Source organism: Rhopalosiphum maidis, chromosome 3 (assembly GCF_003676215.2).
Source record: "Rhopalosiphum maidis isolate BTI-1 chromosome 3, ASM367621v3, whole genome shotgun sequence".
In the NCBI taxonomy this organism is placed as follows: Eukaryota; Metazoa; Arthropoda; class Insecta; order Hemiptera; family Aphididae; genus Rhopalosiphum; species Rhopalosiphum maidis.
Genome location: NC_040879.1, coordinates 14,824,993 through 14,958,118, shown reverse-complemented (window position 1 = coordinate 14,958,118; position 133,126 = coordinate 14,824,993). Strand labels below are relative to the sequence as shown.

General features: G+C 26.4%; 5 protein-coding genes across 5 annotated transcripts; all 5 read right to left on the bottom strand.

Annotated features, from left to right (window-relative positions):
* Nucleotides 1-12,892: 12,892 nt before the first annotated feature.
* LOC113559958 (zinc finger MYM-type protein 5-like) lies at nt 12,893-13,354 on the bottom strand. The gene has a single exon (XM_026965753.1). The coding sequence runs from the start codon at nt 13,352-13,354 to the stop codon at nt 12,893-12,895; it is 462 nt and encodes a 153-aa protein (XP_026821554.1).
* An 8,929-nt stretch (nt 13,355-22,283) lies between these two features.
* On the bottom strand, nt 22,284-23,027 carry LOC113559959. Its single transcript, XM_026965754.1, has one exon. It carries the CDS (start codon nt 23,025-23,027, stop codon nt 22,284-22,286), a length of 744 nt encoding a protein of 247 aa, XP_026821555.1.
* Nucleotides 23,028-32,384: 9,357 nt separating this feature from the next.
* Nucleotides 32,385-33,299, bottom strand: LOC113559960. Its single transcript, XM_026965755.1, has 2 exons — nt 33,251-33,299; nt 32,385-33,151 (listed from the first exon to the last, which is right to left on the bottom strand). The coding sequence occupies exons 1-2, from the start codon at nt 33,297-33,299 to the stop codon at nt 32,385-32,387; spliced, it is 816 nt and encodes a 271-aa protein (XP_026821556.1).
* An 8,479-nt stretch (nt 33,300-41,778) lies between these two features.
* LOC113559609 (neogenin) lies at nt 41,779-58,582 on the bottom strand. Its single transcript, XM_026965354.2, has 28 exons — nt 58,147-58,582; nt 56,718-56,880; nt 55,721-55,872; nt 55,491-55,655; nt 55,291-55,410; nt 54,694-54,847; nt 54,296-54,438; nt 53,244-53,403; nt 51,784-51,899; nt 50,174-50,405; nt 49,839-50,112; nt 49,543-49,752; nt 49,314-49,478; nt 48,667-48,796; nt 48,447-48,605; nt 48,162-48,379; nt 47,943-48,101; nt 47,475-47,637; nt 47,225-47,419; nt 47,111-47,146; nt 46,869-47,010; nt 44,442-44,704; nt 43,875-43,985; nt 43,685-43,783; nt 43,521-43,620; nt 42,806-42,918; nt 42,563-42,738; nt 41,779-42,128 (listed from the first exon to the last, which is right to left on the bottom strand). Exons 1-28 carry the CDS (start codon nt 58,235-58,237, stop codon nt 42,030-42,032), a joined length of 4,308 nt encoding a protein of 1,435 aa, XP_026821155.1. The 5' UTR covers nt 58,238-58,582; the 3' UTR covers nt 41,779-42,029.
* A 10,561-nt stretch (nt 58,583-69,143) lies between these two features.
* Nucleotides 69,144-120,418, bottom strand: LOC113559840 (galactosylgalactosylxylosylprotein 3-beta-glucuronosyltransferase P-like). The gene is made up of 6 exons (XM_026965614.1): nt 119,751-120,418; nt 94,189-94,766; nt 82,823-82,980; nt 79,496-79,672; nt 75,597-75,710; nt 69,144-73,044 (listed from the first exon to the last, which is right to left on the bottom strand). The coding sequence occupies exons 2-6, from the start codon at nt 94,718-94,720 to the stop codon at nt 72,937-72,939; spliced, it is 1,089 nt and encodes a 362-aa protein (XP_026821415.1). The 5' UTR covers nt 94,721-94,766; nt 119,751-120,418; the 3' UTR covers nt 69,144-72,936.
* Between the last annotated feature and the right edge of the window lie 12,708 nt (nt 120,419-133,126).

Below are 133,126 nucleotides of genomic sequence, written 5' to 3'. Positions count from 1 at the left end.
GAGATGGCCAAAGGTAAATATGACCTTTCTTCGACAGAAGAAGATAAATTTAAAAAGAAAAAAATTAGAAGACAAAACAGAGTTTATTTAAGCTTACAATCTGGTATGTTTAGTCTTGATACAGTTGATATCATTTTCAAAAAATAAACATTTTTAACATTTTTTTTTCTTTAACGTATGCATTTAATTTGTATTTATTAATATTAATTTATAATGCTACCATCATATATTATAGTTTGATCAAGTATTTTTGTTTATAGATAGTGAACAATCTGACATGAACAAAAATTCAACACCTTGTTATCATTCTGCAGGCAAGTGGTTTATTTTTCATGTTTTATAAGATTCAGATTCTAGTACTAATAAAAACATAGAAGCCCACAACAGAAACATCAAATGTTTAAGACAGGATATTGATTTTGAACGCTGACCTGGTGGTTGGTCGCCATTAAAAGTCTCTAAAAAAACCTAATATTGCACCAGGCTAGTAAATAAAAAACATTTTATCTATAAATAACATTGATACAGTTAAATTTAATGATGATATTGCTAGTAGTAAACCCACGCATTTACGGAAAGCCTACTAATACAAAGTCCAACTACAACAACATCACGCCACCGGAATAGGCCACTACTCTAGGTATCCAATTAGGTTATCACTGGATCAGCTCATTTATACCGTCTATGACGGCATATCGTCTTTTCCTAATCACGGCATGTCTCCATATAAATAGGGGGCCTTTCTGAGTTGTATTCAGAGCAGTTTCAAGTAACTTTGTACACACACGTTTCACCCATGCTTACCAAGAGCCTCTAGGGAAACGTTTCACAAACACTACTCTCCGGTAGAATATTAAAACCATTCTGTTGAAACAATTCTTATTTTAGTAAATGATACTAAGTTATTGTGTTAATCAATAAACAGTTAACGTAAATTATAATCTGTGTGTAACTAATTATTACGTCTATCCAATCCATCTTCCTAACCACGTAACAAACGAACGTGCACTCGTCGTAAAAGAAACGTGTCAGTAACACCAACGGTGAGAGCGACTGGTTACTACAATCCTCTAAAGCAGTAACTAATATTTATAATGTCACTCCTTTAAAAACTACGAACATGTCAATTAGTGGTATTTAAAATTTCTATTAATAAATTAAAAATTATAATTATAATTTGTTACTAACCTAATTTAATTTACATCGTGTAATTTTTTTTTTTTTTAGGAAACAAATCTGATAATGGCAGTGTTATTATGTCACCATTAGAAATATCCAAATATACATTTTCATCTCAGTCACACAGTAGTGTAAAATAAAAGTTTAATTTCTTTTTCTTTTAATTTGCATTAGACCAAATTTCATGTTTAATAATCAAATATTTACATTTTAAGGAGTAAAAAGGAGTAAAAAGGAGTCTATTTAATGTTGTTAATAAAAGTCCAAAGTTACATAAGAGTGATTCGAGTTTAACCGCCTGTACACCAAACAATTCTATTATAAATGGTAATAATAATTACCATTATGTATTTATTTGTTTTACATTTATTATAATTATTAAGTTCTCCTAATTATTTTGTTTGTTTTATCGAAATAGCTTGTAAATTATTTAGTAATAGTACATAATGTATATATAAAAAAAACCAATTATGTTAATAAATAATACCTTCAAGAAGTTTGTCCTCCATAAGCTTCAAACGATGAAATATGAAATGCATACAATCAATAAAAAATTAAATACGATACCTAGCAAAATTACTTGAAGACGAAAAAATAGTGTCAGACACTGAATATTATGAAGTCGCATCAAGATATCAGAAGATAAAACTTATCGTAATAATTTTGTACCTGAGTATACATATAATATACACTAATTATAATCTTAAAATTAATATATTTATCTTAAATTTTTGTCTAGACTCTAGATAGACTAGCAGATAATTAATTTGTTATTTTGTAGGTAAAATGTTGTTCTACTGTAGCTGGAAAAACTATTCTAATAATGGTGAAACGTATAATGTCTCTGGTATGCAATCCGAAATTGCTGACTACATTTTTTTACAACGGTCGTGGAACAAAAAACGAAGTTTTGTTGGACTACTAAATACTAATAAACAAAATAATTTTTGGTAAGAATAATATATAATATGATACTTAAAAGCTTTCTGGTGTATATCACTTTGTATTGTTTACAAATAACTTTATATGTATATTATAGGTATGAAAAAATGTAATGTTAATTTATTTTAAAATGATTAATTATTCATATGAAACTTTATATGTATTCTACTTAAAATTTCTTTAATACCTATATTTTTGTATTTGTGATTATTTAACACGTTGATGGACAATTACCAATATTACTGCCATAGCAGTGATATTTGCAATGGTCTCTTATGAGAGAGGAAGTCTTACTAACCTAGTACATCTCATCGGGCCATTTGGGCATTATATTTAGCTTGTTTATACACGTATTTTCCAGATCGATAACTATTGTTAATATTTAATTTGATAAATACAACACAAAAACAATACGTAGTATTTATTAAATTAGTACGTTCACGGTACCCATTAAAGTATAATATAGTGCGTTGAATGTCTACATTAAATTGAATTCGAAAAAAAAATATATTGAAAATCAGTTGTTAGATGAAGATTTTGATTCTTATGATTCCGATGTATCAATGGTTGACGATTCTGATGCCAATCCTAATTTTTATCCACCCGGTGTCGCTGAAAAGGGTTCAACTAGAAGCTCACTAGTTGATTCAAACTACGATTTATCAAGTTCAAATGCGTTAGTGCCTCAAAAAAAAATGTGGATTTATCTGATGATGAATATTCAACCGAGGTATGTGGTACGTGGTACCAATAGTTCTTATGATGAAAGTGAAAAAAATGACGAGGATTCTGATTGGGTTGATGACTACAAAACTGTTATTGATTTTCAATTTAATTCGAACTTCTGAAATTAAAATAAATACATTAGAATCGGCTAAAAACTCTCCTATCTAAATATTTAACCAAATTTGACGGATTATATACTGGGAATTATTATAAGTTCTACAAATAATTATGATAAAAATATATTATCATAATAAAAACTTGAAATTCGACTTTCAAAAATACCAATAAAGAAGAAATCAATAAATTTTTAGATTTATATTTACTTTTTGGGTCTGCCAAATTTTCTGTGTTGCGAGATGTATTTTCAAACAACCCTTTGCATTATTACCCAATCGATAAAAAAAATATGTCGGGAAGACGGTTTGAGCCAATTTAGAATAATTTCATCGTTAAATATGCAGAAAAAATAGTAGTAGCTAATGGTCCAATGAAAAAACTTTAGTCAGTGTACACAATGTTGATTGATAATTTTCAAAATGCTTTTTACCCATGTATCGAACTCTCATTAGATGAGTCTCTGCTTCTCCACCGTGAGAGGTTATCGTCAGTACATAAAAGAGAAAAAATCGAAGTACGGGATTAAATTTTATGAGCTTTGTTCTCCAGATAGTTATGTTTTAAATATAGAAATTTACAAGGGAAAACAATTCTCAAGTGCTGCGCTGACATCAAAAATTGACAATTTAGTACTTAGGCTTATGGCTCCATATCTAAATAAAGGTCATCACTTATTCATGGATAATTATTATAATAGTGTCAACCTTTCGAATTTACTCCTAAAACACAAAACCCACACTACTGGCACATTACGAAGTAACCGAAGAGGTAATCCAAAATATGTTTAAAAAAAAAATAGTAAAAAGGTGATCATATTTGGAAACGTTGAAAATCGGTGTATATTTCTAAATGGAAAGACAAGAAGGATGTCCTATGCATAACAAAAACCTATAAAAATTGCCCTGTATAATAACTTAATGAGTGGATTAGACCGTGCTGATTAAATGATTTCTTACTATTCTTGTCCCCGAAAGTCTGCAAAGTAGTACAAGAAAGTTATTTTTCATTTATTAGATTTCGTAGTTTGGAACAATCTTTTTTTTTGTATAAACAACATTTTGATTGCTCAGATTTTAGGTTTAAAGTATATCAAGACTTACTTAATAAAGATTTAATTAAAATTCCAAAAAATAAAACAGCAACTGAACTTTTTCAATTAAAAAAATATTCAAGAAAATCAAGCCAACATGAAGATCATTAGAGAGACAATCATTTCGAAGAACTCATTCCATTACCACCAAATTACAAAAACATTTAAAAACTGTGTGCAGTGTTATAAACAAAAAAAAAGAAAGCAAACATCTATTCAATGTCAGAAATGTAAAGTACCTTTGTGTCCACTGTGCTTCAAAGATTACCATGCTATACCCAACCAGAGGATGAATATAGTTATTTTTTTTATTCTAGCTTTATCTACTCTTCAAGAGTTTTAGCCGCCATCACAATTTCACGCCACTTCTCTCGATCATGAATTATATTTCTCCAATCATTTACTCCTACCCTTTTCAAATCTTCCACCTATCTTTTCCTTGGGCGTCCTTGTGTTCTCTTACTCGTTGGTTTCCAAGACAGTTCTGTCTTTATTATATTATCGTCATTTCCACGCATAATGTATCCCAACCACTGAATTCTTTGCCTCTTACGTAATATTTAATTGGAGTCATTCCTGTTTCTTCAATTAGTTCTTTGTTAAACTTTCTCCACATACCAGTGTTTTCATCTAAATTAGGTCCATGTATCGTAAGCCATATCTTGTTTTCGAAGGTGCAAGTCTTCGTTCTGTTACACTTGTAGTTGTCCATGTTTCGCATCCATATGGTAATACAGCTCTCACTTTCAATGTGTAAAGTCTAACTTTCGTTTTCTTGGACATTTTAGATTTGAAGAATTTAAATAATGCAAAATGCAAAGGACGCCCTACCTGCTTTTGTTATCCGTATTCCAATCTCTTATGACCAGTCATTTTTTTTGTATTTATACATACACCAAGGTATTTAAACTCATTAACTTTTTCATAAATCCAGTCATCCGGATCAGGGTTTGTTAGGTCTGTGCCGGTATTTAATAGCTCCATGATCTTGGTCTTTTCCACGTTTATTTATTGTCCTATTCTATCAGCTGCTTTTTGGTCTGTGGTAGATCTACCACAATGTTCTACTCCTCACCCTTTAGAACATATTGATGTTACAAACATTAAGAGTAAATATTAAAACATTACAATTTTCAAAACATGTGTTTAATTAAGTTTTTGATTTTAGATTCTTTTTTAAGTCCGGTCGAATTATTTCCTAAAATACCAGAATCATTACCTGAGTGTTCAAAGAATTGTTCAACATCAGATATTTCATAAAATTGTTCAACACCTTGTTCAGGTAGTTTATATCACATATATATCTTCTAAATTCAAAAAATATGTATTAGGTACCTATAAACTACACATTTAAATTAAAATTGTAACCAACAAAAAATATTTTATTACAGATTCTGAAACTCGGACAGGACTAGTTTTATCTCAAAATACACAAAAAAAAAATGAAACTGAAAAAAAGATCACAGTACACTGAAATTCAATTGAAATCAGCTTTAAAAGAATATGAAAATCCTAAAACCATTAATTCAAATTTACAAGGCCGATTAGATGGACCAGTGATGTTGTCAGACTTCAACAATATATGTGACACATTATTTGCTGGTTAGCCAACAATGTGTAGTTTTATAAAAAATCAAGCTCGATTATGTACAGTCAAAGCAAAAGGTAGAAAGTATACACCAGAAGAAAAACAATTTGCTTTGATGGTACATTTTTATGGATCTAAGGCTTATCGGTTTCTTAAAAAAGTGTGGTGTTTACCAAGTTCAAGCACCTTGCAGAGGGCTACAGAAAATTGGGAAATCGGTGTTGGACTCAGTGATTTTTTTTTTAAAGTACTTTCTTTAAAAGTACAAACATTCAACAAAAAAGGAAGAGATTGCGTATTATGTACTGATGAAATGTCATTAAAAACTTTTCTTTACTATAATTATGCCAAAGATGAAGTTATTGGATTCCATGATGTAGAGATACATAAAACCACTAATGTTGCAAATGGTCTTGATGATGAGAGGTATATATGATACGTGGAAACAGCCAATAGGGTACTATTTTGTAAGTTCAACTTGCTCTGGTTTTTCTTTAAAAAGATAATATATAAGTGTATTTTAAAGTTAACTTGTATTTCATTTAATGTTAGAGTCATTATATCTGATATGGGTTCTAATTTTAAATCATTCGCTGATAATGTGGGAGTAACACCTGAAAACTCTTATTTTAAAGTCGGAACAAATGAAATTATATGCATGTTTGACCCTCCTCATTTACTAAAATCAACCAGAAATAACTTTTTTAACTATAGATTAGTTTCTGAAGACAAAATTATTGAGGGCAAACATTTAAAACAATTCTATAATTCTGATGCACAACGAACTCATCGTCTAGCTCCTAAATTGACAGAAAAACATATGAATCCTGGTCCATTTCAAAAGATGAAAGTGAAATTTGCATCTCAAGTTTTCAGTAAAACTGTTGTCTGTGCAATAACAACATGCATGACAGATGGATCACTTCCAAATACAGCTACTAGTGCAATAGAATTTATAGACGAAATCGATAATTTAGTTGATATATTTAATTCTCGAATGAAAATAAAGCCACAAGAAGACGACGTTGATTCTGACGATGAATTAGAACCTAAGGGGGCAAAACAATTTTGCTTACCTTTTAAAATGTTAATTTACAAAAATTTAATACAACAAAGCAATGGCACAACATTAAGAAAAACTACAACATTAAATTTTTAACAAGTTGGATGATTTCTATAGCAGGATTAATTAAATTACATAATATATTATCAAAAGAATATGATGAAGAGATTGAACTAATGACAAGGAGATTGAACCAAGATTGTTTGGAAAATTTTATTTGGTACTATGCAAATTCAGAATGGTAACTGTATAAGCCCCACAACTATTTAGTTACAGCGTACTTTCAAAAAATTATTTTTATTAAGCTATTTTGAATATAATGAAGGTGCAAATTGTTTGGAAGACATAGACCAAGTACTGAGTAATTTAAATTAATCCGTTACCCATTGATGCAACCAATCACAGATCATTAGAATTGCCAGAAAGAAATGCTTTTACATATGTATGTGGTTATTTAATAACGAAGTATTATAACATGCATTCTTGTGAAACGTGCATAAGATATGGCAGAACTACCACAAAGTTATCGGATGAACTTTTTTTCACACACTTCAAATCACATCATCACAGCTCTATATCTATGTTTTCATCATTAATGACTCCAGATTGTAATTTTTACCAATATATTTTTGAATTAGACATTATATTTACAAATCAATTTCCTACTTTAGCACCATCACCAAAAGTTGGGCAAAAACTTAAAACTTAATGTTAAATGCATACTTTGAACATCCCCGTGAACAATACCCCTATGACTATTTGTTAAACTTATATGTAAGATTTAGAATTTATATTACTTTGACCAGAACTAACCGTAATTTGCAAATACCTCGCATGAAAAATAGAAAATTGCAAATTTTATGTAATTTATAAATATTGTTATGTATATATTTTGTTGTTAAATTGTCTTATAATCTAGTTTGTATATTTTGTAATATTTTTTTAAATTGTCTTATAGAAAGTAGATAATTCTTATTCATTGTATATATTAACATTGATTGTCAATGATGTTAAATAATTATGCATTAATAAAATCATATCCGAAAAACAAGTACAATTTATGAAAAATAATAAACAAACGAAATAAATAATAAATTAAATAGATAAATATAATAAATATTTAATTTATTTTTTTAGTACATTATATAGAATATAAAATATGTAATTATATAAAAAAATCAAAATGTTATTCTATTAAACGAATTTCTCTATATTACGATTTTGTTTGTCCCTTTCTGTGACTTTGTTATACTATGGAAGTTTCATTGTATTTATTATTTACATCATAATAAATTAATATTGATTTTACAAAAAGAAACAATTATCAACTAACGATCTTTCTCCTACAAATAAAAATATAGCACTAATTAATTTAAGGTGAAAATACGTCAATATACAAATTCAAGGAAAATTTTAAGAAATGGGTCTTATAAATTGAACCTTAATATAAGCACTCAGATTTTCAAAAATCGTAAAAAAGCCAATTAAAAAAAAAAAAAAAAAACAGTTAGGTATTTTACTAAGGATTCCTCGATTTATAATTTCTATATGTTAATAGTGATCATTTTAATTCAGTACCTTAAAACACATGTTTAAAAAATAAACGAGCACTAGAGTTAACTTGCATTTGTAACGAAAAATGGTTCAATTAATTTAAATATACTTATAGATTTTCATCTTTAAGAAAACGATGAAATGTCACTTTGTGTTGACCTTCCTTATTTTTGCAAATAACACAAATTTTCGGCATTTTGTAAAATTACAAAAAACAAGATAAAAAATAAATGCAAAAAAACACGAGTATACAATCAAAAGGCGTAAAAAACAACCGTTCAGATCAGAGTACAAGACATGTGTCATCGAAATAGAATACCGCAGTTCGCAATGTTGACAAAACAAACAATTAAATTTTTTAGTTAACAGTGTGACCCATAAACATAAGAAGACAGAGCGTATTGGTGGCGCTCCTGGCAAACAATTTTGAGTACGCCTTCCTAAAAAATAAATTTCGTAGAATGAGGGTTTTACAAATCTTAGTAGTAATAAGCAGTGACCTTTTTTTTAAAAAATTGGCGGGCTGATCTCGAGCAATGCATTTCGATGATAAAAGTGTTCGTAATGTCAAGCCTTACCGCCAAGCTTACAACATCATTCTTGTCGCTCCGAAATGAAGAAAATAAAAGTGGAGGGGTGAATGTCGCTTCTATAGTGTTGTATGATATAACTTAACTTGTTATGTACACCGTAAACGAGATTTTTTGAATAATGATAACACGTCGTATGGCTTATCACACATGCTAATGATAAGCCACTCACAGACTGTATACAACAAGCACTGTTAAGTTTTTATCGGTGAGTGGTTTACCATTCTTTGGAAGTGATGAAAAATTAAATTCTCCTCATAATTGTAATTTCCTTGGTGTTATGGAATTAATTAGTCAATATGATCCATTTCTTTCTCAACATTTAAAAGAACATAGTAATCTTGGTAGTGGCTATGTAAATTATGTATCATATTTAACTGTAAGTGAATTCATAGATATAATGGCAAATAAAGTGTTAAAAAATATAATAGAAAATGTAAAACAAGCAAAATATTTCGATCTTATTGTCGATTCTACGCCAAATATTACGTATACTGATCAGTTGTCGGTGGTGTTAAGATATGAAAATTGGAACTTGAATATTAAAAAGTATATTAGTCAGTCATTTAATAAAGCAAATAATATGGCAGGTAAATACACTGGTGTTCAAGCATGAATTAAAAATATTTCCCCGATGGCAGACTTTGTGCCTTGTGCTGCACACTCGCTTAATTTAGTTGGTGTAAATTCAATTGAATCTTGCACACAATCTGTCAACTATTTTGGATTAGTTCAGGCTGTATGTATTTTTTTCTTCTTCTACAAAAAGATGAAAATTATTAACTGATAACCTTAAGAAAACAAAAAATATATATACATTAAAACCACATTCTGAAAATCGATGGTCATCTAACGAAAATGCAGTAAAAGCTCTTTGAAATGGTTATAATATAATTTTATCAGTTTTGAATAATATTTTAGAAAATGAAAATGAGAAGCCTCAATATAGAGCTGAAAGTAATAAGTTATTAAAAAAACTAACTGAAAAAATACAGAAATTGTTGTTTTTTCTTGTATTTGGAGCTCCATTCTTATTAGGATTTATGAGAGTAGTATTCAATTACAATCAACGACCAGAAATTTCTCAAATATTCCTATTTATAACTCATTATTAATATACTTTGAATACAAATTATTTATGAGTCATAAGTGTAAGAGATAATTTCAATTTATATGAAGAAAAATCATCATGCTTTAATGTTACAATTGATTATACTTCATTGAAAAAAAAAATTCCTAAAAGTAAATGTCTTCATGTTACAAACGCAACTGAAATTATTTTATCAGCAAGAGAAAAATTCATCTATGTGTATTTTGTAATTTATGATAATTTGATGACCAAATTAAATAAAAGAAAAACCAAATATCAAGAACTAAATGAAAAGTTTGGTTTCTTATACAGATCAGAAACAAATCCAAGTGAAACAAAATTGAAAATTGAAAAATGTTTAAGCAATTATTGTAATGAAATTGAAGTCGATCATTTTTATAATGAATTTATTCAGTTTCAAGCTTATATTGAGTCCATCGATAATGTTAATGAATTTAAGCAGAATCCACGTAATCAACTAAAGTATTTGTATGAAATGAATGATCAGCAAACATTTCCAAACATAGAAACTATGTTGAGGATATTTTTATTAGTTTCATGCACTAACTGTAGTAGTGAAAGGTCTTTTTCTGTACTGAAGAGGATTAAAACAAGATTAAGATCAACACTAACTCAAGAAAGACTTGATAACTTAGGTTTACTATCAATAGAGAGTGATCTTATATTTTCTTTAAACTTTGATGACATCATAAATGAATTTGATTTTAAAAAATCAAGAAAAGTAATATTATAAAATAGCTTATTAATTATTATTTATTTCTATCACAAGTATAAAAATATATTGTTTTTACACTTAAAAAATAATATAAAAAAAAAAAATGTTAAATTTTGTTTACAATATCAATAAGAAATATATATATATATATATGAGTGTGTGTAATAAATTATTATTTTGATTTATACAACTCATACGCGGAGGGGTGACTATATACGCTACTCAGGCGCGGATCCAGGAATATTTTTTTGGGCGGGCCTGTAAATTTAACCACATAAGATAATGCAGTAAAATTAAGATTTTATAAAGAATAATTTTCATTTAGTTATAAATATAATAATAGTTAAAAAAAATATATATATTGAAATACAACAATATGGAAAAATTTAACCTTCTTAACTTATTACTAGCAAATTCATTTAAAATTTCGTCTGGATTTTGTATTAACTCTTCACTTTTTTCTCGTTCAATCGATAGCAGAGCTAGGTTGTGTAAACGTTTTCCGGTCATGGTCGATCTATTATACGTTTTAATTCTCCTCATTGTAGAAAAACTCCTTTCAGCTGTAGCACTTAAAATTGGAATAACTAAAATTCGTCTGTACACTTCTTCTAGCTGTAAGAATGATGCTCCCATGCTTTTAATTGATAAATAGGCTTCTATAGAATTTGAATCTGCAGCAAACATTTTTTTTCCTAAATCACATTATGCTCTCAACTTTTCAATAAATTGATTATCTGTAGAAATTCCTGGCAATTTTATAAGTGTGTCAAAGTCTAAAAACATTTTGGAGCTTGGATTACAGGCTTCCACTGCTTCAATTAGTTCTGTTTGCTTAAATCTTCGGTTCATTTCCATGACGATATTGTCAATTATTTCAAAGTATTGACTTCTCATTTTTATTTCGTGTTCAGAAATGTTGTCCATTTGATTTTGTCCTATAGAGCTTGTCACAAAATAATCTGTAAGTTTTGATGATACATTCTTTTTTCTCTTTTCCGTAACTGGGATGCTCATTTCACCACTGATTTCTTCTACAGATTTAATTACTTTTTCATATAAATCATGAAATTTGTTTTCGGTTCTCATACTTTTTATTTGATCTTTTGTACATTCAATAAGTGTTATGCACTTACTTAAATCTGTAGATTTTGTTTGTAAATAAACTGACAACGAGTTTATGCACAATAGAAGTTCATCTAAACAAAATATTGTCAATAAATTATCAAAAGTTGCAAATTGGTTTAATAAACCTCTAGCTTCTGCAGCTTCTTTTGATTTTTTACTCAAAGTACTCTTTTAAAGCTTTAATAACACTTTTGAAACGTATTTTAAAGAAATGTATCCCTTTGTACTTTGAAACCCATCTTGTTTCGCAGTGCTGTGGTATTTTTAATTTTTTATCACTGTCTTCTTGTGATTCCAAGAATAAACTGTTCCTTAGTGAAGAACACGACTGAAACGAATAAATTGCTTCTAATATAACAATTGTATTATGAATAGCTGAAACATGTTTTGATGCATCTACTAAAACAAGATTGAGCTTGTGTGCATAGCAATGCACATATGGGCATGGGGTTTTAGACATTTCTCGGATATATTGCTGAACATCATTGATAGTCCCCAACATAACAGAAGCTCCGTCGTATGATTAGCCAATACAATTTTTTATATCCAAATTAATAGAACACAAAAAAAGTTGAATACTATCGGCAAGTGCTTTTGCATGCAATTCTTTAAGCTCAAGAAATCCAAGAAATCTTTCGTTAATACGATTGTCACTTATGTAGCGTACAAAAATACTCATTTGTTCTATATTTGATTCGTCTTTAGCTTCATCGACAATAATACTGTAAAAATTACTTCCATTTTGAATTTCTTCTACAATACTTTTTAAAATTACTTTATATAACACATTAAGAATTTCATTTTGAATTGTTTTTGAAGTGTATTTAGCATTTTTTGGTAATGTATTTAATTTTGTTTTAAAATCGTCATTTTCAAGTCCAAGCAATTTTACCAACTCGATAAAATTACCATTATTTTGAAAGGTGTCAATATCAGTTTTTAAATTATCATCAATATAATTATTAGTTTCTCTGTGACCACGTAAAACAATATCTTGTCTCCCGCAATATAACACGCATCTGATCAACGATCTCATAATTTCCCGATTTTTTAAAATGTCTTCTTTTAGTTGTGTATTTAATTTTGTTGTTACAGAACCATTTTTTTAGCGGATATCCACGATTTATATTTTTCAAGAGACAGTTTATGAATATTTGAAGAATTGTGTTTTTCTAACATGTTTCCAATATGCTTCCAATCAGAATAACCATTAACAATTAAAACTTCATTTCTATAGCCGGAATTATCACTAGTGAAATGGCGACAGTAAAAACAAAATATCGAATCTCTCATTTTCGAGTATTCTAACCATTCGTATTTTGAATACCACAAAACATTAAATGATCTCTGTTTTCCACTGATGTTTCGTCTCGGGAACGTAATGTTCGGTTGATTTGGCCCGTTTTCAACGTTTCGACTAATATCAAAAATATTGTTTTGAATATCACGATCATTGACACTTATTGTAGTAGAAGATTTACGAATTTTTTTAGAAGTAACAGATTCATCAGATTCATCCGATTTTGAAAGGGGGACAAGAAAACGTTTCATGGCCTAAAAGCAGTATTTATAAATAAAATAAAACAGGATTTTAGAATATCATAATATATAAAGAATGGCAACTTGTTTTTATGTGTGAATAACTATTTACTATAATAATATAACAATCTACGTGTATATACTGTACATATAGGTATTAGGTATGTATTTATATTCAATAATTGCGCAAACAATTTGTTAAATATAAAATAAATGGTTATGCCTTAATAAATAGCTAAAAAACAAAATAAAACTTACCTATTTTATGTATATGCTCAGCACATCAACAATTCGTAGATGGATTTCCAACAAATTTTAATATTTAAATTATTTAATTAAAATGTGGATTCAAGTATCGCGTATTGGGAGTTCACAGCAGACAGAATAATATTACGAGTACACGTGTGATGTGTGTCAATTAACAATTGGTGGTCGGGTGATGCCCAGTTTTACGTGCACTTATTATATCTTATCGGAGTTCCATCGGCATTCGAACGACGACGATCGATATTTAGATAAAATCAGGTTAATCACACGGGCAATTACATGTTATTAATAATAACTTATTATAAATGGTACCTAAATATAATGTTGTTTTGTTATACTCCCCATGCACGATTAATACATATATAATATATTTGATAAAATCAATTTTAAAACTTATAGTCAAAATTCTAAAATAACAACTTGAATGCCAATATTCAAAATTAAAATTATTGTTCTTGAAAATTTTGGGTGGGCCCGGGCCCACCCGGCCCACCCTCTGGATCCACGCCTGACGCTACTGTTGACAAGGGACCACATTTTTAATTTTGCCTAAGGCCATAAAATGCCTAAATCAGGCCCTGGTAATAATAAGTACACTATACAATCAATTTTAAATAATTATCATAAACACATATTATATAGATTATAGATGATAGACATAACAATAATAATAATAAAAAGGTTTAATACAATTTAAAATATAATTGTCAGTATGATCAATTTTGCACTTTAATACAAAAATTAAAATTACAATATAATATAGACAATTTTAAGTAATTCATAATAAATAAAAATACAAAACACAAATTCATCTTAAAAAAGATATCAATATTTTTTTTAAATATGGTTTAATTAAAATGTAATAATCAAAACTTTATAATTATACACCAGTTATAACAAAAATAATACTTCTTTTGAATTAGACTATTTTATATAAATCAGATAAGAGTATTTTGGTCAATTTTCTTTTTGAATTAAAAGAAGCCTAAGCAAGAACATATTTTATTGTTTCTTCTATTTCATTTTGAGGAATATTTTTAAATTTGAATTGCTTTTTTATGGCATCTGAAACAGATAATATAGCATTGCTTTCAAATAATATTGTATACATAGATTTTTGTTTCATATTTTTATACTTACCAAATAAAATAGAACAGATAGCCAACGAAGAGAATGATTTTCCCTTTTTTGCCACTAAAAGAATATATTGATAACAAACCATCAGTAAATAATTTAGCCATTAATCTTTTTACCGCAGTCTTTACATGTTTGCCATCATTTAATGATAATTCGTTAACCTTATAAACAAAATAAATTACATAAAAAAAAAATGTTTTCATTTAAATACTCATATTTTAATATTATCAAACGTGATTTAAATTGGTGATTACCAGAAAGTTTATCTTCTAAGACGTACAAGTCTGTTTCATTGTCAATCAAAGAAATCGTCATTGGACAAATTATTTTCAATTGTTTTATTAAGGTCAACATAAACTAATAAATACATTTATGTAAAACGTCGCGACTTGCGAAATTAAATTTAACGAACAACCGTGATATAACAGAGCGCAAACACGCGCACCGTGATTACACGCACAATTGCTGAAGGCAAGAGTACCGCACCGGGCCGCGTATTTACGTTCTGTAGATGAATTTAGCACTCAGCGCTAAATCAACGTATAGTCCGGAGTTGTAATTTCTGTTCCGTTTTATACACAAGTTTGGCACTTCAGCGTTTATCGTAATATACATTTTATAAAATATTATGTTAATATTAATATTATTATTGTAGATAGAACTGAAACTAATAAATAAATAATATCCCATTTAATATTCACATTTTTTCTTATTTCAATTTATATTTGTTATTATAACAAATCGTGTTTTAAGGAAATTAATATAGGCAATATAACATGATGACATTAAAGTGACTTGTAAGTGTGTGCAATGTAAACGAACATAAATGTGTGTGAGTCTAATCTGTAATCGTTTTCGGACAATATTTCTTAGAAAACATCCTTCGTCGCCACCAAACATCGTAAACAATGAACAAATTATGCGGGTCATAAATATTGTTGTAAATAGTAGATTATTTTATCATTTTACTATTTTTTTATTATAGTATACCTGTAAACGTATAAACTATACACTCAATCATTCCATAATTTACATTAGTTCAGACTACAACTAGTAGCATTCACTGTTTACTGTATTTTCTGTTGGTTTTTTACATTTAAATACGAATATCGGAAAACATATGTATGAATAAGAGGCTAATATAAAGGTACATATAAACTATTACATAATATATATGTATATAATTTAAATAATATATAGTTAACGTTATTACACTCACATAAATAAATACATAAATACATAGTATTATAATTTATAGGTGAGAAATATTAGAAAAAAATTAATACAATCTAAGTATAAAGACCAAATCAAAATATTTATATATTTGATTTACAAATTCTTATATGCTATTACACAAACGTAATTTGGTTAGTCACGTAGATGTCGGTTTCGATCAATTCTTGAGTCTATTAATTCTGGTAACATGGCTTTTGGTATATTATACCCTTAACATAAAAAATTACATTAATTATTACCAATATTAAATTGTATAATTTAAACATTATAAATTACCTTTAGATGACCATATTATTGATTCTTTTGGAGTTAAATGTTTGATTGAAGAGGGACATTTTATTTCAACAATACCGTTAGTATCTATTAGTCCATCAGGACTAGCTGCTAAGTATGGCAGTTGTTCATGAATGAAAAGACCAGAATCTTAAATTTTAAATCCTGATAATTTTTCAAACACTGTCTTCGCAATGGGTTCAATACCATACTTCGTATGCTCATTACCACAAACCGTTTTATATAACATAGATTTTATTGTATTAGCTCTAGAAGTCGATGGTCGAAATTTACTAATGGTTCCAAAGTGTGACGTGGTTAAACGAATTCGTTGTTCTTTATGTCACGATTCACATTCCGATTGAAGTGTAGTCGATTTTTCAATGAATTTAATTTCATCACTATTTTTTATAATTTTATTCGTCATAAATTCCAGTTTATGTTTTTCGTAATCATCTTCATCCATATCCAATTCTTCACAAATATTTTCTTCACAGTTGCTATAGTCTTTATCTGCAGTTATATTAACTTTAATAACTTGTCTACTACCTGATTTAAACGTAAGTTTTCTTTTCACTTTACATACTTTCAACCTTTGTTTTCTAATTATAAAACGTTTGGTAAAATCACCTGGACTTACATTGCAAATTGTTTTATGTAAAATACTAATAGATTTTGGACCTGCATTATACGACAACACTGCAGCTGAACAACGCGCTTGATATAAACCTTTATGAGAAAAATGTATTCTCTTGCCACCTACATATTTAGCAACAACACTATTATAACCCTCAACCGAATTATTATTTACACTATAAATCAAGCTCGAGGAATGATAAGCTAATAAATTTCTTGCCGACAAAATATCAGCCCAAAGTCCAGATTGTTTCATATCTGGAACATAGTTTTTATTTTTTTCATTCTTATGTTTACAAAAATATGTAGCACAATTTACGTGATTTCCAAAAACATAATATGGTCCATTCATAATATCACATTTTAATAAATTAACTTTTTCATTATGTATTCCATCATTTTCTTTTCTATATTTTATTGCCTTAGTAATTGCACAACGGAGCTTTTGTAAACTGTTTCGCAAAATATTCCTCTGGTTTCCAGGCACAATTTTTCCACTGTTACATTTCGTTTTCCCCACAATATCATGCATTCGATTTATATAATTACGTAAAACATGGTTTCTGCATTATATTTTTTTAATCATTATATCCGGTCCGTAAGGTTTAGCAAGTTGTAATTGTTTACTAACACTGCTATCACCATCGCCAATTAATTTATGATATACGATATTATGCATTGATAAACTTTCTTTAAACCCTTCAACTATGATATCTGACTCCATATAAGTAGAAGTAAAATCCCAATTCTTATAACATTTATGTTCACGAACTATTTGGTTAGTATTTAAGGCTCTTTCACATATGATACAGTACTTACTGCGAACACTCATAAATAAACATTTTTTTGTTTTATACCCGATTATTGACGCTACACCCGATGAAGTATTGTAATTTATTTTATACGATCTTTTTGACCAGGCACCATCGGCAACAACAGTTATTAATGCATAGCCTTGGTCGTCTACTTCTCCATTTTGTATAGCAAGTGGAAGCAAACTTCCTCAATTCCAGCTAGCCTAATTTCACCTAATGACGCATCAAATAAATGGTTATAAACTTTTTCGTGATATTTTTGATACGAATTATTAGCATAACAAGGCATGTCTAGTACGACCGTAAATTCTTCCAACTGTGAATATTTCCGACAAGTACTAATAGTGGTTGAAGTAATTGCCATATTAACATCAAGTCCTATCCTATCAGGATCTTCAGAATATATATTTTCAACAATTCCACACACTAAACATTTGAAAACAAAATCGCTAAAAAATCCATTTCTTTTTTCATTGACTAGTATCATATTTTCTGAGAATGAACAATCGAAACCCTTATGTTTAATACGTTGAATTGATTTAAAAAAGTATGCCATATCAATGATTCTTCTACCACTCAAAAAGTACCTATACAATTTGAAAAAAAAAATATTATAAACAATGGACACATTTACAAATAAAAATACCTATATTATAGGTAAATTACTCAAAATAGCTACACATATTTAAAAACTGTACCATGTTAATATACAATGATAGTTTAATTAGTATTAAGATTTCTGTAAGTTACTTTGTTTTTCCTTTTTAAATTTTACAAAAAATATCAATTTTGTCAAAAACTAATGTTACGTAAATATTTCAATTTTATCGTTGTTTAAAATATATTACCTAGATGCTGAGCGAAGTCATAATCGTATTAAATTTAAAATGTGTGTGTGTGTTTTTTTATTGTTACTTTATTTATTATGCCTGTCATCGCCAATTGGGATAGTAAAAATTCCCGATAGTTTTCAAAAACGTAAGGAAAAATAAAAAAAATTAGTTTATTTTTTTTTTAAATTATTGTTCAAAAATTGTTTCATTCGGTCAAAACACTTGAACATTTAATACAAATTTTCTCATAAGTTGCTCTTAGTAGAAATTAAAAAAATAGTTAAGTGTACACATTAAATTTTTATGAAGTATTACTTTTGACAAAATTCTTCAAAATTACGAAAATTTGTAAATTACTTTAATTTAAAATAATAATAGTAATAATAATAATACTAGGATAACACATATTAAGTAAGTAAAAATTTAAAATTGATTTAAATTTTAATTATTTGATAGTGCGATAGCAAAAATCAAACAAGTGGAAATTTTATACATTTATATATTTTATAAACTGAATTTGTACTTATCTTAAATAAGTACTTATTATACCTTAGATCGTATATGATCTAAGTATTATACCAATTGGTGCGTACCTATATTACTATTTACTATATAGGATTCAACAATACATTCCGTCGTTTTACGTGTGGTTAATTTAGTTATTTAATACTTATACTAAACTGAGTTCATTTTTATTTTTAATTTTAATAAGAATTAAGAAATGACTACTATGATTTCAAATCTTTTCGATTTTGATTCATACTGTGAAATAATTAAGAGTAACGTCGAAGATTCAGAAACATTTTAAATTGTTTTAAGAACCAAGTTTAACAAAATTGATGAACCATAAAACATGCGATGAATGGGTTAAATTATTTTCTGTGTCATCAAAAACTAGTTAAGATACGCTAAAAAAGGATGTATTCTCTTACAACACTAAGTTAGCCAAACGATATCTTAATGATATCCCAATTTCGGGAAAGACAGATTCTGGACAACTTATTTTGATATCATCTGGGTAACTTATTAGCTATCCAAATTTCCGTGTATATAGTACATCTTTTAATGGATATCCATAAGATTATTTAATTTGCACTATATGAAGTTCTTAATGATATCCAGGTCATAGGATTATTTGAACCTTTTTGATGTCTATAATGATCATCCATAAGATATCCTTATTTGCACCATTTTATACTTTTCATGGATATACATTGGATTACTTTATTTCTATCTTTTTGACATATATTTTATAAACATATTTTCTAGGAAGTATATATATAAATTTCAAAACTTTTTTTCCTGGGCATATATGTATTTTATTGATTTATAATTTAAATAGCACTAGTTATATTTTTACTATATATAAAATATAAATGAAGTATAGAATATAGAATACCATTAAATATTTCAAAAGCTAATAATGATATAAAAATAAAAAGTTAATATTTAAATTTTAATCAATATGAAAAAAAAATGTTTAAAGAATAAAAATACCCATGTTTTTCTATATTATTCATAAAAAATGACATGTGAATATGACAACAAAATAATGTAATTACAAATAAATTATACAAATATGATATTTATTAAAAGAATAAAAAAACCAACATGATATAATGTATATAATATACTACTTATAATTGTAAAACAAAAAATAGTGACTTAAGTAGGTATACTTCCAGACTTATTTATTAAAAATATAAGACTATTCAATAATAGGAATTTAAGAATTAATCAGAACATGATTCATTACCATGTTCAAGGCCCCAGTCATCATTACTTCTAAATCTTTATCATTTGTCTCTTCAGTTCATTTCTATATTGTTCAGAAGCCTGACGAATCCAGTTATGTATTTCTTTGATTACTTTATGATTAATTGCTTTTTCAGAACTATTTCTTATCACATCTTTTAAAAATTAAAAAAAGGAAAGTAAATATGCATGTTTAAATCAGTATTTTTGTTTGAGTTTACAGATGTATTCTTGAGTTCTCTTATATTATCATTGATATTTTTTTAATACAAGTAACATTTGGTTTTTTTTTAACTGCTTTTTACAAACACTTTCAATTAAATGACTTTGATTTGTTACATCCATCAATGGACCTTACATAACAATAATAATAATAAAAAATATATATGATACATTTTGGTATTATTAAAACTCTTAAAGTTACAAATAGGCTAAAAAGAAAAATTACCATTTATATTTATCAATAAAGATTTAATTTCATCAGTTGACAGCACAGAAGAACTATTTTTGTTATTTTGTCCATGTATTATAATAACCTAAGTGTTTTCTACAAAAGTGGTGTCATATTTAAATTATTGCAAGTACACTAATAAATGTATATGATAAAAATATTCAATAGAACAAATTAAATAGATTAAGGGTGCCGCAGACGATGAAAAAAAAAGTGACTTTAAGATCAATAGCTTAAGCTAGAGAAAACTGGAAGAATTTGGTTTGACAGATTTTAATTTTAAAAACAGATTATAATTTATCAATAAGTTTACTAGGGAATGCTAGAGGCGATTTTGAATATTTTTTTCTCAGCTACGATAACCAAGAATTAAAATATATGATATTTTTGTATTTATATTATTCATCATAACACTAACAATAATTTGAATATTATAAATCGCCTCTAGCATTCACTAGTAAACTTGTTGATCAATTATATTAAGATTCCTTCACTTAAGATTTATTTTATGATATGGAATTTAAATATATTGAAAAACATTATAACAAACAAAATTAATGTTTAGATTGGTCAAATCTACATTGGTTTTGATTTTTGACAAAACCGTCTGCAGCTCCCTTAAGTTATTTTATCTTAATTGTAAAATATTATAAAATCTAACAGTTTCTTATCAGAAATGTTTATTTTTCCATTTTGTTGTGTATTGGTATTTATAGGAATCAAGTTGTCTCGAATAGGAACTTCTACTGGTTCACTGTTATTAGCCAATAAATCATTAGTAATTAATGGTTCTATATTTATTAATTATTAATAAAAAATATATAAATAACTAATACATATAAGTATTATTATTATAATTCCACTAACCAAACTGTGAATAATAGTCATTGAACATATCAGGTGATGAACTTTTACTAAATAATTTGTCTTCATGATTTTCATAGTTGTCTGGAAATAAAGTTTTATCAATGCTGTTATCCATGTGAGAAAATCCAAGTAAAAAAAAAAATAAAATAAAATAAAAAAATAATAAATAATATTTATTTTAAAATAAGCTTATAGTAAAATACTTTTATCATTAACAGAAGGATTTGGCACTGACAAGATTTTCTTAGTTTTATTTTGTTTGTTGGGGAAACCTATATGTTTTAAAACATTACAAACAACATTATAAGCACATATTTTAATTTAAATGAGATTAATATTTTTTAAATACACTAAACAAATGTACCTTTGGTAAACATTAATGTTTCTGTATTTTTTTTTTTTTTTTTTGACTGAAAATAAATAAAAAAAGTAAATGTAATTACAAATATATCTAAAAACAGTTTTAATAACTCATAAATATAAAATAAAAATTATATTATATTTTATTTGAAATTGTTTGATTAATAAAATTATATAATTTATATGCAATTTTAAAGCTAGTTTAAATTATACAGTATGTATTACTTGGCACATTTTTCTGAAGATTGCAGAACTCATCTGACTCTGATTCCGAAACTTTAACAGCAGTATATTTCCTTTTGTTTTTTTTTTTATTCATCGATATCAGTGCTATCCAAATCTGTTTGGTTTTCGGCTTTCTTTAATTTTTTCTTTGCAGTTAGAAAATCAGGTAATGTTACTGAAACTTTGTCATTACACCAAAGATTAAGAAGTTTTTTACAAATGCCTATACAAATTAGATGTAAATAATTCATAGGAACATTTGGGACTAATCCAAGCTTAGGAATATCTTCCAATGCACAATTTTTCATGTGAAAATCTTTATCGAGTTTTGTTTCATAATCAGAATCAAGTCGCTTGATACCAGATTTTAAAGGAAAACAGATTCGATTTTCTTTATATTCATCATATGTAGTACATTTTGTACAACTTTCATATCCCGAATGTCCTTTTATGTTGAACAAAAAAGCTTTTGCAGGACTATTTGCTGATATTGCTGAATTAATACACGAATAATGCATAGTTTCAGATGTTATACAATTTGCTACCAAAAGCTTAGCTTCCACAACAAAATATTGAAGGTATTCCATACTATCAGCTGGTTTTGTATCTCCGTGATATATTCCATTTATAAAAACATCATTATAGCCTAATACAGATCCAAGTATAGGCCATAACTGACTTTGGGACAAATTTGATATTGGTAGTCCATCGACATTTATCACTAGTTTAATAGTTCGTTCAGTAAAGAATGCATTTCTTTTTAAAAATTGTTGAACTCCTAATTTAATTTCCCTGTGCCAATAATGACCAGGCTTAACATTTCTAATCATTATAAACTTAGGAGTATGAAGAACAGTACTAGACAAAATTTATTTCAACATTTTGATTAGTTTGAGATACATGGTATGGGGTATTATGGATTATTTCTAATTTTGTTTTACTAGATTCATTCAATGAAGTCTCTACTGAATTTTCATGAAATGATAAAATAGAATTATTAAATTTTGTAGAATGCACATTTTAAGAAAATTCATATTCTGAATCAAATGGTTCGTCAACAATAGCAATGGCATCCGTAGATATATTTTGAGTTACTTCAACCTTGATTTCAGTATTTTTATTGTTATTTTGGTGAATATAATTACAAGGTTCAATAGTGACATTTATATCAGAAGAATAATCATATTGTGATTTCAATTGATTCATTTTATTTAGTTGTTCAATTTTATTAAGCGATTTCGAATTTGTTTTTTTGACAAATCACTTCTTGATTTTTTTGATCGTAAATTATTTCTGAAATTCATAGAAGAGAAAATAAAAGAGTATTATATTTAATTGAATTATATTTCAAAGAAAAAATATAGAATTTGGCAATTGACTAGGGCCTCAGTATGTTTAAAGATAATATTGATATAATAGCTAGAGGTACATTACCTATCTACTCATTACTATATAAAAAGAAAGAACATAAATTACAAAACAGTACGTGTTTGGACACCGTTGAAACCACACGTGTATTAACTATCGCGCTCCGTATTTTATAGCTCCCGATAGCAGTATAGTGTTACGTAACAATTGGACCGTTGCGTCGCCGTTTATCGGTAATGTATAATCAGTAGTTTAAAATATACTACAATATCATTTTATTGGTATAACGCGGCGTAAACCATTAAAATGGGCGATAAATCGTCCACAAAACCCACACACAATTATTTAAGACGCTCAACATCGAACGTAGTGTCGAAAATAACCCCTAACAAACTTACATCAAATTCACCAAAAAATACTAATCATGCCAACCCAAATACAAAAAACACCACAATACAACATACTTCAACCACCAACAACACCAATCATACAAACGAAAATCCCACGCATAAAACGTTTGCTGAAACTACAGCAAATCTAATCTTTCCAAAAAAAAATCAAGCCATCATATTTAACACAATTGACGGTATTCCGCAAATTGAATACCTTAAAGCGTTTAGCCTGATTACAAATCCTTCAAACATAAAATACGCCTCAAGAATATCAAACAATCGTTTTTGCGTATATTTTTCCCACTCCAATATAGTTAATGATATCATTAATAGCCACCCGACAATCACAGTTGAAAACCATAACATTGATACACGAAGATTAGAAAACCAAGCAAAACGTATTATCATCTCCAACGTATCGCCAATTATTCCACACACATATATCAGCGACGCATTAAACCTTATAGGTATCAATACACTCACTTCTATCACTTTTTTAAAAGCCGGATTCTCCACAGAAGAACTATCACACATAATTAGTTTTAGGAGACAAACCTACATTAAATTTGAAGATATACCAAAACTACCTGGCTCAATACCAATACACTTCGAAGATACCGACTATCGCATTTTCCTTACTGATGACATTCTCACGTGCTATTTGTGCAAACGCACAGGCCATACATCTGCTCACTGTAAAAACACGACAGAACATAGTAAAAATCCTCTTCCAAATCAAGGCGCCGATATCCCCCCTCAATCAGAATCAGATGTCACACATCTGTCCCATCAAACAAATATAATCACTAAAAATAACAGCGAAACCTCGTGTACTGAAGAGAACCTCAACACAGATGTAGAATCGAAACATATTCCAACGACACAAAAATCAAACCTCAATCCAGCTACAACAAGCAATGAACCTCAACAAACAAACCTCTCCACGGACTCTTTTCAAGATGATATTTCCCCCACTACCACACCAACTATTCAAATTAAAAGACCAATTTCCACCACATCATCCTTAAAATCTCCTACCCAAATTAATTTTCCCTCTCCTCCTTCCCCCTCAAACTCCGAAAAAACAAAATCCCAAAAAAAAAAACTTAAATTACGCTCACGATCAAACTCATCATCTAGACTTGGCGAAAATAGAGATGAAGCATTTAACTCTATCGAAAATTATTTTTCCAATAACCAAAACCCACCAATAAATTTTCTCATATTTAAATATATACTCGAACAATCTACTGTTAAACATATTAATATCCACGCACTTTGTGACCAAAATAACATTGATCTAAAGTCCTTAATAAATCTAGTCGAAGAAATTCGCCCCGAAGTAAAAGAAAGATCAATGAAATCTCGTCTAACGAAATTCGCCCATTTACTTTTTCAAGTACTCCCTCCTCAAGACACACAAACAACTCTTTCATAACAAAAACCATATCTCAAAAACCTACTGCAAATAATATGGACCAAATAATTCAATGGAACATCAATGGTCTCCCTAAACATCTCACCGACATCCAACGTGCTAAATACAATATCCTACCAATAGTTTTTTGCTTTCAAGAAACCAACTTAAAACCTAATCAAGATTTTCCCATACGTGGATATGATGGGTATTACAAAAACCGTCAAAACACTGCTCGCGCTAGTGGCAGCGTGGCTACCTACGTTACAAACCATATCAACAGTAAAGAAATCCAAATCCAGTCTCCTCTAGAAGTAATAGCTATTATTATTCAACTCAAAAACCCAATATGTATATGCAATATATATATACCCGACAGCACCCCTCTACTTCTTCACGACCTTAACCAAATCATTCAACAACTGCCTAAACCTTTCCTTCTCCTAGGGGACTTCAACAGTCGCAATTTATTGTGGGGTTCAAACCATACTGACCCTAGAGGAAAAACAATTGAAACCTTTCTAGAAAATGACCAACTAATTCTACTCAATACCGGAGAATACACTAGACACGACTCAACAAACAAATCGTTTTCCGCCATTGACTTATCAATAACCAGTAGCACACTTGCACCACAAATTGAATGGCAAGTCCTCAACGAATACAACTGTAGTGATCATTGGCCCATATCTATAACCCTACTGGACCAAATGCCAAAAACATCGACATACACACATTGGAACCTAAAAAAACCCAACTGGGAACTTTATCAAGATCTCATTAATCAAAATTTATTAGAAAATCCTATACAAATTGATACTAAATCCCAACTTAGCCAAACACAAATAAATTCCATAATAACTCAGTTCTCAACAATTATACTAGACGCCGCAAATATAAGCATTGGAAAAATAAACACAACTCACAGAAGGAAAATAGTACCATGGTGGAACGAAGAATGTAAAGATGCAATTAAAAAATACAAAAAATGTCTCAACAAATTTAAAAAAACAAGACTACCCGCAGATCACATAAATCTTAAAAAAACTCGAGCAGAATCTAGATTTATAACAAAAAAATACAAAACGGAATCCTGGCAAAAGTACACAAATTCAATTACCCCCAACACTTGTTCAACAAAAATATGGAAAAAAATTAAAGCAATAAAAGGACTGACTCACCAACCTCTTCCACCTATTATTAAACTAAATGATACACATCTTTCGTCTCCAACAGACATAAGTGATGCCTTCGCACAATCATTCACGAAAAATAGCTGTGATTCAAATTTTGATCCAGACTTTACACATTACAAACATAACTTCGAAAATGAAATCATTAATGAACTCAATAACAACTTCCACCACCAAGACAATCATCTCAATATCCCCTTCAATGAAAATGAATTACACAACGCCATGTTAAACTGCAAAAGCAAAAGTCCTGGGCCCGACGATATACCTTATTCGTTCATACAAAATATGTCCTCCAATGGTATAACCCAACTTCTAAAAATATACAATGCCATCTGGAATAACGGCATTTTCCCTGATCAGTGGCGTAACGCAATAGTTATCCCTATCCCAAAACCTAACAAAAACAAATTTAATTTAGTCAATTATCGCCCAATATCACTTATAAACACAATAGGAAAAATAATGGAAAAAATTGTAAATAAACGCCTTATTTGGCACTTGGAGACAACCAACTTTTTCACCGAAGAACAATGTGGCTTCCGCCGAAACCATTGCACAATAGACACCCTCGTAAAACTACACACCGACATAAGCAATGCAAAAAACAGCAAACAACACCTGTGTCTTATTGCTCTAGATATTGAAAAAGCCTACGACATGACATGGCGAAACCGAATCCTTAAAATAATCCAAAGAGCAAATATCAATGGTAAAATGTTTCTTTTTTTGAGAAATTTCTTAAACAATCGTACAATACAGGTCAAAGCACATAATGAAGTCTCTGAAATCTACCCTACTGAAAATGGTATTCCACAAGGATCAGTAATAAGCGTTACAATGTTTCTTATAGCAATAAACGACATCTGCAAAATACCTAACCCCACAAAACATATTATGTTTGCTGACGACTGCTATATTTATTGTAATGGAAATAACATAGAAACTACATTAAAGATCTTACAATCATCATTACATACCCTTCAAAATTGGTCCAAAGAAACTGGCTTTAAATTTTCCCCCACCAAAAGTCAATGTATCATCTTCAATCATAAACCCAAAATAAACCAACTCCTATCCTTATATAACACACCAATACCTATATACAAAACCATTAAAATATTGGGAGTAATTTTTGATGACAATCTTAAATGGACAACACATTTAAAACAACTTAAAAACTCCTGCAAAAATAAAATTAATTTAATCAAAACTTTATCCCACCACACTTGGGGAGCAAACCAGAAGTCGCTACTCACCATATACAAAACCCTTATATTATCCAAAATCAAATATGGCTCACAAATATACAATTCAGCTAAACCCAACCTCCTCAAGATACTGGACCCGATTCACAATGAAGGAATCCGACTGACAATCGGAGCCTTCAGGACAAGCCCAATTGAGAGCATACTTAACTACGCCGGAGAAATCCCGTTACAACTCCAAAGAGACCAAGACACACTAAGATACATCATCAAAAGGAAAAGCACAACCAATCACATTGGACACAAAACCATTTTTAACAACCATATTGTATCACCTATAAACACAGAACACAATAAATCTTCATCGATACGGGACATATTCAACACTTTACAAAAATCAATGAGCATTCACACTTCAGTAGTAAATAAAATTACGTTCCAAGTCTTACCACCCTGGAAATGGGAACTTAAACTAAATACAGAACTTCTTGACTTCAATAAAAACGAAACAAATAATATAATAATCATCTCTCATTTTAAAAATACGATCCAGCAATCATTCTCCAATTTCACAAAAATATACACTGATGCATCTAAATCCGAACATGGAGTAGGTTTTTCCGTAATTAAAGATGACACAATTATCCAACACAAGCTTCCAATAATAACCAATATTTTTTCTGCTGAAAACTACGCAATCTATGAAGGGGTAAAACTTGCAAACACTCTAGAAACAAATGACATACTTATAATCAGCGACTCCCTTAGCACCTTACTTGCCCTCAAAAACCTATCCACAAAAAATGAAATAACTCTAAATATTCAAACAAAATTAATCGAAACAAATAAAAATATAGAGTTCATGTGGGTACCATCCCACACCGGCATCGCAGGGAATGAAAGAGCTGACAAATATGCTGATCTCGCAACGAAAAATATTCCAAGCCCTACTTTAAATAATATTCCCTCTAATGACATAATAAATTCTATAGATAAAAAAATCCTCTCACTTTGGCAAAACCAATGGAACTCAATACCAGCATCCAATAAACTTAAAAATATCAAAAAAACCATTAAAAGGTGGCATACCCCTCCACATTTCAACAGACGTCAAGACATCGCAATCACCCGCATCAGAATCGGACACTCCTTTCTCACACACTCATATCTTATTAGCAAAGAACCCCAACCAAGATGCGACACATGCAACCAAATTCTCACCATCAAACATATAGTGAAGGATTGCACACTGTACACCTCAACACGCACCGACCTGAACATGCCGCCCAATATAGCAGAAGCACTTGACGAACACCAAACTTCAAAAATCATTGAATTCCTAAATATTACTAATATTATTAAAAAACTGTAAATCCACCATCTCCTAAATGTAACACCTAATTTTAAGTACCTTAATTTTATGTAAAATATTGAAAGGCTAATAACCTTCGTAGTTGAAGCCTTAATTTGTTAAAAAAAAAAAAAAAAAAAAAATTACAAAAATATGCGATTGAATATTTTTTAGATGAAAGGTATTATTGATGTAAGTATATATTTTATCTTGGATCTACTTCAAATTGTATTTCCTAATCACCTTATTTATTAACTTTACTTATACCTAGGCTATAACTTAAATAGTAAAAAAGTTACAATATAAATCTTTTTTAAGCATTTATAGAGATCTTGGAAGTATTCAGTATTATATATAAATCAACTAGCTAATTATGTAATAAAATTTTGACATTATTTGTAATATTACTAAAATAATAGTAATATATTAAATTATTATAATATGATATTGTACAGACTTCCGTCTATGCTATACTATATATAATATTATTAGAACATATATTGATTAGTAATACTACTAATACTTACATTTCATTTTAATATTCACAGTATAATATGAACATTTGAACTTTTATTACCTACCTTATTATACGATTATATTATAATAGGAATTAAAAACTAAAATAATGTGTACAATCAAATTATAACAGTTCATTATTAGGTATTGGTATTTGGTATATACTTTGTTATATACTTATAGCTATTATAATACCTAAAATGAATATAAATATATAAAAGTATAAAAGTATAATTATATAATATAATATATCTAATACACAGAATATACTTATTATAATTAATATATTTATTTTTAATCAATATTATGCTGGTATGTAAACCCTATTCTTAATTATAACAGTACCATAGAACATATATAGATGCTTAAAAAGTGTAAGACTATCATACAGTAGATATCTGCCTAGTTTTATCAACAGATATTAATTATTATTTAACGCTGTTATTGTCATATTATACACTAAACAGCTGAAAAATTCTACTAACTAAATAATGTGTTACCCTTTTCATTAAAACAAATATTACTCAACAGTAATAGATTAATCACAATAAATTAATATTGACAATAATGAGTGGTTAGTTGTTTCATAAAATATAATATTGAGCTCTAAGAGCTAGTTAAGAGTTAAGACCTAAATATTTTACAAGAAATGTATGCACGTAGTACGTAGGTATATAATATAAAATTGTATATCCGTTGTGATGGTCTTCCGTATTAACATTAACCAGTATAATAATATTATTAATATCAAATAATAAATGAATAAAATTACAAAAATATAAAATCACAATTTCAAATTACTGCAGTTCACATGTTTCATTTGTGCACTGATTTTTATGCACATTTTGATATCATAATATCATATTAATTATTTCCCGCTAATTTCATAAGATATACTCCTTACAACTTGATAATACAAAGAAGAAATGTCATATTTTAAGATATCATTAAGACGTTCCAAAGATGTCCCGTTTTGTACTTCATATTTTATTTTTAACTCGATATCACTTAGGGATCTATAAAATGCCTTAAAGATATCCACAAACATGATTAATATAAGATATGAAACGGCTTTACCATTTTTAATCCCTCATCAAAAAATGTTATTAGGGTTGATACGTAGAGAACTGAACGCAGAAATAAAAATAAGTAAAAGTAAATTATGTCAATAAAAGTAGATTCAAAAATAGTATGTACTTAACTATATCTATACTTGAATACTCTTAAAAAAACACTTTACCTTAAATAGTTAAACGGTGCATATTTTTGCATATTTAGTGATTTTATGATTTTAAGCGCATATTTCTTAAATTTATCATTTTTTAGATCATGTTTAATGATTAATTAATATTTATTTTGAAAGTAATGGTTAAAAATAGTTTAAAAAAATTCTAAATGTTTTGAAAATTTAATCGTAAATAAATAACGCTAATATAAACATTTTGTCAAAATTTCAAGTATTTCCAATGATTTATTTATGAGTTACAGCAAAATTGAAAAATTGATTTCATCAAAAACTGGTTATGCGTAAAAAATCCCGTTTGTCGTTACTTTTTCAGGGTTTTTTAATAAAAATAAACTTAAATTAATAAAATAAAATATTAAAAAAATTTTCTTTAATATTACAATAATTATATAATATTGAATAAATATGGTTTTTTAATATTATTGAGGTATTCGGTGGCAAAAGAAATATAATGATTTTTGAATATCAGCAAATACAAGTAATAATAATCGCAGCAATATGTATGTTATATTAAATTAACAAATTTAATGATATTACGTATTGCAGTGAAATATTACATATATATATATAAAATAAATGTAATAGGGGAAATAATATCGATTGTTATGATTCTTTTTTGACTTAAGTTGTGCTTTTTCTTTAATTACCTTTACTTTATTTTGTTTAGAATTTTTTTGTTTTCTTATTAACTTTTCTTGTTTTATTTTTGCTTGCTCCAATTCTAATTTCATAAGTGTGTCTGTTAACACGATGGATTTACGTTTGTGTGATATACATTTAGTTGATGTGTCATTTACTTTTGGTATTGTACATAATTGTTCAATACACTTGTATGATAAATACCAGTTGATGTTGATGGGAGATTATTTATTTAAACTACTCCTTGTGTATCATGTATACTTGTTGATTTATCCTGTACACTTGGAAAATTAAAGTCTTCTTCAATTGACTGTAATTCACGTTCCAAAAAAAAGTTTTCTTGGTCGTTCTCATTACCTTGCTGAGTGCAGCGTTGAGTTTCAGAAATAACAAGTTCGTTTTCTAAATATTCAAAAGTAAACTCTTTTTCTACTTCACGTAACTCTTGCGCAGGTGCAAAGTCATCGGCTGTGAATTTATCAGTGTTCAATGGGAAAATACCGGCGCTATTAAATCCCGATATCCCTTTGTCCGTTGTAGCAACTTTAGGATAACTTTTATTAAAAAGTGAAGCCAAATCATACATTGTTATTTTTTCATGAGGGTGGGCTTTTAAAAACAAGTCACATTCACGATTAAAGGTAGTTTTAAGAGGTCCAAAAAAAGTTAAATCAAGTGGTTGCAATTTATGAGAAGTATGTGGTGGTAAAGTCACAATACAAATACCATTTGATCTGCAAAAGTTATAAATTTCTATAGAAATATGACTGGTATGATTACATAACTGGATACAGCGTTGTTGGTTTGACAACTTTAGCCAAGTGTACCATCCATTTAAAAAATAGTTCAGTTGTAATTCATCCATTCTTTGAACATTCGTATAAAGAACCAGCTGGACCACCTCTACCTAACAATTTACTAACTCTAGGGTATATAAACATAGGTGGAATTAATGAACCTGCAGCATTCGTACAACAAACAACTGTAACATTTTTGCCACGTTTCCAGCTTATCATTGACTCGACTTGCTTTTGGCCTTTTGGACCCAAAATCCTTGATGGTTTTTGAACAGTTGTAATTCCTGTTTTGTCAACATTAAAAATTCGAGTACATTTATTATTCAGTTTGAACTTGTTCATCGTTTCCTCTAGGTTTTTATAAAACAATCGTACATTAGTTTCATTGAATGATGAAACTCTGTTTAAACTAGTACCTTCTGGAGTGCATAAACTTATTTCGGGATTTCTTTTTAAAAATAGTTCTAGCCAGTCATACCCAGCTGATTTTGTTAAGCTACAAAATTTATGTTCATTTGCAACAGCATATCCATAAGCAAGTAGTCTTAATTCAGTTGGTGTTAAACCATAAAAGTATTTAGACAGTTTTCGTACATGATTCGTTAATTTTTTTTCAACCACAAACGAAAATGTTGGTTTTCTACCAAGTTTAGGTTTACCAAAATTTTGATTTTTTAGTCTACTTCGAAGTGTTGATTCTGCAATGCCAAAAGTTTGACCAACATCACGAACTTTTCGACCTGAGTTAATGGCAAGCCGCTTGTAGTCGTTCTGCAGTCCATTTTCCTTTTTCAGTCTTCCTAGTATATAGTCTTGGCATTTTAAAACTTGAAATATAAATAACAAGTATTTTTTTAACATGAATATCAGATAAATATTTAATTAACAATATAGCCAAATAATTAAAACTACGAATGGGGTAATACCGCGCATTAAAAGCATGCGCTCCATTCCCCCGACTCGGACGGGCAGCATTACCCCAATCGATTTTTGTTACATAATCAATATACAATGAACTGTGTAAAATAATATTATCTAGTTAGCGATATACTTAATACAAAATTATATTTTAATATGTTATATAATAATTAAACACATATAACTTACCACGTTACGAAATCCAGTACTTTTATTTAGTTTTTTTTGGAGATTAATGACCGGATTGATAACTCATCACATATTAATAATATTGTTATGAAATATTTTTTCTGTTGATAAGACTAAATAACTGATTATTTTTAGCCAAACACTGCATTTTAAAGTATACCGGTTTATTAGATATTATACTGCGCGTTAAATTCCCAAAGCGCGGTATTCCCCTCACTTTCCCTATTGCACAGTGACAGTGGGAATGGATGCTTGCTCTTACACAATCAAAAAATTTAAATTTTTTTCTAGATACATTTTCATTACACGCATAAAATAAATAATGCTGAGGCTTTAAGTTACTTAAGAGTAGCAAAACATATTCAAGACGACTTTATAGAAATGTTTTCAAACGGAATGACTCCATCAGCAGCTAAAACATATCATGAAATTAAATTAACGGCCAACATTAACGATGATATGCAAATTATTAAATTATTAGCAGATGCACAAACAAACCCTACGGATCAACAAGTATATCAAATGTTTGACTGATGATAGTAAATCAGAACGCCAAGCCCTCAATGAAATTTTTCCAAATTCTACACTATTGTTATGTACATTTCATGTTCTACAGACATTATGGCGTTGTCTATGCAAAAGTAAACATGGTGTTAATAAATTTGAAAGGAAATTATACTTGCAAAGATTTTGAAAAGTTATGTATTCACCCAACGAAATTGAAGTTAAAGTAATAATGGATGAACTATGTAACGATAAATCAGCTCTTTTTTCAAAACATATGATGACATATCGAAATAGAATGTTAGAATAGTGTATATGTTATAGAACTCAATTTCTAACTCATGGCCATAATACCAATAATATTGTAGAAGCATCTATAAGAATTTTTAAGGACATAGTTCTCGAACGTTGTAGAGCTTTTAATTCGGCAGCTTTAGTCGACTTTATTTGCAAAATTTTAGAGGATTATCATAAAAGGCGTCTGATAAAATTTTTGTCATTTCGTGTTAAAAAATTTGAAATTATTTTTAAAAATGTTTGTAATTAAGCTAAATTACTCGATGTAAATCAAAAAAACGATACAACTTATGGAATTAATTCATCATCGGGAAATAATTTTTTACAGTTATAAAAAACGATAAATTAATTTTTTTTTGTGATTGTGCAGCTGGTCAAGAGGGTTGCTTTTGCAAGCATATATGTGCAGTACACTTATTTGTAGACACTATTAATAATCTTCTTAACTTGACAGACAATGATCAAATTGAAATAGGGACTTTGGCTGTAGGAAATAATTTTGACCATACATTTCTACATAAAATGGATATGGACACAATGGAGATTGAGGTGGAGACTGAATGTGCAACGTTAAATAATAAAGAAAGTAATAACTTAGTTAATTTAAATTTTCACAGTAGTATACAAAGATTTAATATGGAAATTGAAGTAGAAAATAATACTGTTATTAATATTGACAATGAAATGGATATTGAATTAGAATTACTAACTAAAAATATAAACAAAATAAAACAAATAGCTAAAAATACCACCAACAACCCATTTGTTTTAAACAAAATAAAACTATTAAACAAAAAACTTAGTGGAATTACTACAGTTTTAGAATTATCTGAAGTTTCTGCTAGCGTATTACGTCGAGACAAAGTAATAGGAATCCAACCAATATCGCGGTCAAGAAGAATAAGTCAGATAACAACAGGTGCCAAACGAATCCAAGCAGGTCGACCATCAAATAGTGAAATGCCAGCTAATAAAAGACGTAAAAAAAAGAGAGATTTAAGAGAAAATATAAAAAACAATACAACAAATGCAAAATCACATTGAAATAGCTACATAAGTACTCAGTACAGTGAACAGTAATAAAAATATTTTAGTACATATTATTTATGCTAAACATTTTTTTTTATTTTATTATTTATTTAAGCTGATTTATAAAAATGTATAACAGGTGTGTAACAAATTTGTGATAAGTTAAAACTTAATTACTAACACTAACACTACATTTTATTATTTAGTTATTTCTTTAGATAGGTAATAGTATTTTACAATTGTATTTTGTTGTTTGGAATGAAAATATAAACAAAAGACAAAGAGAGTTGAGTTTTGATTCATCCTCTAGTATGTATACCAAAACAATAAAATGTAAAAAAAAAAAAAATGATGAGTTTCCTACAAATACAAGTTTAATTTCAAGTTATTCATTTTCCGACCCAGGAATACCACATTTAATAAGTTATTCCTAGTTATTCAGTTAGTTCAATAATTATATAACACTAATAATTAAAATATTTTATATAAGGTACATTTTTTTTATGTAATTATAATATTATATAAAATACCAATGTAATTGTATATAATACACCAATTATTATAATCATTGCCAATTGGTTGATACATATTTTAATTTTATATTTTTATTTATTTAGAAAAATCTAAAGAATGATTAAAGTTATAGTATAATAACGGATGACAATTTGGATATTGGAAAATTTAAACTTCAAAAAAATACTAAATTAAAACTTCAATTCCTATTGATGACTTTAGAAAATGTGTATTGCTTGTAAAACACTGGGTTCCTCCAGCAGGATACATATACCCATTCTCTATTCATATACGTCAAGGAAAATAAATAAAAAGAAATATGCTATCTGTCCACTTACAAAATAATCAGTGGTTAGCACTATCAGATTGCATGAAAAGCTTGTTTTGTAAATATTGTGTTTTGTTTGCTTCCAATATATCTAACAATGTAACATTATGTAACACTCCAAATTTTTGTAAAGAAACCATTTAAAATTTTTTCAAAATTAACTGGCAAGGATGGTGATTTAAAAACACACAGTAATCATAAATATCATATATTTGCTGTTGAGTCTGGGAATAAATTTTTGGCTGCATATCATAACTCACAAAAAGTAATTATAAATCAAATAAATACTCAACGATCCATTCAAGTTAATGAAAATAGAAAACGGTTAGTTCGAATAATTGAACTATTATATTTTGTGGTCGACAAAATTTAGCATTAAGAGGACACAGAGATGATGAATTTCTGGACGACGATACTGGTTCATCAAATGAAGGAAATTGTAGAGAATTTTTAATGTTTAGAATAAGTGCAGGTGACAAAACACTAGAAAGCCATCTAAAAACAACTTCATCTCGTTCAACATTTATAAGTAAAACGACTCAAAATGATTTAATCGATTGCATTGGCGAAGAAATACAATCTCAAATAATAATGTAAGGATGGCTGGTATGTTTGCTATAATATTTGACGAGACATAAGCCATATTGAACAGCTAATAAGCTTAGTATTGAGATATGTTTTGGGTAATAAGGTACATGAAGATTTTATAACATTTGTTGATGCTTATAAATCAATTAGACCAGAAGATAAACCAAATCCTTATGAAGTAAAGTTAAGTGGTAAAGCACTTGGGCATGTTGTGTTGGATATTATATCTAAGCTAGGGCTCGATTTAGATAAGTGAATTGGTATCGGGACAGATGGCGCAGCAGTAATGGTGTCAGAGTCTTGTGGTGCAGTATCGGAAATACAAAAAAAATGTTGTAATGCTGTTAAATGTCCTTGTTTCAATCATGCTTTAAATAATTCGTTGGCTTAAGCTTCAACTATACCATCCATAAGAGACACAATTGGAACTTTAAAAGTTATTATTGCTTTTTTCAACACATCTGCCAAAAAACATAAACTTCTAACTGATACAATTGGTCATTAACTTATTCGCCTATGTCATACAAGATCGATTGAACTTACAATTTAAAAAAATACTTCCACAGCTGATTATTGTACTTACTGAAATAACTAAATGAAAGGAATTGGAAACTAAACGAAATGAACATTGGATGCCCCAATAGAGGCGGGAAAAGTGCTTCTACGGTCTCGATACCAGACTCCAAATTTGATGACCGACCTTCATAATACCAATATCCCGAATTTCAGACACGACGAACGACCACTAAGGTTTTTCAAAATTATCTTAGAGAGGGTCGAAGGTACCCGACTACTGAGAGACTTTATTGAAGGGCATAAATCAAAAATTGTGGTGAAAGAACGGTTCCCTTAAGTTAAAATCTCACCGAGATATACTTAACTTAAAAACGGGGGGAGGGAAAACTTTTAGTATGTTATGCACATGGCCGTCCCTGACAATACTTAGGTATCCAGTACTTATAACTGAAAAAAGATTTAAATTCTGTACACTTAGTTTATACTAATAAGTTATTATAGTTTATTCCGTAAGAGGCTGTAATTGTTTTTTCATTTTTTTTTCTACTTGAAAACTGGTAACTTGATTTCTATAATTTTTTATAGACAAGTACTTAGGATTTACGAAAATATGATATATTCTGAACAGGGGGGGGGATACCTATCGAGAAAATTTGTACCGGTAGAGTATGACCGTTTTGAAAATCACCAATAATCCAATTTTTTGACTATTATTATAAAATGTATATCGATACTCGATAGTTTATATTATACGACACGTGACGTGTAAAACGTCAGATACTTGGTGTAGGAGTAATGAGTATCTAACAGAGTTAAGTATTAACAATTACGCTGTCCAGTACTTATAACTGAAAAAAATACTTTTTGTATTGAGGTTTCATGGCAAATGGTATGTACTTATCTTTCGGAATGCGTACGTGTTGTGCAATCATCGCGAATGAAATTCGTATAGTAGCCCTTTTAATAAGCATACAAATTACAAAGGAAATTATTCCCCCCCCCTCGCCCGTTCATTACAAACTAACAAATCCTACCTTATTGCAAAGGACACTAATAGACAACACATTTTTGTTCCTTATGTTAATTTTAAGAGTATCTTGAAAAATGATTAATTATTAAATTATTATTGTTTATGTTTAATATTTTTTATTCAATGAAACTTTAAATTAAATATTTGTGGTATTGAAATCAAGAATAAATGTTCAATTTCATAAATTTAACTTATCTTGGATATAAATGTTTTATTCAAATTTTGTTTTAATAGTTTTTAAATATTTATATTAATTGAAAATGAATTTTTTTTTTCAATCAGCATACAATTAAATATTAATTAAAAAAAACTAATGTACAATAAACAGTGAATTTCTAACAAGTATTTATTTTAGTATATAAAATACATGTTAAATTGTAACATTTATAAGATCTCCAATTTCCATTTAAAATTCAATATGTTTATCAAATATTATTTAATGTTTCGATTCTAAACCTAATAAATAAAATACATATTCAATATTGTATTAACTTTTAAATTAAATATTTGAATTCAAACTATTGACAAATGTTGTGTGGGATGGTGTTTAAGAAACTATTTTTTCTATGGGATAAAAGTGAAGGAAAATTTGCTTTCATATCATCTATAAAATGACAACTGCAAACACCTGATGCCGTACTTGGATAATCTGTTCTTCTAAATAAAAATAGATACATGTTTAAAAAAATTAAGTAAGTGCTTAATGCAGGTATATAAAAATCTTTACACATTATATTTAAATATAAAATAAACACTTGGGTACCTAAGAAGCTTTATCCATTTTTGTTTCTGATTCACCTTTGTAAGGAATCTAAAAAACTTAGTTGCATCTGTTGCTGTTATGAGAACAGCCAACTGCCCAGCAACAAACCATAACAATGTTGTAAATTACTGTGTACAAAAAAAAATACTAAGAATTTATGAAGGGACTATATAAGTAAATAGTAAATTCATAGAAAAATTTCAAAAATTGAAAATTTATTGTTATTAATTAAAAATATAATTTTAAATTTACAATTAAAATATGTTTGTTTGGAACCAAACGTCATTCCTGATAATAATCTTATCACACTAATTGAGCGTATTCGCATTTTATGAAAAGAAGAACAATGAAAACATTAGACAAACTATAAAACTTTGGTCCAGGAAAAAGAAATGGGAATACCAATCACAAGGGAATCTGCGGCACAATATTTATAGAGAGCCAGCTGTTAAGATCTGGATAAGTTTTTCTTATTAGACGACTTATATGATTATATTTATGACCGTTGTTTTTATTTGATTAAAATCATTTGATAATTCAAATAATATTCAGATCAGAAATGCATACAAGTAAAAACAAAAAGCACTGATGGCTCATAAAAAAGTTTATTAAAAATAATGTACATATTGAAGTAGGTATACAAATATATGTTAAGATGAAAAGGAGGAACTACAATTTGTCATTTTAAAATAAAGCACTAATTAAGATATGAAAAAAAAAAAAAGATAATTGATTAAGAGATCTATAACGTAAGATTAATAGTTATTACTTATTAATTTAGTATCAAGATGTATACAAAATTGTATTAACATAAAACTGTCGTACAGACATGTGATGTTTTGATTGAAATACATTACTAAAACTAGATCTATCTACTAAAGGTTTACAGTACGTTTGTAATGTTTGTAATAACATGTTCTAGTAAAAAATTTAATTTTTTTAAATAATTAAGGCACTTCCAAATTTAGATTTGATAGATAGCCATAAAAGTAGTAGAAATAAAAAAAAATTACATACTAAATTAATGCGAAAACAATGTAAAATTTTAATCATAGGAAAGTTAAAATATTACAAAAAAAAAAAGTTATTATATTAAAACATTTGAGATTAATGTAAAAAGTACAAAACTCAAATATTGGTTGGTGTTAATTTTAAACAAATGAAAAAATATAAAAATATAAAATAAATTAAACAGTAAATTATAAAAATAAATTATACATATATAATAAAGCAAATATCACTGGTACATATTTTTAAAAAATATTATTTTTTTTTTTATTAGAATATCAGTTTTTGACCATATATTATTATTATATTTTATATTTTTATACAGAATATTATTCATGAATAAGTATAAAATGTAATGTTTTAGTAAATTATTTACAATTAAGATTAAAATTAATTCTGTTAAAACATTTGATATAAGTAATTTTAACTAAAAGTTATTTACAAACATGTAAATAATGTTAATTTACATATATCTTACATAATATACACAAAAAATAATTGATGCATTATTGCGATAGTTGTATTTCAATGGCAGTATAATATTAAAAACTAAGATACAAAAAAAAACTATGTTTAAGATACATTAATACAAGTTGTGGTTGTAAGAATTATAGTATGATGTGCATCTTGCAAATATAACACTTAAAATGACATGGTATTTTGATAAAATAATGGCAAGTAAAACTGTGATAAGAATATTTTAATCTATACCCAGTTAATAAATTATAAAACACAGTTTATATATTTTAAATAGATAATATAGTATTTTGTAAAATGTTACATAAAAATGTTCTTTGACACAGTTATACTACCAGTTGACTAGTATACAAATTTTAAGATTTTGATTTAACCCACAAAGGTAAAAGTAAATATTAATTTTAAAATCAACTACACTATTTGTTAATGTATTTAAACATTTAGAATTTACAACCCAATAAAATACAAAATTGATAATTTAAAACATACACAAAACAAAATGTTTAATATCAACCTCGGAATAAAATTTAACCAAAACATCAATTGTGTTTTAATGTAATTTTTTCATTAAAAAAAAAATATTTCACACACATTTTAGTTAAGATTTGTAAAATGTCATTAAAAACTGTTAGTAAACAATATTATAATTATAATTAAGTTTTTTGAATTGATAAATTCTTTAAATATATTTAAAGACTTAAATATTATTAATCACAACTTTTATGCAATGTATGAGGGTATATTATTTTAGTTCTTAATAATAAATACTTTGTACTTTAATTAAAAAAAAAATAATTATCATTATAATGTTTGGTCATTTATAATTGAATTTTTAGAAAATAACATAAATGTATTGTTGGTAAAGCTAACCTAAATGACAGCCGTTCATAACTGTAATAACAAGTAGGTTGTAATAATTTAAATTTTCATTTTACATAAATAAAAAAATCTTCCATCAACATAATGTGATAAAATATTAAATAACCAATAAAAAATGAATGATACAAACCTTATCTATTATGAAAAAATTCAAATGTTTAAATAAAAAATATTCATTTGTTAATAAAGTTATGTTAAATATATGGGACATAAGTATAAAAGAGTGAGGGGGAGGGTTGTCTAAAGCTTAGTTGTATTTAACAAATTCACATAATAAATTATAATTTGTATTGCCAAAGTTATTTTTTAGTAATTTATTATTTAACTAATTTATAAGATTATATAAACTATATAAATCATAAATGGAAACATATTAAATTATTGCTAATTTATCGAAATCACTTTTTAAAATATCACAAAATAAACAGGAATGACAAATTTATACAAATCGTTTTTTTTTCTGTATAAATAAGTTAAGTTGTTAAACAAATAAAAATATACACATAACTATAAATGTAATTTAGTGGTTTAAAATAGTCACTCTGAATATCAGATGTCAGTCTTTATGATATACTGCATTTAATACTTTAAATTAAATCTTAATAATCTATACGTTTTAAAATGTTATTTATTTTACAGTTAACAGACTTACATAAAAATCTGTGCCTAACACTGGAATTCAGATGCAGTAATTGCACTTAGATCTTTCATTAGGCCTTCCAAGTTTGCCATCTCTTGATTGAGTTCTTCTGTGCTATAAGAAGTCTGTAAATAAATAGATATTTCTTTTTAGTATACTTAGTATAGATGGATATAAAAATAATAATTTACACACACAAATAATGGTATTAAATACTACGCTTGGAATTATAAACCTTTAGGTAGTAGATATATAGTAGACTGGGGACCTATGGGTCATGACTTGCGGTGTTCATAAACTAATTAGATAACTATATTGATAATAATACATAAAAAAAACCTAGGCAATTATCTTTTTATGTTTTAGTAGGGGGTCGTGTATCCAGTAAACACTAAATTTGTGCCATTACAAAAAAGTTGGGAAACACTGTAGTAAACATTAAATTTCCATTAAAATTTAGCTGTTGCCAGTAACTAATTACAGTAATTGCTACTTAAAGTTATAAGGACATTTTTATTTTACTATTTAGAAACAATTAAGTTAAGAAATTTGTTATTACTTGTATTTTACTAAGAGATTCTACTTCTGAGATAGTATCTTTTTGATTCACACCAGTTAATGGTGACTTCCATGTTTTAGGACCACTAGACATTGATGTACTGGATGGTGAATTATTAATAGCTGAGTAAATATTTTTTTTGTATGGGCTGGATGATCCTTGAGGTCTAACTGTTACTAAAAAATAAATAAATATTTATACATATAAATAATACATATTAATTATAAAAATAATTGTTAATACCAATGTGTTTTTGTTGGGGAGTAGATGGCGCTGATTGAGGTGGAGGTGCAGGAACACTAAAACTTTTCAAAGGATGACCTTGCTGTCTTTTTTCACTTAAGTTTACTAATCCTCTAAAAAAATAAAAATATTGATAAATAAACCAAAATTAATTTTACATTTTAGTAGGCTGGGCAAGGTCACTATAATAAAAAAAGGATTATTCTAATTTTATTTATATATTCAAATTCTTTTTAATTGGACTGTATTAATTTATAATTTTTTTGTAAAAAAAAATATAGTTTTACAAAACACAAGTAAGTCATTTTGAAACTGAAATAGTATTTATAATTTAATAGATATCTAAAGATTTTAAAATTATGGGTTTGTTTATTGAAGATAATATTATATTAACATGATTATGTTAAATGTAACTTAACAGTCATTTATATTTAATAATGTTGTATGATTTAAGTAAGAAATCTGAATAACATATAGTATGAAACAAACAATTACATTTTTGATTCTAACTAATTAAATTAAAGCAGTATCATTTCCTCAATATTTGATATAATAACCATACTAATTATTTCTCGACAAATAATAACAAAAGATAAAAAAAAAATAAAAACTGTTATTAATTAACACTAGTTTCCCAATCTACATAATATAATATCTACATAATTCATGTTCTCTTTTGTTCTTAATAGATTGAAGTAATAAAATAAATACGTACGTGTGCTGTTGTTGAAGGTTTGTAGTTGATGATACTGGTATGGATTCAAATTTATCTGGCACTGTAGTAGCTTGAACAATATAATTATTTTCAGGAGCTCCTATTAAAAACAATAAGTATTGTTATGATAAATAAGATAATGATATAATTATTTGTGTTTTTACCAGCTGTTAAATCTACAGTTACATGAGCTCTAGTGGTGGTTGCATATTGAGATTTTGGATGAGGTGAACGAGATTCCTGACTAGGTAATGTTGCCATAGCTAAAAAATTATTTTTAATTAATTTTCAGGAAATAATAAATAAAATTTATTGATAAAATAAAATAATAAAATAATTAAAAAAACAACTTACTATCATTATAAATAGAATCAAATGAATCAACAGGCAAAACAACAGGTTTAAAGCGTTTATTTAACGTGGACATTTTTTCATCCGACAATAAAGGTTGAATAATCGTATTACCTTAATGTATATTAAATATAAATGAATAAAACGTAACATGCAAAATAATATATACATAAAGCGATACAAGTTAGAGATATAAATAACAAAATTAAAAATGTATATTAACTCCCATACCTATTTATAAATTATTGAAGTTTTTATATCCTCAAACATTAAGAAAATGTAATAGTAAAGAGCAAAATCATGTGTAAGTAGTTATAGCAAAATATATATTTTTTTTCCATGATATAAGTGAATATTGAAAGAAATATAAAAATCAATATTTTTCATTTTGAAAATTGAAGCTAAATTATAATTTAAAATGAAAATGTATTTTATTTTATTACATTTTTAATTTCAAAACATGTTTGAATCATTTCAATTCTTAAATTATTTTTGAAGTAAAAATAATTAATTTCAACTCCTTTCAAACTAAATACATGTAACAGATAAAAAAACACATTATATACATACCCACATAAGATGAAACATAGTTATTTTTTTCTAAAGAATTGGTAGTCTGTGGTACATGGTGTATGGTAACACGGGTGTCAGGTCCATCATAAGTGTTAGAACTTCCTTGACCACATCCAGAACTAGTATCTAACGAACCTTGTGATGATTTTTCCATTGATTTCAATTCCATTTGATCGTGGTGTATCCACAAATCTGGTGGTTTAATGCTTGGGGATTGAGCTACTCCCTTTGCATTATAGCCAGTAGATCCTTTTATATACCTAAAATCAAAATAAAATGTCAAATATTATTTATTAATAATAAATATTAATATTTTTTTACAAAAACAGTCAATAATAATAGTTGTTAATGATTATGATTAAATTATTAATTTTCAATAAAATAATGATATTAATTGAGACATTCAAATAATTTTCTAAATCAACATTGGCAGCATTACATATTATGTAGTAGCATCGATATATTTTTTATTACACAATAATGGAGGAACAACTGCATATTCACTTATTGTGTGGGATGAGCCATTGTTATTATCACACTATAAAAGCATTTTATTATTATGAGCCCAAGGTTAACCATGAGCTCAACGTTTACACTGTCAAATTAGTGCTTTTATGAGAACATTATACTTCTATAGGAGGAAATTCAAAACGATTTGTAGTAACTACAGTTCTAGTATTATTTCTAAATTATTATTATGCTACCTATCTAATATCTATTATAAATATTATCTAAAATATTGATTTGGAGGGAATAAAAAAACTTAGTGAATAAAAATAAAAAAAGGAAGATAATCAAAGAAAAATTGGGACTTTGATGATGCATTTAAAGGCCAAAATTAGTGCAACAAAACTGTAAAATTCTTTGATTGCAATATTTTTAATTGGATTTTATATAGTTATATATTTTTTTACAAGAAACTTCATAATTTAATAAACAACTATATTGTATAATACTAAAAAGAAAAACAAACAAAAACTGTCAATTTGTAAATAAATACTATGGGAAAATATTAAAATCAATTCTAAAGCAGATTTAAGAAAATTAAAACTAGTTTTTAACTCATCTAAATCATTCATTGTATTAAATTGTTAAACAATTTCAATCATGTTTCATGAAACTTCGAAATTAAAATATTATGTTTGATAAAACATAATATGATGAAAATAAAATAATATCAATTTCAGACGGGATTATAAAGAACATAAGAGTTATTGAATTCTTATTGATTTAATATAAAAATGAGAATGTGTCAATATTCATACCCAAAAACCCGAAAAACCAAAAATTAAATAAAAAAAAAAAAAACAAATAAATACTGACAAAATATTTCCAAGCTAATACTTAAATGGCAAATTCAATAAAATGTATTTTTAATACATTAATTTATGTATCATATATTATGTATAACAATATGTACCTAGTAGTTAATAATACAAATAATCTTACAAGTAATTTTAAAATTTGTTTAAGATTAAATTCCAAATTCAATTTAAAAAAAAAATGTATTTAGATGCAAAGATGCATTGCAGAAGTTTGTTATATTACAAAATAGATAGGGACATAAGTTTGCAAAGAATTAATGAATAACATTGTAATAGATTTTGTTGTGCAATTATTCTATGTAGAACCGTAGACATTGTAGTATTATTAATTTGATTATCAATATAATTTTTTATTTTATACTGTATAATTGATCATTTAGTACAGTACTATTCAATGAGTAAATAAATGTAATGTTAAGTTGAATTTTTTAAACAAATAAAACAAAAATATAATGACTACGTGGAATTATTACAGTTGAGTGCATCAATCAATAATGAAATATAAAAATATAAATTTTAAATGTGAAATAGATAAATAAAGAAACTATCAAATTATGTTTTTTTTTTTTTTAATTAGAAATTTTAGAATAAATTATCAGAAATTTATGAACAATTTAAAATTAATTAATTTTAACAAGGATTTTTTTAAATTATTAGTTTAATGCTATTAAATTTGCCATTAGTTTTGAAAAAAAGCTTTATAAATGATCCATTAGGTATTATAATTAATAAAATAAAACCAATAGCCAAATTTCTTTTGTTTTTATATTGATTTTCAGAATAGAATTTTAATAGAAATTAAAAAGTTGTATTATTCACATAAATTCATATATGACATAGACCACTGTTGTGTTTAACACCTCAATTGATTCTTAATTTTTTTTTCACTTTGATTTAGATAGTAAAAAAGATATTATTTGCATTCAATTTCTTAGTAGATATTATAAATCATTAAATAATGTTTACTTTTGAGGTAATTACTTTGTTTCATGTAAACTTAACTTACAATTGGTATAAAGTAGTAAAATAAAATTACATATCCATTATCCATAGATATTTAAAAAACTAATTAAAGTTTATAAATTAAAAAAAGAATTACCCTTTTTTACTTCGGTTTCTTAATGGCTTATTTTGTTTACAACACAATAAAGCAATTCCAATACCAATACAAGATATAAGTAACAAACAACATGCGATCAGTATATATAAAATTGTTGTGTTGTTTATACCACTTTTTCCATCTGTATAATGAAATTAAAACAAATAAATATATATACATATATAAGTATTATTGTTTACGTAATAAAAAAGAATATCATACAATTTTTAAAATTATAATACCTTTTAGTGATGTTCCGTCATTGTAAGAAGTACCACCTAAAAATATTTCAAAAATAAATAATAACAAATTAAACTGATAATACTGAATACAAAACATTAAAATTAACCTAATACCTGGCAATGTTTTGATACTAATAGTAGGACTAAATGGACCATAACCAACAGAATTTTTAGCTTGAATTTTAAAATAATAATTAGTACTCGGTGTCAGTCCTTTTATTGAGTAAGACATAAGTTCCCCATCAACTGTTTCAGTTATCCACTCATTGTCTGAACTTGTGTCGTCAGTAGTATATAAAATAAGATATGCTAAAGCAAAATATAATTTAATATTGTCATTGAATTTTTGTTTTAAATAATTTACCAATTATTTGTCCATTTGAAAATTTTGGTGGTTGCCAATTTAATGTTAAAGATTGAGGTTTATCATCATTTTTAACAGCGGTTAAATCTCTTGGTGGTGATGCTGGTTTGGCTTCTTGAGTATTATTCATCACAAGTAAACTCCAAGCACTTTCAAATTGGCCCTATAACCATACCATATTATTTTATTTTAAATTAATGTAAAAAACATTATGCTTCAGGCCACGAGAGAATACTCGTTTTGTGTATGTAGACTGATCTCTGTTGCGACTTCTTCCACCAAACCATTATTTTCACCACTCTAATACCATATATCTGGTACATAGAAGATATTGCAATGTTTTGAAAGTTGTTGCACAGTTTATATTGCAGGTGGGAATGTAGCTTACCAGATAAATTTTAATTGATACACCAACAATAAACTCTCTCATGGACTAAGCATTCTAATAACTGAATATTAAAAATTTACCTTGATCGATTTTACTGTAAACTCATACTGAGTATTAGGTTTTAAATCATTAATAATGCAAGAAAGTTCAGAGGTGTTAACATATTTGTAACGTGCATTGTTAGGCGAATAAGACGATTTGTACCGTACGAGGTAGGAACGCATTTCTTCATCATTCGACTGTAATTAAAATTATTTATGAATATAATATTAACTGATTTAATTCTTAATATATATTACATCAAAATCTAAAAGGGAATTATCTGTCCATGATACTTCTATAGCATTTGGAGAAATAACGTTAGTTTTTAAACCAATTGGTGGTATTATTGGATTTGATGATTCATCCAACGTATTCATAATAGTTTGTTCTCTTATAGTTGCCATTTGGTATACTATTGGTCCAAGACCCATTTCATTAACAGCAGCAAGACTCAGTACATAATCAGCATTTTGTTCTAAAAATAATCATGTTTTTAAAACAAATAAAAATAAAAAATAAAAAATGTATAAATTAATATTTACCTAAATTTTTAATTTCATATTGTCGTATTTTTGGATTTATTTTTTCCTTATACACATCAGGAACACCTTTACCCCATCCTAATGTATATTCTCTCACAATTATACTTTTATCTTTTGGTGGAGACCAGGTTATCAATAATGAATTGGAAAAAGCTCGAACTATTTAAAATAATATATTTAATAAAATTAAAAAAATAATCATTATAAAATTAAAACTGACCTTTGAAATTAGTAGGTGCATCAGGGACAGTATCTTCTCTAAGATTTTTATCAAATGTTAATACTGTAAACCACTCTGAAGGTGGGCTAGATCCAACAGTATTTAGAGTCCATAAACGGACTTGGTAAGTCTGAAATAAATAATAAAATATAATAACCCGTTTACTTTTTTAAATAAAAATATAATCAGTGTATATCAACTTTAAGTACAAATATACTATAAATATATACTATTTAATAACAAAAATACAGAATAAAATATAATAATTAGAAGATAAAATTTTTTTTAATAATTTTAGATATTTTTGTTTGTCAATATTTAATTAACATTTTTTTAAATTTTTCTACATAAATTAATTTTAAATGAATACAAGTTCAATAACATTACACACACATAATTTTTAATCCGATCAAATATATTTTATATAAACAATTGTAAACGTTATACATCATTATTCATTAATATCACTCTGCACCTAACAATGATTATTAAAATTATTCTTTCAGTAGGTTTCATTAATCAATAACTATAAGTTTCATTTTTAGTATGAGAATATTGATTCTTAAAACTACAAATTTTATTCATACATATAGGAATAAAAGAAAAATTACTAAAAAACGAAAGTAATAAAAAAAAATTTTACTTACTGAACTTTTGTCTAAACCAGAAATTTGATATTCTAAATTATCACCAGCAGTTGTGATAGTGTCACCAGATGATTTTCTATCTGGTTTTTTGTATCGAATTTTATAACCTGTTATAACTCCATTTTGATTAGATTTTGGTGGATGTTCCCATCTAATATTAATCTCCTAAATTTAAAAATAATATATGTTTATAGTCAATTATTTTATTATAAAATATTTTAAGACATACCGTAGAAGAAATTGCTTCAACAACAATATTTTGTGGTGGTTGTGATGGAGCTGAAGGTCTAGTTAAAACAACCACTTCTAAAGACTTCATTCCGGGACCATTTTGATTGTATGCCACTACCCAAATTTTATACTTTGTATAAGGACTTAAATCACTTATTTCACGGTCTGTATGTTTTGTTATAAAAAATTGTTCTTCTGAAGTTGAATCCTAGTAAAAGTAAAATAATTAATATAAATCAAAAATTATAAATACCTCATGTTTGTTATTAAACTCATTATTTATTGGTATGCTACCTTCATATAAAATAATTTGTACTCTTTCAAATTCTCACTACCATGTTCTGGTCTAGACCAAGAGACATATATTGATGTAGGTGAAACTGCTTTAGCAGTTACATTATAGGGTTGTCCAGGTAAATTAATTTCTGCTTTAGTCATTACTTTCAAACGTGGTGAACTTTCGCCTATGCCATATTCGTTTACGGCCATTACTCTAAAGAGATAATACTTATCGGGTAATAATCCACTAATAGTTATATCAGTTTGTGACGTATTTGTCATACGTTCTCTGCAAAATTCACATTATTCCAATTAAAAATAATTTTAAAAAATGTTATACAAATATTAACCTGTCAGATCCTTCTTCTTGATAAAATATTGTATAAGTTAATATCTCGCCGTTAGTTTTTAGTGGATTAATCCAAGTTAAAGTGGCTAACCTAGATGACACAAGACTGGCTTCTAATGCTCTTGGGGATGATGGTAGATTGTTTTTTAAATCCTTGGGTTTTTCAGCTGCAGAGAATGAGTTGACGAAATCAGTACTAATATTTGTAGAACTGTTTGAACTAGGTAAATTGTCTGTTTATAAAAGCAAAAACAAAACAAAACGCAAACAAAAAATAAATTAATTACTACAAAACAAAACAAAACAAAGCAAAATAAATAAAAATAATAATAATAAAGTAATTACATCAAAATAATTTATAAGTTATTGTTAGGACTAGGATTTTTAAACAGTAAAAAATTGTAAAATATGCATTTTATTAACCAAAATATGCAAAAACAACTTTTTTTAAATATTAGTTAATATTATTACATACTATTATTAAATTATATTTTTTAAATTTTTGAACATGAACGACCAGTGATTAAATTAAAGATTTATATTGGCTTAAACTGCTTTCCACATCACATGTTGTTGGAGTATGTTTAAATGTGATTTATCTAAGATTTAAAATAATATTAACATTTTTTTCTTCCGTTTTATAATCATCGTTTATAATGTTATATATTTTTAGAAATGTTTTGAATCTCTTCTTCTTTAGTATTAAGTTCATTTTAGTTTAAATAGGTAGTATATTTACGATAATTCAGCAAATAAACAAATAATTATATACATTTATTAAATAAATACCATTTAAAATTAACAAGATTCACAACAATTCATAAATATGCAATTATATGGATTATATTTAAAATATGCAAAAAAAAAATTGTACTATTTAATTAAGAATAAGCCAAATCATGGACATATCTGACAACCAATTAATTTGGACTTAAAACAACATGCAAACGCATAGAAATCCAAGCCCTAGTTACCTATTATTATTCAAGATTAGTGAATTTTTTTTTAGGTTTATGATTTCAAATAATAATAATAATAAAAACTGATAATATGTACCTAACTGATATTTTAACTGATATAAAATATAATCTATAAAATCTGTTCAAGCATTAATTCACTGGTGAAATCAATTTTTTTAATGTTAAAACTACCAAATTAAAAATGAACACATAATTAAGTAGAAATATAATATATGCCAACAAACAAAATATTGTAAAAATGAGTTACCTATTTAAGTTTAAATAGAAACTTATCATGTAAACTTTACAATAATTTTCAAGTTATGAAAGTATAATAAGAATTAAAATACTTAAATATCATCAGGGTATATGCACCATTATAGTATACATTAAATACCACTAATATTCTGTTTTATTCAGTAGTTATGTATTTTTATAATTAATATTATAAATATTGTTAAATAAAGCATTGTTAATATATTATAATGTATAACAATTATTAATAAATATAACAAATTAATCACAAACTAAAAAAGAAATTATATTTACAATTCTAATATTTTACTAATATATTAAAATGTAAAACCAATAAATTTCTATTTTTTCAAACAAAGCATTGCTGATTTATAAACAAATAAACTTTTTAAATTACCTGCATGAAAAACGTTTAAAAATGCTGACGATTGAATATTTCCAGCAGGGTTTGATGCCAAACACTGGAACATGCCAGAATCCATAGTCATCAACCCAGATATTTTTAAATTGGTCCTATAAAATATACATATCAACAATATATTTAACGCATTTTATTTTCAGTGAGATATAAACATTTATTAATTTCATTAATTTCTCCACAGACATATATATATATATACAAAATTTTAGTTTAATTTTCCATTATATAATATTCTCTATTGATAATTGAAGGGTCTGGTACAATAACCAGGTATCTTTTTAAAATGCAAGTTTTAACATATTCTGATACCTAGTAAAGAATGTTGTCTAAATTTAGGTTTAATAACAATATATCTCCTATTGATAGATAAGCTAATATCATACAAAAGGAGATATTTGGTTTTTGCTCCGAATGATGTTAACACTTTATTTTAGACATTAACTAATTAGTATAGACATAAATATTATATAATCTTATGCTTTTTAACTACTATCTAATCTTCTTATTTATTTTGCAGTTACTACGTAACTTATCTGTAGGGTTCGGATTTTTTGAAGGCAAAATCATTTTTTTTTTTAAAAAAAGAAAAAAAATTTTTGTATAAATTGATTTAATAATGTGTCATTTAATATTTAAAACGATGGATATATTTTTTGCCTTTTATTACTTATGCCTTTTTTGTGTTTAATTTTCAATTTATTTGATTTTTTTGTTTTAAAATATGTTGTGTAAGTAACAACACATTAATTTTACAAAATAAATGTTGCTCATTTTAGATATATTTTGTATTTAAGTGTAATGTAATAATTAATATACTAATATGCTCAAGATAATATTATTATGCTAAAAGAAACCTTCCACCAAAGGAGCCCTATAAAAGTATTTGAGCTTCTTTGAGGAATACAAAACCAAACTATTTACTAATATTTTGGATAAAAAAAAAACAAGTTTCTCCTCACAGAAATAGCTTAATTTAATTATCATAAAAGGTTTTGATCGATTGAATGATTATAAGGTATAATTAATCACTGTTAATGTTTTTTGAGATTATTTGATACAAATGTTACAAGTAATTTTGAGTAAGAAAAAAACATGGATTTTAATTTTGGGGCAATAACCCAAGCAACTCTAGTAAATTATACTTAAATAAGTTTATTAAAATGTATTCAAAACTAGTGAGAGTTGATGTACTGTTATATTTACACCTAAAGTATGAAAATCTGTCTTCAAAACAGAGATTTGATCAAAATGGGGTTAGTGAAACTGTTTTTTATGTCTCCTGAAAAATTCTAAAATGTGGATATACTTGGTTATTACACCAGACCCATTAATAATTATAATTTCACTTGAAATGAATGAAAGTTAAATTATAAACAGTTCAACTAAGGTTATATAACTTACCATCTCATATTAGTATATAATATATAATTACTTACCCGCTAACAAACTGTAGGTATTCATCTTGTTTAATTCTATCGCCATTTTTTAGCCAAATAACTCGTGGTGGAGGTTTACCAGCTACTTCACACTCCAATATTATATCTTCTTTTTCAAGAACCATTGTATCTTTAGGTTTGCGAATAAATTGTGGTTTGACTATAATTTTAAAAATTGTAGTTAATAATTAAGAATTCAAAAAATTACTATATACAATTTAATTGAAACTAAATAGTATACTATATTATTTTACAGTTATACATAACATATACAAATTCTAAGCTACAAATTTTGCAATATTTACATTTCTAAGTTACACAAAAAAAAAAAAAAAATAATTTGCCGTGTACACAAAATGTATTATATAAATACTATATTCATTGTCACCAATTATAGTTGAATAATCATAATTTAAGCAACGTAAAAACAATGAGAATAATCTTGCATTTATTCTAAAATGGTATTGTGGAAATATAATATTATATACTATAAATTGAATTGCATTGAAGTTAGAACAATATGCACTATAAGCTGAATGTAAATTTTTAAAATACTTAACTTATTATAAATAAATAATGGATTATAATTTCAACTATGCAAATTAAATTATAGACTTCACCAAGAATATAATTACAGACTTAATAAGTTATAAGTAGATTGAATGTTGTAGGCTTTCGCATTTTTTTTCAATAAGTCCATTCATAAGTATATGAAACTATATCAGCTAAGATGTGCAGAATTTTATACAATTTTTTTTGTTTTATTAGCATTATCATTTTTTCAAACAATTTTAAAATTAACCATTACTTAAAAATTAGTATTTAAGTTTTATATTTATATGCAGTGTATATTATAAAATTAAAAAGTTATCATTTTTTGTTTATATATAATTAAGATTGTTTATTTAATTAATACATATTATAGGGCTGTAACAACAAAGCTCTAGTTGTAAGTAATAACGTCAAGGTAATATTTATAATTTATTGATTAAATGTTATGTTATTCAGATTAATAATATAGCTTTATTAAAGATTGTATAACTGTCATTTACCATGAACTTCTAATGTAGCAGAAGCATCAGTAGAATCTTCATGATTTTCTGCTCGGCAAATATAATTTCCGTCGTCATTTTTATTCACTTGTGTTATTTGTAAGCCACCAGTGCCAATTATGCTAAACCGAGAATCCAGATATCTAAAATAGTTTTAAAAAAAGTTGTTCTCTTAAAAAAAAAGGTTATTTTTTAAACAAATTCATAGGTACTCAAATTCAGTGAACTTCAATATTTTTGTAACATAAGTTGAGGTTTAAATTAATTTGATTTTGCACAAATAAATTCTACAAGTATCTAACCAATTTTAAGTGTAAAGATAAACAATTTTATAACTCAAATAATATGAATTTTCCTTATATAATAATAAAAAAATCTATTAGTATACTTATACTTACGCCATATCAATTAGAGTACCGCCTTTTAACCAAGAAATTTGAGGTCGCGGATTTCCAACAGCTGCACAATCTAGAGTTACAATAGATCCTTCTAAAGCTATTGTTGGTTGAGGTTTAGCAACAAATTCTGGAGCTTTTAATCTTTTAATTGTATCTACAAAAATAATAAATACAATTTAAATTATATTTTCAATTATATTAGAGTGAAGAATGTATTGATTTTAGTGATTTTTTTTTTTTTTTATTAATTCTTTTTATTTTTGTGACACATTTTATAGTAGAGTCATCAACTTTGAAGGCCGTTTCTTGTGAAGAAATTGGATTTGGTTGATACTTTTTGAAAGTAAAAGTATAAAAATTAAAATGTATAAGTTATTTTAAAAATAATTGTAGAGAGACAATTACAAATTTATATCAAAATTGTATCACTATTATTAAAACAATTGTTTGGGAACTGTAATTACCAAAATTTGATCAGAATTATGTTTCATAAATTATAATATACAATAAATCATTGAATTAAAATTTAACACATTCATTACAGTTTATATTCAATGGCGAAATAAACTAGACACCTATCTTTTTTATATAAAATACCTTCATTTTCAACAATTGTTAATATTCCTGGGTCACTTAATCTATGCCTATCTAATCCAGTAACATTACACCGATAAGCACCATTGTCTTCTTTTTGAACATAATCAATTTCTAATGCTCCTATAAATAATATAAAAAAAGAATTCAGTTATATTGTGGTATTAAATATTAACCATAATTAATCAAATTAATGATCTTACCTGATGGAAATATTGTCATACGAGTTCTATCTATTACTAATGGCGAATGGTCTTTGAACCAAGTAATTTTTGGTAAAGGTTGCGAATTAATAACACAGGAGAAATGTGCTGTTTGTCCAGGAAGAAGTCTTAAATCTGTTGGTTGTTTTTCAAATGGTGATAGACCTGTTAAATTATTATTAATAAATAATTAATAAATAAATATAAAAACTTTATTGCATAAAACTTACGTGCAAGAGTTATAGTTGCTATACGGCTAACAGCAGAACCAATATTATCAACAAATGCAACACATTGATATGCTTCTAAGCCTTCAGAAATATCTTTTTCGTCATTATTGAAAACATTTTTAATAAGCAAAGATCCATTTTTTAATATAGATCTAAAACAGTATAATATTATATTTAATATATAAGAACCAATTACTTTTTCTGAAGTTAAATAATTTTTTTTTAATTTAATTTTATCTTTTTAAATTAGATATTAATTTAACATTATTTACTTATTCACATAACCAGAAATTTGGTTGAATTTTTATTTTTCGGTGGGGGGGAGAGGGACTATCATTATATAAGGTATCCTGCATAATTTACATGATTTGCAGATGTGCAAAAAATAACATTTGGGGGGGGGAGTTATTAATATATCAAGTACAGTAATATTATAGCATTGTTGAAAAACTTAAAAATGAAAAATTAATAACATGACAACAATTTAAACTAAGTATCACATTAAATGTATTTCTTAGTTCTTACAACTATTCTAAAAATATATGGTTCCAGAAACTAAAAAAATAGGCATTTATATAAATTATAAAAAAAAGTTAATTATTGAGCAATTTAGAAAATATTTTCCTTGTTATATGTTTCTTTTTAATTTAAAGTAAATACCTTGGTAAATACTTATAACAAATAGGTTTAATATTTTTTTTTTTTTGGATTATAATCCTTAATTTTATTTCAATAATTAATCCTTATTAGGTAATAAGATAAAAAATAATTTAAAAAAGAAGAACATTAAAAATCAACTTAGAAACCTATTTTATAGCTTATAGAGTACATTAAAGGAAGATTTATAATTATAACAAAATTATACAAATGGCCATAAAGTCACAATTTTAAGGTTACAAACAAATAAAAAAATTAATATTGAATATTGAATTATTGTGAAAATCTATTGATAGTTATTGTAAAATATAAAATAATATTTTATTCTTAAAGAATTTACCTTCTCGTATCTCCAATAAAATCAAAGTACTGTCCATCAGGAATCCTCCATCTAATTTGAGGCAATGTAGCAACACTATCAAAATTTGCTTCACAATCCAATCGTATGGTTTTACCGGCAGTTGTTACAATATCACTAGGTTCAGTTATAAACCGTACACTACCTATTGTTAGCAAATTATAAATGAAAAATTAGTAATATTTTAGGGATTAGATAACACTAAAATACTCATGGTTTTAATAGGTATTCTAATTAAATTTAAGGGTGCTTATAAAATATTTAAATCATTATTTTTGTTACTGGATTCCAGAATTGAAAGTAGTACAGTTTTTTCAATAACACCACTTGAATACTACTTACTAGTCAGTAGTCATACAAGAACTTGAAATTTAATTTTAATTTTTATCATGACATGTTATTATTATTATTGTAGGAACATATTTATTATAATAAAGATACAATTAAAAAATTTAATTTGAAATATTACCTCATTAATTTTATAATATTTATTTAAAAATCTACAGTAATAGAATGCTTAATCTATTTAAATTTTTCGAATTGGGTACGCTTATTATTGCAGTTATCTATCAAGAATTGAATGATAAAATTTAAAAGATTAATGTACAAAGGTCATTATGCGTTTGTACACTATACATATTACACGTTTGTGCGTTCAGTTATCAACAAAAATATAGGTATCTGCCAATGTCTATTCATTCATTATAAAAGAAAATGTAACCATGGGAGATAACGCATTGAAAACTGCAAACTCGACAAAGATGAAAATGATAAGATAAATAATCAAAATTATGGACAAAAATTCAAGGACTAAGAATTTTTGATGTATACTGTAAGAGTGCTGATTATGAAATGGTCTGTATCCTTTGATTAATTAAAATTATTTGGTACACATTTGTATTAAAACTTACATTAAACATTTTTAGCGTAGGATAATCTGTTTATTTCAGATATCACTTACTATTGTTATTATCTATTTATTATATTGAAGATTAAAATTAAACAATATTATCAGTAGAATTATTGGCATTCAAGTATCAAATGTCAACCTCGTGAATTATCATAGTACAAATAATAATATAGAAAGATGATCAAATAAATAGTAACTATTCTTTGTATAGAATTCATTGCGACTAATACACGCTGGGTGTCAAGTAGTAAAAGTATAATTGTCATCGTAACAACATGCTCAAAAAACGTGTACTTAAGTAGGATATTGGAATTAACTATGTACTTAGCATCAGAGAAGAGCACCTAGACATTTGGGGGTACAAGTTAAAAAAGGGTAAAAACAGATATGATTTGTAAGACCAAAGATATCGTGTCTTAACGTGTATCGAGGACATGAGGAACCGTCGATGGTGTTCAGAAAACAACCGGTGTACGGCCGTAGCGTTGGTTTAGTACTCACTTCGTACAGGCGCGACCAACAGCAGAAGCCTCAGTGCCAGACAGCAACCGGACAACAGGAGTTTCCGGCGGACGCCGCCGCTCGGGCGCATGTTGTGGAAACAGGACTATGCGTAACAGCGGTTACGGTGCTGCTGCTGCTATCGGATACGCTTTTCCGTCCGGCAAAGTCACGGGTCCCGCGACATGGCGGCCGACTCGGTGAGTGGACGCGTTCGATCGTGATCCGTCACCCGTCTCACCGATCGTGTCGACTTTCCGTAAACGATGTCGTCGTCGTCGTCTGGTCTGCGATTCGGTTCGTTTATACGGTGGCAATGGCTAAAAAAAATGTCGGTCGTTTTCCTGCGGGTCGTCGCGAGTTTGTGCGTTTCCGATCGGATTTGATAATAATAATAACAAACAATGATGACTGTTTCGCGCTGGTGGTAGTCGCCGTGATCGGTAGTAAACACGAGACTCGGGTCGCGATTGGCCGATACCGCCAGTGGTGCGCCCCGCGGCGGCGAGATAACGGTGGTGGCGTCGGCGGCGGCGGCGGCGCCACCTGGTCGGACGACGACGGACGGTCACCAACTCTCAACCTCAGATCACGCACAATGTATAATGTTCGTGCACAGTGTGTACACGACACGACGCCCGCGCCGCACCCCGCCACCTGATCACGGCCGATGGACCGTCCTAACAGTTCTCCGCTGGTTCTTGTATTTTTATTATAGTAAAATACTATAATCGCAGCGGTGATGTTCCCGTCAAATGTGTCTACGATATAACATATAACTCGGTGTACGATTTTAACGATTTCACTTGAAAAAATTAGGGTACTAAAAAAAAGATTTTCCGTATCACGTGATTTTAAAAATAATACCTAATAATTTTGTGATGGAACTGATGAAATTAGATTTGGTCAGTACTATAATAATGTCGTCGCCATAACGTTGGATATTATGCATTTCTATAATAATTATCGGTATTTCCAGTTAATAATATACGTATTATGTTATCGTCGAGTCTATTTTCTATTCGACAACAAACGATGAACGCCTCATCATAGTGTACAGATGTTGGCGTTTTTGCCAGCTCGAAATAATGTCCGTATTCTAAAATAAATATTGCATTCGGTTTAAAAAGAAAACATAAATAGCTGATTGCAAAAACAATAATATTTATTTTGCAAATTCATTGAAATTTTAGAGTATACGCAGTAGATCTATGATTTTATAAAAATATAAATCTTGAGAGTATATTTTACCACCGAGTAGCAGTAAAACTATTCAGTTTCTCGTTATTTAATAACTCAGTTATTTAAGTTCTTCAGAATGTACTCAGTTATTGCCAGTCGTATTAACAAAATTACTTATGGATTTTGATTTTTGATCATCGCACTCTATTAAATCTAATATAAAATTGCAGGTATAAATATAAAACCATAAAAGTATAAAACAGCTATTTATGATTTAATGGAAATTAATTCATTATTATGGTACTTTGAATATATTAATAGCCGTGCATTAACTTTATCCATTTTATGTGGACCCATTATTTAAAATAAGTTAAAATAATAATAAGTTTATTATCATATCATAATTATAAAATATAAATAAACGTACCAAGGTATATAAATATAAGTATACTTAAATTCCAACAATTGAAGTTAAAAGAGTGACGCAGATTACATAATATTCCATTTCGTTTTCTATCGTTGCTGAAATTACCAAAATTAATTTTTAGATGTATGCATGTGGTGCATTATATTTTTATATTTTGGCGCAAAATTCCATCTCTCTAATTTTATTGGATTTGCCACTTATTATTTACTAAGTAGGACTCAAATTTTGTGCAAAATAAATAAAAAAACATTTTTTAAATTTAATTCTAAAAAAACAAATTTAAATAACACATTAAATTAAATTTGACAATTATAGAGAAGTTATTTAGAACACTTGGTACACTTCACTGATTGATGTTTACCTTATTTACCTTATTGATAATTGATATTTACCTACCTGTAAACTAAAATATTAGAACATGCTATAAAAATACACAGATATAATTCAGATAATTTTTCCTTTACTTTAGTTGTAAATACAACTGTAATAAATTACGGTCATTAAATTTTAAATAAAACTATCAAGATAGTTATTTTATCAATCATCCATTTATACACTGGTTATATAATTTCTGGCAATAATAATATAGACTAGTCGAAGTATAAATGTATAATAAACATAAAAGAAATAAGTTAAATTTTCAAGAAAAATATGTAAAAATTAAGAAAAAAAAATTAAATAGCGGAAAAATCAATTGTGGAAAAAAAGCAAAAAAAAGTTCACTTCATTGATATCAGAACGATTCAAAACCTATTTATATATAAGAATTATCTTTCTATCCAGTGGCGTGCCAAGGAATTTTCGATGGAGGGGATATATGTTTTAAGAAAAGACAGGATTTAATTCCATTAAAAACACACAAAAACTGTATAATTATACCAAAAAATACATAGAAATTACATAATAAATTGTATAATAAAAATACAAGTCATATAAAAAAACTTTAAATTCTTGATTATAATTAAATTAATTAAAAAAAAAAACTGATGAATGTATTACATTTTTAAATTAAAATTAATAATTAAATATATTTCCAAATTATATTTATTAAAATTAAATCTTTTATTACTTAAAATATGTTTGTACAAAGAAAAAATACGTTCTACTTCTACTACTCTAGACTCTAGTTATAAGTGCATATTAAAAAAACTCAATAATTTAGTTATATCTAAATAAACATCTGCTTTACCCGACATGACTTTATAGTAAGATTTAATAGATTTATATCCTATTTAGTAGTTATAACTTTTATTTTTTTTCAATTATGTATATATATATACGTACATTTGTCTATAGTTTTTTGTCTTGTCTGGACCAGGAATATTTGTTAAAATATCTTCAGGTTTTCTAAACCTATTCATACTATTAAGTATAGCTCACAATTCAATTCTTCCAAGTTTGTAAGATTAATGGATAACTCAGATAAGTGTAATTGTATGAATACTATAAACCACTTTTGGCTGCATTATATTGTATAAGTTGTTTCAGCTTTTTCACACTGATGGGGATTAACATCGTTTTTTAAACTTTTAATTACAATTAAAAAAATTTCAAAATTAATTTGCATAGAAAATTGCAGCAATAACCATGGTTCCGACCTTATAATAATAGGTTCGGGAATCGGGAGGTAAAAATATAGGTATACTCGGTATTTCTTTTCTGTATTTATTTATTCTCGATGATCTTACTTTTAAGAAAACTTTTTTTTTATAAAATAAACGAAATAAGTTACATATGTAGTTAGATTTTATATATTAAATTAATTACCATTGTTAAATAATCTATTTATGTAATAATGAATTTAGTTTAGTTAAGTATTTTGTTCATTAAAATACCATATTTAAAAAAAAAAAATTCAAAAACGTGAAAAATTGCTAAAAATTGCATTATAAAATTAAATAGGCAGAGAATGAGAGAACATAAAGTATATATAATTATAATAAAATTTATATATTATAATTTATAAGCAATAATTTATTACTTATAATCAAAAGCAATGACTTTAAAACAAATAACAACTCTTGTATCTAATAATTTGTTTTCCGAAAGTCAGTAAAAAAAAATCAATCGGGGGAATATAACCCCTGGGCACGCCCAGTGGCGCAACTTGATAATAAGGGGCCCATGTGAATATTTCCGGACCGGGGCTCTTACCTACTAATAAAAATTAAAAACAGTTATACCTTATTATAACTTTAAAAAATATTGTTTTTTCACATGTAATAGTTAATATAAGTATTAGTTAAATTTATTTTTTTTATAACATTAAACATAAAAATTAACTCTTCTTGTTTTTTAGTCATTAATGATTTTGTTTATATCCAGTTCATTATTATCAGATAGTAATACAACAATTATTGAATTATATAGATAGATAGATTTTTATGTCTTATATCGTCAGACACATAATATTGTTACGAGTCATGACTTGCACACTACATAGTACACACGCCAACATAATTATTATTTATAATAATAAAAGAAGTTTCAAATTTTCAATTATTTTCTATACGCTATGCTCGCATTTTGGTACCTACATTTCTGTATTAGTGTATTGTATGTGTTACGATACACTTAAGAGGATGTCACACACTGTTTATTTTCTCTCTCTAGCCCACGCACAGCATAGAGAAAACGCATTTACGCAGTCTGAGTAGAACTCGCTCAATTTTAGTTCTAGAGTAAATATACCTATTATAAAATTAAATTTTGATAATATTTCTGAGTACAAGACGATGAGTTTTTTCCATTATTCCCAATACAACGTTAATTATATCGTTAAAAAATAGCTATAAATTACAACATTTTTTATAACCTTTAAATTTTCAAACTCATCGTCTTGTACTCAGAAATATTATCAAAATTTAATTTTATAATAGGTATATTTACTTTAGAACCAAAATTGAGTGAGTTCTACTCAGACTACGTAAATGCGTTTTCTCTATGTTGCGCGTGGGCTAGAGAAAGAAAACAAACAGTGCGCTGACATCCTCTTAACTGGTTTCTCACATAGGTAATCATAATTTGAAATATTCTCTAAATTCAAAAAAGTTAAGACATAATTATTTATTATATTAAAATAAATAATATAATATGTGTATATTGCAGTTTATAGTAGGAATATCGTACATGAAATTTTTAATCTAGGGGCCCCTCAAAAAATGGGGCCCTGTGAATTGCACATCCAACACTCCCGATAATTGCGCCATTGGGCATGCCACTGTTTCTATCACACTCCCCTCAAAAGAAAGCATTTGCTACAAAATTTGAGCCCTACTTATTAGTAGAATTATCGTATTTGAACAAGATATTAGGACTTTTTTAGGATTTGTAGTAAGATCGAAGGAACCGAATCTTATACGAGTATCTGACTAATTTACTAAAACGTATTTTAAATAATAATAATACAGGGGCATCCGGAAAAATATTTCTTTTACATAGTTTTAAATTGTTATAAAATAGAATTTTTGGTATTTATTATTGTAATACCTAGTTTTTTAAATTATTTGCCCATGAGTTGTCATTGGATAACGTCAATACAACATACCTTTTTAATTTGTAATTTTAAAATGTACAACCATAAAAATATTTTTAGTATTTATTTCATACATTTTATGGACGTTATACCTGCATGTGTTGTTTCTGTTTTACATACATACAATATGGACAATCTTCGTTCAGCAAAATTAATTGTGTATTGTTAATTGTAATTTTGTTAGCTTTAATATTATCGAGTAAATTTACCTATTATCAAGTTTAAAGGTAAGAATATTACCTAGGAAATTCCATATGCTTTTATTGATATCATTTTAAATTGAGTTATGAACATTTTAAAGTTGTAATTAAATATTACAACCTATAACTTATTTTAAAATGATAATATCAATAAAATCATCTGGTATGTCCTAGATAATATTTTTACCTATATAAGTTTGATAATTAGTAAATTGACTTCCATATTTAAGCTAATAACATAAAATGTGTTCTGCTGAACACAAATTTAATTTGCTATGATGTACCTACGTTAGTAAGACAACACATACGGGTTTAACGTACTGTCGTCCTCCAAGTGTTTTCGCTTATAATTGATGAACTTGATATTTTTATCTGCAATCGCTTTAACATTGTATACTTCACAAACTAAATAATCACAAAAAAATATATTTTCCTCAAATGTGTATTCAATTTATTCTCAACCATTTTACACTAAAAAAAATTACTTGGTATTGTTGTACAATTGATTTTATAATATTGTAATTTTATCAATATGCGGCTGTAAACGTGAAAATACGAAGAAAAACAAATATACGCACTATAAAACTACAAGTATGCATTTAATAAATAAAAACGTTGAACTATACAAAATAAAATTATATTATTTGCATATAAATCCGGTTCCTAGTTATAATGATATTACGGGTGAAAAGGTTGGTGAAATGGTTTGAAAATTATATTTTTCAAAAACCACTTATGCCATAATTTTGTAGGGATTATATATAGTAGAGTGATTTTCAAATTTTAAACATTATATATTAAATTATTATACCACTTTCCAATTATATAAATATTATTTTTTGGAAGTCCTATACATACTATCTATACTTGCTTACACCTAGACATATTCCCATGTACATGTACTACAGTACACGATACACGAAGAAGAAAATATAACAAAAAAATAGTTAAAACATTTTAGTTAGAGTTGAGATTTTGAATAGTTTTGATATTTTAAATTTTATTATAGAAAAATATATATTTTTTTTCTATTTTTCTATTTATCGTACTACATTATATTGAATTCTTAAGTATAATTTAAACTATTAAAACTTATTTTTTATAATTATATTACACAATAGAATTGTGAATAGACCCTGATGTATTTATATTTAATGAAATATTTTTACTTAATTTATGAGAATATGACGTGTAGCTGCGTGTGGGGATAATATATTTTTTAAATTACATGTAAGATTATGAACTAAATACATTATTATATAATTTAGGTAATTATACAAATATTTTTATCTTGGCTTACATCAGAACTCATACAAACATAGACATTTTTTATTCTTGAAAATTCTTTAATAATAATTTGATCATTTTACTCTATAATAGCCATAAAAAATATATTGAAGCTATTAAAAACTTTAAAAGTAGGAAAATCGCGATTATCAACATTTTATTAAAAAGTTTGTTAGACAGCCCAGGTCATAGGAAATTGTGTTATTTAATAATAAACAGCAAACTCAGAGATGATGTCCAAAGAACTATCCCATCGTCACGTGTATAAATAACCTTATATACCAAATCATAAAACATTTTTCAAAATAAACGAATATCAACTTATTTATTCCATATATTTTTTATGGACCGGGCTAATGAACATGTGTTTTGTTGTGAAATTAATATACCCAATAAAAAGAATAATAGTTTTACATGTTTTATTGATTAATTCTGTACCTAACGGCTAATAGTATAAATGTAGCATTTTAATTTTGGATAAAAAATGTGTGACTGTATAGTCTGTAAGAAGTCCTTCTAAATGCTTTATATTATAGATTATTAGAATACCTAAATATATTATGAAATTTTCTGTATTTATAACTAAGTAATTTTAAAAAGATATTGTATAAATATATTTTTCAATAAAAGATACCTAAACCTAACTGTTGAATTTAAAATTGTTCAATGTATAATAAATGATATTGTAAGAAAATATTGTTTAATCCAATTGCTAGATAATGGTTGTAGCCCATAAGCGCAAAATTTGACCCAAATACAACCCAAAAGCGCAAAAAAATATTACCTTAACCCATAAGCGCAAATCAATTTTATAAAAATAGTGTATTTAATTAAAATTGTAGTTATTATTAGTATTAAATTAAGCATTTACAGCGATATTGAAATTAGTTCAAAAAATCAAAAAGTCAGTAATAAAAATTAGTAAAAAATAAAAAAATATAATTTTAAGCATTATTTTAAATTTTAGTTAAACAAGTATAGATATCATGAATAAATAAATAAATGTATTAAACTAATATAATAATGAGAAGGTACCTTAAAATTAAATTTGAAATTTGAATTTTAATGCTGGTTGTCAGGAGCAATAGAAAATAGTTCATAAAAATGCATCAGAAATTTCAGTAGAATGTAAAAAAGCCCATCTAAAGAAATAACCAATGTGAAATTTCTGATTAATTTTGGTCGTATTCAATTTTAAGTCCCAATTTTGCAATTTGTCTATACCTACCAGGCTTGCCCGAGATGAAACCGGCAACATTTAATTTGTACACTTGGAAATATACGCAAAACGTCATTATGAGCAGATAGTTCAAAATCCAAAAGTATATTTTAAGGTTTTAATTCTTTCTTACATAATATTTTTATTAAATGTCACATTTTTTCAGTTGTTTTGGATGGTAACAACTAACAGACAATACACTACTTGGACATAAATTAATAATAAATAGAGATAAATAGTATAACTATTATTAACTAAATATTCTAAATTACTGTTTATCGAGAATATTACGATTTTCGACTTTTCATCCACATGGCAAAATGTTTCATTACGATGTGTAGTTAAATGCAGTATAAATGTAATAATCGTCGCTAATTGCGTTGCTGCAATCTGTCGTAGAACAGGTAAGGCCACATGGAAAGCGTCGAGCGTCGCGCGTTAGGTCAGTAAAATATTGTATCAATCAAGTAGTTTATATATTTTAGTTTGCATGAAATTGTTTATACTTTTAAATTTTAACTTAAGATATTATTCACACCAACAATAGGTTTTAAAATTTTTAAAATTTCAGAAACTAATTTATACTCTACCATCATTAGATTTTATGTTAAAGTAACTTCACTAAAAATTGTTGAAAAAAAATGACTAACTTTTTTAGCTTTGACAAAATGATCAATTATATTATCTGAATATTATATTAGTAGTGAACTAGCAGTGAGCTTCTTATTTGACTTTCAGGGTATCGCCACTGTTAGTTTATGAATAATTTTATTCAAATATTATACATTATTGTAACATATTAATTATTATTACAAGCAGGAATAGAATAGGAGATATTTTAAATAATGTCTTAACTATTATAAAATATATTTTAATCAGATAAATACAATCAAACAAATACACAAAATTATATCAAGCGGAAGTTTATTGAGTTTTTTTTCATTTAAAAATTATTGTTCATTACAAAATCATTCTTATAATATGTTTGGACCTAGTCAAAGGTAACATAGGTACGCCATTTCAGTAAGTATATAAGTGAAACCATACAAATGTTTATGCAAGAAAAAATAATTACAAAAAATTATCATTGTTTATAAATATGTATATAATATAATAATATATACCTACACGGTATCTTTATTCGTTATTATATAGGTATATTACGCGTAGTTTTGTACAATATATTATATCGATCATATAAACCAACTATACAGTATACTTAAATAAATTAACAAACGGTTCATGGTACAACAATATAATTAATAGTTGATAAATAGTTTAATGATTTACGTATAAATGAAAATATTGATTTGTAATTAAACTCGTTTCTTGAACGGGTAGATACGTGGATTAAATGATTTATTTTAAATTACAGATCTCAACTACGTATTAAATAATAATTAACAAGCACAATTATTATTATCGTCAAAACATAAGTTCAAGCAAGTAAAATATAGTTCAGTGCTTTTTTTATTTTGAATGAGCAATCGATTTCCATATCTATATCGATTGGAATTGATTTAAGAAGACGACGATTAAAGGTTTTTAATTTTCATTATTCGCATAATAAATGACGTTAAAACGAATTTACGCCGAATTATTATATCGATTTGTAAAATTATATTAGTATTAAAATACAGAAAAATATTATGCGTAGTCAAAATGAAAGAAAACATTATTTTCATGTGAATTTAATTGTTTATTTTTTTTTTATTCTGATTAATAAGGTGAATACGCTGGATAATCAAATTTTCTAACATCTCAAACAATAACTTATTAACTTATACACATGTAAGACTTTTTAATGGAAATTCTCAAATCAACTAAGCACTGTTAAAAACGTTGTTTAATTTTATTTTTTCTCTAAAATATTTTTACAACTATAAACTAGTTGAAAAAATCTATGATGTAGCTACATGTTTTTGTAAGGTTACACATGTATACGTGGTAAATGAAAATTATAAATTTTGGTGTGATGTAAGGGGAGAAATATTTACGAAGGATATAAAGAAAATAATTTTGATTTTAATAATAATAATAATTAATTTAATTTAATTTAAATGCATTGTATTTGATTTTTGATATATACTAAATAAAGCAAGTCAATTTAAAAATCAAAATAATTATTTTATAAATGAGTATTATGTATATTGTATAGTACTTATAATTTTTTAATAGTTATAGGTATAAAATTTATAATTTATTTATCATCAATATTTTTAGGTATGTCATAAGTTATTCTACAGTTTTCGGTGTTAATGATAAGTCTAAATATAGGTAAATGTAAGTGTAGCTGTAGTACGAATACAAATATTAGTACATGATATAATTCAATGACTATAGGTAGCTTAAAGTATGTTTTTTTATTGATGAGTTTAAAAATTAAATATTTAAACTTAAAATATACTTTATTGTTTTGTTAACCTAATCATTAAATCGATATTTTTAATTATTTCTATGATGATAGATAAACAATTATATTAAAAATAAAATAGGTAACTACACTATAGAGATTAATAAATCAATTTTTGCCAAGAGAAATCGATTAGTTGAATTTGGATTATTGTTGTACTAATAATTGAATCGTATAATTTTTTTAAATAATAGTAATAAAAATTAGATTATTTTAGTATAATATAACGATAAAAAGGTGTAAAAAAATATGTTGTGTGACGAAGACGATTGACAACATCTAAGATTATCACATGCAAAACTTGTATTAAGTTTATTTTATGGCACCCTGTTTGCTTTTTATTTATGCTTTATAAACGATATATTAATATTTCAAGAATTCATTGCAAATACAACAAAAGATATTATTTAGAGTGCCAATATCACATTAATCATTAATCTTACATTCTTACATTTTTGAAAACTATTGTGAAATGTATGAAAAAATGATATTATCTACACATAATATAATATATTAAAATAATAACTATATATGATATTATATTATTTTTTCTAAATGTCATTGAGTCAGTAAAATATATATACTATCAAAATAATGTTTTATTTTGAATTGTACAATGTAAAATATTCTTAACATATTATTTTAAAAAAACAATAACTAAAACAACAATGTTTAGGAAAAAAAAATATTATATACCTAGTAATAATAATAAAATAAAATAAAATACACTTTAATCATTATTTATAGGTTTAAAATTTGATGATATGGTCAAAAAATGTTGGATATGTTTGAAAACGATGATTTAAAAATATAACAATGGAATTAAAATTAATAAATAAATAAATAATCACATAAATAAGTATAAATTAAAAAAAAAAAACTTCGAAGCATAGAAATATGAATAATTGTACAAGTGTTAAAAGTTACTCTAAATATAATCCACTATAATATAAATGAGTAGGTTTCATATTATATAATATTATAATATTATACCAATAATTAATATTTGGTCGCCCGAGATAATCTAAAAATTAGCTACCTATAGTAGCTGGTACTACATTGACTAACATAAATGATTTGATTTCAGTTGTAATTAATGTGAACTATTTAATAAAAATTAGGTAAACATAAGTAGATAAGCCGACGATCATTTAAAAATAGTAATTATACTATTCATTGTAGATACATATCTAAATATTTTCGATTATCGTATGCAATCATAACACTCATAACCACCTATTCAAGTTGCGACTAATTTCTTTAAAGTCAATACCTATATATATTTTTTACTAAGTATTTTTCATAAGTACATAAAGTAGGTACTTAAAGTTACGTACCGAAAACTTGATAAATATTTTCTAATACAATTTCCAGAATAATATCTTTGTTGCGTATTATATAAATTATTACATTTTAAAGCTTAATTCGAATAATAATTGATAGATTACAAATATTTTGATTAACTTTCAAACTAATTATTAGGATCAACAATTACTACATAATCAGGAATCGTGTAATATATAATACGTAGTATTATATTACACAGAGGCGTTTAGGCCAATTTAATCTACCATGTATAAAACATTATATACAAAATCCAATCGTCCGTCGTTTTTATCTGTACATGAAATCATCAATTATGCCCTTTCTTGTCTTTAAGTAGGGTGTAAGTGCACCTTTTTACCGAATGTGTGAAAGATCGGCAGTCAAGTATTGCAAGCGGTGTTCTTATTCCATTAGCAGCCCTTTTTACAACCGTCCCCACTGCGAGTGTATTTGCCAAAATAAAGTCGCCGGTCGGTAAACGTTTTCCTATTACCCACATATCGTACGTTGTCTGTCTGTCGCGTATTGTCCACTACAATCTCAGTTCAGGCGTATGTATTAAACGACGAATGCTCGATAGCCCGCTCGCAGCGATAATTACGCGAACCCGGTTTTACAATCTCGGCAAATGAAAACAATATGTTTGTATTGTTCTCGTAATATTTAACGAAATCGTAAAAAAAAGTACCTGTGTACGGTCGTGTTTTAAACAAAATTCAATAAACGCGATTGTCATTTTTTAAACGTTGCTGTAACTGTACTCCTATTATTTTTATATTTTATGTAAGTTTTTATGATACCGCGACTATACTCGGGGTCGAGTCGATTAGTTATGAGTAGGTACATCTCGAGCGTTTGCTTTACGAAAATAATGTTAACCGCAGGCTCAATTGCATTGGCGTAATTTTTTTCAACTCCCATTTTACAAATTTCTTTTATCCTTAATCTTTCCGCCCCCTTTAAAATTAAAGAAATATTTTGCATTATCAGAGTATACATAAAGCGATTATAAAAGCAGCCGTAAACGTTAACAAAAATTTGATTTCTACGAAACGTGTACTTTTAAGGTATGGTACTTTAAGTTGACATTGGTAAAATAGTTAAAGGACTTTTAAAATGCAATCGTACAAATAATATTACGTATTGTTGTAGGACACGCAGAAGATTACAACACGGCAGTCAGCAATATCGAATTTTTATTTTCGTTAAATTTATTTGGCTGCATATTGTTGTAATAAAAATAATGTGTAGACAAAAAAAAAAATGAAAAAAATTTGTCTATCAATTTTTCATGAAAAAAATTAGTAAAAAATACACATTTTATGGTTAACTGTGAATACCTTCTGAACAGTTAACCGGTGTGTTATCGGTGTCGGACAAAAGTTCTTGGTAGTTGAGACTTATGACGGTGTTCTAATGGTGCAGAAAAAACACTTTAGTCGTCAAGAATGATCATTATTATTATGTACTATAATATTTTACTCGGAACACGATAACGTTCATAATTATATAGAACCACGTAAGTACCTACGAAGTCCCGGCAGCGGTCTTATACAGTATTGGGAACTTTAAGTATTTGGTTGTTTATCCTATGTACTTAAGCGACTATGATAAAATTGTATTATCAATTTTATTTCGTGACCAGAAATATTGACTAATATTTATATTTTATAGATTTATCAAATGTTATTATGTTATAATAAATTTTATCAGTGAATTATAAAAAAATTCAGTCATACATGTATAATAGTGATCGGATATAAACGTTGATCTTAAAATTGACTACATTTACACAACCAAAATAAATAAACATAATGTTTTTCGATTGAAAACTTTGTTTTTTATTGAATCTAACCGTTTAAAAACGGATCTTTTTATTTCGGCGTATCGATAGAAAATGTAGGTTATAGAAGAACAATTCATTAATTACTCGGATCAAAAAAAACATTGTTGTATAATATTTTAAAATTGCCCAAACGCATAATACTAAATTTCCCAAACCACACAGAGACAAAATATGTACAATCAAGAAAATAAAACGTTCGACGGCTATAGTAAGATATATGCAATAATAGATTACACAAGCTTACTACTAACAGGACTCATCGCAGTCGTTATATTCAGAGACGGTTCCTGGAGAATATATTACTTGAACATTTTTCGAAGAACACTAATTTTTTTATGCAAATCAATAATAAACACGTGTTATACCCCCCAAAAAATAGAAAATAAATGTAACATTATGTGAAGGTACTTTTGAAATGAAAAGTGTACGAGGAAAATTGTGTGTAATATATTATACAACACGTATTATGCTTATACGCGAATTGTCCCTTCCAAATCTCTCTTAATCCGTGCCCGGTCACTATCTACTCACGCGTGTGTTTTTATCTCGGTGTATACCGCACGTTTGGCATTCGTTTATGCGGCACGTAGTCGAAAATACATCATAATACTACGTACATCACAAAAAAAGATATTCAGAAGTTACAGTGCAGGTACATATCGGTTACCTACGTGTTTCTGCCGCTTGGTAATTAAGATCGGATCCTACCGATCGGTTACTACGACTTAGTAATAATACCTATTCTTGTTTTATAAAAATACTCTTGCGACTAAAAATACTAAACTCAATATAAATAGTTACATAAAATAAAGTTCATTTTTCCTTTAGGTTTGTTGGATTATATACCTAGGCTTAGAAAAATAACAATCAGCCGAATGTCATACTTTTCATATTTTTTTTGGCGTTTGTGCGAGTTCGGTACATCAGCTTTATCGAAAACTACAAAATAATAATAATAATAAAAGTACTGATTAATAAATGTAAGACCGGGTGTCCCTCACTCCTACCTTTCCAGCTATGACAGGGAACACGGCTGACTAGTAATTTGAGAAAACAAATCGATTAACAAAATAAAAAAAATAACATTTTATAATAATAATAATAATAATGTACATATAACTTATAAACAATAGATAATTTAAGTTACGAAATATATCTACAGAAATTGAGGGCGCAAATAAAAAAAAAGACGAAATCATAATGCCCGGGAAAACTAAACTAATCAAAAACCGTGATTGAGCAAATCCCAGATCACGGCTAAAACAAATCGTATGTGCATACGACATGGCATAGGTATATACAAAAAAAAAAACATTTTCCAACCGAAATCCTTCGACTACGATGACTTTAATGTATCAGACTATGATGTCCTTTAAGCGAAGAATGTTTGTGTTTTTATATTTTTCCTTGTCCACTTTCAGCGATGGTTCATTCTTCTTCGTTTGTGTGTGCCACACTAGTATCTTAAAATAACAAATGAAACACGTCACAAAAGGTGCTGATAAAAATTCATAATATTATGATTTACAAAAATAAATCTTGATTTATAATTTTGCCAAAATTCACTCAATCATTTTTTGTACAAAAACTGTTAAGTATATTATACACAGTAGAATGCATGCAGAACAAAATATTTATCTTTAGTAGGTATATGTATTAATCAAACTATTCGAACTCACGTAATATCCACAAAATATATGACATTGTGGTTTGACCCAATTACGTATGTTATACTCGATCATAATATTAGTAGTTTAGATAATCAAGTATTCTTTTTTATTTGGTAATAATGTATAAGCGCATAGAACAAACACGTATATTGTTATTAATTATGTAATGCAACTAATTGTATGTCGATGATATATTTTTCGTTTATTTGAAATTATTTGCGAACATTGCACTGACATAGTATTAAGTATATGATTGATATAGCGCGATTTATTTTTAAATGTAGTATACCTGCATATAATATCTTTATATCGAATCTACTACGAAATCGCCACGGTGGAAATCTGAATTTTGGCACAAGATTTTTGGTAAGTTGAGGATAAAAAAAAGTAAAAACCACTAAATATCTATTGCCAAAAATACTGCAACAAACTGAACGAGAAAAGTCGCAGATGATTTTTTTTTGCTTTTACAAAATGGCAGGGTTAATAAATTGCACGCTCAAACAAAAAAATAAATCTGTGCCAAATAGTATGTCTAAATTCACGCAGTCGATGTAAAAAAATGAAAACGTTTCTGCGTCGTAGTGAATATTGCTCTAGTGCAAATAAGAGGACCCTAAGAGGACATCACACTAATAAAAGTTATCTCTGTCTTATACAAATTATAAATGGGCAACATAGAAAATTTGTGTTCAGCTGTTTAAGTTTTGTATTGTTAACACTTAGCTTTAATATTAAAGTAAAATATCTAATTAAAGATAATAATGATATCAATACTCTCCCGTTGGTTTTTTACAATTTTTTTTAATTGTTAAGTGAGTCATGAGCATTTTAAAATTTTAATACAGTGGATTCCGCTTATTGTGGGCACCGGTTAATATGGGCATCCGCTTAATATGATCAAAATGGTCTGGTCCCAATATAAATGTATAATAACAAGGTTAAAAAAAGCCGCGTAATATGGGCACTCGATTTGGTTTATGTGGGCAATTTTTATTTTATCATAGTGTTAGAATATACACATATGTATTTAAAAACGACTAATTTAATCGGATTTCGTCATATCTATGGGATTGTGTTTATCGAAAGTAATAAAAAGCACTAGGTACCATTTAAATCTTAATACCCATTTCTGCATATTGTACCAAAAATGGCACAAATTAGTTTTTTGTAGTTTTTATTGTTGAAAATAAAGTTACAACATTACTACATATACGGCCAGTCACATCTACCTAGCAGTAAAATTGTGAATTTCAGATAAAAAATAAACGACTAAAAATATTATTGTTGTGCAAAGTGAAAAACTACCCACTTTATGTTATAACAATAACAATTTGATACTAATGATACTACCGATCTTTGGTAAAAAAAAATCTGTCTTGTAGTTTTTTTTGTCCAGAATATTTTAAAAATAAGTATAGATTTTTAAGTATAATACTTATTGAAATATTTAAATATATATCATAACATAATTAAGTGCCAAAAATTAATCCTTAATCAACTTTTAAGGGTAGTGTCACTTGAATATTTTTCCCATCCTCCTGGTGTTTTTTACAATAAGGACATTTTTATCGGAAAAAATAAAAATGCAGAAAGAGATTTTGTTGACTTTTTTTGATATTATAATTTTTTTTTTTTTTTTAACTAATTTCGGCTTTTATGGGCAACCGCTTAATGTGGGCAAACAGGGTTCGTTCCAACGTGCCCACATTATGCGGAATCCACTGTATTTTACATAAGATTAAAAATTAAAATAAACTGTGTATCCTTTTAAGTGAAACTAATCGGTACAATGTTTTGTGAGTTTGTGACAGCAATAAAATTCATAATGGTCTTGGTAAAGTATACAGGTTTGAAGTGTTTGAACCTTGATTTAACCATTTATTTTGGGTTTTGGATAATTATGATTTGTGCATACAATGAATAGTTTTGTGAAAAATATTATAAAACTACATATTATAAAGTTGTAGAATACAAACTATAATTTTTATTTCAATAAAGATATCATAAAAATAGGTATACAATATTAATTAGATAGGTACACACAAGTTTTAAATGTTTTTCAAACCATTTTCCTAGTAAATATGTTTATTCATTTAAATAAATTTCTAAATTGGTTCTGAAATGATTAAACGTCATCAAAAATTATATTGATATTATTATTATTACGTAAATTTGAATTCAAACGATTTAATTAAATTTTAATCAATTGATTAAAATATTTAAAATACGCCGTTTAAATATGTTAACAGTTTTTGTACATTGGCTTCTGAGGCCATTGAGTTGTGTGATCAAAGTATTGAAAGAAATAACTATTTAATAATTAATTTATGAACAGCACTTACTTTGGTGCAATTATCTGCTTTTAATTCAATTTGATGAGGTTCAAAAGGAGCTAAGGTTCTCAAAAACCCATCTTCTTCGAATCCTGGTTTGTAAGGCATTTGAGCATTAGGCCTCTAAAAAAAACACGTGAAACACCAATATTAAAATCCATCCGTAGAGAAAAATATAATGTTTTTTTTACAATATTATAGTTAGAATCCGGATATTTATGCAACAAATATTGTTGAATATAAAAATATTTATGTGCATAAAAATTAAAAAATATGCAAAATAAAATTCTTATTTACTCACTGAAGAAAACTTACAACATTTATTATAATTATAAATAATTAATAATAAATAAACAATATAATTAATATTATAACCTGCAAGCTATTACCCTTAATTATTATTTATCATTGGTAAATGATATTATCATGTTTACATAAATATAAAATAAACGACAAAAGGTAATATTAATTTTGAACGAATATCAACACGAAATAATTACAAAATGTAATTTAATATTTTCAAACTGGAAACTTCTGCAATTGTTACATAGCATAAATTTGTACTTAGAGAAAAACTTTTGTCTACCTCGCAAGACTTTATAAGCGCATATTTAAAACAAGAAATATCTTCAGATAACAACTCTTCAATACTTTCATTGAAGTTGCTTATTTCCCCGCTTAATATTCCACATTATTTTTAATTTGACAGTACTTGTAATAATTTATTTGCAGTGAATACTTTGAATAACCAACGGAATAGTTTCTCAGAGATAAGAATCCGATTTTTCTATTTTTGTGATGGTATCTGTGATGCATTGACAATTGGATAACATTCGCAAGTTCATTTTTTATTGAAATATCTATAAAAAATTCTTGAGCAATTTGAATAGACTTAACATAGTTTTCATTAAATGTATTGACAATTTCTTTAACTTTATGGAGTTTATTGAAGTTCATTTCATAATAGAAAGCTCAAAGCTTGATCAAGCCACATATCCCAACAAGTCATAACGGGCTGGGTGATAAACTTAAAATTTGGTGATATACCCCAACGAGCAACCGCCATTGATTAATATACCTTAAAGTCCCGTCGTAATCCGATAACTGATAAGCGATAAACTATAGGCCCTCCCGAAACTTCCTATATAACATAATGACAGTATTGATGATATCGCGCCGCCCAGAAGGTTATCTGAAATTATTTGACGACGGAAATTAATACATTAATATATTTTACAAGAGTTTAAACCACTTCTGAGCAAAATTTAAAACAATTTTGATTTACTTTTCATAAAATATGCAACTTTTATGCAAATATATAGAAATATGAAATTTATAGTCGTTTCACATAAATATGCAAAAATATGCAAAATACAAAATTGACTATAGATAGATTCTATTTGGTACTATTATGAAATGTTAAAATTTTTTATCAAAATTATTAGGTGAATTTTAGAAAAATATGCATTTGCATAAGAATTCACGCTCTAATTATCATAATGATACACTTAAAAAATTATTATTTAAATAATATCAAATATGTTTAATAATACGTATAGGTATAGATTATAGGTACTGGGAATCAATTTAAATGCTATAAAATTATAATTTGGAGGATAAGCGTATGTATATTTTTTATTTAATATTAAAATTCAAATTTATAACTGTTCGAACTTCAATAATTTATCAATTAGGTACATAAAGTTAAAATTATTAGTAGATAAATTAATTAAAAATTCTAGTTTGTAAAAAAAAAAAGGTCTGACAAGAATTCAGACTTGAAGATATTTGACATTACAGTGAGTTTTTTTTTGTAGCTCATGATTAAAGTATATGATACAATATAAATATGAAATAATAACAAGTGTATAGGCAATCAAAATATTTTTATTTATTCAATACGTTTTTATTTAACTAAGAATATCTCTTATATATTTTCGTATTTGGGTTTTGACATAAGTAATTTGTTGAGTAATTCGGGGAAGTGTTTAATACGTTATAAGGTTTTCTCGGAAGGTCTAAAAGTTCGCGGACAACCAAAGGATTATCCGTCACGGTGAGAAAGAAGAAAAATATTATCTAAAATATTAAAAGCGCGTACGGAAGTATAAAAGTAACCTTTTTGAATTCTTACATAATATTTCAAACAGTTTTTACGTGTTTTTGTATTAAATTTAAGTACTATTAACTATAAACTATTTAAGTGGATATTAAATAAAAATTATTCAAGTACTCTTTGTGGATTATAATACGTACGTATTAAACTAATGCTACTTACAAGTTACAATATTTATTTTAAATAAAAACTATTAAGAACCGACTCGAATAGTAGTATTATATGTACTTAATAATATGCTATATAATGACAAAAGTACTTATTAATACGTGGAATTGGACACTGTTTTAAGTAGGTAATTTAGTAGGTACGAGAAAAAAATTTAATGTCATACTGTTATTTCATATTTAAACGACAGTGTGTGATGTAAATGTTTAAATACATAAAATATTTTAGTCAATGGATTATTAGAAAATCAGAAAATAATACGGAAGTGAACGGAAATTGTCAACTTTCAAAGTGGTTATTACTTAAACCCACGTAGAATCAGGTGCAGTTACAAAGTAGGGTTAATGATGGGTGATCGATAAATAATCGATCATCATAATTTTTTTTACCACTTGTTCGAAAAAAAAATATTATAATATATTCTATATAAACCGTATAAACGAAACTGAACATCGTTCAGAAACGATATATTATTTTGAATAATATGAAGAAAATTGCTTTTAAAAAAGGAACATATACAAATAAGTTAACCAAATCACCTTAAACGTGTTACCTATTATAATATTACGGTCTGTATGCAGGTATTATTTAATATATAGTTACTTTTTTTACCTACTACGATAATTATTTTCATTTCGAGGAATCCTGAAAAAAAATATTTTAAGCAACAGAATTACGCATTAAACTTTATTGAATAATATTTCTAGGAATAGTCGACTAGAACAAAGTTGCGCGTAATAAGCGCTATCGAGATATTTTACTTATTGCTACTTAACAATAATGTATAAGCCATGTATGTATGTTTTTATGTTATATTTAATTTTTAGTAACTGAATATGATAAAAATACTAAAAATACCTATCTAAGGGCATCACTATTAACTGGTAATGAGTTAATCCAATATCAATAATCCCAGGGTATTCAAGTATTTTATTTATAAAAGATCTCATATTATAAACACCAACATATTTTCGCACATAAAAATCTCGTATTGTGCAACTTTAAAATTTAAAATGGTAGGTAATCGTTAAAAAGGACGACAAAAAATGAAAAAAATATTTTTAAAAACTCATTTACAAAAAAAAAGTTAAATATGCAGTATTATTTCATTTACACTTTTTGTTATGCTTTCTGTTTTAATAAAATATGACTTGTAAGACGTAGGTATAATGTAGAGTGAAATAAGTTTTTATTTCTGGGAATCTCTTATGTACCTTTTTCATCTTTTAAAATGTAACCCCTTTTTAAACCTTTTTATATCGTCTTTCATTCTTTATCTTTATTTATGTTAATATTTAAGTAAAAATGTAACTCTTGTTAACCATCATCATAATGTGTATGTTAAAGAATTATAAATTATTTTTCCAAGTGTACCTTATGTTAATTTTTTTAAATTCAATAAAGGTAGTGGGAAGATACGTTAAAAAGTATACGGGTAAAAAATATTTTATTTGGAAACGTTCAACAAAGAATACAACTATCGTTAAAATTATGTTTTAATATATCTTATTAATATAGTTTTGTTATTTTTTCTTAAGTATTTTTTTATGTTTTTTTTTTATTGATTTTTTTTCGGAATCCATTTAAAATATGTACATACATAAGTATTGAAACGTTGACTTACTTCTAGTAGGAATTTGACGCTAACCGCAAACCCAGCCATATCGACTGGAAACTTCCTGCCTGCGATCCAACCATCGTAAAACCCAATTAACTGGCCATTCTTTACAATTGGTGTACTTAGACCAGTCCTTGTGCACAATCCTACGGGCCACATGGATACTTTTTGCGTATAACGCATCTGTGTACAAATAATACATTATCATGAAGTAAAAATGTATATATAAAACGATTGATTATTTGCTAAATATAGTCAATAAAAATTAGAAAAAAATTACATGAATAGATTATTTGAGCATCTTAGGATAAATAACTATTCAACATTTTGACTGGTAAATATATCTGAAGAAATATTATTGGTTAAATCGGAATAATACACTTGAAAAATATTTCTATTTGACTATACTATAACCAGTGCTCGATGTGGCAAAATTAAATTAAAGTAGGGGGACACTGTTAACTTTTAAAAAAAGAGTGTCCCCATTACTTGTTAAACGTTACTAAGCCGTGAGGGCTACGCCCCTACATCCCCTATATACCTCTTTAAATCATATGAAAAATATTTATAAATAATCAAACTAAAAAAAAATACTGTAAATATTATATTGTATATTTTAGTTATAACTAATATTATAACAAACTCAAAACTAATTAAATAAAAAACAATTCACTTTAACTATTTATTTAAATAGTTCCATCATTTATCATAAGACGTATATTCTAGGATGTAATAGTAGTTAGAACAAATATAATGTGGAACAAATATTTTGTGGCACAATTTGTAGTGATGATTTAAGATAATTAGTTAAATAATAATAATAAATATCTTAATAATTATTAAATCTATGGTAAGAAAAAATATTATGATGTTATCACGTGCATTTTAATAAAAATTAAGAATGATGCAGACGATGCAGTGTCCCCTGCGTTCCCCTTAAAAATAAAAGTAGGGGTTCGCTAAAATTTCTGAAAAATGAGTTGGGTACTTCGTCCTCCTGCGCCCCCCCCCCCAATCGAGTACTGACTATAACTGTTGATTGCATTGGTTTTGTACACAATTAAAAATAAAACAATTATAAATACAAAATAAATACTATTATTAGGCAATAAAATGGATTTTTTTAAACAATAATATATTATTTAAAAAAATTGTCGATACTCATTTTTCCGTGGCGATACCGTTAACGTAATTCAAATACTTTATTTTCATTTTCATTACCTTGTTGTGTATTTTATTTTTGGTGGTGATTTATCAATTTCGTAAATTTATATTTTTAAATTTTCATCTATCACTCGAAATAAATCACAAACAGATTGAAATTATTGTCATTGCAAGATTTAATGCTAATACGCATTGGGAAAGCAGATATTTTTTCTGCAAATACCTAATACCTTATAATTTCCTAATCAAAATTTAGATCACGTATTATCTACTCACCTTAGACTAAACATTCATCTCGCTCAATTAGTTCAAAGCGTAATTTATAATAGTAGGTATCTATTTATTGCAACTTTTAACATTCCGACAATTATCAAACTCGAAAAAAATTCTGAGCGGAAATTTATAATTTTAAAAATTTTATATATTTCTAATAACAATAATTTAGGAGTTAAGATTTTTTGTGTACCTATTTAAATTTCTGGCACTCCGATAGAAATATAACATTATACTATCAAATAAAAAAAACATAATAATATATAGTTATATCTAACTACATTCTTATAATTTAACTTAAACCCTAATAAAAAAATTGATCTTATATTTTTAATAATTGTAGTTAGAATAACACACGAGGGCTGGTTATTTTATTTTCTAATTTAAACAAACTAAAAACAACTAAAATATTTTATATGATGTTATTGTTTCTCTTCAAGCTTTTGACAAAAAAAATTTATGTATGCAGTTTATAAATTATTTTTGTTTATAAAGAATTTACTAAAAACCAATCCAGTTTTACAGACTACAGTATATACTGCATAAAAAGAAAGTTTGACGACGAAAAATATTACAACACAGCAAAGTAATGTTAGCATTTATGGGTAGGCATTCAGAAATATCACCCGACCTGAAACTGTTTAGATATTATTTTTGACAATAAACAAAATGTTTATAATTTTAAAAAATATACTCAGCTGAGTATAAGTTTTTAATATTTTCATAATAGGTTAGTGAATATTTAATTTTTTTTTTTCATCGTAAATATTATCAATACTCATTAATATAATAACTATGTTATAAGTTAGAAAGAAATATAGTTCCTTATATATTTATTTTTAATAAATATTATAAAAAAGAAAGTATATAAGGAGTACTAAATATCAGATTAAGAAGGATGCCATAGAAAAATTTCAATCAACAAAAAAATATATAATTTGAACAGCATTACAGTGTAAACTATAAAGTAAGTGCATTCGTTGTTGTAAATAAGGACGAGGAAGTCATACGAATATTAAGTACATATATTTTTTTTATAAGTTTGAAATACAACTCAATCAAAATTAATTAAAATTATTGTTTTGTGGTACAGTTTTTCTGATAAGTGGCAATATAGACGACAAATATTGTTTTTTCTCCAAAGAAAAAGTTTTAAAAAGATAATTTGACCCATCCATGTTATATTTTACCACATATTTGTATGTTCGTCGGCAACTCCATTTGCTTATAATAGTTACAAAATAAACATTGAATGTGAATTTTGTTATTTTTATAAATAATAGTTTGTAATTATACGTCGACAATTATAGTAGGGGAGAATAGATTCAACGTTTCTTTTTAGCAATAATATAGAAGATTTGAGTTCTTATAAAAAAAATGGAGTTATTCTTTTATGTGAGTATCTTATTTATTAAATAAAAATTTCTGGATGTATGATAGTTGATAGTATTATATAATTTATATATACTCATAATTAAGATAATTGTAACAATTAATGAACTATTTCCTTTGACAATTTTAAAACCCAATAATTAGCTTAATAATATATTGATATTTGTTTTTTAAAAATTATTATTGAAAAATATATAAATATACACTTTGTCAAAACAATATAAATTCCATTGATGTACACGCTAAAATAAAATAATTAAACTGTATGTTGAATCATTAATTGGTTGAAATAATATGTATAGATTAAACGATTATTGTTGTATTTTGAAATTGATATATTTCTAACCAAATAATTTTGTACTAAAACAACAACCAACCGTCGAGTGATGAAAATAAATAGGTACGTAATAGGTAACATTGATTATTATAAAATATATACTTGTACTGATTAAAGATTAAACCATACAAATGGACAATGTGCAATAAATAAAAAAAAATATTAACCTCATTGAACAATCTGACGTCATAAGTGTTATCATCGTCGGCGAAATACACTACACCTTCGACGGCGTTCTGTCGTATCCATTTTAGACCTCGATTTCGATTGGCCACACCTTTGGGTTTGGCACCGCGGATTTTCTTAAATCTTTCCGGCATCGGTGCTGAAAAATATTTAATACATTGTAATAATAATTTATGTATTGTTGGAGCGTGTTGACCACCATACTTTAGCAGTACAAAGAGTTAATTTTAGAGATAGTCTTTGATATTTGATATTTAAGCCCGCGGGGTTAAATCTGATGAGGATTTTTGCTTGTCGGAAATTAACCTCCCCTAATCATTGATATGTCATACAATTATGTAAAAATTATAATCACATATAATTTTAACTATCGCGAGGCTTTATATGCACACAGGCTCTATTCGCTGAAGTAATTGGATACGTAAACCGTGTTCTAAGCTCAAAGTCCGTATACGTATTGTAAGAAGAAAAAAAAATCAATGTTTCGAAAAGTGTTATTTTACACAAGTTATATTCCCCTTTGTATCTCTCAGACTTGTCCAACGCGGTGTATATAACTTTATCAGCTTATATACATTGAGTAGTACTTCGCCCCGTTGGTCCCCAGTGACCTTAACAATACACCCAGATAGAGCCAAACCTCGATCGATGGATTTACCACCCTACGTGGTCTTATAATATATTTATATATATATATCTATATGGTTATATATATTATTGTGATTTTCACGAAACTTTTATCATATTGAACATAAGAACAATAAAATGTATATCGAAATCTTGTCATAAGCGTATTTAATATAAGCCAATTAATGTAACACCGATGAGAAGAAAGGACCCAAATCGTCATTTTTTTATATATTTATAAGAACAATAAAGCTAAAAAAATTACTAATTAAGTAAATTTATTATACACATATTTATGTTTAGTATTTATTAAAACGAAATATCAAAATAAACCTTAATTTTCTAGGATTGGGATTATTTTTTCAAAAAAACACACAAATAGAACTTTTTCATTTCAATATTTCGTCTATAATTTAGATACACTTAAAACTAACTTGTCGCACGTATAAAACTCTTGGGTTTGTATAAAAAAAATAAAATACGAATAGCAATAAAATTATATTAATGAGGATTAATTAATCGTGCAATACAAGTGTATACAATATAAGTCAAGCAGAAAAACGAAGAGCTTTTTGTAACTTATCCACCTAATTAAAGAGTTATAGGTACTATAATATTAAAATATAAATTATAATATTTACGTACACGTTTTAACTAAGTATAGGTGGGTTCTTATAATATTTGTTTGTTAAGTTATAAAATTAACAGTATAATATTTTATCGACGAATTTGTCGTTTTATTATTTTTCTTCCGTTATTAATTATCAGTTACATACCTATACTTGATCGTTTACTTTTTATACAGAACAAATTTAGCATACTCTATTCAAATATTATTATTAATATTATAATAATCAAATAATATGATATAAGACCATGCGTGTAGAAGTAAGAATAAATGTTAGGAATTTTGGACCTAGATGGTGCAAATATATTCATTATTCATGATACCTAACAAAAAAAAAATAAATATTTTTTTCTATATTTTCCTAAATATAGTTCATGCATAGAAATTTGTTGTTGAACACTAGGACATGCACAAACTCACACAAACATACATATAAACATGCAATACTAGCCACTATAGGTACATATATTTGAGTTTCATCGTAGGTATCAGTTGTTTACATATTACGATATTCTAACGCGTTCGGAAAATATTTACTCCATAGGCAGAAATGTACAGGTAAATGTTTATTTTCAACCTTTTTTATGATGATACGTAAGTAAATCTGTTTTCTCTTAAAGTCTTTACAGTGTGTGCAATGAAGAAATAATAATATTATTCCAACAAGGTGTACGAAGAGGTAAAAAGAGGTACCAATATTTTATGAACGGTGTAATATATGGAATAAAGAAACCATCATTATGAACGCTGTGTCAGTAACGATAACTGAAAGTTTTTATTTTTAGAAATGTCGAGAAAGTATAATGATAATATAGTAAGCAAGATATTATTATTTTTAATATTATTATTTTATATCATTTCGTACTTATACTATACTTAGTTTTATTTAATAAAAAATAAACTGGGGCTTTTTTATTAAGTTTATTCTTATTGTATGCTTTATACATATATTATACATATTATGTAGACATTACTTTTATTTATTCAAAATTAACATAACTAGGTATGTATTAGGAGAGTAAGGCAAAAGCACGTCATATTATTAAAAGGACTACCATCTTATTTCAAAAATAAAATATTCCAGAAACTTAGAGTTTGTTAAGCTTAACTTCAATGTAAAACGCCAAAAACTAATTTCGTCACAGCGAAACGTCACGTTTACACAATTAAAAACTTTCAAATCCATTAAGTTATAATTACACATTTTTTTTGATAATTTAGGATATGTACTTATGTCGCTCTGGAAATGTGGTATTTTTATAATTAAATTTAATATAAAACGTATTCCATGCACAATAACTATTTTTAATCTAAGTTAGAGCTATCATATGGAAGTTGAGTCGTTGAAAAATTCAACCAAAAACATTTATATTTAGGTAGCTCAAGTGTAAAATTGAAATATCGTTTCTGGAATTTTTTTACATTTTAAGAGATTTCACTAAAACGGATTTTACAGTCACCCTTTAACAAGTTCGTAAAAAAAATGTAAATTAATATTTATAAAATGTACATTTTATTTTTTATAAAAAATCATCACAACAATTTGTTATATTATCTGCTTTAAAAAACTGAAATATAAAAGAATACCCATCGATAGAAAAAATACTTAAAATAGTTATTTTGGTTAAAAAAACAAATATTTATGTATTTTTGGTGATGAAAACAAGTTCCAGTATTTTTTTTATTGATCTTTAATACGCAATTCGGTTGCTAAGGCCATTAGTTACAGTGTCTCAATTACTATTAACAGTTATTTATAGTTTTTACATTATGTTACATACTTACATTCATTTTACATCGGTATAATATTTATTATATAAATTATTTATTTTCAATAGAATTATTATTATTATTATTTGTTTAGTATGTACATTATCATTGTATTTACGCAGTATACCCTTCAGGTGCCTATTAAATTTGAATTAGATGCATTACTATATTTATGGCTTATTTGTTTACTTTTGCGCGTAAATATTTTCAATTCGGCTAATCCTTAGCTGAATATTTATGTGTTACGACTAATTAATATAATTGACAAATTGATAACAATTTGTTTTGATATTTGATCACTATAACTACGCGTCTTCATTACGTAAAACATTATTAAGACAAACTATGGATATGGTTTCATCTCAAAACATATTACACTATTAATTTACACTCAACCACAGCGTAGGTACTTACATTATGTACGATAAAAAATTATATTTCATGAAATAGGTACGTACTTATGGGCTGACTAGCGTCCTCAATTATTATAATTTATAACTAGGCCGTCGTCGGTTGCGCCATTCACGTTTTCATTCGATAAGATTAAGTTGGTACTCAGCAATTTTATAAAGGTTTGCTTGAGCATAAAAAATAATAAAATTATATTAAAAAAATTATTGTTAAATCATCGATACCTATTTGCTATCCCGAACGATGTTGAGTTAGTGGGGTGATTATTAAATGATTTTAAGCGTATAGATAAATAAAACAGGAAAAACAATTTTGAGAATCATAAATCGAAAAATAATTGCATCATCCGTGCACAATTATTGTGTACATTAAAAACACAATTTAATTTTCAAGTTTTAGACAAACTCTATATTAGGCGGATAGTGCTACACCATTACAGTGATCACACTATCTCTACAGCACTAAGGTGCATTATAAGTTATTGTTTCAAATATATATATATATATATATAAATATCAATCTGAAAATGTAACTTCTATTGACAATATAAACCAATACATTTAACGTCACAATTGCTGTCGTACAAAGTGTTTATTGAAGTCATATTATATGTTGTAACGATTTTTAGAAAATTGATGGGTTTTAACAAGTTCCGAGACTACGCGACTATATTGTTTTTTCCTGTGAATCCGTCATTGTCATACATCAAATCGTTACGATAAAAATACTCGACGACAAGTAGGTGTATATAAACAACGTGTGTATATTATATTTCTATAGGTCGAGGTCACAACATTTATTTTCGAAAAATAATTGTGTGTTTCTTTATCATCGGATCTATTTGAAAGAAGTATTCGTAAAAGTTACTATTATACAATATATATGAATAAACTTACCTTTATAGTTTTAAATTAAATTTTAAATATTTATTAGTTATATCACTATAATTATTTTATGATTTTAAAATTTTCAATAATATTAAATAAAAATATGCTCACTATCGATTTACTAAAACGGTCCCTTTTTGTCATTAAACTTTAATTAAATTTGACTTCTAAAATAGTAATATGAACAAAATTATGTATTTAACATAAACATCAAAAATTTTTAGTGATGCGATGTTTTGAAAAATTATTTTCGCAACAATAAAATTATACCTAATTTATTTTCAGACAATAACGATATTATAATATTTTATAATAATAACAATTATAATTCTATTTTTTAATTGGATTATTACCTACTTGCTGTTATTTATTAATATACATTTCGAAGTTCAATTGTTTTCATATGTATCTTTAGGTTACCTGCATGTATGATGGTTATGGAGTCAAGACCAAATTTGTAGTTTATCGATTTAAACTTAAAATTGTGTTTGAAATTTATGAAATGAAATATTTACAGTATAATATTATGATTTAAAATTTAATTTTTAATTTGTGCGTACTATTCAAAATCGATCTGTCAGGTATGTAATACCTATGCATTTATTAAACAATTCGCTACTTCAGTGGTTATTACATACATTATATATAAGTATATGAAAATCGCCATGTAAGTAATTTTGGTAAATATTTATGTAACGTGAAACGGACTAGCTCGCACATAATGATTTCGTAATATTATTATTGTAATGATGGTTGAATTTTATTGACCATATATACTATATAATTATGTATAATGTAATTTAACCCACCGGTTAATCTGATAAACGAAAATATTTCAATTTTCAATTTTAAATAATATTTTCATATATTATACAGATCATTGAATAAATATTAAAATTTAAAAAAATAAATAGATACCTACAAAAAATCTTTAAAAAATTCAAACCAATTGTTTCGATACTACACATATACAATAATATTATGACGCATATCAACGTTACATTAATTGATTTTACGAGTTGGTCACTTCTGTTATAAGTTTCATTTATTATGATTATTGTAAATATATTTTTTTTATTATAATTATTTAACAACTGACGGTTTGTGTTAATCTGAATGACATAAAGATATATCCGTAGTTTTAATTTTGTCGGTTAGACATGCGCGTAGGCGTTTCCAGCTTAGATAATTGTAAAACTGCCGGCAATTTAATATTTTTCGCAGATAAATATGACGGACGTGGGTTACATGTACTTACACCAGACGAATGTTGTTCGTAATGCGCATATTTAAACAATAATAATTATATATTAATATATTAATTATTTTCCCGCTTTGACGATTTCCAGTGTGTGACAGTAAATAGGTAGCTAGAACTTACACGTGTCTAAAGCGATTCGATGGTATTAATAATAATAATATTATTATTATCGTTTACTTCGTATTTACGCGTGTTTGCACATTTGTTTTATATCACCGCCAACGAGTGTTTTAGAGATTGTTTACAAACTTACAATATAGTTTTCATGGGTGATACCTTAGGTCCTAAGTTATCCCCCTAAGGCTTAGGACAAGAAGATTAAGTTACTCATTCATCATTATTTATTATTTACTTTATAAATCAGGTTTTTTTTTTCAATAAACGTTTTTGTTTTTTAAAATGACGTTATATGTCTCGATAGCCGGAACAAAATTATGAAGGTACCTATCTACTGACAATATTAATATAAAATGAAAACTGTTAAACTAAGTATCTAAATTAATATTATTTTGACTATTATCAGTGTAATATATAAGATATAACACGGTGAATAAACTGCATGATATATATTAAATATGAATGACGAAGTCTGAATAAAACTTCGAATTTAATTTTTTTTTTGCGTCTCATAATACTAATTATCACTATGAAACGCAAAAGTAAAAAATCCCCTTTATAATTAACAAAAAAAATACGGGGCAAACGAGAATTTATGCGCCAAACCATATTTTAACAAAATCGATTTTGTTTTTTATTGTAATTCAAAAAAGATAAAATGTAGAAATTAACTGTTTCCCAATTATTTATATTAGCTATCTATTTATTTATTTAGCTATTTATATTTAAAATATTCAAATTTTTAAGTTTTTTTTCTATACATTTTAATAAGAATGTTTGTTTGATTAAAAAGCTTTAAAATTTAAATCAAGATTTCTCATATGTTGTACTACCTAGCTTATGAAGCAATTTAAAAATATTAAAAATATATATTGACATTTTTTAAATATTTGAAGTTCAAATGATGACGAAATTACTAATTATTTAAAACCACAAACATTTTCAAATTATTTTAGTTTAATATTTTAAAGTTTTAAATTTCAGTTCTCTAATGTTTAAAATGTAATACAAAATTCCTCATAGTTAGTTTTATAGCAACTTAGAATTCTTAAAAATACATACGTGGCATTTATTTTTATAGATATATTTCAAGTTAAAATTTTGACGAAAATAAATTATTAAATATTTTTAACATAAAATAACGATTTTAGTTATTTTATTGTAATTATGTAAAAACAATTTATTCATAGAGAATTGAAACATCTAAAATATTTTTGATTAATTTTAAGGCATCTAAATTATTCACAACTTTTTGCGGTACCTGTCAGTTTTCACTTAAGAGGATGTCAACGCAAAATTATTTTCTCTCTTTGAGTCATCTCGAGCACATGGTAAATACGTAAATTATCGTCTCAGTCTAACAACCGTAAAACATATCAAATTTGAATTCAGCAGAACTAATTTTATGTTGTTAACTTAAATATTAGAATGAAGTGACTTATGATAAAATTTAAAGGTAAGAACATAATTTGTGTTTACTTTAAAAATCAACGTTATAATGTTCTTTTCTTTTAAGTTTCATCTTAGTCCTTAGGTCAATTTAACAACTCAAAATTGGTTCTACTGAATACAAATTTACTTTGTTGTACGTTTACAAGTCTGGGACAATATTATACACATGAGTTAGTTTTTCCTTGCAACGTTTATTGCATCAACTACACCAGTCCAGGACGTCTAGACGTCTTACTGTTTACTACAGGACACACGTATCGTATAAGTAATATTAATAAAATGATTACTATTCTATGATATAAATGTGATTTACTATTTTAACAAAAATTAATTCTTCATATTACAAATTAAAAAACATTATTATTAATAATAACAATATAAACATAAAATAAAATGTGCGTAGAAATATAGGCTGAATTTTAGCTGACCTTTGGCTATCTTTGCTCAGAATTTTTTTTCGTATATAATTATTAATCTCTGAATTTAAATTTGACACACCCGTTAGGTTAGATTACATGGGTGTGTATGTAATTATCAATTGACCTACTCAATGAAGAGGTAAACTTGACACTAACCATACAGCTAAGCGACTACCCCGTTTTTTACGTTTTAAAAAAAGTTGAACAAAAAGTCCGAAAATACAAAATATTTTATGTAATTAATAATTATTTAAAAAATTTAAAAATTTAAAAATGTTTGTAGGTCATTTATTATACACGTTATATTATTATTTTTTTTCTATTTTCTTATTTTCATTTATAATTATATAAGTTATTGACAATTTAAATAGGTGCGTAGATATATTATGTATTTCAAAATATTAACATACAACCACACGATACCTTAGGAACAACAATATTAAAATTTATTTGTAACTAAATACATTTCAACAAACAATGAATTTTATTTTCACGTTAACTAAACTAAAACTAAAAAAATAAATAAATAGGATATATAATAAAAATATATAAATTTGTCATTACTTACTTATTGTCGGACTTTTTGTCCGACTATAAAAACTGAATCCGGACTTTTTGTCCACGATTCTTGTAATTTAGGTCAAATTTTACAATTTAAATAAATTTAAATAATTTATAAATCAAATGATTTTAACTAAATTTTAAAACTATACAAGTGACAACATATTCTTATTTTTTAAACAGTAATTTATTATTAATAAACTTTTTCATACAACAATTGGAATTATGTTGTATTTTATTATTTAATGCAAACATTTGATTTTTTTAAACTAAATGTATTAAAATTAATTAGATAAAATTATGTTATTTATCAACAAGGAAACAAATTTTATCGAGAGCATTTTTTTTAAACATTTTAGGTCGTTATTTATATTTTTTTGGGTCATACAATTCCGAGTCCTAAATATTATATATATGCTATAATGTATAAGTTATAATAACTTTTACGGATTTTATTAATTTTGATAGTCAGAACTCTGAATGTAGGTTTTCACAATTAGTTAAATTTATTTGAGTACCTAAAGTATAAGTTAGTTGAGTATTTCAAAAACAAATATTTTATTACTCACTGTAAACGAGAATTTCCTAATAATACTACTGTACTACTGTACCTGGGTAATGCGAACACGGAAGTATACTTAGTTAGGACAATTTTAAATATTATTATTACTTTTATTATTTAATAACACATTATTGTTAATATATTGTTATGCTTTTAAATGTATGTATAACACGAATTCTTGTGCTCACTTCAAGAGGTTGGTACCTACTCCTTACTCGGCTTCAAATGCTATGTTAAGTCGCTATTGAAGAATAACGTTTGTACACGGTATGATAAAAATCAGCATCATTGCTCTCAAGGACAAAGAACATTGTGATACGCGTAAATGCTTTTGTTCGTTTAAAAAGCATTAAACGTAATCTATAGGATAAACCGTAATGTTATACAGAGTGTGCCCACCAGTATATAACTATCATGAACTTAGATGTATCTTAGACCATGGTATTTGTCAATTATAATATTATCATACCTACACACTCATTTGTTCATATTTCTGTGCCGAGATAAATATGTGTTTATCGTCTATGATGTTTCACGGGAAATCACGAACTCACGTTGTACACTTATAATATGCATTTTTTTATTGACTCACGTTTTCGCAGTAAGTTACATCAATTACCTACCTACTTTACAAATAAATAATCTATTAAAGAATATAGAGTAACTTCTCCAACAGTTTAATGTTATATATTGTCTATCTATATATTTTGAATGACTTTATTTTACTACACTAAATGGGTAATCGACTTCACGAATTACTACGTACCTTTAAAAATATATATATATAATTTATGTACCAGAGGTATTTATTATATTTTATCATTTATACAAATATCATGATACACGTGTAACTATACAAGGGATTGGATTTAACTAAAGAGTATTTTGGAATTTAATTATTTTATCAAATATTTATTTAATGTATTGTAATATTTTATGACGATGAATAACCCAATTTATTAATATTTTCAGTTTAAATATGATAAATTAGAATATTTAAATCGAGAACATACTATGAAATTAATGTTTTAAGACTTAAATTTAAAAAAAAAAAGAAAAGATTTCGCAGGATTATGCGAGATTATGCGAGAGAAAGTACCAATATAAAGTACCTATATAATTTTTTATAACCTTTTGAAAAAAAAAAGATAAGCAACATATTTTCTTTATTTTAATTCGGATATTCAAAAATACTTAAATATGATCATTTATTAATTAATTTTTTAAAATTAATTTTGATATGTCAATAAACTATAAAATACTTAATCTATGCATACAGAATTATGGAGGTAGGTATTAGCCATTAGGGATGTAGTACGAGTGCTGATAAAGTTATATAATAATAATAATTATCTTAGTCGTATCAAATCATATTAATAAATAAAAACAGAATTATTAAAATTAAAAATGTGCATTTATATTTAAATCTTTCTATTATAATCGGGACATCTCCAATTCGAGAGAATAAAATAATTATAACAGCTTCATAATATATAAAACAAATGACTAATATAAATGCACATTTTCATTTTATTTGTAATATTTTTTTACGAAATAATTTGTTATTTTTTTTACATTAAAATGAAACCTTATGCGTTTATTATTTAAAATCATAAATTATTATACATATAACTATAGTAGTAAATGCGTTTTTTGTTTACTTACATGTTATTAATATAAATTAAAATGAAGCCAATTTTTATTATTTAAGTTCAGTTAATATATGCAATATACATATACAATGATGAGGTACCCACAATGTTATTAAATAAGTTGTTTTTAAAAATTTAAAATTTGGTTAGCTAAATTTAGTTATTTTGATGAAAAGAAAGAAACAGTGAAATTGCTTCTTTGTTATTCATCGATAAAAAATAAAACATTTGCTTTAATTCTAAATGAATTTGAAATATTATTTTATATAATATAAATATTAGTGTTTTCTTTAACACTATCTTATATAAAAATGAAATCTAACAGAACGTAAGAATAAATATAACTTGAAGCAAATATAACTCTACTCGATGTATAATTTAATTTTTGTAGTTATATTTAAATAGTTTATATAATTTTGGGAACTCATGGATCGCAGTCCCCATCTATCATAAATTCGTTTGTTACTTTACTAGCTATATATATATAATATAGCGATTAACCAAGTATTCTTATTATATTCTGTATATTTTGCATTGATTAAAATTACTATCTTTGACATTTTTAAGTATATACCTAATAATTATTAATTTATTAACCACATTTTCAATCATTTAAAATTTGTATGACATTTAAGGTGACCAAACGAAATATATCTTAATCTATTCATAAATCGTAAATCATCAATTTCATTTTGAAATCGTTTATGTACCTATTTATCTAATTCGCTAAAGTTCAGTAATATTTACTTAACTACTTTATTATTACTCAGACCACTTACTATAGATCGCTAATAGGATTTTAAAATTTTCAAATAGTCACACCCTGTTCTGTATTGCCAATTTAATAAGTACAGCTAAAAGATAAAATTGTCGGCCAAATATAATTATTACAGTAGTAACGAACGTTTGGAACAGACGGAAACGAACGGAAAACGCGTATGTTATGGTTAGGTATATTATATACATTTTGAGAAAAATAAACGTCGTCGCACGGGCTTACCGATCAAATGGTTGTATCTGACGCCGAACGACTGCAGCAGGACCGCGAGGTGCGGCGATTTGGTGTTGGAGTCCTCGACGACCAGCCAGTGTACGTCCCTGACCAGCATGAGCGTCTGGGCCAGTCTGGTGAGGTCGGCCACCTGCTCGGGCCGCCGGTACGTGGGCGTGATGACAAAAATGGTGTTCGGTTCGACGGTGGCCGCCCCGAAGCCGCCGCCGTAGCCACCTCCGCCGAAGCCGTTACCGACGACGACGCCACCGCCACTGCAACTGGTGCTGTACACCACGTACCTGGCGATCTGCCGGGAAATGCCCATCAGCAAGTCCCGGGAGACGCCCGCGTCCTCGTCCACCACGACTTTGGACAGGGCCAACGACACCAGGCTCTCGGCTACCGGGTCGGGCCGGGCCGCGGGTTGGCCCTGTTGCGGGGACCAGGCGCCGGACGTCTGGTACTGCAACAGCACCACGAACACGGTGCCCATCGCAAACGTCCACAAGATGCGCATCTGTATGGATACGGGCAGCATCGCGGCCGTCGGTTGCCATCAATTCGTGAGCCATCGGGTCCGCGCTCTGAAAAAAGAAAAAAACGATACGTCCATTATCACGTGCGTCGTTATAATAATAATAATATTATCCGTATACACGACACCGCCGCGGTGGTGTTTATTTTTATCGGTTTTTTTCGTTTAGTGGTGCGGGAGGGGTAATTTGTTTTTCGATAAATCGCGGTTGGAGGGGGGGGCAGGGGTTCTCGTCTCGCTGTAAAACGTACACAACGATTTATGGCGTATTAAAATATGAACTCGCTCAGTAGTCGGTACTACTTTATACAGGTACCTATACATCATATAGTAATAGCATATTTGATTTTAAATTCTAATAATTGGAGCGATAAATGTACCTATTGATTTTACAATAATGTGGTATGTTATGTGTGCCTGTGCACGTTTTATATAGAAAAAATGATTTGATCATTAATTTTAAAGGTGATTTTTGTTAGCAAATCGGATCAAGTTGGTAATTTTTGACGGTGATGGTCAAAAATGTGTAATTCAAAAATACATGACTTCAAAAACTTAAAGTCTATCTAGAATTGTAGATTTTTTTCAATTCCAGTATGATAACATTTTTGTTTTTTGGTAAAACTCTTGACAATTTAGTACAAGGTTTTTAATAAGTGGGGTTCTTACTGAATTTAAGAAATACATAATGAAGATATAAATACCTAAAATTTATCAAAATCAAGATAATTTGCAATTTGTTTTTATACTAAAAAATTCATAATATTTTATACTTAATGCCGAAGCCTTGAAAATCAGAATAAGATTAAAAAAAATATTATTAATAATAATATTTTAAAATAAGATTCTTTATAAGTTTATTTAATATTTATTATTTTTTTTAAACCATGATCAATCCTTTTTGAAATAAAGCAATATTGAGGTGCCTTATCATATTTCACTAGTATAATAAATTATTGTTAATTTAATTTTAATTATAACTTAAAATCGTATTTGTATAAGTAATAAAATATATTAAAGTTGCGAAAAAATATTTAGCTCTAATTAATTAATTAAAAGTAAATATAGGAGCCACAGCCACTTAACAAGATGAATATAACAACCGCGCAAAATGTAATCTTTCCGTTTAAGTATTAAACGTATTTATTATGTTTTAACATTTAAAATATATGCTTACATACATGTTATGATGATTCACCAAACATGTTAATTTCTGCTTTTTCTTTTAATAATTCAGATTTTTGAAATTTTTAAGTACAATTAAACAACATTTTTTAAAAACTCATGAGATTATTTATTATACTTAAAGAGTGTTCTGTGGTGATACAAACTTCTTTTATTCTAATCTTGATGAAAACACTCTATTTTACTGAAAATTCATAAAGAGATAACATTTTCAAAAATTTATATGTACCTACCTGATTCAAAAATTTACAATTTGTTTCTCATTTATTAAAATGTTTATATTAAGGATAATAATCTTCAAAATAGTTTTTTACGAACGTATAAAATATAGTATTTATTATATTCGAACTTTTTTTTATAAATGATTAATGTTGAATGTTGATAGATTAATAATAATCACTAAAATGTTTATAATCATTAATCATAATAGCCCCATCATATTTTTCAATCTTAGTATATAAATTTGAATATCTCAAAACCTAGGTACTAGTTTGAATTTTGATTTTATTAAATCAAAATTTTCAAAAAAATTATCCGCTATATAATTTATGGTATAAAAGAGCCAAAAGGGGGTTGTCGTTTGATGTTTGAATAACATAAGTTTATGTCTAAAGGACTCCTAGTACAATCTCAAAAATTTTAGCATATTATAGTCTTTAGGTATTTTAAAAAAATTAGATTTTGCGATTTTGGTTAGCTGAATTATTGAAAAAAAGAGAAGCGTGTTTGTTAAATCACTTTGTATAATTGGTGATTATTTTATCAAACAACACTCAGCATTTTAAAGTCTATTAAATTCTATAAAAATATATTTTTAAAATAATTTTTAATTGAAATAAAACAACATTTAAAAAACAATATATTTTTAAGTTTTTTACTTTTTTTGAATGACACGTTTGAATCGTAAAAAAACATTAATACATTTTGAAATAATGAGTATTGTTCGATAAAAGAATCACTCTGTATATGTACAATGTACATACAGATATATTTTTTAAAATTCCTTAATTTCAATTATTACTTAACTTACAATTATACCAATAAATTATTATATGCAACATCAAAGTCATTCGAAAATTGTTAACAAGATAATATAATATTTAATAACTTGTCGGTTATTGAATTGTCCATTTACGTCCTATGAAATAAATTACTTTTTATAATTTGTAGAAATCACGAAGAAGGCAATTTCAAATTTACTGAAGACAATAATAATTTATTTCACTAGAGTAGTTTTTTCAGTATTTACTTATGTGTTTAAAAAGATTAAATTCATTGTATGGATTCATTTAAAATCGATTTTATGAGTATATGTCACGCTTTTAAAACCTTTTTTTGACCTTTATTGAGCTAAGTATTTTAACTGTCAACCTTTGTTTCACTATTTTTGCTTTGTTTTAACCATAAATTATTTTGATTAACAAACAGCCGCATTCCAACGTAAAAAAAAGTATTCGAATAACAGACTACATTACTAATAATATATCCTGAGGATCTTGTTATTGTTATTAAAATAATAAGACACTAAATGTTTTTGAGTACTTGTGGATTGAAGAAGGAACCTAAAAAAAACTTTCATAATGATGTGCTGCCTTTTAATTGATACAAAACATAATGTGTAGAGCTCAATGAAGTAAATAAAAATTATTTAATAAAAAGATAGTTTTAATACTTAAAAGCTTTTCAATAAAAAATAACTCTAAACAGGAAACAATACACTTTAATTACTGTAAAAAATATTAGGTACTTTGCTTAAATTTACATTTTTAAATGATTTATAATGAAATAGTATATTCTTTGGAATATAATTTTAGATTCTGATAGAACTGATAAACATTGTTTATTGCTATCAAAAATGTTATCAGATTTTTAATAAGTATATAATATGCATTATTATGTATTTTAGAATTTTAGGTTATTATCGTAGTAAATAATATATTTAATAAATTTAGAAACTGTTATTGAAGTAAACGTAGGTTGTAAATATGCAAGCTATAGTGTGATATAGATATCATTTAAATGTGTATATATAATATGTAAAAATATGTATAATAATTTATATGTATAAAATAATAAAACACACATATTAAATACATTTTTATTTTTTTGTACAAACGATTTTTATTATTTATTATTAAGTAAATCCTAAATCTATTATCACGTTACTATTATGACTATTTAAATAAGGGTAAGCAAGCCCAGATTTAGTTAAGACTTTCTAGCATCCCACATTCCTATTCTCACTTTTAGGACTTATTTAAAGTGCAGTCTTTGTCACATTCGCTACATCGCTGCTTATATAAGTCCACTCTCAGTATCAGGGGAACTAGTTTTAGTAGCAACTTATTTTTTTTTCAAATTTTTATTTTACGTTTCTATTTTAAAAGTATAATTTAAAATATATTGTATTGTATTTAATAAACAAATTGTGACGATTGTCGCCGTTAACAATTGTATTCCGGTTCTGGTAGCCAATACATACTATGTTGTTAAATAATCGTATCTATAAATATGCAATGTCTTGCACAGTGTACAATAAATTTAATATTTATAGTATTATTAATACTACCTATGAGACCACCTAAACATTCTACGTCACAATAGTTACCTCAATTTTCAGAATTTAAAAAACATGATCAAGTATATTATTAGTTATGTGTTTAATATAAGTTTCTTTATATGTTTGTAATTTATTTCATTATTTGAAAAAAACTTGATTTCACATTGAGTTTAATAGCTGTAAAAAACTAAACTATAAATACTATCGTAGCCCGTAGGTATTAATATATATATAAAAAACACTAAGTAAATCATTAGTAGCCATTTGTTTATAAAAATAATAAAACAAACTAAAACAAAATATATAATACATATTTTGAGATAATATTTAAATATTATTTATTATATATTTTACATGTAATTATGAAAGCTATAATCATTTAAAAATATAACAATAAAATGCATTTTTGCCAAAAAGGTCGTATATTCATTATTAATGCCGAATATACCTGTTATACAGCACTTTATCATAATAATAATGTCCATGTTAGTTATGTAATAAACTATTTGATTAGCATTGAAACTTGTATTTAGAAAAAAATAGCGAGTTATTTCATACAATTAAAATTGTATTGGTAATCTGCACAATGTCAAAATATGTAAACATATAGGTAAATATAGATATATAAGCTAAAAAATTAAAATTTAATATCCACGTTTAAATTAAATTTATTTTCATTATTGAATTTTAAGAGTTACTTATATCTAGTAATGTGCATTTACATACCTAATACACTGTATAAAATTATTATTTTTATTATTATTTATATACTAAAACATAGTACTATGAGTTATGTTTAATAAAATTGTTATTCATCACATCATTAGTCATTAGTAAATGAGGCTTTAATTAATTAAATAATATGTATCTTTAATTTTTTGGTTAATTATCATCATCGCTTTTTTCTATTAATTTCTGATTGTTTGTTAATTTGAATTAACTATACTATATGTATAAACATTTATTTAATACGAGTCTTCTTTTATTTTTATCATAGTTAAATGTAATGCATTTTCATTTTAAAGTGTAATATCTATTTATGTAATTTGTATAATAACTGAATTTTGAATATTATATATTGTATAAAATGTGTACGATTCATTGATACATTGCGTAATACAGTGAAATACAAAAAATAATTTTACCTATATTTTAATACAAATTAGAAAATAGTAAAATACGTTAATTAAATAAAATACCGTATTTTTACATCAAAGCTATTCACACATAAGGCATAATATACTATGTTATATTCCATGTAAGTCTATATTTTATTTTACTGAAAGGTATTTGTTAAACCGATATTTTTTAAGCTTATAATTATTTATTAAGTAGGTTCTTACTCCAATTATAGATACGTACTCTAATACTTATTAAATAATATCTACGAGTTTGTGTTTAGTCAACAATAAAAAATAAATGCCTTCCAAACATAGTTTAGTTTGATTTAATATCGAGTACCTACTTGTTGATTTTTATGTGAATGAATGTGCAAAAAAAAAGTATCAAATTTCATGAGCGGAAATTTCCACCGTGTTTTTGCAGATGCTACGTGGGCATCGGAAATACAGTCGTCAACAAAAATGTAATAACGGATTTAAAACATTAGTATCGAAGGTGTGAAATAATTATTGGTATTTATATGTCCTTGTAGGAATTTTTAGTTTCATTATATTTGATTATATGCAGTTTTTCAATTTATATACATTATCATATTAACGCATTGTTGCACCCACGTTGACCTCAATTTTAATCATTTGCACTAATCGAATTAAATATATATTATATATTTATTTATTTGTTATTAACTTCTTTAAATTTTAAATTAACGTAATACGAACTTTTTAATGTACATTTTAAAACTCAAGTTGAAATTAAATTTAAAAAAAATAATAATAATTTATTTATTATCACACATATTATATGCTCCTGTGCTCATTGTTTTGAGTTGGCCATACCGTCAGTATAATTAAATTAATTAAATTTGAAGCTATTATTATCGAAATGTAACGTCTAATATTATATAAGTCATTCAGAATAGACGTGAATAATATTATGATGACAGTCTATTTTCGACATTTTATATTTATTAAAAATAGACATTATACAAAATATTATGGTTTTATCTTGATGTCAGTCTTACTCGATTTCAATGGAAATAGTAAAAAATATCAACTGCAATTTTTCAAAAAAACTGTTAATATCTTATGTTTGATATGACATCTTGGAAAAAAAATGTTACCTGTTTGAAATATAAAATATTACTTCATTGACAATTTGAAAAATAGCTACTCTAAAAATCTATTCTTATTCTTGAAGTATGAATGATTTAAAAATATGGATAATAATTTGTTTTATTATTCAGAATTCAAATAATAATTTTTATAACTTTATTGGGTTTTGTCCAGTGTTAAAATGTCGAAATATTACTTATATTATAATGTAAAATGTTCATCTACCTTAAAATACGAATATATAGGTGTGAGACCTGAATGTCTAATAATGATAATATATTATAAGTGATAAGAATAAGAAAATAAATTGTAATCATATTATTATTATCCGTACATACGATAAATTTATTTCAATATAAATATTTTAGAAAAATTAAAATTTAACAATTTAAAAATAAATATAAATACATGAAAAGTGACATATGTCAATAGTTTTATTTTGCTCTTATTACTTGATCTGAATTTTCCGCTCTTAATATCTTTAAATGATGTAGACACCAATATTTAATGCTACACGTTTACAGTTTTTATTTGTACTTAAATTAAATTCTAATTTTAAGTTAGAAATTAAATATGTAAGTGTCAAACACAATATACGGTCGGTAATATTAAACAAAATAATAGTTTATTTAATAATTAAAATATTTTGGGTGGTTGAACTCACAAACACTTAAAAATTTATCTTCGTAACTAGTAAATTTTGTAGTAAGAAAATATTAATGAGCATCTTTTTTTAACAAATCACTGTGGAAGATGAGCTCCATCTAAAATTATTTATTGTTTGTTTGCAATAATTGTAACATTTAAATTAAAAATAATGCGACTTGAGCACTTAAGTTAAACGACGATGAAATTCCAACACAAAGTGCCTAGTGATGTTTTTACCATCTGACTTTTAAAAAATAAATCTGTGTCAATCAATCTTACTTCTTGTCTCATATATTTTTTATAGAATTTATAACTAACAATACAGAGAATATTATAGTAAAACCTTCTTTTGAAGAAATCAAATTGATAACAAAGATAATCTTTATACTGAAAATTGATAATCAAAAAATACAAATCTTGAATAAAAATGGAAAAAGAAAATTTAACTAAGCGTGACATCTGTCTTGTTTTAATTTTATGACGCAAGAAATTTGTCAAAAAATCTGTGAGGATAATTCTGTTGCTTTTGTGCCTCGTCTTCGTAAAGAAGTTTCACTTTAATAATATACACTAAGTATTCAAAAATAATTTTATCTTCTGAATACAAACAGTGATATTTATTGTTCTTTTGTGGTAATCAAATAGAATTTCAATAAAAAAAAATATATTACATATTTATTTATGAATCAAAACAACAATTGTCTTTTGACGAAAAGCACAACTATATTATATCGAGAAAAAAGTCTAAGTTTTTCATATATTTATTATTTGGTTCATATGTTCTTTAATGACACATTAGTTAAGCAGATATGTTATTAGTCATTTAATAAAAATGGATAGGTCAATATAGTAATGTATTTTAAGAAAATAATTATTTAACAACAATAAAAAAAAAGTTAGATTCTGGTAAAACGAAAAATGTACTTAGGTATTGATTTTACAATGAAATGTGCTTATATTATTATTATTTATTTTTAAACTCTAAGTCGAACAGCGTTTTATAATAATGTAATTATTGTGTAGGTATCTAAAATGTGATAACATTTAGGAGTAGTGAAATTACAATTATTGTGATTTCTAGAATCAAATTGTATTTAGTTGGTATATATTGATATTTTTAATTAAAAACCTTAGTACTTACATTCATACTTTTCATTTAATTTTCAAAATATTATGGCTTTTTTAAGCTATTTATAAAAATTTAAAGTATTTTTTTTTTTTGATCTATGATACATTTTTTGTATGTAAGTCAAAAAGCTTGACTTATTAAAATTGTGACAAATTTATTATTACAAATTTTAAAAATATAATTTTTTATTTTTGAAGTTCACATTTTAAAAGATTTGTCAAAAACACGAACACTTGAAATTTATTTTGTAATTAAAAAAGCATAGCATTCAAATTTAATCCATTCAGTTTAAAATTACCTATACATCGATAAGATTACACTCAGCATTTACTAAACAGACTTACTCTGGTTTTTTATGCCTATTATTATGTTTTGGAGCAGAAAAAATGGTTCATTCTTTAACATTTAGAATGGTTTATGGTAACTAATTGGATCTATTTGTTCTAAAAATACTTAATATTAATATCTAATCACCTACTCAGTACACTATAGCAAAACGACTTCGTATTTTTTATTCTTAAGTATATCAGAAAAACCTCTATTTTTGTTTCGAAATGTTACTTTGTGTTAAACGATAAACAATTCGTATTACTATACTTAAGTACCTTCACTACTGACTTAGGTATTGCTTTATTTGAAATCCATTGTAACGGTAAAATGATAACACTACTGCAGTTTATAGTCGATGAAGAATAAAGATATTTTAGTAAAGAAATCTTAAATGGATAAATTTATGTTTTGTTTTTGTATACTTATATTCAATTTTTATAATTATTTGTTTAATGATTTAATATTAATAATTATTGATTATAAACTAATATTCAAATAAAATATGTTATTGTTAATTCGTATTTTTATCGACAAATATAAAGCAATTTTGTAGAAGATCAGTTGGATTTAACTGTAAAGATATACATAATTCTATATTAAAAAATTGATTATATAATAATATAAAATGATTTATTTGCAAATAAAACATTTACTTTCATCGTAGAAATTTTAGTAACATAATTCTAGGCTAAAATACATAATAATTTTGTAAATTTAATTATTTTCACAAAGTCACCGAACATATTATGTCAAATGGGCACTGCACTTCTTTATAACTACACTATATTTCTATAGGGTAATAAAATTGTTTTGATAATTTAAACACTAGCTATTTTAAAAAGTGTTGAATTATTTGGAAATATTATTTTTTTATAATTTAATTTCATACCAAAACAAAGTTTTTGAAAATATTATATTTATATTTTATATTGTTACCTACCATTTTTTGATTTTTTAATTTTTTTAAAAATATACATTTTATTTTTTTATTCCAAAGCAGAATTATTTCAAAGAATTTAAATTTACAAAAATTTAAATTTTAAACAAGTATTTAATTACTTTAATTTCAAAAGTAATTTAAGTTTAGATGAGTGGGAACAGTGTATCACCTGCAAAGGGAGTACTTTCGCGGAAATCTACTTAATTCCAAGAAAAACATAAGAATAAGTAACACTTTCATTAAACTTAAAGAATCATAATATAATACTATAGGCCCGGGTAAAGAGCATATTACCAGGTGTTCTGGAAAAATAGGCGTAGCTACAGTAAAAAAAAATATATATTTTTTCCAATACTTGATAATAATCATAATAAACTGTTATATGAGACGATCACCTAGGTTACCTTCTGTTCACATTACCATAGATATAAAGATAACCAGATAACGTGTTATGTACATTATATTGTATAGATATCGAAAACGCTATAATAAAATATATCAATTGGACGACGTTAGTAATTCCGGAATTCATATATATCATAGTAGAGCTATAGTAGAGCCACTATATAGACAGTTAAATCCAAAAATACGTATTAACGTCAAATCAATACACAGGCTTTGTCTATATCATATACATATACGCGTACCCACTCGAATTGTATATTTATTTCAAACCATGACATTACACCCTTTCAAGTTATTTTTATATTTTATTTCGTTGACGTGTAATGGAAATAATAAAATAAAATTAACGTATTTCACTAGCCTTGTAGATTATGTGGGTGCCTATAATATTATAATGTATTTATAATTATTTGAATTAGCGGAGTTTCTTTTACGGTTAAATTAAATACAATATGACATCATATTGTGTAAATACAGTTTATAACATTATAACAAGACAAGTCTTTTGGTCAACATTATCTGCTAAATAAATATTTTGTATGTTAACATTTTTAGTGTGACTACTGTGAAACATCAACACTTTTTGTTTCGGAAGGTAAAAAAATCAAGAAATAATTCATTTTACGCCTCAATTTTAAGCATAGGTAATGAGACGGCTTAGCGCCCCTCTAACCTCCCTTATCACACATTTTTGAAATCCATATCTATAAATTATGCTATTTTTGATTAGATATAATCAGCTCTTATTTCATAATAAATAAATTAATAATATGTATACTATAGTTTGGATTATTGTAAGAAACTATACATCCTACAATATTACCATTGTAAATGTGTATAAATAATTTTTAGAGTTCTATTATATATGTATATATTTATTTAAGATTACATAGGTTTAAAATAAACATATACTTATTGTTTAATGTTTATTACGCTCGTTAAATAGCTATACAACTAAAAAATACCTATATAAATATTATATATTATCTTCCAAATTGAAATTAAACTATAAAAGAGTTCTAGTATGACACATTATTAATTACTCAATTCAAAAGATATTATTCTAGATTGTTATTTGTGGAGATATGTTCTTTTAAAATCCCATTTCTCTTGTAATTTGACGTACCTAATATGATGGATATTAAAAGTTATTTATAAGTAGACAGTTTATACGCATATTTATATTAATTATTATGCTTTAATTTTATAATGCTTAATGTTTTAAGGTACCTTTATGACTATAACATATTCCATATACGAGAATATATGATTGCTCAGTTGAGATTAATATACTATGCTAATTTCACACGAATAGATAGAATTATTTATAGTTAGTATGGATTATGTAGTAATAAAATAATTCTATTACGCTATATGGTATAATATATATCCAATTTCACATATTACATTTTTCTTTATGACATGACATGACATGACATAAATGTATTTTATAAACATATTTTTTCAACAATGAATCCACCCTGTTGGATCTAATCTATTTATAAGAAAACAATATTTTATACTTAAATACATACACATCATTAATACATACGTTTAGATCGGTTTATGTCAAATCCAATGTAATAAATTAAATCTACGCATATATTTATCGCATAAACTTACAGTCTATATTTAAATAATATTTTAAAAATGTTTTTATTCAAATAAACATTCTGTCTTGATCAACTTAGCTTAAATCATATAAACATTTTTTTTGAATTCACATACTTTTAGCGAAATCGTTCTTTTCATGAAGTGAACGGATGTGTGGCGTTGATGGCACCCATTTCAGAGTTTTTTCATCGTAGTAAATTTTTTCTTATTTAAGCAAATAATCCTTATTTTATAAAAAAAATTCGTATTTTACAGAATCGTTTGATAGAAGGTATAAAGTTTATAATTATAGTATAAATGATTATATTAGGTGCGGAACTATTTTTTTTCTTTACCAAGAAAAAATCTATACATATTATTATTAGTATTACGATTTTTCCGAGGATGTTTTAAATTATTTTGAATTCGATACGACTAATAGAGATAATGCTATTGATATAGGCACTGTATAATGTGTACTCACTTATTACGTATGGTGTGGAAATAAAGAGTGCTATTTAATTCTTATTTGGATAGTCCTACTGAAATAACTTGAAATCTATGTAAATTATGGTTCGCTCTGATACGCGATCAATACAAATACGAATTAAATTTTACGCATAACTAGCTTTTATTGCTAATGCAATTTGTTACCTATTGTAAACGTTATACACACCAATGTAGACTGTTTTATCACATATGGTGTTGTAGGTATTAAACTCACGATAATAATTAATAATTTATTAGTCGGGACTCATGACAAATTGAGTTCGATAATATTACACTGTATAGACATATATACAATGTTCAAATAATGCAAAATATTGCTTTATTATGAATTATAGTAAAATAATGTTAATCGACGTATTTATAATTCACAGCGTTAAATTTGGTACCTACCTAATTATACCTATGTATTTAATCAGAATCTTTACTGATACATATTGTTTTTCATCGTAGGTGTCATAGTGTCTATATTATGTTTCCTAGTATTATCCCTGTTACTTATTTTTTCCACAGTTATTTTCATTAAAATTTCGTACGTACGCCAAACAACTTTCTAAACGATGTACCTAACATATAGGTTCCCAGACATAGGTTATCATCTAATCGATTTAAGATAATCATGCAGTTCGGAATAAATGCATTTCCATTATCGTTATTATTTATCGACCGATTCGACCATATTCATTAGTTTTTTTTTTTTTTTTTAATAAATATAATGTAGCAGTTTACAGTTTGCCCGGAGTTTTACATTGTTAACGTTTAAACTTTTAAGTCGTGCAGAAGTGGTCACCGATCGTTTGCGAATTACCATACGCTTATAGATTTTCTTCGAACTATAAAAATTATATAATAACGTTTTGTTATACTATTCTTTTTAGTATGAAAACGTACTGCTAAACATTTATTAACTTATCAATTAGGTGACCGACTTACTAATACATTAAATACTAAAGGAAACGGGCTATGGGGTGGGAAAATGTTTCATCAAGAAAATAATTGGCTTTACTATTAGCTAGTGGTATCCACTTAGAATATTTCACAAAAAGTACAACACATTACGAGCTTATACACCTGCTATGTAAATTTATATTTATTTTTTAAACTGTACTATTGTTAGGATTCAGACAAAGTAAAACTACTAGAAATGCAAAGATTGCGAATAACGGTGCTGTGGCTATCCCGAAAATTGCTCTACAGAATCTACTAGGATCTGAAAGAGGTAGTGTGGTATTGGAACAAAAAATATCAAAAACTTTGTGAAAATTATATCATTTATATTTATTTGGTTGGTTGTCAATTCTACTATTGTATAAAAAAATAAACATTTACAATTTACTAACAACTTACAATAAAATGAAACTATTAACTTATTTTTAAAATTATAGATTTAGTGGATACTACATTAATTGTTTTCCTACTAGTTAGTTGACTTACAAGTACATAATATGGTAAATGTTCATTTTGCAGTTTCATAATTGGTTTCATTAGTTTTAATATTAAAGTGAATAATTTTATCATCAAACTTTCCCCTTCACATTATCCTCGCTTCAAAATTAAAACACCTCCAACATAACACAAATACTATTTTAAAATTTTTAAGTTTGTTGATAGGTCAGTTCGGACACATACAAGTTGCGTCTCAGATAACAAGATTTGTTCAGGTAAATTTATTCCTACAGGTTATTTGACTCAGGTCTTTGTACGCAACTTAGGCATTTTATGATTGAATAATAGTGGTTTATCGTTATTGCCTGAAAGTGTTTAATACATAATATTGTATATCTCACAGTAGTTTAACATTTTTGTGTGCAATTCCAATTTAATAATGACAATTCTTCATAATATACGCCTTTTATATACGTTACAATATTACATAGATAAATAGGTCACAGTATAATTTTTGGTTGTCACCTGAAAATATTATATTGCATTGCAATTTTAGTGTGTGCTGTAACACCCATTTTACGATAAAATTATGAAAATCAATGGCGGGTTTTGAAGTTATGCGCACTTCTAAACTAAACATTATACAATTATACAATACCAAAAAAAGTAACATTTACTGAGTATAAAAAGTTATGCAATTTTATCATACAACGTATAATGTACGTATAAAGAGTACCATTGGTTTTTTTAAAGCATAAAATGATAAAATTATTGAAAATAATTTTGAATAATATCCCAACTCATGACATAAATATTTAAACGACTTATCAAATTATCTAAAAAGAAAAGCCTTCAAGGATCTTTAAGAAAAATCAGCAAAAATATTGTCTATAAGAATTAACAAAGATAGGTTTTCGTTTATTAGTATGACGGACTAATCAATCAATTCTACCGGAAGCTTCTATTTATTTATCTGAATAAATACACGATTATTTATCAAAAATTAATACTATAACCAAATACCTACCAATGAACGAACATTTTTATACCGTAAAATATAATAAAAAATAACATTTAATCGTTTAGATGTAAAAAAAAATCTGTGAAAGTCAATGCTGTATATAAGTTTCGAGTGAACTTCGTCATAGAATAGGTTACAATGATGGCTGAAAGTCAGATGCATTATACATGAATAAAACATTTTTAAACGGACACTGTGTGTTAGCTCATATTTCGAAGGATATTATACAATATTCTTAAAATATAGAGTTATTTGTTTTTTATTTCTAATACGGTATGGGTAATCGATATGTTGAATTATTTTTTTTTCCACAGGCATTAAATATAATACTCAGTAATAATTAAGAAAATATTTGATTATATATTATTATTTTTTACAATTTGTAATTAACTTAAAGTACCTAAAAGTCAATACCAAGTTGGCGAGGTACCTGAGAATTATATAATATTATTAATGTAAATAGTGCTTAAAATAAGTACTAAGATTTAGAAATTTTACTTGCGAATAGAAATTGATAATTTTAGTAATAGTACAAAAGCCCACTATAAACTTAAAAAAAATTCTCTATAAAATTAAAATATTAAAAGTATAACAATTATTAAAAAGAAAAAAATATATATCACGATGTTCGTATTTTTATTTCAAAAACGAAAAGCAATATTTTATTTATTTAAGTAAGTATTTACAATTAATAATACATCAGGTATTGAACTTGAATAAATAAAATATAGGTAGTTTACATTAAAGTTTTAAAAATTAATGAATATTTGACGCAAGCCTGAAACATTTTGTTTTTGTTTTTTTTTTTGTAAATATATTATTAAGTTCGACATGTAAAATAATTATAAGACAAAAATTTAAAAAATAATTAATACGATTTGTGTGTTTAACATTTTTATAGAAATCACTTAATATAGGTATCTTAAAAGTAATAAAAAATAAAATAAAAGTTCATGAAGAAGTTACTTTTATATTAAATAATGTTTTATACTTACGTATTATTTATTTATTTTTAATACAGAAGTAAATGTATACTAAAAATATCACTTTAAAATATTCCGAGTACAATTTACTACCCCAAAAAAATAAATTGGACAAACCCATAAGTATCTAAGTGTGCTCTTTGGGTTACTTCTCTAATATTTAACTAACAGTATTAGACGTGAATAACTGTGAGATGGAGACTACAAATCCAAATGTAGCGTCCTTTTAATATTTTATTTTTAAGCACCTGTACCCTATGTATTTAATTAAACTTCGATCTACAAAACGAGCGTCGAGTCTTGGTAGTAAGTTGTAGCCATAATTCATAATGGCATAACGTAACTTAAACTATGTAAATTACTTATTAGTTGTTACCTTTGATGTACTTTTGAAGTAACATAATAGTTATTTGATTACATTTTATACAAAGGAACTTATGATACACTATAACTCAATAAAATAATGTGTTTTGACGATGTCACACAAAACCTGAAATTAATATTTGTAATGCTTCATAATTTATAAGTATTATTAAATTTTTACGATAATACGATCTATGAAGAAAAATCTTGAACAAATTTAAATTCTAAACCATTAGATCAAATTTAATATACAATTAAGCCAACACAATTAATAATAAACACATTCGATTTCCTATACAAAAACACGGATTCAATTTGAATTAATTTAAATTTTTTTTTTATAAAAGTAACTAATCAAACACTGGTAATGCATATATTGCAAAACCTACTTCCGGGACAATCACAGCGCGGTCGTATAAAATGTCATATGATGTGTATATTATATGATAGTTGTTTTATTTACTGCAAGTCATTAACGCCAAGGGGATACTTCCGGTCTTGTTGACGTGGTTTTTTTTATTTGTATTTTAGTTGGTAAATATTACGAATGTTATACGCACTTCTCGCAGTTTGTTGTCTATATATAAATCAGTAGCTCTCAACATTTCCGAGTACATCCCCTACCTTTTGAAGCACCAAGAATAGAGGTACTTTTCTTGATTTTGGTCGATAATAAGCATATTTTTTTTATTTATCGAAATTATTTAAAAATGTGTTCATCAATCAGTATTGTTGCTTTATTCTTTTATGAAATCTGATTGTGAGTATACATATATAAATAGTTAGTTTCAAGATAATGTTTATTAAGTCTGGATTCGTTTTTACGTAAGTGTGCAAAAGCGTCTATTGTTACACAAAAATAAATCTGACAATGTTTACCTTTTTAAGTGGTGGTTCATTAAGTAATTTTCAAATCGTGCATGCTTATTATAACTAGTAATTTTTTATTTGCCAATGTTAGATTTGTAGGTAATTGTAAGAAAAAAAATAATCAAAGAAGTTTGTTACTCTTATATTTATGGTACAACACTTAATAGGTTATAATAATATGTAAATAGTACAAAATTAGATTATCGATACTGTAAAAATGATTGTCATCCGTGATCTTACATTTTTGGTTTGAAATACCTACAGTTAAAAACTCGTAGTAAAAATGTTAAGATATCTGAAAAATGAAGATCCTATACATTCGTTAAGTTATAAGTACACGTGTAAACTTGTTTAATCATGTATCATACATTTTGGTTTATTATGCTAGGTAATTTACTCTTATTTAGTCTTTCTTCTAGGGAGAAGAGAGCTCGATTATTTATCTACCACTTGCCCAAATATAAAGTAAAAACTAATCATTTGTAAGAATACTTAAGCGGTATAAGATACGCGTTATACTTTACAAATTTTTGATTTATTTCAATTTCCGAGATACGATGAACAGATAATAATCATACTTACTTAATGATATACATTGATAATGATTTTATTGGTTAAAAAAAAATCAAAATTTATTATTTTAGATTTCGAAAAACGATTAATTTTATTACAATATTATCAAACACAGTAGTAATTTCACAATTAATATTTATAAGCCTCAAACACCATTTTTGTCAGTAAACCACAAGGTTTTTAATCTACGAGTAATAAATAATTTTAAAGCAATTAGAAATACATAATATTTGAATAATTTAATAAGTAAAAATGAGTATAATTTATAAAACTATAAATAAAATAATATCAAATAATAAATTATACTTAATATTTGTGGTTAATTTATTTTAATTTTTATGATGGAAATCACATTTTTACAAAAAAAAAAAAAATTGGTAAACAATTAACTGAACTTCTATTGAAAACTGTCATAAAAATATGTGTAAAACAAAAAGCGATAAAACCGGTATTTATTAATGTTAATTGTGCTGATTAACCTCAAATAATTATTATAATTTTTAAATATCCACACAATTTTTTAGTACTTTATTTATGTTAGAATTTAAGCAACTTAATAATAAACTGAAATGTTTTAAATTTTCACTATCCAATTTATAAAATAAAATGTGTTCTAATCACAAATTTTTGTTTTAATAATTGCTAATACTTTTACTATAATAATAATAATACATTGTTATATTTTACATACATTTTTATACATTTATATTCTTTAAAAATCATTTAAAAATGTGTATTGAATGTTATCTATTACATTAAATTAGCACACAAATTACAGATCCAAGAGTTATTCCTCTCTCAAAGTATATATAAAAAAAAAAAAAATTAAAAGGACCTAACTATAGGGATTGCTGTAACCGTACCAATGCATAACACCGATTGTATGTTTTGCAGTTCACGTTTAGTTTCATTTTTTCTTCAGTGTTAAAATGAATTTAGTATTTACCTACATAAATAAGACACAAATAAAACCCTAGATATTCGATTTTTTTTAAATTTCCAAAAATCTATGTATAGGAAAGTTTAGGTTAAGGCTCTAAAAAAATCATTGTTTGAAAAGGATGAATAAGATTTTATTTCATACCTGGGAAAAATAAAAGACGTTAGAGGAACAATGCAATCAAGTGAAACCCTCTTGTAAATAAATATATATATATATATATCTTATTGAAATGTTGACAGTTCCGTTGAGGATATTAAATGAAATGCCAAGGACATCAAATGCTGCCGGAGGGTGGCACAATAAGATGTCACTGACTCCTCACTACACCCATTCTAGTCTTTTGAAATTTATCTCTGGTACCAAAAAAGAACAACTCAAATGGCATTTATCAAGTTATTTAATGCTGAACGAATATACAAAACAAATTAACAAATTCAAAAAATTAATAAGATGTATCATCATAACTAAATTTAAGTGAATTAAATTCAATCCAAATTAAAATATAAATATCATTTCTAAAAAAAATGGTAATAAATAACAACATTTGTATACAATACTTATATTCTATTATATTAAAATTGTAAAACAGATTTATGATTATAAATATTATACTTCAATTCAAATTTAATATTTAATAGGTATTACTAAACAAATATATTTTTAATTTTATTTGTTTTAATAAATCAACATTCTATTATTCGAATTTTAGTTATTTTATGAGTTGTAACTAGATTTTTTAATAGTCTCTAAACTTTAAACTATATTTTTTTTAGATGTAGCATCATAATAGTTAATTATTAAAAAAAAAAATAAAAATATATTATGATATTATAGCTATTATATAAAATGATGCTTAATACCTATGCTATTATATAATGCGAATTAATAATAAAAAGGTAGATACTAAAATCTTATATAAATATTTCTAAGTGAAAGTATATTATAAATTCTTATAAATTCATAAGTGGAAATAGAGGAGGGTTTGAGAGTTTAAGCCACCCTTAATTTTATGTCATAGATTTAATTGCTTATATCGATGTTAAAAATGTCAGCTCCTTTGAAATTTTAATGAATTTCCGGCTACGTCTGAAATACATTTTAAACGTCTATGCTTTGAATGTACTTTTTTATTTCATTTAATAGTTTTAAAAATAATTATCCATACGTTTGATTTAAATTATAGTAACCACAGTAGGTATATTATAAACGTTTAACCGATACTCATTATACAAATGTAAAATACTGAACAAGTGCTTGTTTAAATAAATAAATATTTGTTGTATATGTGCTGTAGTTTTGTAATAATACGCTATTCGAGAGTCGAAGATACAACTATTGGAATACTTTTCATGTTTACAACATTACAGTCATATTATTTTTAATATATCGATATGTAAATGTGATATGGTGCTGTACCGAATATATTAGAATACCTTTTAATAATTTCAACATATTATTTTATCGGCTGACGGTATTATTTTAATACACATGTACTTGTAAAGAATTTGAATTATAAATGAACAATTTAAAATATAAAAATTAATGGATTTTATTAGTAGGTACTTAGTGATATATATATTTTTTTAAACTCCATTTTTTCATATTCCATTGGATTTGAATAATATTATAGTGTATTTAAAAATGGTAAAGTTAAAGAAATATAGATATTATTATTACATTTATTATTTTTACCTTACCTTTAAACTAATAGAGTTTACGCGTACGAAATCTATTAACAGTGCAATATTTGTTTGTTAACGTGAGCTGTAATAATGAACTTCGTCGAATAGAGCAACTAAGTTTAGAATTTTGGATAACATCCAAAAAAGCGATAAAAAGCCAACAAATACTGATTCGTTTGAAAAAAAAAAACAATTTTTGAACTATTTAATAAAATTGTGTATGTGTTTGGGAAAAATAAAATTGGAATGTTTCCACATAAATAAATTCGGCTGTAGAGAAAAAAATTAAATCTAATGATCATTGAAAAGAAAAATATATTCAAGGGAAAACCCAAGTGTTATGCATTTAATTTTTTTGAATTTCTGACAATTATTATATATACATACTTTTGTCACATGTATCATGTTTCTACCTGTACATCACAATTCTCAGTTACTCGTAGTAAAACCCATAATACAGTAAGTTATCAAATCAATGTCATAATTAGTTTATGATCCACAGTGCGTATATATAACATAATATTTAATAGTACCGTATTATTATTTATTGTGTAGGTAATGTAATCACAAATACCTATATCTTTAATTTTTTATTATTTTAATTATAGTTTGATTTCCTTAATATGACCAATATATTATAAAAAACGAACCTTATTTACTTTTTTTCGGCATTTGAGATTATATTTTTTAAATTATTCAAGTAAAGCATAATTTATTTTCTAAAAAATGTCCAATAACAAAATATACACGAATATAAAATCAATACATTATTCAATGATTTTGAAACCAATACACTAGCTAACATAAAGATTCAAAAACTATTTGAAATCATTCATAATAAATTTATTTAATTTAATTGAAAAATACGAGGGTAATAATACTAATAAAAATAAATGATAATGAATCAATAAATGTTAATCTACTAAACAACTATGAAATGGTTTTTAATTATTTTTTTGTAAAATGTGATTAATTTTCAAATGTAAAAAACTAAATACTATAAAGGTATGCAATAGTTGTTTAGCTATTTAGAATACCTAGTTACTTTATTATAATTAACCTTGTTAATATCACAGTATAATAATGTATTAAACAATTATGTATTTAAGAAATACTAGAAAAAATCCATGGAATGAAAATAATTTACAAGTGTCATTTCGTTCAAAATCCAAGATGTTTCTTGAGTTTGATTACATAATATATTTATGTATAAAATTTTTTTATGGTATTGGATATAAGTTCAATTCATTGCGATTTTAAATTACAATAATGTTAGATTTTTCTCAATACTAAAAATATTATAATAACATTATTATACTTCATTTGAAGTATGAAAATGAATTGTTTAATATTTATAAAAATATTAGGTAACCTACTTACTTATACATTATATATACCAGCGGAAACGGACTGTGAGATAGGCAAGTGTTCTGCCATGAAAATATCTTGCTCTACCATTAGCCCGTCCTAAAATATAGCGTACAGAATGAGACCTCAATCTTTAAATGTATGAAATACGATAAAGTTGAACATTGGAATTTATTAAAAAAAAATGTGTTTTCATAATTCATAATATAGTTGGGTAGTTGGCTCACGAAATAGTTGTTGATCTACATACGGTCGGAAAAATAAAATACAATTTTTTATTTGTTTTCACATTTTATTTAAATTAAAAAAAATGTTATTTTATATAAAATGCACTTCACAATTTAATGATAACGTTTCAATGAAACAAACGTAAAATATTATTGAATTTGTATTTAAAAAATCCTTGTTCGGTATAAAAATTAAAGACGAAAAACGTGTATTTATAGACATAATATATAATGCGTATGAAAGCTTATAAAGGATAATCATAGGATTATTCTACACATGAAAATTCTTTTTCCTCGAAAATACTGATTGATTTTGTAAGCTATTTTTTTTTTTTTTTTAATAAATAAATTGGTAAAAAAAATGATTTAATCGTATACCTAATAATACTCCATTAGGAAAATGAATAAAAAAAAAATAAATAATAATATATCACACCAAAAAATATATAACAACGTAGACTAAAACAATTTATTGCTTGACACAACATTAAAAAAAAACTACAATTATTATGTGCCATGTACACATAATTAGGTACTATAATATATTAAATAATGTATGTTTATAAGCTACTTATATGGGTATAAATTATATATTATGTTACTAGGAATAATTTTATGAAAATTATGAAGTACTCGTAATTATGTGTTATTCGCTTTTAGAAAAATTATTTAATTTAGAATGATATGTAAATCGTTAGGTACAAAAATATTTTTTTTCATTAATTAGAAACTTAATACCTTTACATACAATTTATACAGCGTACATTTTTAATGCAATGATTTTAAAACGTTTTTCACTCGGGTAAGCTCTGACCATCTGGGTTTAGCTTTTAAGTTCACCCGAATAGAAAAATAATGTATTGTTCACAGATTCTTCTTGATGACACATTGATTAAAATTATCAATAGTGTCAGGCTTTATTCAGGTAGCTAAATACGTGATTGAAGGTTTTTTACATTAGAGCTTAAGGGGATTTTCGCCAAATTTAAACAACCGTTTTTTAAGGATTTTAGTAGGTATATTAGCAGAAAATTGACATGTTTCATGTTTTGTTTTTTTAGCGTACAATAATACAGTTACTTAATAGTTAATATATTGGGTTCAATACGCATAATGTTTAACTGGTCTATTTATTTCAGAGTAAATACTTAGATATATTTATTGAACGAGTATTCTATAAACGTAACCTACCTGTGGGTTGCCATATAATGTTTAAGATGTACATTTTAAACTAAAATTATTTTGGTAAATAGATTTCACGAAGATATAAGAACAAAAAACATAAACTTTATATTATTTTGTTTGATTATTAATCTTTTATATTCTTTTAGTAAACCACTTCTAATAAACGTAATTGTCATTGGAATTACCATACGTAAAATATAATGAAAAAACATTATTTTATTTTTTTACATTAAAACAACATATTTTGTTTTATAAGCCAGATAATTGTAACACAGATAAAATATTGAGATTTTTAAAAAACTAGGTATACATTCAAAACATAACATTATACATATAGCAGCAAACTCGCAATGCCGCCACGTAAGCATTATAAAGACAAAAAAAAAAAACTAACGTGCTAAATAAAAACAGCATTGTTCAAACTAAAATTACAGCAATTTTATTTTATAATTACTAGATAGTTGTTAAACAACGGACGGTGCATCAATATTAAATTATATATTTTTAACTAAGTAGATACACGTTTTTAAATGTTAACTAGTATGATTCAAATTTGAATGTAAGGCGTTCATGGGCAAACGGCTAAAATGATTTATCGTTCATCACCTGACGGCAAGTTATTCGCAAATCAAAAATATAACTCTACAAAACTAAATTGTTTTATAGTACAGTACAGCATTGATTATATTATGAATGCGAGTATTAAATTAGTTATAAGTCACTTATAATAAACATTACTTACATGTATAATGTAATATTATATTATTATATTAATTATTAGTCACAACTGCAAAGCTAATTTTGAAAATTTTAATTTATATAGTTCGTGCATTATAAAATGTATATATTTACAATTTGACGGATTTATCTAATGAGAATTCATTAACCTTCATGAAATGATAAAATCAAGTAGATATCGAATTACATTCTTAATCCAAAATCAGTATAATCTCACGTCATCGCAACCTACTCATTTTCTAGGTTTATTTTGCGACTGTCATATTTAAACAATTAATAGATACAAATCTTGTTAATAATAATGTTCAACACGAAAGCGCGTTTGGAAAATAATTTTTCTCTGAATTGTTTGGCAATAAGCCCTTTTGGCAATGACCATCGAACTACTAAACAACGTAATCTTCCAATTTTACATAGGGAAAATTTCGATTTTGGTGTACGCCAAATGTACATAACTACCAAATGTCTTTAAAATAAAATATTAATTTATATTTTTTCTTCTGGGTAAATAAATTAAATATCAAATGCATGTAGTTGATTAATGCATACATTATTTTGTGCATGTACAACTGTAGATATTTAAATAACTAATAACTAATAATTATTATTTTTAATGATTAAATGAAATTAATTTTTAATTTATAGTAGGTAAATATAAATAATACGCATATAAATCAAATTCTAAATGTATTATGTATAGTAAGGTCATATATAAACTTTTTGTAAAAACTTAGTTGTTAAAATAAAAAATCGTTAAACGATAAATTAAAAAAAAATTGTGTAAATAATATACTTATTTAACACCACAAATTCTAATTTGGCTTTTAAAATTATTGCTTTATCACACTTTGATTTATTACTCGTTCGATTTAAAATAAAAATTGTTGTTGGTAGGTACATATTTATTATGGTAAGATAATACCATTTATTTTTTAAATAATTATACTACGTTTTCGAAAATTCAGCAATATATAAAAAGTAATAATGAATATAACTATAAATAACCAAATTTTAATATTATGTTAAAAGTAAACTATAAAATTAACACATATCATTAGTTGTATTTTTAACATTTAAAAATTTATGTATTAAATTAGTAGTACATGTTTTATCGTTATATGTCCTATAAATATAAAAATATATTTAATTAATAGTTATATTTACATATAATTTTATCTATTATTAATCAAATTTGTTGAACTACTAAAATAATAAATTAGCATATGTACAAATAAAAATGTAACTTATATAGATTATGAATACTAAATAATCGAAGTTCAATTTATAAATGAGAAGGTATTTATAATAACTATTTATATTTCATGATAGAATTAATTGTATAGTTATTCAATATTAATTATTAAAATTACTATTGAATTAAGCAGTTATGTATTTTCTATGAATATAAGTATATGTCAATGGAAAGATAAATGTAACGTATAAGTTTTTAATTGATCATATAGCAATAATTACATTATAAAAATCATTCCGATAAAATCATTTAAAAAATGATCACAGCAAAAGACTGTAAATAGAATATTGTTGGTAGGTTAGGTTGAAAAAATAGGATATAATTTAATTTAATACGGAGTTTTAATCGAGTTGTCTATATAAAAATGCATACATAGAAAGTATACTGTCACAATCATAACACGAGATGCTGAATATCACAATACTGCTATTACTGTGATATTATAATAATTAATGTGATATAATGTCAGTTTATATTGAAATAATACATAAATAAATTAGCTCGCATAAAATCATAATAAAAATATCACGTTATCGATACTATTGTTATATGAATGGCATTTGAAAACATTGTTATAAGTATATCTGGCTGCAATAATCGTGTAAACATAACATAGACATAGGTGAGTCGGTCATTTATATGATATTTTACAGTCATGAATAATATTGTGTTTGACGAGTAAATATTTTTTATTCTCGTCACTTCAATGATTAAAAGCTTACTATTTTCTGAGTTCCAGAATAACTTAAAATCGGGCACCGTTATATCAACCTCCGGCGGTGACGCTAATTGGAAAAATCCCTAATAAAACTGTCATTTTTCTCAAATCTCTCTCTCAAAAAAAAAAACAAAGCTACAAGAGTAACGACAACTATAATACAGAAAATTACAATAATAATAAAAAAAGTTACCTGCACAAAATCACGACGGGCATCACGTTTCGTACGAATCGTTTAAACATCGGCAGTGTGAATATTATCGCCTTGGACAGAGTCACAGCCGACTTTGCGACGATATACGCTTACGTTTATCGTACAATATCTCGGATAATATATATATATATTACATAAACATTAATAATAATAATATGTATATTTTCAAGCGACGACCACCACCTGCACCACTCGGCGATAACGTGTCGACGTCGATTAGTGGCGAAAACCGTTGCGAGTTTGTTTGGGAAATCGATATTTTTTCGAAATATTTTATTATTATAATGGGTCGCGGTTTGCCCGGTTTTTTTCCCCGGCGACTGACCGCCGGAACCGATCGTATGGTAAGACGACAACCGAGTAAAAAACTTATTAAAATATATATATATGTACCACGGAGGCGCCCTCAAAGCACCAGGAAAAACGCGGTCCGAGGACGGTGGTGACAGGTATATGACAATAATAAGGACGTGATAATATTATATTAATAATGGGTGTTTTTGCCGCGGTCGACGAGTGCGTCGGTTCTACTGGAAATTGTTTCCACCCGACGAAAATCCGCGGAAACGAAACCGTCGTCGGTCGCGCGGTGTCGTGGTCTCGCGGTCGTACCACGTCGTGCTGCGTCCGGTGTGCGTGCGCGTATGGCCCCGTAAATCGTGTGTTGCGACCGGCGGCGGCGGTGTAGATTCGCGCTCGCGTTTCCCTAACCCGCGTATTACTACGGCGTGTCCGCCGCCGCCGCACCCCGCGCAGGGCCCACCACCGCCGCCCGCAGACCGTCGGCACCCGCCGCCCCTCGTCGTCACCCGCCGACGTATATTTATTTTTATGTATGTATATGTGTATAGTAACCGCGGCTAGAGAGCGTTACGGTGCGGCGAAACGCGCGCGCGCGCGCGCGTGTTCGGTCGCTCGCTCGCTGGTCTGTAAACAGAGAGCGCCGAAAAATCGCCACCGCCGCCGGTGTGTCATTTGCGCGTCGTCATCGCGCTCACGGTGTATATCGGAAATGCACACCGCGCGCGCCGCCAACGACGACGGTTGCAGCGGGACTTATAGAGTGACACGCGTGCGCGCCATCGTCCGACGACCGTTTTTCACCGTCGCCAGACGGAAACGCTATTCTCTCGCTGTACGTTTTCTCTTCACGCCGCCGCCGCCGCCGCCGCCTCGTCCTGCTCTCGTGGACCGAACATTCTCCGGCGAGCCTTTTATCCCCCGCACTTTATAGTCTCTTCGCACGTCACCCTTTGCAACACAAACCGTTTCGTCGAAATTCCACACACACCCCAACCCCCGTAGTTTAGTAGCTTTTATTCGTTTGCCCGAACACACAATAGCGTCTGCCATTTGATAAGTCATCCCCCTCCGTCTCATTATATATCGCGCGTGTGTGTGTATGTATATATTTGTGTTACTAATGGAATAAATGACGTGCTATAATTTTATGATATTATAACACATATAGTATAGATAGGAACACTAACTGTGTGCGGCACCGATTTGTGATTAATCGAATTTCGACCCTAAAAAAAAAAATTTAAACCAGCCATTTTTACCGTTCTTCCGGTTAAGACACATCATATATTATTATTATCGTCCACTGTTATTTTTCACCCCCACGTATTTGGACTTTCGGCCACCCCGTGGGGCAAATTAGATCGAGAAAAATCCTGTATAGGTGATACTTATATATATATGTACCTACACAACGCCGCACTTACGTTAAATTCAATATTATAATGAAGGAGAAAGGAGGGGGGAATGTTTTCAAAAAATCGGAAATTAATATATTAAGAATCCATGCAAGATATACAACACTGCGCGCCGCATATTATAATTATATACTCGTTGTGTTTGAAAAATGATAAATTTGCATTATCGTTATTACTTACGTTTTTCATAAGTGTGGAAATTCTTTAAAATTAAATGAATTGTTATTAGATACCTTTGTAGGTAAATTTCATTAAAGCAAGTCAAAACAAATGAATATTTATTAAAACTAAAATTTTGTTTTTTTTTTTTTTATCTCCAAAGTTTCAAGTCATACGTTAACGTTTTTAAATAAAACACCGTTTAATAGATAATATAATTTTTGTATTTTAATAATGATTATAAATTGGCAACCAATTTACACGATCCGTTTGGATTATACTCTTACATTAGAATATTTACATTTATCTGTAATATTATAGAATTTTTTAAACTGTGATGGTTCTATAAATATTTTATTTTTTGTTTTATATTTTTTTTTGCAAGCACGTCAATTGCTCTTAAATTTTACAATCTCTTTAAATACATAACGTGATATATCTAACCTTTAAATTGTTGGTTGCCAAAAGTTAATAAAATCTTATTACAGACGCATGTTTACACGTGAATTTCAAAGGGTTCTATATTCCCTTTCAATTCCAGTTGATTTGCTAAAAGTATAAAATATTAAATTTACGTGAAATTAATAAAAAAAATAATTATTTTATCATATAAGTTTACCTGTCGACTGGCTTTGGTTATATTGACGTGAATGTAGTACAATATTGTGATTTGTATTGATTATATGTTCATCCGTATTACTGTAACACTGTTCGATTTTACGTTGCCACGTAGAATTAATGCAATACACGTATGCACTTTATTAATAATACATCCCATTAACACATCACTGAATTATGGGGATCGGAATTTTCGAATAACACGAAATTGAACAGATTTTTTCATTATATTTATTAATCATACTCCCGTTTATAATCAACGTAAACTTATATATGAGCTGATTAAAAACTGTCAATGTAAATCTATTTACTTTGACCATTGAATAAAACATTAATCTATCCTTAAAATATAAATCAAAAACAGGCATTTGTTTGTTATCGCTTTTCCAGCGTGCAGCGTACCGTAAAATATGTATTCCCCGCCACCTGCAGGATACCGTCCATCCACTGTCTATAATCTAAAAATTTGAAATTTAATTCGATATTTCTATTTATTTTGTTATCTTACATTGAAGTATGTCAAAACGAACATTTTTATATAAAAAAGGGCAAAATACTTCTTAGATAAGATTTTGAATTGTATTTTATTGTATAACATCGTGTGTTAGTATAATAAGTTACTGGGCTGTCGTTATTGTATGTTTATATTATATTGTGTAACTTCGAGTGCGTACGTACCTTGCAAAAATTTTTTGTACCAATTCATTTATGGTGTAATATTATGAAATATTAACCATAAACAGTGCTAAAATTAACCATAAACAATATTCCTATTGATATTATTTACATTTATTTGAAAATGTTGTTTGACCATATTGGTATATTATATACTTCATATAAAGAAATGTCTAGATTAAAGACTGCTGTTTGTCGGACGGTCGCACGGTGGTGGGTGGGAGCACATTTTAATCATTTCATACGATACGGTGGCGCGATATAAAATAAGTAGGTACCGTTATTGTATCAACCATTTCCGATTCCCATATTATTTATAAATGTACTATATACTAGATTTTTTCATTTATTTTCCACAATAAATTGAAATAAAATTAAAATTTCAAGTCTTTCAAACTAAAGTCGAAAATTCTATAAACAAAACTATAGCAAGACAAAAACACAAAGGTATATATGGCTCACGGACAATTATAGTATATGTTGCGTTTACGAAATGTAAAAATAAATTTTATATTTTAAAATTAAAGACTTATTTTTAAGTTAATTAGTTATTATTTACATAACAATATAACATATTATTTGGGTCGTTAATAACAATCCAAACAAAGAGTTATAATCTAAATTTTTCTTGAATTATTCGAACACACGAAACACTTGAGTGTTTTCCAAACTTTTAAACATTTCAAAATTTAATTAAAATAAAATAGATTTTTGTTTGTAATTTCAATTTAGTAAGTATAACTTTAAAATTAATAAAACTATTCTACCCTATATTGGAAATAAACACATAATAAATGTAAGTTATAAACAACTGCAGTAGATGATTTCTGTTGTTATTATTATCGATACATTTAAACTGTTTGAGTTATTCAAGAGTTCGATTAGTTCGAGATCTTTAGTATTTTTATAGTCGTTTTAGACAGCACTTGTTAGTTTTTTATTCTATAGTCAATATTATGTATAAAGAAACATTGAATTATAATAAATGATAATAGCTATAAAATAGTAGTAAATAAATAACCAACAATTGATACGTATATATTATAGTTATGTGTACAGTACCACAGTCTGCAGTGTACATATTTAATGAAGAAACTACAAAACGCTTTAAGAGGTAAGGTTTTTGCTTAGCGGAATATTTATGTTTAGTGGTTAAAATTTCCGCTCAAAAACCTTTATAAAATGTCAAACGACATTTTCATACATGTGACTCTAGAATGCGCATATTTTTAACAACGTTTCTACATATAGTTGCTGCGTGGAAATATTTAATGTCTTTGATAGTGTTGGTTTACCGTGAATTTCTGCATTTACGTTTCTGAAACGTAAAAATGTTCATACCAAAGATGGTTTTTGTATAATTATTTATTTTTAATTATTTATTTCATTCGTTTAACTTGAATAGAAACTCAATCTATTCGATGTATGTATTATTTACATATTAAATAGCTGTTCGCACTATGTATAGTGTATACCCAAATTCAATAAAAGTTATATTTATAAATTAAGTTCATATATCTATTAATCAATGTTAAACGTTTCAATGTCCCATCGACCACTATATAATTGAACTGCTTGAAAGTTTTACCTTCGAATAATATATGCAGCTGTTCCAAAAATATATTAAGGTAATTGATACAATGCTCTAAAAATGTCAAAATGCCAAAAATGATTAAAATATACAAATTAAAAATAGCATTTTTTTTTAATCTCGATTTTTTTTTTTATGAACTACCCTACTGGTTTTATAACTGTTAGCATTCACTTTCTGTACTTATGTACATAAAGTAACAGTAAATTAGTATACTATATTTTTAAAACCAAATTTATTTGTTATCATTTGAAATCTCAAATCTCTATACCTCATATAATTTATTAAAAGCCCAATGTTATTTGAATCTTTTTATATATTTTTGTAATACTATTAACGATGTAGGAACCTACGTTATACTTGTATCATCATCCGCATGATTGTATAGCTATACAAAATCAATTTTTCTTGAAAAGATATTAGCACTTTAATGTCAAAACTTTTTCTAACTAATTCTAAGTAATATATTGAACTAAATATATTTTCTTTGAATTCAAAAATGTATCTACTAACGCAGTATTCATGTCAAGTTTATATTTTCCAAAAAACTTTGATAAAAAAAATAATTGATTACATCAACAAACATTCTTGAGACACGAAACAAAAATAAAAATATATATTTATCATTTCGTATACATATATTATACACGTATACAATATGTTCGTGTCATACGAAACCTATGTAATTATGATTAAATAAAATCAAAACGTTATATTTAATTAAGAAACCATTTGAAAGGGAATGTTTGAATAAATCATTAGAATAGTAAAAACTTATGATAAACTTTCGAAGTGCGCTTTAGAAATAATATTTAATTGAAAACCACGAGTTTATACACACACACATACACACACATATATTATAAATGCAAAATGCATGCACATAATTTTATTATAAATTAAAAGTGTATTAATTGTCAGACAACAACTGGTGTCATCTGTAGACTGTAGTTAAGCTTTAAAGTCTAAATACTTTAAAACACACAATACAAAACAATAAAGAACTCGATGGCGTTAAAAATCGTATTTAAATATATTTTAGATTTTTTTTGTATCCATCATATTGAACTATTTAATTACGATGTAATTATGTAAGATTTTATTTCATTAACCGTAATAATTGATAAATGGGAATGTATCGATGAATTTAGACATTTATAAGTTATACTATTGGTTACTGCATTACAATGATCTTAAATATATAAACCGGTAATCATTTATTATTAATATGCATTGAGTTATATTTATGTAAAATTTAAGCAGTGTTAATTATAAAGTAGGTATAATATTATTTATATTTTACAGGTATTAAAGTGTAAATTGTATAATTTTATGTATATGTATTTATTATTATATATATTGTAATATTGATTTTAATAGAAAAGAAACAACACCTTAATTTCCTGTCATGAATTCAATAAAGATCTTATTTATTCGTACTATAATTGTACGTTTAAGCTAGTTCAAAGCTCATTTTGATATTGTCTTATAATAGTTTGGTCTTCTTAAATACTTATATAATAAATAGATCATATGTTTCGTATGCTCTATCAAAGAACAATTAAGAATTAAGATAATCACAGGATTCTAAAAACAGTATTTTTTTCTGTGTAGTTTAGGTCATAACGCAGGGCTGAAATGTATATACATTATACAATTATGAAATCTATTCTTAAAAATACGAGTTTACACCATAAGTAGCAAATTATGCAATAAATATGCTCGTAAAAACAATGATTTAAAAAAATATATTTGATTTTAAATGTGTTGGCAGTCATTATTAAAATCTTTGAAATTATTTTCTTGCAATTGTAAAGTACAATAAGCCACAACAATACCGAATATGACCTTAAAGTAGGAAAATATTCTCTAGAAAATTTTTTATATTTAATCGCATGTTCGTGAGACATATTGTGAGCGTATTTAGCAATTAGCATACGGTATGAACGACCAGTATAAATATGCAAATGCATACAAATTCGAGTCCTAGGCCACTTATAATAAATTAAGATATAAAATTATTTACCTACTCATAAATTGATTGTCAAAACCATGTTATTATAATTGATTAATAGGTACAATATTAATTATTTTGTTATATTGATTTAAAATTTTTTTTTTCAGCGTTTGTTATACAAATTGTAAGCAAAACTTTACACAATCGACTGTAATAAGAAAGTTTACTATTTGAAACCTTACAATATCGCTGTGTATATTCTGTTTGACATGAATAAAAAGTGCCTCAACTGTAATAAATTATATTCTACAACAGCTGGTAAATTTATGGATTTTGTGCACTTAATGTAATAAATGGAACAATCGTATCCTTTCTGGAATTGAGGAACAAGATAATATGCATGTAATTAAAAATATATGTCTGTCAATGAATGCTGTTCTTAGTATTTAAAATAAAAATATATTTCAATTTATATTACCTACTCAAATATTTTTAAAGTTGTTTAGTAGGAAGTAAAAGTTTATAAAAATGTATTGTGATTTATGAAATTGCGTTATAATTTTTAAAACTAAAAAATTAATTATTTTTAGGTTCACCTTACAATTTTCTAAGTCAATTTGATCTATATACATAATAGTATGCAGTGTAAATGTAAAAATCGAATTTCCATCCATATGTGTTTTAAGACATGTTAGTGTCCTTGCTCTGTCATATGTTCCCCTACAATTTATACTGTTAACGTTTTACGTATAATTAAATTTCGATTTCAAATACAATTTGGATATTTTATACCAAAATATGTTAAATTTGTTAAAATAATATATGTATTTGCATTCATTAACGTTTATGTACTAAATCAAGCAAACAAATTTGTCCTCTATATAATCCTATATGTATTATGTATATGTACAATGACGTATACAAATATCAAGACAAATAATATCAATTTCAGAAAACATGTTTATTTTATTACACAAATTAGAGAAATGGAGTAAGATAATTCAAGTATGTAAAGTTTTTATATAGACATTTATATTTATCGGTTAATTTCACAAAGGTACAAATACAAATATAAACTGCTTCGCAATATACTATACGTACTTCAAAAAACAGTTTTAAATTTAAGTAGTATTTGTTATTCAATTGAATAAACGCAATTGATATGATTTTATGTTTCTCAAGCATTTATAATAATATTATATGTATTTAAGTATTGTATACTTCAGTAATTGGTTATATAGGTAGGTACTCAATAGTGTTAAGGTTAACAAAATACGTGTTTTTAGCATTTATATATTATTAATTTTAAAACCAAGTTAATAACTGAAAAGAGTCACTCTGTTTTACAATAGATTTCCAATGTATCTAGTTTTTGAGTAGGTAATGGATGACGTATTATACTTGAATTTATATATTCCATCTGGATGGTTCTTCGAAGGCAAAATTTTTCTAATATCTCAATGGTTTCTCTAAGCATTCAACTTCCAAATTTCTATTGTCAATTGTTTTTGAAGAAATACGTATGAGCTGTCTCTAATCAATTATATCAATGTGGTTTTTATTATATTTACTCCATTTACAAACGTTTTTAAATCTAATTGTCTATAATTTTGTCTTCTAGTCACTGGGAACAAAACAAATTGAATTAAAATAAAACCGACGTTACAGTCATTGTGAAAATCTATCTACACTAAATACGGAATGGATATCATTGATTAACACTATAATCTGATAAAATTTGATTTCGTTTGACGTAACTATGTGTTTTTAAAAGTCCTCGGGACCTCTGACGGCTGCGTATGACAAGATTACATAATATTGTGTAAAGTGGCTTGACTATTACGACAAGCATATTATAGACCCGTTATCTTTGACATATAAATTTGTTAATTGGATGAAATATTAGTTGGAGTTAGCTATTTAGAACAAATATTAATTAATCGATAACTATATCAAAGGATATAATATGACATAGCCAGCTGATAATTAGATTATTGCGTTTTTTTTATCATTAATATATAAAATAACAAATAACAAATACAACTATACAAGTTAAGTTGAGTTTAATGTATGAATGTTTATATTAATCAGTAAAGCGAATAAACGCCTCCAAACCAAGATAAAAAGAAAACATAATTTGTTTTGTGAATCAATCATAATATACCAATATTTTTCAGATATTGAAAAAGAAAATATCAGCTATCTACATATATTAACGTTTTGAATAAAATATATATTAAAGATTGAAAATATAAAGACATACCTGTCAAAGTAACCTTAACTCCTGTTTCTGTAGATCATTTTGCAATTCAAATCGTCATAAACTAATAAGTAATAATTAATTGAAATTTGAAAAAAAAATAAATAAAAAAATCAATACTTAGTTAATTTTTGGATAGATATTTTTTTGAAGAATGACATTTGGACGCGCCCCAAATTACACTGCTATAAAAATAATAAGTGTTGACACGCACCACCATCAGAAATAGTGAAATCCATCAAAATTAAAATCAAAAATGTATGAGCATCAATGTATAAACAGTATTTACTTCTACATTATAAAATAATATTATGTTTATATGTGTATATATTATATGTATATAATGTCCTTATAATAATCAGTTATGTGAATGGTTTTTATTTGTTTGCTAGTCGACTATTTCCGTATAATATTAATATGCTTGATATATCTATGCATATACTTTAGTAACTACTGTGTCAGACAGCAGCAACATTTAATAAAATAACTACTCGGAAAGAGGTCAAATACAGGTGTATTCTTAAAATATACCACTATACTAATCATGGGTCTTTAGAATAATGAATCATAAACATTTACATTCGAAATAAAAACTGTTTATTATATTATATAAATATAATAAACATTTTAAGAAAATTCTATTTTCCTAACGAGGAATAATGTTTTTATTAAAGTTTTATATTAAATTTGACTTGTTTGTGTAGTTACTAGTTATTCGACGTACCTTTTAATAACTGCGTTGCACTCCATGTACAACATACAATTTTTAATTAAATAATAAAAGCACTAAACTAATATAATAAAATTATTCATGTTAAAATTATCAAAATTATTACAAAAATAAAAGAACAGGATGTATTTAAGGAAAGACGCGTTGAACCAATAAGGTGTATAATATTCTATGCACAATACGTACAAAAATATGATGTTTCATAAAGTGCCCCGGGTAATCCCGTAAAAGATGATTATTTATAATTTAATCTACAGATAACAAAACAAGTCTTAAAATATTCTCATATTGTGCAGAGTCATTAACACGTTTTTATATTTTATATCCATCTATCTACTGCTACAATTTTAGGTCATATAATAGGTATTAGGCATATTATATACGTTTACCGTTATACATCAAATATAGTACCTACACATATTATAATAGATGCTAAATAATAAATGCCGAATACTTACATTTTTGGGTCGAGACGGTTTGTTCAGTTATATGTTCATACATATTTTACTTAGCGATTTTAATTCAACTATACTTGTTCGAATAATAAATCGATTATTTTTGTTTAAGATCTTGCGCTTAAACGAGATTGAAATTTTGAAAATATTTAGACTACTTTCAAGCTATTTATAGGCATTCGCAATGTTCTAATTTGCTAAAAAAAAATTTCGATTTATACCCTATAACATTTTTAATTCTTGGCATTAATACTTGTAATTTAATATATAAGTAACCTTAAAGTTGTATTTACAACAGCTTAAAATTCGCTAATGATGTATTATTGTAATTTTTGAACGAAGTTCATTATTATAATATACAGGTCGTTGTATCAAATTTTTCAAATTTGAACTCAATATATCAATCGTTGTACCAATCTGGTTATCTATACATCCATAAAAGAATGTACTTAGAATATGTGCATAAAAAATCGATTCTGGGCAAAAGAAACGGTGGAATTATTAAAGAAATTATCGCTTACTGAGATTAAGCACCGGTTAATTATAAACATAATTTTTGTAATGATGTGAAGCACTGTTACGGTATTTATATTATAATATAGGTACATTTATAAATAAAATAAAATACATTACACTTTTATACTGTATTCTTTTCAAATTAGGAACAGAATACTATAATACAATAAAAAAAATCAAATCCATCGACAATGAACGTAATGTGACAAGGGATAGAATTTAAAAAAGATAGTAACTAATGAGATACAATACACAAGTGACAAGACTATCAAAATTAACAAAAGTTACAATTGACAATTAAAAAAGACAATATAAAGGATTCAACCTTAATTTACTATAACTGCCATAATAGTTTAAATCCAATCTTACTCTAAGCTAAGAACCAATATCAGATATTTCAACAATTAATAAATAAATAATAATTCAAAATTTATAAGAATGTATGTTATGTTAGTATCACGAATCTTGTTTTGACATACGTTTTAAAATAATTTTTACTTAATAAATCACTAATCGCTGTGCAATTAGCGGCGATTACATGGTCATTGAGTAAATTACTGTAACAATAAGTGTGTCAATATTTAATTTAACAACAAACAATTGTATAAAAAAAAATTCCGAGCGGAAATAATATAACAATCTATATTAATACCTATAGTTTATCATATATATTAGTAAATTATCACTATTAAAAATACGTTTAAGTTGAATTCATTTCGGTCGAAATTATTATGTATATTATTAATAAATTATTTCTCATCATAGAAATTTCCATATTTATTAAGTATTTATATAATTTAAGTGTAATTGTTATTAACTTTTGACTTAATATTTACTTATCGTAAAACAGTGTACGTATGTTTAATTATTATTATTAGACAATTGTTTAAAATAGTCTAAATATTTTGAAAATGTTAATCTATATAGTAAAATATAAAAATATACGTGAAATATGCATCACCTGTAGTGTTTTAGTCATAAACTGAAAGTTTTATTAATTTTTAACTACAAAATAGTTGGAAAATTATCTACTTTTAAACAAAAGTACGTTACAATAATTGTAATAATAATCTTTTACTTCGCAATGCATGCGTGCCTAAGTAGTCCCGTTTCATTGTTACTAGTCAGCTGTAAGTAAAATATATTATACCTATTCAATTTTTTTTTTAGCATTATACGTTAAAAGAACTTTACTCAGTATAACTAATAAGTGTCTTATCAAATTTAACGCATCAAAATACTCTCGTATTCGTATCCCTCCGTATGTTTAGTATTTATCTGAGCATTTTAGTGTTACGTAAAATGAACACTGGTAAATTTATTTTTAATGACGTAGGTATATTTGATAGTATGAAAAAAAAATGTAATTAATAAAATAAAGTTCTGACAAATTATTGAGCTGATTCAATTTTTTTTCAAATTTAATCATGCACGATGTACGAATACGAGTTGGAGGCTGAAAACATAATAATATACCTATTAGCTTAGTTATTTCGTTGGATTGATTTGTTTAAAATTAATATATGATTTGATTTTATTGAATATATTTTTATATGATAATAGAAAATATATTATGCAATGCGAACCCGCCATAATATACGCTTTAATATATTATTACACTTTATATTTTAACGACATTAGATTTTTGATTCTAATTATTACGTCCATGAGACGGACGGATCACAACTATTTCTAAGAATAGTTAATTTTATATTAGACATACATAGTTGTACAATTAATGCATCTATTCCAGTGACGAATTTTATTCGAAACCTATAAGTACACACTACATATCAACAGCGAGTTTCCGGATTTTTATTGTAATTATTAATCACTGATCATAAACTTTGAGTTATTTTATTGATTTTACTTTTTATCTTTTTTTTTCTAGTCGTAAGTACTCTCATTCCGTACATCCAATATACAATTATATAAACATTGTATTACAATAGAAAACTGTTTACAGTCAGCGATAAATCAATTTTGTTATTTGTAAAACTCTTTACACACCATATCTCAAGTAAAACTAGAGTGCCTACTTAGCGTTGTAGACACTAGAAAGTAGATAATACACACAAACAAATAAATCGACATAGTTTTTTTTTCTTTTATATGTAAGGGTGTTATTGTATTTCTGAATCATAAAACACTATATTGGATCAAGAAAAATCAAATACACTGATGGATAACGTGGAATATGAGTTGGTACTTACCAACTTATACAAATGTAAGTACGCTATCGTAAAATTATCAAGTTGTAATTAAGTGGATTGCAAAAAACTTCTGTCAATCAAATTCTAATACAAAAGAATATTTTCTTTTTTATTTCTTTTCAGAATATATTGTATATTTTCTTACAATATACTAGTTTTTTTTTGGTTTTGAATACTTATATTATATTTGAACACATTATGATATATGTACCCTAATTTTGTTTTTCAATACCTACCTAATGAAAAGTGGGTGGTTAGATATGTTTATTTTAACAGTGCTATTGAATGGGAACAAATTGCAACGGACGCTGGTGGTTGGTCACCAGTATTAGTCTAAAGATAATAAATATCCCTTAGAATATATAAATTTAAAAGAAATCCTACGAACTAGTCGCACTCTAATACTATACCTACGACCTACGTCTTGTGCCTACGCATGTATTCAAAAAAAAAAAAATACAAA

Bases quoted from the DNA above. Each gene is read 5' to 3' on its own strand.
- LOC113559959 (XM_026965754.1), bottom strand. From the start codon at position 23,027: ATGATTAGAAATGTTAAGCCTGGTCATTATTGGCACAGGGAAATTAAA.
- LOC113559840 (XM_026965614.1), bottom strand. From the start codon at position 94,720: ATGCTGCCCGTATCCATACAGATGCGCATCTTGTGGACGTTTGCGATG. The intron at 82,981-94,188 runs GTAAGCCCGTGC...AATATTTTTCAG, and splicing joins CAGATACAACCATTTGATCG to CACCGATGCCGGAAAGATTT. The intron at 73,045-75,596 runs GTAAGTGCTGTT...TGTTATTTTAAG, and splicing joins AAGCAGATAATTGCACCAAA to ATACTAGTGTGGCACACACA.
- LOC113559960 (XM_026965755.1), bottom strand. From the start codon at position 33,299: ATGCTGCCCGTCCGAGTCGGGGGAATGGAGCGCATGCTTTTAATGCGC. The intron at 33,152-33,250 runs GTATTACCCCAT...TTATATTTCAAG, and splicing joins GCGCATGCTTTTAATGCGCG to TTTTAAAATGCCAAGACTAT.
- LOC113559609 (XM_026965354.2), bottom strand. From the start codon at position 58,237: ATGCGCCCGAGCGGCGGCGTCCGCCGGAAACTCCTGTTGTCCGGTTGC. The intron at 48,606-48,666 runs GTCAGTTTTAAT...TATTTTAAATAG, and splicing joins TGCACCTACTAATTTCAAAG to TTCGAGCTTTTTCCAATTCA. The intron at 48,380-48,446 runs GTAAATATTAAT...GATTATTTTTAG, and splicing joins ATATGAAATTAAAAATTTAG to AACAAAATGCTGATTATGTA.
- LOC113559958 (XM_026965753.1), bottom strand. From the start codon at position 13,354: ATGAAACGTTTTCTTGTCCCCCTTTCAAAATCGGATGAATCTGATGAA.